Source organism: Myotis yumanensis, unplaced genomic scaffold (genome assembly GCF_028538775.1).
Source record: "Myotis yumanensis isolate MYYU_CA2020_CCGP unplaced genomic scaffold, mMyoYum1.0.hap1 SCAF_9, whole genome shotgun sequence".
Lineage (NCBI taxonomy): Eukaryota > Metazoa > Chordata > Mammalia > Chiroptera > Vespertilionidae > Myotis > Myotis yumanensis.
In genome coordinates, this window is record NW_027223760.1 from 30704418 (window position 1) to 30826762 (window position 122345).

Sequence of the window (122345 nt, forward strand, 5' to 3'; positions counted from 1 at the left end):
ATCATTGATGTTTCTATCTCTCTCTCCCTTTTTCTTTCTCTCTGAAATCAATAAAAATAAAAACTATTTTAAATATAATAATGTTACATGCAATAAACATTAATATTTCAAGAAAAAAATTTTAAATAAATAATATTACCAAAACTGTACTAATATAGTATAACTAGAAGCCCAGCGTGTGAAATTGTATGGCCCCGCCCACCCGAGTGCACCCAGCCCACCCGCACATGCCTCACTGCATTCGCAGCCCCGCCCACCTGCACTGGTCTTTGGTCTTTACGGTGTTAGGGCCACTGGGTTTTTATAATATAGATATCAAAAAAGTTGCAGGAAATATTAAAAATCTGCAAATAACAGGGTTACTTCTATTATATTCTAAAATATTTTTTTCCCTCTGGCTCTATTTTGGTTCATTACTTTATGTTGTTCATTATATTCCACACATGAGTGAGATCATGTGATATTTATCTTTCTCTGACTGACTTATTTCACTCAGCATAATGCTCTCCAGGTCCATCCATGCTGTTGCAAATGGTTCCTTCCTTTTTATAGCAGCATAGTATTCCATTGTGTAGATGTACCACCATTTTTTAATCCACTCATCTGCTGATGGGCACTTAGGCTGTTTCCAAATTTTAGCTATTGTAAATTGTGCTGCTATGAACACAGGGGTGTATATATCCTTTCTGATTGGTGTTTTTGATTTCTTGGGATATATTCCTTGAAGTGGAATTAATGGGTCAAATGGGAGCTCTATTTTTAATTTTTTTGAGGAAACTCCATACTGTTTCCACAGTGGTTGCACTAGTCTGCATTCCCACCAGCAGTACAAGAGGGTTCCTTTTTCTCCTCATCCTCGCCAGCACTTGTCGTTTGTTGATTTGTTGATGATAGCTGTTCTGATAGGTGTGAGATGATATCTCATTGTTGTTTTGATTTGCAGCTCTCGAATGATTAGTGACTTTGAGCATCTTTTCATATGTCTCTTGGCCTTCTGTAGGTCCTCTTTTGAAAAGTGTCTATTGGGTCCTTTGCCCATTTTTTTTATTGGATTGTTTATGTTCCTTTCGTTAAGTTGTATGAGTTCCCTGTAAATTTTGGAGATTAAACCCTTATTGGAGATAATATTGGCAAATATATTCTCCCATGCAGTTGGCTTTCTTGTTGTTTTGTTGATGGCTTCTTTTGCTATACAAAAGCTTTTTATTTTGGTGTAGTCCCATTTGTTTATTTTCTCTTTAGTTTCCATTGCCCTAGGTCCTAGGGCCTAGGAGCTATATCGGTGAAGAAATTGCTTTGGCATATGTCTGAGATTTTGCTGCCTGTGGATTCTTCTAAGATTTGTATGGTTTCCTGTCTTACATTTAAGTCCTTTATCCATTTTGAGTTTATGTTTGTGTATGGTGCAAGTTGGTGGTCTAGTTTCATTTTTTTTGCAGGTATCTGTCCAATTTTCTCAACACCATTTATTGAAGAGACTATCTTGACTCCATTGTATGTTCTTGCCTTCTTTGTCAAATATTAATTGAGCATAATGTCTTGGGTTGACTCCTGGGTTCTCTGTTCTGTTCCATTAATCTATGTCTGTTTTGTGCCAGTACCAGGCAGTTTTGAGGACTGTGGCTTTGTAATATAGCTTGTTATCTGGTATTATGATCCCTCCAACTTTCTTCTTCTTTCTCAGGATTGCTGCAGCTATTTTGGGTCTTTTTTATTCCATATGAATTTTTGGAGAGTTTGTTCTAGGTCTGTGAAATATGCTGTTGGTATCTTAATGGGGATTGCATTGAGCCTATAGATTGCTTTGGGTAGTATGGACATTTCAATGATGTTGATTCTACCAATCCATGAACATGGTATATTCTTCCATTTGTTTATGTCTTCTTCTATCTCTTTTTTCAATGTCCTGCAGTTTTCTAAGTACAGGTCTTTTACTTCTTTAGTTCAATTTATTTCTAGGTATCTTAAAGTTTTTGTTGCAATGGTAAATGGGATTTTTTTTTTTTACTTTATCTTTCTGTGAGTTCGTTATTGGTGTATGTCCCAAGGAGATCCTGAGAAAGGATCTGAGGTGTTTATCTAAGGCAGTGGTTCTCAACCTTGGCTACACATTAGAATCACCTGGGAATCTTTTTAAAATCCTGATTTCTGTTATGGAGTGGGGCCACAACATTAGTAACAAAAAATCAGAATTTCTGGAGGATGAGGCCCAGAAATCAGGATTTTAAAAAGATTCCCAGGTGATTCTAATGTGCAGCCAAGGTTGAGAACCACTGATCTAAGGCGTCCCTTGAGATAAACTTTAACCGTGCAGGTGTGGGACATTCAAGTAGTTGCTAACGAAGAGACTACTCTATGCAAGCAGGACCTCAAGGCAGGCTTAGGACCAACAAAGACCAGAGGCTTTAATTTAAATTTTAAGTGTACGCAAATAAATTCAATTAACTGCCGGAGGAATTACACCACATAAAACAAATGCAGTTGCAAACCACACAGCACTTTATTACTCACACAATTCCTGGTGCTGCGGGTACAGGCTTATTGGAGATCTCAGTGGTGCTGTCCTCTGGGGTCCAGCAGCTTGACTGGTCTGGCCCAGATGCAGGGGGCTGGCGTTCCTCATCTGAGAGCTTGGTCGTGCCTCAATCGGGTGTTATTAGCGTTCTTCTGTCCCTCTGGCAGGAAGAGGAGTGTGGGGCACCATTGCTCGCTGGACCGACAAGAGGACGTGCCTTTGTGGCTGTCTCGACAGGTGAGCACCAGGCTGGTTGGGACCTTCACTTTTAAAGCCTGCACCCCATTTGCAGTAGTCCAGGTGGCTATCAATGAATTACGTCAATGCACACATGTTTATGTCAAACAGGGCAAGGGGCTACATGTGGTTATCTTGGGAGAGTACATCACTCACTCAAGTGGTTATCTTGACAAGTCACTCTGCGTTGTTTACTGAAGTTCAAATCCTTATCTATGAGGGACACATGCTTCAGGGCAGTGAGGAATGTGTTCCTTAATATCATAGTTTAAGTTTCAAGGAAAGTTAGCTCAAACATTTTAAAACATTTCTTAGACATTTTCAAAGCATTTTAAAACATTTCTATATATTACTACAACAGTGTATAAAAAAGCCATAGATTTCTGGGCATTAATTTTGTATCCTGCTACCTTTCCAAATTCATTTATTAAGTATAGTAGTTTTTTGATGGAGTCTTTGGGGTTTTCTATATATAATACCATGTCATCTGTGAATAATGACAGTTTTACTTCTTCTTTTCCAATTTGGATGCTTTTTTTCTTCTTCTTGTCTGATCGCTATGACTAGCACTTCCAGTACTATTGAAAGGGTGAGGACTACGCCCTCCATCTTACCCTGTGTCCTCCATTTGGGGGCAGCCATGTGCTTGGCAAGGAGCTTCTTCCCAGAAGTCTAAGCCTCTGCTAGCCACACCCAGGAACAAGACACTGACTTGCGCCTGGCCAATCGGCAGGGCCCACAGTCCCCTCTCCTACCCTGACTAAACTCCTCTTCACGCCGGGCTAGGTCTCTCTCTGCTTCCTGCCATTGCGTCGGCGAGGTGGGGGAGCCGAGCTAGCTCGAATAAAAGACTCTCTGCTTTTGCATCGGACTCGGCTGGCTCCCTGGTATTGTCTAATGGGGATCTTGAAATCTCGGCATAACACTATGTTGAACAGGAATGGTGAAAGTGGGCATCCCTGTCTTGTTCCTTTTCTTATAGGGGAAATGGCTTTAGGTTTTGCCCATTGAGTATAATGTTGGCTGTAGGTTTGTCATATATGGCCTTTATAATGTTGAGATCTGTTCCCTCCATTCTCACTTTGCTGAGAGTTTTTATCAAAAATGGGTGTTGGATTTTGTCAAATGCTTTTTCTCCATCTATTGATATGATCATGTGATTTTTGTCTTTCAATTTGTTTATGTGATGTTTCACGTTTATTGATTTGCAAATATTGTACCAGTCTTGCATCCCTGGAATAAATCCCATTTGATCATGGTGTATGATCTTTTTAATATATTGCTGGATGCAATTTGTTAATATTTTGTTGAGGATTTTAGCATCTATGTTCATCAGGATATTGGCCTGTAATTCTCTTTCCTTGTAGTGTCTTTTTCTGGTTTTGGAATTAGGATAATGCTGGCCTCATAAAAAGAGTTTGGAAGTGTTCCTTCTTCTTAGATTTTGTGAAATACTTTGAGGAGTATAGGTGTTCTTTTCCATGTGTGCTGCCTAAGCGATCACATATAGGTGTTCTTTTTTGAATGTTTGGTACAACTCCCCTGTGAAGCCATCTGGGCCTGAGCTTTTGTTTTGTGGGAGTTTTTTGACTACTGCTTCTATTTCATCAGTTGTTACTGGCCTATTCAGGTTTTTTTTTTTGTTTGTTTTGTTTTTTATTCTTCCTGATTTAGTTTTGTGAGTTTGTTCTTTTCTAGGTGTGGGGAGCCGATATAGGGTTAAGCCTCGGACTGACCTGTTGGCAAAATCACAAACAGGTCTTCCGAGTCTTAAACAACCCATTCCGAGAGGTGGCTGCTGATTTACACATGCTGTCATTTAAAAAATAAAAATGGGGAAATTTGCCGGAAGCTGGTCCACCCTTGCTGCTTGACACAGTCACTGCAGGGAAGAAACATCTGCACAGCTTATGTTTCAAGGGACCTGGCATACTGTTCTTAATATGTTTGCTCCCCTTCTTAGTGCTTTGTGTTCTAGCCAGGGCCACTTCCCCGAGAAAGGACTTATGAAGAACTTGGACTAAAACTGTTGGCAATAAATTTGGGACTTGTGGGCCCACATCCCCAGGGGTCTGCCCACCAGGGAAAGCACCAAAGCCTATACCCCTGGAGATCCACCAACACAGGGCAGTCCCAGGGAAGGCAAGCAGCGAGGCTGGGAGGACATAACCTTTACTGGGAAGGATAATCTCCTTCAGTCACTTCCTTGTAGCTTATCAGTAGAGCAGCGACCTTGGAATAGCCCTTGTAATGGAACACAGAGATTAACCTAGACAAGATTAAAATCAACAGAACTAGATAGAGACAGGATTTTTGGTAAAGGTCAGATAAGAAACTATGGCAGCCGTGGGCAAACTATGGCCTGCGGGCCAGATCCGGCCTGTTTGAAATGAATAAAACTAAAAAAAAAAAGACCGTACCCTTTTATGTAATGATGTTTACTTTGAATTTATATTAGCTCACACAAACACTCCTTCCATGCTTTTGTTCCGGCCCTCCGGTCCAGTTTAAGAACCCATTGTGGCCCTTGAGTCAAAAAGTTTGCCCACCCCTGAACTATGGAAATGAAACAAGGAACTGTAGAAGGTTACCCAAAACATAGCATGATGTAATTATAGAGGCATGCTTATAGGATCAAATGATATAAATACAGATGTAACAGGACAATAAAAGGAGAAACCTCGCTATGCTGATCAACTGAACGCTGTCTCTGTGTCATTTCTTCTTTGCTGACTCAGTCCACACCTTTGGGAACCCCTGAACCTGCTGGGGCTGGACCACAATATCTAGGAATTTGTCTATTTCATCCACATTGTCCAGATTGTTGGCATATAGTTGTTCATAGTATTTTCTTACAATCTATTATATTTCTGTGGTCTCAGTGGTTACTTCTCCACTTTCATTTCTGATTTTATTTATTTGGGTCCTTTATCTTTGTTTCTTGATGAGTCTGGCTAATAGTTTATCAATTTGTTTATCCTTTCAAAGAACCAGCTCTTGGTTTCATTGATTTTTTTGTACTTTTTTTTAGTCTCTATGTTATTTATTTCTGCTCTAATCTTTACTATTTTCTTTTTTATACTTACTCTGGGCTTTTCTTGTTGTTCTCTTTCTAGATTATTAAGTTGTAGGTTTAAATAGTTTATTGCTGATTTTTCTTGTTTTTTGAGGTATGCTATTAGTGCTGTGAACTTCCTTCTCAGGACTGCTTTTGCTGTGTCCCAGAGATTTGGGGGGGGTTGTTGTGTGTTCATTTTCATTTGTTTCCATGATTTTTTTTTTTTTTTTTAGATGAAGGCTGCTTTTATTAAATGACTGAACCATGGAATTGCCAAGGCCACGATGTACAGGTAAGAGAAGTGAAGCTTTATTTCTTGGTCTCTTCCTCCTTGGACAGAGTCTTGATGATCTCCTCCTTCTTGGCCTGGAGCCGCTCTTCATGGTGCTTGCGGGCTTCCTTGGTCTTAGACCTGCGGGCCTCGGCCTGGTCAGCCAGAAGCTTCTTGCGAGCCTTGTCTGCCTTCAGCTTGTGGATGTGTTCCATGAGGATCCGCTTGTTTTTGAACACGTTACCCTTCACTTTCAGGTACAGGCTGTGGTAGATGTGGCGGTCGATCTTCTTAGATTCACGGTATCTTCTGAGTAGCCGGCGAAGAATCCTCATCCTCCTCATCCAGGTCACTTTCTCAGGCATTCGAGCATTGGCGGTACCCTTTCACTTACCTATGCCCATATGCCTGCCCTTCCTGCGGGCCAAGGTGTTTTTCCGGCATCGAGCCCGGGAATGAACAGTCACAGGCTTCCGGATGATTAGCCCATCTTTGATCAGCTTCCGAATCTGCTGCCGGGAGTTGGCGTTGGCGATTTCATTGGTCTCATTGGGGTCCAACCAGACCTTCTTTTTGCCACAGCGGAGGACGCTGGAGGCCAGCCTCTTCTGAAGCCTGAGCATGCTCATGGCTGCGGCCGCAGCGGCGAAAGGTCCATGATGTTTTTGATTTCTTTCTTGATCTTGTCAGTAACCCACTCATCATTTAATAACATGCTATTTAGCCTCCACGTGTTTGAATGTTTTTGCATATTTTTACTGTAGTTGATTTCTAATTTCATTCCACTATGGTATGAGAAGATGATTGATATAATTTCAATCTTCTTGAACTTGTAGAGACTTGTTTTGTGTCCGGACATGTGGACTATCTTTGTAAATGATCCATTTACACTTGACAAGAATGTATATTCTGCTGCGTTGGGATGAAATGTTCTATAAATGTCAATTAAATCCATCTGATCCAGTGTGTCCTTTAGAATCTGTTTCGTTCTTGAGGTTTTTTTTTATATATATATATTTTATTGATTTTTTACAGAGAGGAAGGGAGAGAGATAGAGAGTTAGAAACATCGATCAGCTGCCTCCTGCACATCTCCTACTGGGGATGTGCCCGCAACCCAGGTACATGCCCTTGACCGGAATCGAACCTGGGACCTTTCAGTCCGCAGGCCGATGCTCTATCCACTGAGCCAAACCGGTTTCGGCCGTTCTTGAGTTTTTGTCTGGAAGATCTATCCAGTGAATCAGAAGGGTGTTAAAGTCCCCTACTGTGACTGTATTGTTGTCAATCTCTCCAATGAAGTCCTCCAGAAGTTTTTTCTATATTTAGATGCAACTTATGTTGGGGGCATATATATTATATCCTCTTGTTGGATTGATCTCTTTAGTATTATGTAGTTACCTGTGTTGTCTCTTGTGATGTCCTTTATTTTAAAGTCTATTTTGTTGGATATGAGTATTGCTACTCCAGCTTTTTTTTTTTTCCATTTGCATGGAAAATTTTTTTCCATCCCTTCACTTCCATCCTATGCGTGTCTTTTGTATTGAGGTGGGTCTCTTGTGAACAGCATATAGTTGGGTCATGTTTTTGTATCTATTCTGCTACACTATGCCTTTTGTTTGGAGCATTTAATCCATTTACATTTAGTGTTATTATTGACTGGAAGCCCAATGCACAAAATTCATGCAAGGGGCCCTCGCAGCCCCGGCTTCATCCGGAAGTTTGTCTGGAATGTCATCTGGAAGGTCGTTTGGCTGTCTGGTCTAATTAGCATATTACCCTTTTATTATTATAAATAGATACTTATTTATTTCTGTTATATTTCTGCATGGCTAGGTTTCTGGCTCTGTTTCTTCTCATTATAGCAATCCCTTTAGCATTTAAAAAATATTTTTTTTAATTGATTTCAGAGAGGAAGGGAGAGGGAGAGATAGATAGAAACATCAATGATGAGAGAGAATCATTGATTGGCTGCCTCCTGCACGTTCCACACTGAGGATTGAGCCTGCAACCCGGGCATTTTTAAATTTTCTTTACTGATTAAGGTATTACATATGTGTCCTTATCACCCCCTTACTCCTACAATGAATATTTTTGCTGCCAGTCAATATAACGGTATGTAAGAAACATTTTAATAAAAATTTCATAACTTAATTTTTACAATATCCTGTTATACATAATAATTAATAACAAACTACAATGTTTGCTAATGACTGATTACTATAATCATGTTGCATTCATTTCCCTTATGCGCCTTATATGCAGGCGCACCATTTCTCTCCACCAATACTAGCAGTGAGTATTTTAGCAGCTGATTGCCACATCATTAGTCTTGGACTGACTTGTTTGTTGTGTGTAACAGGAAATATTTCGTTTTTGTAGAACAAGAAAAATAGGTCTATTTGCATTACCCTGATTAATTGGTGCAGTTATTCAGTGTCTGGTAAGTTAATTTTCAAGAAAAATACTAATTTTTATTAAAATGCTCTATTATTTTATGTTAACGATTACTCATTTATTTTAGCCGTTTGTATTCAGTATGTCTCTATTGAAATAAACTTACGTTTCTATGAAAATTGAAGCTTTTGTTTTTTGCGACCCACATAAATGTAAACCTTGTTTATTTGGCCCATGTTAGCCTTTGTGACATGCTTGCTCTACACCTCTCAATCTCTAGTGCAGGACAGTGTTAAAGCCTGTTTCTGACTAATTAGATCAGGCAAGGACTCAAAGCCTCCAGAGACAGCCGCTACCTACAGACTTATAGGATTCTGAATTGAATTGCCCCCAGACAGTAGTCCCCAGGTGTGGCAAGAGTTTTTTTTTCCCAATAGGGTGGGGCAGTTGCTACTGCCTGAAGGCTAATTGTTATTTTTAAATCTCTTAAGTGGCCTCAGGGCAAGGTGTTTTCCAATAGGGTGTGTCAGCTGTCTTCCCCAAAGGCAAGGTAGATGTGTATGTGTGAATGATGTCCTTGACTGCGTAAGGGAATGACTCAACCCAGGAAACTTAGGGTGTTTGCCTTCTGAACTCTATCCCCCGAGTCCCCAGTCCTAGCTTCTGCTCTCACAGTTCCAGTCCACTTCACCCTCCCTCTGCTGGAGCACAAGGTGGGTGGCTCCACATGGAATTTTGAACATTGGCCCTTTAAGACAGTGCTAAATTTTCAGCCATCTCTCCCAGGCAGACTGCACCCTGCTGCTTTTCACAGCCAGATGTTGGGTATCCTCCTTAGTTCTAGTGCTCTCTGATGGGGTGCCAACCTTGGGGATTAGATCCCAGAGGTCTCAGTGGCAACCTCCCACAGCTGAGATATCTCTCTGGGACTTCAGTTGCTGTCTGTGGGTACCTGGCCTACCCTTTCCTGCCTCTGACACTCCTATCAGTCTCTATGAGGTCCCCACTTTTAGTCCTAGGATGTTAGGGTTCTCTCCTGAAAGTTTTCTGTTGATTATTCAGGAAGTTTTTCTGTATTTCAGTAGTAATACCAATTTGTTCCTGGGAGCGTCCACTTACTCTGCCCAGATCTAGGATTTAAATAAATTCATTTTTTGGATTTTAAAAAACTCAGAGCTATCTCTATTTGAACTAAGTAAAACATGATTTTTTTATTAGACAAGACTACAACGTTTAGGAGTATAGAAGATAATTTTCTGTAACACTGATTATCCATTGTGATTGAGAAACTAAACTAGTGGGTTGTAGCAAATTTCATGGAATTCTGTCTTCCCCAATTCATCTCTCATTCTTTCTTATGTGCCCTGACCAGGAGGAATCGGACCTGCAACCATTTGGTGGAATAAGAAGGACTCATCTTTATGAATTATCATATTAAAATCATTAACTTGTAACAGATTTTTATTTTCTAGTATATAAAGATTTTCCAGGTGCAGATACAAAAAGATAGGGTATAGAATAAGTACTGGGGAAGAAGTGATGAACTTTGAGGTGTTTTAGGAGGACAACAGGTAAGTCTGAATTTTGAAGTAAGGGCATTCCAAAACAGAGGGATATGTACTAGTATGTGCTCAGCTGGAGGCATTAAAACTAAAGCATGGCAATAGTGGGAGCTTCAGCTTGAGAGGTAAATGGCAATGAAATCCTGGGCAGGACACTAAAGAAATTCAGACTAGGCCTGTTTCTCCATAGAGCACCCAGATAAAATCATGAAATGCTGCTTGCTGCTTCAAGTAAATATGGGGATGGGCCCAAAGAACCAGCTTTATTTTTTTTATTTATTTGCTGTTTATTTATTATTAATTATTTTAATCCTTACCCTAGGGTATATTCTTATTGATTTTTAGAGAGAGAGAGGAAGAGAAAGAGGGAGAGAAACATTGATGTGAGAGAAACATCTATTGGTTTCCTCCTATAGGCGCCCTGACCTGTAATGGAACCGGAAACCTAGTTATGTGTCCTGATCAGGAGGAATCGGACCTGCAACTATTTGGTGTGAGGATGCTCTAACAACTGTCCCACCTGGCCAGGGCAAAGAACCAGCTTTTAAACTAGCTGCCAGTGATTCTTAACAAACTACTAGCATACAAAATAAATAGCATTTGAGTTCATTAAAGAACTTGGTTCGCCCTAACCGGTTTGGCTTAGTGGATAGAGCATCAGCCTTCGGACTCAAGGGTCCCAGGTTCGATTCTGGTCAAGGGCACATCCCCAGTAGGGAGTGTGCAGGAGGCAGCTCATTGATGTTTCTCTCTCATCGATGTTTCTAACTCTCTATCCCTCTCCCTCTCTGTAAAAAAATCGATAAAATATATTTTTTTAAAAAAAAGAACTTGGCTCAACCATGGGTGTGGGTGAGGGGGAAATTACGGGGGTGGAAGGGGGGTAAAGAGGGGACATATGTAATACTTTCCACAATAAAGATTTGAAAAAATAAAAAAGAAAGAAAAAAGAAAAGACTTCACTCAAGAGGCTTATGCAAATTGGATTTAATGACCTGTTTGGAAAAGAGGCTGGTAGGAGAGGAATCTTTTGTGAAAGTAAGGTCTTGAGGGTATGCTAGGATGCCTAGAGTTTATCCACCATTTCTTCTTCCAAAATCATTACAATTTTAACAAAACCTTTTCTGACCCCACTCCACTCTCCTCAGAGTTCCAGCACTACTTTATTTGTACTTAAGAATGGCACCGCCATACAAATTTTTAAACACTCTTGTGTACTAGTATATAAGAAAGCTCCCCCCTCCACCTTGGTTCTTAAAGCTCCTTAAAAGTTTGTCTATTTTTTGAGTGAAAATGTGTGTGTAAAAGAAGGGGGAGGGAATGAAAAAGAATATTGAATTTATGAATTATTGGGATATCTCTATTATTGGGATATATCTTTATTTTTATTTCTTGTAATAATGCATATATGCAATAACGACATTTGCAAACAATCTTTATATCTTAATTCCTTGAAAAATGATCAATTTTTACTTAAAAAGCAAATCATTGACTTGAAAAATTAATTTATTTTCAGTGGCGAAATTCTTCAAAAATTTCTTACTTGTAAGAGAAGCTTCCCCTTATTCTTCATGCTCCATCATTCATCATATAGATGAGTGCATTCAGGTGGCAAAACCCATGCTGCCTCCACATCTTTTCCCCACATTTTCCAGTTTTAAAATTCATTCCTTACTCGCCCTTCACTACCTCCACTTTGTCATCCTTTGACCCTCCCACCATGCTCACTCTTCCTACAGGACCCCGTCTCCAGTAATAAACCCAGTTTTGAAAGCAGTCAATTAACTCCTAGACGCGGTTGAAGCCCCGCCCTGTAGGAGGAACCATCACAGGCGGATCGGATTAGGCGGTCGGTGGTGAACAAATAAACCCTTAATCCTTTCAGAGGAGCTGCACGCACACAAAGGCCCAATCAGAGGCCGCGGTTCCAGAGTCCTGAGGGGCGGGGCTAAACGAGCGCCCGCCCACCTCCCAGCCTCCCGCAGCGCGGTCGGAGCCTCGCGGATAAGGCAGGCCCCGCCCCCTGGCCAGGCGCGGCGGCTATTGGACGACGCGCTGCCAGCCGTTGTTTCAGTTGCTGGGAGAGGGGGCGGGGACCGAGGCGGGCTCGGGCCCCAGAGAAAAGCGGGGAGGCTCGGCCGGGCTGGGCGGGCTTGTTGAGCTCCCCGGCCATTGGCGAAGCGGGCGGAGCGCAGCCTCCCTGGAGAGAGGAACCATCCCCGCTGACAGAACCCCCTTTTCAGGCCGCGCCACTCGGGAGGCGGATCCCCGGTTCCCGAGAAGGATTCCTCCGCCCTCCTTCCCTCCCTCCTTCTCCCGCGGGCCACCCGAGCGGCCTGCGAGGAGGAGGAGAAGGAGGAGGTCGTCGGGAGCCGCGGCGGCGGCGGCGGGCGGAGACCGCGCTCCCCCTTCCCCGGCGGCGGCGGGGGGCAGGACAATGGAGGTGGCTGTGGAGAAGGCGGCGACGGCGCCCGCGGCGGCTTCGGCGGCCGCCGGGGGACCCTCGGCAGCGCCGAGCGGAGAGAACGAGGCCGAGAGTCGGCAGGGCCCGGACTCGGAGCGCGGAGGCGAGGCGGCCCGGCTCAACCTGTTGGACACTTGCGCCGTGTGCCACCAGAACATCCAGAGCCGCGCGCCCAAGCTGCTGCCCTGCCTGCACTCCTTCTGCCAGCGCTGCCTGCCCGCGCCGCAGCGCTACCTCATGCTGCCGGCGCCCGTGCTGGGCTCGGCAGACACCCCGCCGCTGCTCCCCGGCCCCGGCTCGCCGGTCGGCGGCTCCTCGCCGTTCGCCACCCAAGGTGAGAGGCGGGCGCGGGGGGAGGGCCGAGGGGAGGCGGGCGCCCCTGCGCGGCGGGACCCACTGTCACGTCGCCGCCCGGGGTGCGCGGCGGGGCGGGGGAAGGGCGAGGAAGCGGGTCTGTGTGGGCGCCGGGGACCCGGCGGGCCCGCGCGCCCCGCGAGCAACTTGCACGGGCGGCGCTGGGGACCTGGCCCGCGCGCCCCTGCCGCTGCTCGGCGCCCGCGGCAGCCTCCTCCGGGCGACCCGCACTTTTGAAAAAATCTCGGCCGGAGTCTGCTGTTGTCTGCGGCGCGGGTTCTCGGCCAAGTGCATCTAGTTCCCCGCTACCCTCTGCCTCCCCGAAGCTTTGTCCAGGTGCCGATGATCCTGATCATCTCGCCTGTACCCACGTGTTTGTGTGTGTGTGTGTGTGTGTTGGGGGAGCGGAGGGGGGGTGCGGGTGAAGTGATAGTGACTTTCTTTGATGGTTGACTACCGGTCAGATGTTGTCTCTCTGTCTTGCATGTTCCGGGTTCTTCAGCTCCATGAGAACCCGGTGTTCTCTCTCCCCGCTGTGGACAAAGGAACGATGAGACGGTGTCTTCTTGTCTTTCTATCTTTCAAAGATTTTATGTTGAGTCGGTAAAAGGGTAAAGAGAAAATAGAACAAAGTGATTTAGGGGTGCAGGATTTTCTTGTAATTTGTAGACAACAGCTGGAAATGTGGAAGCCTCTGTGGTCTTTGTGGTGGTTGTTACTGTATAGGACCTACTATAGGTAGAGAGTTTTGACAGGTGGCTCCCATTGCTAACTTTAACAGGTTTGGAACATTTAAAGTTAGTTTGAGTACAGTAATTATGTGTTTCTGGTGGGATACCTGAGAGATTTTTTTCCATTTTAATCTTGCAAATAGTTGAGCACCTCATTTAAAAAATACAAAGTAACTGAAAAGGGGGAATTCCTTTTTCATTTGAGATGAAATGCTAATTAAATAATTGAGCTAGGTCAAGGAGTATATGAAATTAATGTTTTAAATAGATTATAGTGTTCGACTTCTCATTTAATTATGTGTTAGGAACAGTATTTGGTTGAGGGAGACAAGTTTCTCTGTTTCTGCAGGTCCTGCCCGCAGAGTGACTGCCCTTTGTTTCTGTTTTAAAAGGATGTTTGTATAAGGAACAGCCTTAGAAGATGGTGTCTTCCATCAGAGCAAAGCGCAGGCATGCATATGGTCCAGTATAATAAAGATAAATGCCTCCCTTTGGAGTAAAAGACAGGCATGCTTACTGCTCATCATAAAGATTAGGGTTCCCAGAGAGAAAAAAAGAAAAAAGAGAGGAAAAAAAAAGTTTAGGGTTCCCAAAGCATAGGTTTTTCTCATGTAACACAGCCCATTGCCTGTGTCTACTGGCCCTCTTCATTTTGCTTGGTGGGAACTGGGATTCAGAACCAGTGCAAAATGTTGGTGCTTTGACTTATATAATTATTGTAAGTAAAAAACTGCCCTTTGCCTGTGACCTGAATCTCATGTCTTCTACCAGCATCCACGGTAAGCTGCTTTGTTAGCTTGTAAGTAGAGTAAAATATCAGAGTCTTGACACTGGTTTGCTCAGATGTGGCCCACCTGTTGGAAAGTTAGTACAGGTGAAACTGAAATCTTAGTTCTTAAATTTTTTAAGACACATTTTAAGGTTTCTTTTATTTATTTTGTAAATGGTTAAACAGGCCAGTAGTCAATTAAGACCTGAATTTTGCATAATTCTAGGATTAAGATGTATTGCATGCCTGGCCATGACATTCAGACTTGAATGAATGAGAACATGGGTAATAAAAGTACTGATTCTCAATTCTGAGACAAGTTTGAATTTCATTTCTCAAAATGTTCTATGTAATTCCAGTCTCCAAGTATTGCTTGTATTATGTTCAAGTGTTCAAGGAAGGCATTTAAATTTAAAGGTAAATGTTTTTGCTTTTATACTAAGCAAAGGCTTTAATGATACTTTTGAGGTGTATACCTCTAAAAAAGTTAGGGTTAATTTCAATAAATTAAAAATATTATCCTGAATCTTATTGACTTGAATGCTTTCCTTTTTACCTCCTTGCAAACTTATTTTAATACAAGCTGAAGCAAAAATTTAGATAATACATTTTAGAACTAAATAAATAGGGTTCATTTGATGAACTTTTTAAAAATTTTTTTCTTGATTTCAGAGAGGAAGGGAGAGGGGGAGAGAAACATCAGCAATGAATTAATTATTGATCGGCTGCCTCCTCCACATCCCCTCCTGGGTATCGAGCCCTCAACCTGGACATGTGCACCCACCTGGAATCAAACCGTGACCTCCTGGTTCATGGTTTGATGCTCAACCAGCTGGACCATTTGATGAACTCTTAATGAACCTTCTTAATGAAGATTCCTTTAATTAACTACAATACATGCAGGAGCAAAGCAGGTAATTGAGATAGAGAATTGTGAGCCTGCAAATAGGGAATGGTGGGGGAGTGGGAGGTGGCAAATTCTACTTAGCTCCAGCAGATTGTCATGTGAGAATGCAGGGCCAGTGTTGAAGGATCTTTTTTTTTCTTTAACAAGAAGTCTGAAGTCTGAGTTTTGTTTAAAGTTTCTCTAGTATTATATAGGCAGGTAATTAAGAAAAAAATGACATACCCACACAGGCCCTTTCTGTAGGCCACATAACCACACAAGCCCTTTCTGTAGGTCACGTAACATGTTCCAGTTACACTCTTAACTTTTAGATTTAGATAAGGGTTTTCAAATATTAGCTACTAGAATCACCTGGTACACTTGTTAAAATTTGGATTTCTAGGTCCCTCTCCCCAGGGAGTCCAATTTGGCATAGTTTTAGAATTCCAGAGTATAATATGAAACCCTGGTGTTTCCTTAGATCAAAATACAGTTGATCATAAGGATTCTGTAGAAAATTATGACCAAAATTCAGGTGTAGAGTAGTAATTCTCAATACTATCAGGCCTACTTTCCTTTTCTTTTTTAAAGTTCTTTTGTTTATCCTCACCTGAGGATATTTTTCCATTGATTTTTAGAGAGTGAAAGAGAGAGGGAGAGATAGAGAGAAACATCGATGTTCTAGTAAGTGAAACACATTGATTGGTTGCCTCCTGCAAGCACTCTGACCAGGGCCGGGGCCAGGAAGGAGCCTGCAACCAAGGAACGTGCCCTAGACTGGAATCGAACCCGGGACCTTTTGATCCGCAGGCCAACGCTCTATCCATTGAGCCAAATTGGCTAGGGCTACTTTCATTTTCTATTAACTTTTTGGTGCTCCCTATGTCATCCTAAATGAAATTTATAGAAAATAAGTTCTTCCTAACAAATTTTTTGAAATCAACATAATACTTTACCTTTTATAAAAGAAATAAAGTTAACTCTTATAATTTAAAAAGTTTCATAGCCTGGCCTGTGTTGCCCAGTGGTTGAGCACATGCTCAGGCTGGATCCCCACTACAGTCCATGCAGGAGGCAGCCAATCAGTGATTCTCATTGCTGTTTCTCTCTCTCCCTCTCTGAAATCAATAAAAACATTCTTTAAAGTATTATAATTTACAAATGCTCAAAAGTGTTTGAAAGGGGTCACATTATTTGTCCAGGGAGTGTGAAATATAAGAATCCACCAGTTTCCTTAGACTACTTTACTAACTGGCTGTCTGTAAGATATGCAACTCTCAATTCTGGGAGCTGATTTCTTTTGGTTCTTGGCAAAAAGTATAAATCATTTTTTAGTACAAAATATGAGGAAGGATTAATAATAGTATTTAAGGTCAATTCATATTGTATCAGTTTTATACACAACAGTTCTATATACAGTATATACAGTATTCACCTGTTGATGGAAATTACTATTTTTTTCAGTTTGGGGCTTCTGTGAATACAATTTTTATAAGTTATTTGTGGACAGTTCTTTATGTGGATATGTTTTGTTTCCTTGGGCAAATACATAGAGTTGGAATTTACCCTGGTTGTACCATTTTGCATTCCCTCCAGCAATGTATGAGAATTCCAGTTGGTTCACATCCTCGCCAATTTGGATATTATTCTTTAATTTTTGTCTTCTAGTTTGTGTGACGGAGTATATCATGGTTTTAATTTTTATTTCCCTGACGAATAATGATGAGCATCTTTTTTGTGCTTATTGGCCATTCATATATCTCTTTTGGTAAAATTTAAGTTTAAGTCTTTTGCAGATTTAAAAAAATTAGTTGGTTTGTCTTACTGAAAAGTAAAACTTTACATTGCATCTTGGTCCTGTTAGGTACCTTTATTGCAAGTATTTTTTTCTCCCACTCCTTTTTACTTTTTAAATGGTATCTTTTGAGGAGCTGAGGTTAAATTTTGATTGATTTATCAGGGTTTTTTTCTTTTATGATTAGTGGTTTTCTAAAAATACTGTACCTACTCCAAGCTTACTAAGATTTTTCTCCCATTTTTTTCTTTCATTTTTATTATTTTTAAATATATTTTTATTGATTTCAGAGAAGAAGGGAGAGGGAGAGAGAAATAGAAACATCAATGATGAGAATCACTGATCGGCTGCCTCCTGCACATTCCCTACTGGGGATGGAGCCTGCAACCTGGGCATATGCCCTTCACTGGAATCGTACCCGGGACCTTTCAGTCTGCAGGCTGATGCTTTACCCATTGAGCCATACTAGCTAGAGCTCTTTCATTATTTTTATAGCTAAGCTTTTATACTTATATCTATAATCCATTTTGAGGAACTTTTGTGTGAGGTGTAGTGTTGAGGTTCATGTTTTTATTCATATATTAAAGCACCATTTACTAAAAAGAGTTCTTTCTCATTATATTACTTTGGCATTTTTTATGAAAAGTCATTTGAACAAATATGTATAGTTCTCGATGCTTTTCTATTGATCTGTCCTTTCAGTACTATTTGTACATTACGTTTTAAGTAAAATTTGAAATTGGACAGTTTTGTTCTTTCTCCAAATTGCTTTGGCTCTTCAAAGTCATTTGCATTTCTTTATAAGTTTTAGAATCAGCTTGTCAGTTTCTACACAAAAGCCTGATTTTGATTGGAATTGCATTGAATTTGGGATAACAATTTGGGGAGGATGAGCTCAACAATGTTGACTATTATCCATGAACATGTTTTATCTCCCATTTCTTTAGATCACTAATTTCTCTCAGCACGCTTTAGTTTGTAGTAGTATTATACAATTTTTCAGAAGTTTATTCTAAGGCATTTTATGATAATGTTTAATGTTATTGTAAATGGTGTTTTTAAATTTTCATTTCCAATTGTTGCTAGTATATTGAAATATAATTGACTTGTATATTGATTGTATCCTTTATATTGCTGAATTTAATGATTAAATCTAGTAGTTTTTTGTAGATTATCACTTTTCGTATAGTAATACTTCTTTCTTGCCCTTTATAATTATAATTTTATTCCATTATTGCACTAGCTAGAACCTCCCGTACAATATTGAATAGAAGTTTAATTTCAGTATTAAATGAAAGATGATGTTATTATCTTATTCCAGATCTTAGGAGAATATTCAGGTTGTTCACTATTAATATGTTGGCTCTGTTAGTTTTTAATAGATGCCCATTATCAGAATTAACTTTCCTTCTATTCCTAGTATGCTGAGGGTTTTTATCATGAATGGATAATGAATTTGGTTAAATGCATTTTCTATACAGTATCTGATAAAATGATCCTTTGATTTTTCTTTTTTTTTTTTCTGTTAATGTGGAGAATTACATAGATTTCCAGATATTAAACCAATCATGCATTCTTGGGATACACCACTATTTGGTCATAATGTATTATCCTTTTTGCATATGTCTGATTTATAGATATTTTGAAATTTTTTAATGTTCATGAGGCATATTGGTGATAGAGTTTTCTTATATCTTTGTCTGATTTTGATACCCAGGTAATATTCTTCTCAAAATGTGTGAGGTGTTCCCTTTAGCTCTATTTTCTGAAAGAATTTTTGTAAAATTAGTATTCTTCCTTAAATATTTGATAGGATTCACCAATAAGTCCATCTTGGGTTGGAGTTTTCTTTATGGAAAGATTTAGGAATTCAATGTCTTTAATAGACATACAGCTGTTCAGATTTTCTATTTCTTCTTGAATTCTGTTTTGGTAAATTGTTTTAAGAAATTTGTCAGATTTGTTTAATTGGTACACTTATTGGCATAAATTTGTTCACAATAGTTTCTTATCCTTTTAAGGTTTTCAGGAGCTGAATGATGCCCCCTTTATTGTTTCTATTAATTGTAATTCATGTTTACTCTTTTTGGCTGCTATTACTAAGAGCTTATCAACGGACTTTTGGCTTTTTTGTTCTATTTATTGTTTGTCACTGCTTTAAAGGTATAGTTTTTTCTCTAGCCACCTCAAATTTTGTTGTTGTGTTTTTAACATTCCACTAAAAATATTTAAAAATTTGTCATGATTTTTTTTCCCTATGAGCAATGGATTGCTTAGAAGTGTGTTAATTTATAGGTATACTAGAGGCCCAGTGCATGAAATTTGTGCACTGGGGGCGGTGAGGGGTTTCCCCTCAGCCCAGCCTGTGCCCTCTGGCAGTCTGGGACCCCTTGGGGGATGTCCGATTGCCGACTTAGGCCCGCTTCCCTGCATTGAGCATCTGCTCCCTGATGGTCAGTGCTCATCATAGCGACTGGTTGTTCCGCCATAACGGTCGCTTAGGCTTTTATTATATAGATTTTCTAGATAGCTTGTTCCATTACTATAAAAAATAGTGTAAGATTTAAATGGAGGCTATTTTTCCATTGTTAGATTTTTTTTAGGCTAACTGATATAGTGATTTTTATTTTTTCCTTATTGATTAAGGTATTACATATGTGTCCTTATCCCCTCATTGTCCCCCCATCTACCAACCCCCTGCTCATGCCCTCACCTCTCTGGAGTCTGTGTCCATTGGTTATGCTTATATGCATGCATACAAGTCCTTTGGTTGATCTTTCCCATACATTCCCTCTGAGGTGTGAGCATCTGATCAATGCTTCTCTATCTCTGGATCTGTTTTTGTTCATCAGTTTATGTTGTTCATTATATTCCAAAAATGAGTGAAATCACGTGATATTTATCTTTCTCTGACTGACTTACTTCGCTTAGCATAATATAATGCTCTCCAGGTCCATCCATGCTGTTGCAAATGGTAGGAGTTCCTTCCTTTTTGCAGCAGCATAGTATTCCATTGTGTAGATGTACCACAATTTTTAGATTTTTTAGAGAGAGTGGTCAGGCACCATTGCTTTCATTATTTTGTTAATCAAATTGTTCCCTTTTGGGCAGTATGAACCCTTTCAAGTTGACATCTTGTTCCTTGACATCCCCCTGCTGTTTTTGAGCACTTCTTATTTTTTGGCTAAATGGAGTTTCTAGTTTCATCTTGTATTTGTTCTGCACCAGCTTGATCATTTCTTCAAGAAACCCCAATTCCTTATTTTAATTAGTTTACGAAATTTTCTTTTGTGCTGTGTCTAAGAAATATTTATCCAATACAGATATTTTCCCCTTATAGTTTCCCAGTTTTAATTTTTATATTTAGGCCTATGACCCATTTTGAGTTAACTTTTTTTGTGGTATGAGGTATGGATTCAAGTTTATTTTACATACAGATATTTAATTTTCCCATCATATTGTTAGAAAGCCTACAGCATTGCCTTTGTGAAATGATCAGTTATCCATGTACATCGGGAGGTTTGTTTCTGGGCTCTCTGTTTTGTTCTATTGATCTATTTGTCTGTCTTTATGCCAATACCACTCTGAGTCTGTATATCAATGTCAAAAGGTCTTATAACAGGAAAACAACAGGAAAGATGTTCTGCAGGGAATTCTTATGTTTAACTGTAGAATTGAATATAATGATGGGGATAAGGTATGACAAAGTAGTATGTACTTGTTATATGCTCTGACAATGTAGGTATAATACAAATATTCAGGAACTTAAGGAATATAGTTCAAATGAATCTTTCCTGAGGAAGCTTTGAGAGAATAAGTTTCAGACAACCAAGAAGAAATGGTTTAATAGAATTATTGATTGCCTTATAGAAATTTACCTGGGAATAAAAGGATATTATTACTGTAAGCAGATGCTGGGGGATACAGTACAAGGATGGTATGAGGGGGGGAAAAGCTAATTTCTATATGGCTCATACTAGGAAGTTAAAGATAGTTATCTAATGAAGAGAGGACTAAGGTTATATAAAGGTATTAGTATAAAGATAACCATTAGGACAAAAAACTAAACCTTTCTAGATTCCAAAAGATATATGGAAGGGGGAAAAGGGAACAAAGAAAATATGGTTAAATAATTTATATATATTTTTTATAACAGAATTGAGGGCATATCAATAAATGGGCTTTGGCCTATAAGAGAGAAAAAAATTTTGGGGTGGGAGCAAAATCCAAATTTGTGCTCTGCAGAAGATATCAGTACAAAATTGAAAGACCCAGAAAGGTGAAGAATAAGAGGTTATGCAAAGATTATCCCAGAAAAATCAAATATAAAGAAAATGGGTTACTTCTTTGATGTTGCATAAGGTAGAACTCAGGCCAGAAATGATTAAAGAGGGAGACACAAATAAGGCTACAAGCTGCAGTCTCAGTGAAGATATACTATTGGTATATGGATATTATGACAACTTTGATTTTTAAAAAACATTTTCGGAGAGTCAGTAAGACTTGGAAACATTAATAATACTAGAGGCCCGGTGCATGAAAATTCATTCACTGGGGGGGGGTCCCTCAGTCCGGCCTGCCCCCTCACACAGTCCGGGAGCCCTCAGGGGTAGGAGGCGACACCCCTATCTCACCTCTGCTGCTGCCACTGCTGGTAGCGCAAGCCTCAGCCAACCCTGGTTACCTAGGATGGCAGCCACCATCCTAGGTTTGCCTGCGCCTCGGGCTGGCCCCTGGAGGGCTGAGGGGACTGGGGGACTCTGGAAGCAGGCGCGTGGCAGGGCTGAGGGGACTGGGCGCTGCCATCTTGTGGCTGTGGGTGCCGCCATCTTTTGAGGGTGTGACAGTCAATTAGCATATTCCCTCCTTATTGGCTGTGGGTGCCGCTATCTTTGAGGGCAGGACAGTCAATTAGCATATTCCCTCCTTATTGGCTGTGGGTGCCGCCATCTTTGAGGGCAGGACAGTCAATTAGCATATTCCCTCCTTATTGGCTGTGGGTGCCACCATCTTTATGATGGCATGGGGGTCAATTAGCATATCCCCTCTTTATTAGATAGGATATGACTTAAAATCTCTCTTAGTTAAAGATAGATCAAGTGGACAAAAATTTTATAAGGCTGTTGCCAGACCGGTTTGGCTCAGTGAATAGAGCGTCAGCCTGCGGACTGAAGGGTCCCAGGTTCGATTCCGGTCAAGGGCATGTACCTTGGTTGCGGGCACATCCCCAGTAGGACGTGTGCAGGAGGCGGCTGGTCGATGTTTCTCTCTCATTGATGTTTCTAACTCTCTATCCCTCTCCCTTCCTCTCTGTGAAAAATCAATAAAATATATTTAAAAAAAAAAAAATTTATAAGGCTGTTGAAGCCCTAAATAATACAACCAAAAGGTGGATCTCACCGTTGTGTATTACATATGAAAGAATACACCTTCTTTGCAAATGCACATGTAACACTGAAAAAAAATGATCATTTGTTGACATAAAAAGAAAACTCCCCGAAATTTACCTCCAAAATAGTGTGTTTTTTTTTTTGGTTTGTTTTTATTAAAAATTAGTTTAAAAAATTCATAGCTCTGGCTGGTGTGACTGAGTTGGTTGAGCATTATCCCATGCACTGAAAGGTGACACGTTTAATAATCCCCTGCCTAGGGACATATCCAGGTTGTGGGGTTTTTTTTCCCCAGTTGGGATGTGTGCTGGAGGCAGCCGATCATATATGTTTCTCTTTCTCTCTAGTCAATTAAAAAAAATTTTTTTTTCTGAAAAGGCCCTTCCATCTGGAAACTAACAAAGGCATTGCCAAACAACTCTTGACTTGAGAAAATACAAACAAAATTGCTAGTTCCTTGGCATGAAACATCAGAATCAATCAATAGGTTATAACAGGGGTCAGAAAACTTTTTAAAGAAAAGGATAGATAGTAAATATTTTTTAAAAAAATGTTTTTATTGATTTTAGAGAGAGGAAGGAGAGAGACAGATGTTTCTCTCTCATCAATATTTCTATCGGCTGCCTCCTGCACACCCCCTACTGGGGATCCTGGAGCCTGCAACCCGGACATATGCCCTGACCAGGAATCAAACCAGCGACCTCTCAGTGCAAGAGTTGATGCTCAACCACTGAGCTGCACTGGCCAGGCGATAGTAAATATTTTTACAGTTTGTGGACGCTATGGCCTCTGTTGCAACTTTTGAACTCTTTTCCTGTAGCATGAAAGTAATTATAGACAATCTTATCTATATATATAAAAGACTAAAGCGACCTTTACGACCAGAATGACCGGTTGACCAGTCGCTATGATGCTCACTGACCGCCAGGGGGCAGATGCTCAATGCAGGAGCTTCCCCCTGGTGGTCATTGCGCTCCTACAGCCAACCTCCTGTGGCTGGCCAACACACCCCTCCCTCGGGTCCCTCCCCACAGCCGGCCAACCTCCTACGGTCCCTCCCCCCAGCTAGTTTTTTCCCCGGCCGGCAGGCCCCAATTGGCCTGGCCCTTATTGGCCCAGGGCAAGACAGCCCTGATCCGCCCTGATCACCAGCCAGGCCTAGGGACCCCACCCGTGTACAAATTCGTGCATTGGGCCTCTAGTATATAAATAAGTGGGTATGGCTGTGTTCCAAAAAAACTTGATTTACAAAAACAGGTGGTGTGTTGGATATGGTTCTTGGACTATATATAGTTTGTCAACCTCTGTGTTATAGCCAAAGCAATCATCATAAAATCTGAACATCAAATGCTTATATCAATGAAAATGAATATTAATGAATATGCAAAAAAAGTAGTAGAAAACAATAAAGTAAACCAAAGAATGAAGAAGGAAAGGTAATGAATTTTACATAACAGAAAAATAGTAAAATAAATACATCAAAATTTTGGTCCTTTGAAGTTTTTGTTTATCTCTTTCTTTTTGTTCCACTTATTTATGCATTTATTGGTTGACTCCTGTATGTGCCCTGACTGGGGCTCAAACCCGCAATCTTGGCATATTGGGAGGATGCTCTAACCAACTGGGCTATCCAGCCAGAGCCCTTTGAAGTGTTTTTTTTTAATCAGACAGACAAACTATTAACTACCCTTTAAAAAGGAGAATAAACCTTAAATACACTGGGAAAGAAACCACCAAAACAGAAAATTAAAACATTCACAAGATAACTATGAAAATATATGCAAATAAATTTGAAAATTGATGACAAAAAGGATATTTTATAGGAAATCAGTTTATCACAGTTGACCCAAGTAAGATATTCAGCCATATTGCCAGTGGGATGCAGAGTGGTAGGTCTCCTATGGAACAAAATTGGCAACATCTGGCAAAATTGCAATTGCATTTTCTCATTGATCCAGCAATCTTCACTTTATTCCTAAAGATAGATTTGCAACAGTATAAAATTAGGTATGTGCAAAGTTGTTGCAGCATTGTTTGCAATAATGAAAAATTGGAGTGAAGAGCAATAGACAGTTAGTGGAATAAATCATAGTATAACTTAACTGGGTAGATGTAAAAGAAATGAGGAAGATCTCTGTAAATTGCTATAGAGAGCATTCCAAGATTTACTGTTGAGTAAAAAAAATGGCAAGGTACAGAAGAATATGTATTACATGCCAACTTTTCTGGAAAATGGGGTGAAATTGTGTTTGTGTGTGTTTCTTAGATCTATCCACTACAAGGGCCTAAAAGCAAAAGCAACAATATCTCAGTAACAATAAAGGATAAGGAGGAGAGAAAGAAAAAAATTTTTTTAAAAAGAAAGAATAAAAAAATAAAAATAAAAATGGCTACTAATGGAGGTAAAAAGGGAATAGAAGGAATTAGGACTGTAAACTACACTCAGGTAATGTAACTTGTGTATTATGGTATTGATTTTAGAACAATATAGATATGCTATATAATAAACAAAAAATAAAATATTAGCCCCTACCCTCCTCCACTCCCCAAGAAAAGAACAACCCTGACACGAACATTATATATAGACAACCAGGTGGTTTTCAGCTGATTTTAAGTTACAATATTAACTGTGCATCTCTAGTATGCTATATCCTAAACACAAAAAGAAATTTCATATTTCATTCAGTGGCCTATTTTTAGTGGTAATATTGGTATGATTATTTTGAAATTAGATTTTATATGGCATAAATATGAAAGATAGAATGACAGCTTGCCGGCAGGGTTATTAATGATTGGAGCTGAAGGAAAGATAACATATTTCAGAGTATACATGTGAGGAAACATAGGTAAAATTCATAGATTACTTGATGGTTTTGAACATATTAAAAGCTACTTTTGGAAAGTTTGGTGTTGATTTAGTGATGAATATCTAAAAACTAAGCAAATAAAAAATATAGTAACTGTTAATTACGGAGAATAAGATCATTTGAGAAAGGAAATGTAATATGCTCTGTGGCTCAGTTATGAATATTAAATGTTCTAAAGGTTTGATTTAATGGAAAACTAATAGAAATAAATGTTAGGATGAAGAGGGACAGTTTTGGATGGACCTTATCCATCATCTTCCATTGTATGGTTGGATAGGGGACTCCATTTTAAAAATTATGTATTAGTAAAGTTAAAAAAGAACTGTTAGAGCCCTAGCTGTTGTGGTTAGAGCGGTGGCCCAAGTACTGAATGGTCGTGTGTTAGTCAAGGGCACGTACCTGAGTTGCAGGTTCAATCCCCAGCCCTGGTTGGGGTGGGTGTGGGAGGCAACTCACATCAATGTCTATCTGTCTGTCTCTCTCCCTTCCCCTCTTTCTTTCCTCCTTCTCTCCTTCCTCCCTATCTAAAAATCAATGGAAAAAATATCCTCGGTGAGGATTAACAACAACAACAAAAACTGTTAGAAGTATGTTTATTAATAGGTTAGGGAAAATTATTTTGAGAGTAGAAAACGTTTTTAAAATCATACCTATGGCAGTATTCTGTTAGTTAAGCTCAGCTTATTATAAAGTCATATTTGAACCCTAAGTTTTTTTAACTGAAAAGTAGAATTCTTGGTTAGTAGGGTATGTGAATCTTTAACTTACTTTTACCAACCTTCATATACCCACCAATAGGTAATGTGCATTCATATTGTTTAAGATGAGGACACTCACCAACATTTGGTGTTATCAGTCTCTAGTTTTTGGCAATCTGGTAGATGTTTCTAGTTACCTTCTTTGGATCTGATATGCTTTTTCCCAAGTACCAGTTAGGTTGAGCAATTTTCATATGCATATTGCCACTTGGATTTCAGTTTAAGTACGTGTTCAAATCTGTTTTCCATCTTTCTTTTGGGTTATTAATTTTAATATGAGTTCTTCTATATTCTAGTTATCCTCTCTCATTCTGTTTATCTTAACTTTTTAAAATAGGGTCTTTGAACTAAACTTAGTTTTATGAATCTTCCCCTTGTGGTTACTGCTTTAGCTTAAGAGTTTTTCCATGCCTCAAAGTAATAAAATTATTTTCCTCTATTTTCTTGTAAAAGCTCTAAGTTTTGCCCTTCACATTTAGGTTTTGGTTTCAATTGCAGTTGATTTATTTATGTGGCAATAGGTGGGAGTCTAGTTTAATTTTTTTGTTAATCCTCACCTGAGGATATTTTACCATTGATTTTTCAGAGAGTGTAAGGGAGTGGGAGAGACAGAGAAACACACATCGATTGCTTGGTCTCCCGCACATGCCTCAAAGGAGCCTACAACCTACATATATACCCTTGACCAGAATCGAACCCAGGACCCTTTAGTCCGCAGGCCCATGCTTTATCCAGAGCCAAACTGGTTAGGAAAGTTTCATTTTTTATCAGCTGTCCCAGCAGCATTACTGAAAATGCCATTCTTTTTTCAATGCATTGCCATCCCTATCTGTTATTAGTTATTTATATATGCAGGAGTCTATTTCTCAGCACTTAATCTCTGTTTCTCAGCCAATTTTGATCTTTTGGTCTATTTGTCACTTCTAGAATCAGTGCCACCCTCTCTCAATCACTATGTCTTTACTTTTTTTTTTAATCCTCACCTGAGAATATGTTTTTATTGATTTTTAAAGAGAGGAAGGGCATAGGGAGAGAGAGAAACATCGATTGGTTGTCAGCCCCAACTATGGATCAAACAGGCAACCAAGGTATGTGCCTTGACAGGGAATCAAACTTTCGGTGCACAGGGCAACACCCAACCAACCGAGCCACACTGGCCAGCACATGTTTTATTTATGTGTTTATTAACATTTTTAAAAAATATATAGTTTTATTGATTTCAGAGAAGAAGGGAGAGGAAGAAACAGAGCTAGAAAAATCAATGATGAGAGAGAATCATTAATTAGCTGCTCCTGCATGCCCCCATTGGGGATTGAGCCCGCAACCTGGGCATGTGCCCTAACCAGGAATCGAACTGTGACCTCCTGGTTCATAGGTTGACTCTCAACTGCTGAGCCACACCAGCCGGGTTAGTATTTTTTTTTAATGTTAAACATCCTATATAATAAAAGCCTAATATGCTAAGTGTCCAGTCAACTGGTCAGCCGTTCAACCAATCAAAGTGTAATATGCTAAGGGCGCTCAACCGCTCACTATGACATGCACTGACCACCACGGGGCAGCTGCTCCGACCGGTAAGTTAGCTTGCTGCTGGGGTCCAGCTGATGGGGACTGAGCAAGTGGGTCAGACATGCCCTGGAACTCTCCCATGGTCCCTCTCTGACTGGCTAACTTCCCGTGTCCCTCCCCGGTCCCAGTCGTGCACTGGTTGGGTTTCTTGGCCTGGCCTGTGCCCTCTTGCAATCCAGGACCCCTTGGGGGATGTCGGAGAGCCAGTTTTGGCCTGATCCCGCAGGCCAGGCTGAGGGACCCCCACTGGGTGCACGAATTCGTGCACAGGGCTTCTAGTATACTATATTGTTTTGATAGCCTATCCCCATGGTTGGCAAACTGTGGCTTGCGAGCCACATGCGGCTCTTTGGTCCCTTGAGAGTGGCTCTTCCACAAAATACCACGTGTGGGCGCGCACGTACAGTGCAATTGAAACTTCATGGCCCATGTGCAGAAGTCAGTATTTTGTGGAAGAGCCAAACTCAAGGGGCCAAAGAGCCGCATGTGGCTCACGAGCCGCAGTTTGCCGAGCCGCAGTTTGCCGACCACTGGCCTAGCTATTATTCATCCCATTGGTGAGGGAGAGATTCCTACCTTAGGAATGGCCTAACACAACACCCAACACTGGACAGATGGACAGATGAGATTGACAGCAGTTTATTAGTTACATATACTCACAGCCCTCTTGGGGAGAACACTGAGTACCATGCAAGGCCACACAGAGGTTGTACTTGTGGCAGAGTTAGCAACCAGGTACTGTGGGAGGCAGTCTTTGTATGTACTTTTGTGTAGGATGCCCCCTAGTTCCTACAAGAAGATTGGTTCTTTTGAATAATTCTGTAAGCTGGCAGGAAATAAAACCTGCTATTCAGGGATAAGCAGAAACTGCCTGGTCCTGTTGATAAAGGAGGGATGTTTACTTAAGGGACCTTATCTGTGGGAGTAGAGGGGAGGAGAACCCATGGTTATGCTCTTCTTGGCTCTCCCAATTTTACCAGAATTGAGCAGCACATTATATTAAGTCTTAATTTTTAGACCTTACCACAACCCATTTATTTCTATTAGCCACAAAAGGTTTTTGGTTTTCTAAAATCATGAGTAGAGTAAAATAAAATAAAAAATAAAAAAAATCAACCCTTTTCTGCCTCTAGTGAGAAGATAGTTTTCCTTTAATGTGTTGTGTAGTGAATTCTACGAATGATTTTCTAATAAAATGATTTTGCATTCCTAGGCAGAAGTCTACTTAGTGATGGTATATTCCCCTTTTTATATGCTGCTGAATTTGGTTTGCTCCTTCTGGCAGAAGGAAGTGCCTGCTACCAAGGGCTTCCTCCCCTCTCCAAGCAGAGCCTGGCGCCAGCTGCATGGCTGCGTCTGCTGGTGGTCTGCACTTTCCTCCCTTTTTATCTCCCTGTTTATTCCCATTTGCTCACCTTTAGATGTTTCAATGTGCAGGTCTCTCAAGTGTGCATTTGTGTTAAGCAGGGATTTCTTTGTTGAATGATAGTTGGTTAGCTGTTGAAATTTCAGGGGAGAAGACATGGTGCACCCTCATGCGGCATTTCTCTGACAATCACTTGGTATACCTTTTTAATATAGTTTTTGATTTTTAAACCATGTTAATGTTTCACATATTCAAAAATAAATTTATACCAAAATTAAAACAAAAACTCTAAAAGTACATGAACTAGTGAACTTGAAAAATATCAAATGGTAACCTAACAGCATATTGCGGAATTTTATTATCCAACGTGACAGTTTATCTTTCAGTGAATGCATCTTATTTGATCTTTAATGATATTTCTGCTGGATTTAGAGTTCTGGCTATACCAAGTATTGTCTTTTATCACTTGGAAGATGACTTCTCATTCCCATCATTGCTGATTAGAAGTAGGCTATCAGTCTTTTGTCTTTTTTAATGAGAATCCACCTTTTCTTTTTTTCTGTAAGGTATTTCTTTTTATCTCCCCTCCCCCCTTTGGTTTTTGCAATTTTAGTGTGATATATCTAGAAGTCGTTTCTTTTTATATGACTTGGGATTCATTCATTCTGACAATTTTTTTCCTCCCTTCTCTCTCATCCTGTGTGTGTCTTTTGTTTTGAGGTGGTCTCTTGTAGACTGCATATAGTTGGGTCATGTTTCTGTATCCATTTAGCTATCCTACGCCTTTTGATTGGAGCATTTTATTTGACTGTCTATTTTGAATGATAGCCTTGCTGGATGTAGTAATCTTGGTCTCAGATGCTTGCTTTTCATTATCTTGAGTACTTAATGCCATTCCCTTCTGACCTGTAGAGTTTTCTGTTGAAAATATAATAGTTCTTATAACCCCATCACTTGCTCCAGGCCTTCACCACCCTATTGTCTATGTCCATGGGTTATGCATATATGCATACAAGTTCTTTGATCTCTAACCACCCACCCACCCTCCCCCAACTTTCCTCTGAGGTTCTGCAGTCTGTTCCATGCTTCTATGTCTCTGGATCTATTCATCAGTTTATTTTGTTCATTAGATTCCACTTATGATTGAGATAATGTGATACTTGTCTTTCTCTGACTGACTTATTTGGCTTAGCATAGTACTCTCTAGGTCCCTCCAGGCTGTTTCAAAGAGAAAGAGATCCTTCTTTTTACTGTTGTATAATATTCCATGGTATAAATATAACACAGATTTTTTTTTTTATCCACTCCTCTACTGATGGGCACTTGGGCTGTTTCCATATCTTAGCTGTTGTAAATTGTACTGCTATGAACATAGGGGTGCATACATTCTTTCTGATTGGTGTTTTCGGGTTTCTTGGGATATATTACTAGAAGTGAGATCAGTGGGTCAAATGGCAGTTCGTATTTAATTTTTTGAGGAAACTATATACTGTTTTCCATAGTGGCTGTACCAGTCTGCATTCCAACCAACAGTGACCTAGGGTTCCCTTTTCTCCATATCCTGTCATTTGTTGACTTCTTGAGGATAGCTCTTCTGACAGATATAAGGTGATACCTCATTGTCATTTTAATTTGCATCTCTCTGATGATCAGTGACTTTGAGCATTTAAAAAAGATATCTATATATTTTTATTGATTTTAGAGAAGAAGGGAGAGGGAGAGAGAGAGAAAAACATCAATGATGAGAAACATCAATTGGCTGCCTCCTGCATACCCCCAGTGGGGATGGAGGCCACAACCCATGCATGTGTCCTGACTGGGAATCGAACCATGACCTTCTGGTTCATAGGTCGATGTTCAACCACTGAGCCACTTTGAGGATTTTTTCATATATCTCTTGGCCATCTCTATGTCCGCTCTGGAGAAGTGTTTATTTAGGTCATTTGCCCATTTTTTAATTGGATTGTTTCTCTTCTTTTTAAGTTGTATGAGTTCCTTTTTTTTTTTTTTTTTTTTTTTTTAACTGCCTGGGTCCTTCCACTCCCTTGTAGGTTCCCTTTTCTTGACTCTGAACATGTTATATGCCACTTTATTTGTAATCTTCAGTATTTCCTTTAGGAGAAACGGTCGGAAACAATGGAGATTGAAAAGCTTTTACCAGTACATCTGCTCTCTCAGTTCCTCCTCATATCTATGAGTTCCTTATATATTTTTGATATTAATCCTTTATCAGATGTATCATTGCCAAATATGTTCTCCCATGCAGTGCACTCCCTTTTCGTTTTGTTGGTTTCTTTTGTTGTGAAGAAGCTTTTAATTTTGATGTAGTCCCATTTATTTTTTCCTTAGTTTCCTTTGCACTAGGACAGTGGTTCTCAACCTTCCTAATGCTGCAACCCTTTAATACAGTTCCTCATGTTGTGGTGACTCCCAACCATAAAATTATTTTCGTTGCTACTTCATAACTGTAATTTTGCTGCTGTTATGAATTGTAATGTAAATACCTGATATGCAGGATGTATTTTCATTGTTACAAATTGAACATAGTAATTAAAGCATAGTGATTAATCACAAAAACAATATGTAATTATATATTGTGAAATATTTATTTCTAATTACAAATAAATGAAATTGTGTCTTGAAGCATGGTGTCGCATGGGTAACAGTCTTAATATAACAACAGTATACTACATTGCTACATTTTGCTACAGTATGTGTAAAAAGCCAACGTCAGTGCGAAGGTTGAGATTGCTTCTTTCTCACCAGATCAGAAATTCTCGGGGCAGTCTTTGCAAGAGCACAATGAAGATCATCTTCCACAACAAGTCTACTTCTGTATTTAGACTTGATAACCAACAAGCTGGAAAATCCTGTTTCACAAAGAAATGTTGTTGGAAATGGAAAGAGAAGGCGTAACACAGTCTCAGACAGAACAGGATATGACTGCAAACACTTGATCCAGAATTTTGTAACTGGCATTGTAGAGAAATCAGTTCTTGCTGCATCGTTGTTAATAAGTTCAGTGAACTCCTCTTGTGCTGTCTCAGGAACATCTTCAACTTTGACTGTGAATGGGCTTCTGGCAAGTGCAAATGGGTTGTCAGGTAGATTTGGAAAGTACGATGAAATTTCGTCTGCAAGCATGTGCAAGTGTTCTTTCACAGAAATTGTCATCGTAATCCTTTTGTCTGGTTCAATGTCATGTTCCTCAAAGAAAGCAGATAAGGTAGGCAACATGTAAATTTTATTTTCATCCAATTTTTTTTGCCAAAGCAGAAGTTTCATTTGGAATGATCAGATCTTTTCAGTCAAATCAAGGCATGTTGCATTTGGTCCTTGCAGTAATAAATTTAACTCATTCAAAATGGCAAAGATGTCAACCAAGTAAGCTATTTTCTGCAGTTCACTTTTATTGCCGAAAAGTGCTTCGAACTGCGGTCTTGCTTTCTGATAAAAAAAACATTTTGAGTTCATCACGAAGCTCAAAAACACGTTTTAAAATTTTTCCTCTCGACAACCATCTCGCTTCAGTGTGAAATAGAGCATTGTTCGGTGCATCCAACTTGTTGCACAGTTGTGAAAACAGTTGACTGTTTAAAGTGCTCGCCTTTACAAAATTGACACAACTTATGATGCTTTTCATTACTTCTTGTAACTTGTGGCAGCATCTTCGTTGCTAATATTTGCCGATGAATCATACAGTGAGTTCCAATTACTTTTGTTGACTCATTCAGTACCAAACGTTGAAATCCAGATCGACATCCTAGCATAGCTGGAGCACCATCTGTGCAAACACCACAAACCTTTTCCCAAGAAATCTTATGCTCTTTCAGAAATGAACCAACTGTGTCAAATACATCACGTGCAGTCGTTGTTGTTTCAAGAGGTTTGCAAAAAAGAAACTCATCTTTAAAGTCGCCATCATTAATATACCTCACATAAACCAGTAACTGAACAGTTTGCAACGTCTGTAGATTCATCAAGCTGGATACTAAATATTGGAAGTGGAGCAGATTTAATTTCCTGGATTATCTGATCAAGAATATCAGCAGACATGTCATCTATTCTTCTGCTGACAGTGTCATTAGATAAGGAAATTGCACTCAATTTTGTAACAAATTCGTCTCTGATCATAACTTGAACAATGTCTTTGGCCGCTGGCAACAGTAAATCCTCAGCAATGGTGTGAAGTTTCATAGCTCTGGCGATTCTGAGTGCCACCAAATATGAAGCTTCAATGGCTGCTACGTTTTGTTTGTGTTACTTGCCACCAGTGTCAAGTCTGGCTTTCTTGAGTCCATCAGCTTTGCTTCTAAAATAGTTGGTATTCTTGCCAGCAAAGCTCGGATGCTTGCTATCAAAATGGCGTTTTAGTTTGTTTGGCTTCATAGATTCGGCTGATAGAACTTCACAACAAATAACACATTGCGGTTTCTCAATTCTTGCTGTAATTATTGAGGTAAAACCATACTGTAAAAAATCCTCACTATATTTCCTTTTCTTAACGTTCTTCTCTACATGATCCATTGTCATGGAATGGCTTGCTAGTAAAAATAATATATAACAATAGCTTTAATAATACAAAAGATGACACATGGCATAGTTCAGTCAATACAGTTCATTAAAGTTTCCTATGATTTACCATTCTCTGTGTTGTTGTTTTTTACATACCTGTTACTATCACAAGGGGGCAGTATTCACATCAACCACAGCTGAATATAAAAAGACCGATCAGCATCCAGATTAAGTTCCCATGGTACAGATTTTTTTTTTGCAGTAGTTGATGATTTTACAGTACATAATTTTATTTTATTTTATTTTATTTTTTTTAAATATATTTTATTGATTTTTCACAGAGAGGAAGGGAGAGAGATAGAGAGTTAGAAACATCGATGAGAGAGAAACATCGACCAGCTGCCTCCTGCACACCCCCCACTGGGGATGCGCCCGCAACCCAGGCACATGCCCTTGACCGGAATCGAACCCGGGACCCCTCAGTCCGCAGGCCGACGCTCCATCCACTGAGCCAAACCGGCTTTGGCAACAGTACATAATTTTACATTTACCCAGTAATTATAATTCATGAAGTGTCATTTTACCTCCAATACTGCTGCTCTCAACACAGTAGCTGCTTTTAACAGAGTAGCTGCTTTCTACACAGTAGCTGCTTTCTACACATGTGTGACTGGTCTGTATAAGTACATTATGGCGCCAACCCTGTCACACCTGTATTTGTACGGGGTGTATGTGATGGGGTTGGCGTGATGATGTCATCACACCGGGTACTCATATGTGGGCGTATCTGCATGTGGGCGGACCCACCTGGAGACGGATAGAGGAGCGGTGTCTCGGTTCCTAAGACCATCGAAAATATGTGTTTTCTGATGGTCTTAGGCGACCCCTGTGAAAGGGTCGTTCAACCCCCCAAAGGGGCCGCGACCCACAGGTTGAGAACCGCTTCCCTAGGAGCTATATCTGTAAATATATTTCTACAGAGATGTCTGAGATTTTGCTGCCTATGGTTTTTTCTAAGATTTTTATGGTTTCACTACTTACATTTAAGTCTTTTATCCATTTTGAGTTTATTCTTGTGTATGGTGTAAGTTGTTGGTCTAGTTTCATTTTTTTGCATGTATCTGTCCAATTTCCCCAACATCATTTATTGAATAGATTCTTGGCTCCATTATATGTTCTTACCTTCTTTGTCAAATATTAATTGAGTGTAATGGCTTGGGTAAATAGCTGGGGTCTCTGTTCTGTTCCATTGATCTATATGCCTATTCTTGTGTCATTACCAGGCTCTTTTGATTATGGTGGCATTGTAGTATAACTTGATACCTAGTATTGTGATCCCTCCAACTTTGTTTCTTTCTCAAGATTGCTGAGGTATTAGGGTCTTTTTTAGTGTCATATAAATTTTTTCATTTGTTTCCAGAAAGTTTTTTATTTCTCTCTTGATCTCATTGATAACCCATTCATTGTGTTTAATAACATGCTATTTATCTTCCACGTGTTTGAATGTTTTGGGGTGCTTTTACTGTAGTTGATTTCTAATTTCATCTGGGAAGATGCTTGATATGATTTCAATCTTCCTGAACTTGTAGAGACTTGTTTTGTGTCCTGGCATCTGGTCTATCTTTGTGAATGATCCATGTGATGGCCTTCATTTTAAAGTCTATTTTGTCAGATATGAGTATTGCTACTCCAGCTTTTTTTTTCTTTTCCATTTGCATGGAAATTTTTTTTTCCTCCATTCTCTCTCATCCTGTGTGTGTCTTTTGTTTTGAGGTGGTCTCTTGTAGACAGCATATAGTTGGGTCATGTTTCTGTATCCATTTAGCTATCCTACGCCTTTTGATTGGAGCATTTTATTTGACTGTCTATTTTGAATGATAGTCTTGCTGTATATAGTAATCTTGGTCTCATATCCTTGCTTTTCATTACCTTGAGTATTTAATGCCATTCCCTTCTGACCTGTACAGTTTCTGATGAGAAATCAGGTGTCAGCCTCATGGGAACTCCTTTGTAGGTAATAGTTTTCTTTTTACTTGCTGCCTTTAACCAGTTAACTGCCACACGTCCAAAATGGAAATCATCCCCTCATGCCACGATATTTGGAATTTAATTTTTAAAAAAATCAATTTGCAATGAATGTTATAAAAATAAATATATTACTCACAATTCAGGTGTTCTTGAATATTTTCAGTTGAAAATTCTCACGGAAAATGATTTTTTAAGTGCCATTAGATGCTTATGGCATACACAGGATTAAGATTCTCTGTCTTTAATTTTTGGCATTTTAATTATGATGTGTCTGGGTGTGGGCCTGTTTGGGTTCTTCTTGGTTGGGGTTCTCTGTGCCTCCTGAACTTGTGTGACTTTTTCCTTTACCAGCTTAGGGAAGTTTTCTGTCATTATTTCTTCAAACACGTTCTCTATTCCTTTCTCCCTTTCTGCCTCTTTTGGCACACCTGCTATTCTAATATTGTTACGTTTCACATTGTCCCACAGTTCCCTTAAGCTGTCCTCCTGTTTTTTATTTTTTTGTTTTGATTTTTGTTTTCTGATTGAGTGATATTTTCAACTCTGTCTTCTAATTCACTGATTCGATCCTCAGCTTCCCCTGATCTGCTGTGTATTCCTTCCAATGTGTTATTTGTGTTATGTCATTCTTTATGACATAAAGACCGTTCTTTTTTCATAGTTACTATATCTTTTTTCATGCTGTTGAGCATGTTTACCATCATTACTCTGAACTCTGTTTCAGATAAATTTCTTATCTCTGCTTCATTTATTTCTTCTTCTGGAGAATTCTCTAGTTCTTTCATTTGGAGGTTGTTTCTTTGTCTTCTTATTTTGGCTATCTGTTTGGGTTTGTGACTATGTATTAGGTACAGTAGGTACTCAGGTTACGTTGGAGATCCGTTTCTACGGCATGACGGAACCCACCTACATAAGCACCTACGTTTCTCACATGGAGCACATATGCAGCAATAATGAAGTGAAACAGTAAAAAAATTAAAAAGTTAACAATTCCTGACCTTTACTTGTGGTAAATAAATAATAAAAATCATAAAGCACATATGTACATACATTGAAATAACGGAACTTTTTTTTCTTTTTTGTAATTACTGTAAATGGGAGATGGCGACATAACCACGAAACTACGTACGTCGAGTCCGACATAACCTGAGGACTGCCTGTAGATACGTTACACCTCTCAATCTCTAGTGCAGGACAGCATCAAAAGCTTTCTGACTAATTAGATTAGGCAAAAACTCAAAGCCTCTGGAGACTGCCTCTGCCTACAGACTGATGGGATTCTAACTTAATTGCCCCTTAGGTGTGGGGAGAGGTTTTTTTTCCCCAACAGGGTGGGGCAGTTGCTACTGTCCAGTGGCTAATTGTTATTTTAAATCTCTTAAGTGGCCTTAAGACAGGTGTTTTCCAATAGGGTGTGTCGACTGTTTTCCCCCCAGGCAAGGCAAATGTCTATGTGGGAAAGAGGTCCTCTGCTGTGTGAGGGAATAACTCAGCCCAGGGGACATGGGGTGTCTGCCTTCTGAGCTCTATCCCCCAAGTCCCCAGTCCTGACTTCTGCTCTCACACCTCCAGTCCACTTCACCTTTCCTCTGCTGGAGCACAGGGTGGGTGGCTCCACAGGGACTTTTGTGGGTTGGCCCTTTAAGAGGATGCCTGGATTTTCAGCTTGTCACTCCCTGGCAGAGAGTACCCCACTGTTTTTCACAGCCAGATGTTATGTGGGTACCCTTCTCAATTCTGGTGTTCTCTGCTGGGTTGCTCAGCTTAGGAATTAGACCCCAGAGTTCTCAGTGGCAACCCCCACACAGCTTAGATATCTCTCTGGGACTTCAGTTGCTGTCTTTGTACACCCAGCCAGGCCAGCCCTTTCGCGCCTCTGCCCCTCCTACCAGTCTCTATGTGGTCTCCACTTTCGGTCCTCAGGTATCAGGATTCTCTCCTGTGAGTTTTCTATTGATTATTCAGGAAGTTTTTCTGTATTTTAGTTGTAATTCTAGTTTGTTCGTGGGAGCATGTCTGTATAGCATCCACTTACTCTGCCGCCATTTTTAATCCATAAGTGACCTTTTGAAATGAGCTTTTTCTCCCCACGCAGAATAATACCTTTAAGATCCACCCAATTTGTTGCACATATCAGTAGTAGGTTCCCCTCTATTGTTGACTAATATTTCATGGTATGCATGTACCACAGTTTATTTGACCATTAAGTTATTTAAGGAGATCTGTTTTAAGTTTTGTGCTTGTTAGAGCACAGGTCCTTCTCTGCTAGGGGCTGTACCCCCATGGACACCAGGTATTAGACGGAGAAGACATGAGTAGTCATAGGTGTATAGTAGAGTCTTTATTATAGACCATACGAAGCTTCTTGCCAAATAGTGACATCAATGTTTGGGTTATAGAAAGGTACACCTGCGCATTGTGTACAGTACAATCGCTGTGTCCTTGCTAAGATTGGCCTTGAATATCCAGCGTATTCTGGACAGGGCCCCCACACTCAAATTGGCCTTGGACATCCGGCCTATTTTGATTAGGGTTCCCATAGTGCTCTTATGAATAGCACTGAATTAAGACGTTTGTGTTCAGATTTGTGAACCGAAGTTTATTCTCTGGGATGCCCAAGGAGTGACATTGCTGATTCATATGATAAATGTTAATGTTTAGTTTTTTTCAGAAAATACCAATCTGTTTTTCAGAGTGGCTCTTCCATTTTATATTCCCACTGGAAATGTTTGAAAGATCCAATTTCTCCAAATTTTTACCAGCTTTTGGTATTGTCATTACTTTAAAAAAATGTTTTTATTGATTTTTAGAGAGAGAGAGGAAGGGAGAGGGATAGAGAGATAGAAACATCAACGAGAGAGGAATGTCATCGACCTGCTGTCTCCTGCATGGTCCCTATTGGGGATCGGGCCCATAACCGGCACATTGCCTTGATGGGGAATCGAACCAGCGACTTCTTGGTTCCTGGGTGAATGCTCAGTCACCGAGCCACACTGGCCAGGCTGTTACTACTTTTTGTTTGAGCTCTTTTAGCTATGTACTGGTATCTCATCATGATCTTAATTTGCATTTGCCTGATAGCTAGTGATGTGGAACATCTTATGTGCTTATTTGCCATGAGTATATCATCAGTGAAATGTCTCTTCATGTCTTTTGTTCATTTTCTAATTAGGATTTTTTATTTTTGAGTTTGAGAGTTCTTTATTTCTCGTAGATATGTACCCTTTGTCAGATCTGTATTTTGCAAATATTTTCTCTTAGCGTGGAACTTGTTTTTTCATCCTCTTTATATGTCTTTTTCAGAGCACAAATTTTAAATTTTGATGAAATCAAATTCATGTATATTTTTCTCTTATGGACTATGTTTTTAATATGGCTAGGGACTCTTCAATAAGTTCTAGGTCCTTAAGATGTTGTCCTGTTTTCTTCTAAATGTTTAAAAATTTTTGTTTTATATTTAAATCTGATCTACTCTGAGTTAATTTTTATATAAAATCTGAAGTTTAGGTTAAGGCTTAATTTTTTGTGAGTACCAGCACAATTTGTTGAAAGATTTTTATTCTTCCACTTAATTGTTTTCACACTTTTGTCAGAAGTCAGTTGGGCTTACTTGGTGTGGATGTATTTCTGGTTGCTTTATTCTGTTCCTTTTATCTATGCTGCTGTTATTCTGCCAATATCACCCTGTCTCAATTACTATCTATATACATAAAAGGCTGATAAGCTAAGTGTCCGTCCGACCGGTAGCTATGGCACACACTGACCAGTAGCTATGACATGCACTGACCACCAGGCGGGCAGATGCTCAACGCAGGAGCTGCCGAGCTGCATTGACTTGGCAACAGCGGTTCTCGGGTGACGCACCCTAGAACCAGAGAGGAGGGAGCATGATTCCTCGCAGGGCTGCATGATTCCACCTTCGGCCTTGGGTTATGTTGTTGCTGGGGCACTGTCAGCCCCGAATCTGGTTTACTGCACACTTGCGTTTGCATTCCACACCCTGTATGACAGCAACTTTGCAGAGTGCCCTCTTGCACTCTGGGACCCTTCTGGGGAAGTCAGAGAGCCGGTTTCAGCAGGATCCCCACAGGCCAGGCTGAGGGATCCCACCTGCCCAAGGGCTCCCCCCCTCACTCCACAGACACCAGGGAGGGACCAAGGGAGGTTGGCTCCAGGGTGTGTCTGGCCCATCTCACCCAGTCCGGCCCCACTGGCCACCTTCTAATTAATTTCCTTTCAATGTGCACAAATCCATGCACCGGGTCACTAGTATCTATATGTCTTAAAATTGATTGTGATTCTTCTCACCTTTTCTTTTTCAAAATTGCTTTAGTTCTTCCAGTTCCTTTTGTTTTCCCTACATCTTGAAATAATCTTGTCTATATCTACAATGAAATTTTGTTTAAGCTATAGATCAATTTGGGGAGACTTAACATCTTTACTGCACTGAGTCTTCCAACCCATGAACACAGTATATTATCAGCATTTTTTTGTTGTTGTTAATACTCACCTGAGGATATTTTTCCATTGATTTTTTAGAGAGTGGAAGGGGTGGATAAGAGACAGAGAGAGACATATCGATGTGAGAGAGACATATCGATTGGTTGCCCCTGCATGCATGCCAGCCAGGGCTGGGGATTGAACCTGCAACTGAGGTACATGCCTTGACTGGAATTGAACCTGGAACCCTTCAGTCTGTGGGCCAACACTCTATCCACTGATCCAAACTAGCTAGGGCAAGTATATTATCAGCATTTTGTACTTGTCAGCATGAAGATACTTTTACATCTCTGTCAAAAATTAGGTGGCCCTGCTTGTGTGTGTGTCTATTTCGTTTCATTCATCTATGTGTCTATCCCTCCCCTTCCCTTGGTCAATATCAGACATTCTTGATTATCGTAGCTATATAAGTTTTGAAATTGGATAGAGTGATTTCTCTACTTTGTTCTTCTTTTCAATATTGATTTAGTTATGCATTTGCCTTTCTATATAAGTCTTAAGGTAATGTCTAACTTTACAAAATAATGTTGCTGGGATTATATTAGGAATTGTGTTAAATTTGTAGATTGTATTAAGGAGAATTGACATTTTTGCTACGTTTATTACGCCTATCCATGAACACCGTGTTTCCATTTATTTAGATCTTCTTTGATTTCTTTTATTAGTATTTTGTAATTTTCAGCATATAAATCCTATACATGTTTTGTTAGTTTTGCACTTAAGTTGTTTAGAACCAACTGCCATTTACTTATAGGGGTATTCAAGTTAATTTCTTATTGGGGTAAGTTGTGGTAGTTTGTGCTTCTTGAGGAATTGGTTCATTTCACTTACATTGTTACATTTATGTGAGTCATGTTCTTAGTATTCCCTTACTCTTTTTATGTCCCTTGATCTGTAGTGATACCCTTTTTCATTCCTTCTTGGTCCTTTATATCTTCTCCTTTATCTTGTCAGTCTTGCTGGAAGCTTGTTAAGTTTATTGACTTATTCAGATAACCAGTTTTTTGTTTCATTGACTTTTCAGTTCCATTGATTTCTGCTCTTATATTATTTTCTGCCTCTGTGACACCTGAAACAGCGGGACAGCCTTCTCCATACTATGGACAACATGGAAGTTCAGGCTCCCCGTAGACGTCTATTGATACATCCCTGTCTGGTAGGGTTTATGGGTGCCTATTGACTCCTTTCCATGTGTTTTTCATTGACACTTTTAAGGAGTGGGCACATGGGCAGGGAAAGGAGGTTACTGGTAGGCAGTAATAAAAGTCCTGACTAATAGGCCTCCTCTGATGCCAGCACAACATAGAGGTGGAAGAGTATCTCATTACCATGCTGGAGGTGCAAGTTCAGGCTCCTGTAACCAAACTGAATGAAGGTGTGTGCCTGCCCAATGTGCAGCAGAGCCAAACACTGAACATCGAGGTTTGCAGTGGAGAAATTGGAGCTGTTTATTTGCAGGGTGCCAAGCAAAGGAAATGGGAAGCTGTCACTTTCAATCAAGGGTTTTTAAAGACAAAGATTGAGGGTTAGGGAATCACAGGTGAAGCTGATTGGTTAACTCTTTGTCAGGGCCAGCCTGACAGGTTGAACCGGGCTGAAGTAAGGAGGTAGGAATTGAGAAAAGAAAGAAAGACAGGAGAGCGGAATCGGGAGGACTACAGATCAATCGAGGAACTGCAGTAAGTTTATTAACCACGCAATGCCTTCTATACACAAAACACTGAATAGGAGGTCTGTCAAGAGGAATGTATTCTTTGTTCCTCTTAATCTCTAAGGGAGAGACAGAGCAGAAGGACAAATTCTCAGTACAGCAAATCTCAGTAAATAGTTACAGACTTCTTGATAAGCCATGAAAGGCTATTCTCATTCTACAAAGGTTGCTCTCATTCTACTGATAACCGCCATCCAAACAAGTCTGGGAAAACTGTGGGTAAGGGTCCCAGCCTTGCTAGCCCCTTCAGGTGCAAGGACCGTGTCAGCTTACACCCGGTCTCCAACAACTCTTGTGCAAGCTTCAGTGGTTTTCTCTAGTCTGATTTAGTTTCTGATGTCATCTTGTCTGGAACCTTAGAACTGTATGCAGGTAATCTAAACAGGTTGAGGAACCAAGATTCTGCAAAATATCTCATGATTGTGCATCAGTGATGTAATCTTCAAAGCAGAGGACAGAAACTGAACATTTTGTGAACTTTGTTATTGTTTAAGCTGCCAATTGCTTTATACTTAACTAGCTACATTTATGTTATCTCAAGCAAAGCATACTTTTAAACATGTTTTTCTTGGAACTTGCTTTACTGCAGGCCTCTAGGATCTGACTAACATACTTTTTAAATCTTTGACTATAAACTATGTGACAACCAAAGCAATTGAAACATTTAAATAAAGCTTATCTATACCTACAACTCTAGACTTTATATAGTACCTAAACATATTTACTATTAACTGTTGGATTCACTCATATGGTCTCCAATGAGACTGCAAGGGGCCTCGTTACAACCTAATGGGGATCAAAGCCTCAGCTCTCACCAGAGCTCTCTGACATGCCCAGCAGGGGATAGTTAAGGGCACCTGTTTTTGTTTGGCCAAGGTGGAAGTCTAGACTTCCCACCAGTCTCTGATAGTGGGAAAGGGGAGTGCATCTCCCCTCCCCCCTCCCCCCCATCAGGTGGAGTAGAGCAGTTACTGTTTAAAAGTTTTCTATTTTGTTAGGCTGCCCTTTCCCTGGTCCTTTGGATAGAGGAAGCATGCTTCTGTGAGTTTTTTTGTTGTTTTACACCTGTTAGTATTTTGGGTATGATGGCTTCATCAACACCCACTTTATTATAGAAGGCTAAAAGAAAACCTAGGTTCCTTGGGTTCTGAGGCCTCTAGCTGGTCTGCCACCTTTTCTCTACCTTATACAGTCTTCAGTCTTTTTATGATTGTTTTATATAGAATGTCTAGGGTTTTAGCCATATTTATCTGGAGGAATAGGACAAATGTGTTTATGCCATCTTTCTCTTCTGCAAAATGCATTGTTACATATTTATAGGTTTTAATTATATGTGTTGGGTAGATCTCTCAGTTTGGAGCCTGTGTTTTCATTTTCTTCATAGCAATCTTTTGACTAGTTGTAGTTCTTAATTAACTTCAATGAAAAATTCTGTTGAAATTCCTGTTTGGATTGTTATTAAAACTGAATTGAATCTGTAGGTATGTTTGGGGAGACTTGCCATCTTTAACATCATGGACTTTTTTTTATTACTTAGATATATTTTAAGGTTTTAAAATGTAGCTTGACATTTTTCTCCAATGGCCTTATACATTTTTAAAAATTTATTCCTAAGTACTTAACATACTTTTATTGTTATTGTAAAATGGATTTTAAATTTTAAAAAATGTGTTTATTGCTTATAAATACAAATAAAATTGACCTTTGGATTGTTTTATGAATTTTATTTAGCAAAACTGTATCTGAGAATCTTATTACAGTCTCCTTGGTACAAATTACAGCATCAAGTTTATATTAACCCTTTGAGTGCCAACCAATATCCTAGGAACTATGCTAAAATTGCCAATTCATTTTTGCTGATTTTACAGCAGTTTAGGAAAATAATTATGAATTGCAAGTAAATGAAGTTACATATTCAAAAACTTAAGGAAACCTTTACTGCATTTGTTTTCATCTTTGACATATATTGTTTGCTGATTGTATTATAAAATACTAGTAGAAAAAAAAATTTGAACAACACATATAATGTTAAAATAAAGCGCTCCCGGCACTTTTGGCAAAAGACAGGAGGAGCGCGATTGGGCTCCCGGGCACTCTAGGGGTTAAATATACAAACATTTAACTACAAATTTAGATTTTAACTCATACATAATTATTTATTGACTTACCAAGCACTATAAAAAATTATTCCTTTCCCCCTCCCTAAAGGAACATTATTTGCACTTATTAAAGGGAAATAGAATAGTATTTCCTAATCTCCCAAGGAAATTTTAAACAAAACAAGTATGTCTGTGCTCCACTTTCAAAAATCCTGATTCTATAGGTTCAGAGTGAACCAGAGCTCTCTGTTCTTTTAGTAGTCTCCCATGTACTTCTGCATATTCCTATCTGAAAACCACTGTTAAGAGAAATTGCTAAACAAGAAAAAGAGTAGTCCATAGGGATGTTTATTTGGAGGAGTAGCTCATTGAAAATTATGGGGACTAGGTGTGGGATACGTATAGACACACACATAAAATCCATATATGTACATAAACTGAATTGTTTTGTGTTAAGTAGCAGCAGGTATGAATTTGAAGAGCATCCTATATAATAAAAGAGAAACATGTAAATTAACCATCCCTCTGCTACGCTCACCAGCCAGAGTGGGTATGCAAATTAACCCGACAAAGATGGTGGGTTAATTTGCATACACAGGTGTCAAGGGCCCCAGGAGGCAACGGCAGCGGCCACGGGCTCCCGGGACCATTGCCGGCCCTGGGAGATGAGGCTGGCCGCGCCAAGCCACGCCTGCGGGCTCCCAGGACCATTGCTGGCCCCGGGAGGCGAGGCCGTAGCCGGGACCTTCGCTGGTAGAGAGCAGAGTGGGAGAGCGGATGGAGAGTGGGAGGTTTGGAGGACTTGGCAGAGCAGGAGGCCGCTGGACATAGAGCAGAGCGAGAGAGAGGGCGGCTTGGAGTGCGTGTCTTCCTCTGTCACCCCAGCTTCCTCATCACAGCTGTGGAAACTGACAGCAGGGAGGAGGAAGTCCCACCCCTACGGAATCAGCCGTTGGTCAGACAGCTCTCAGCGGCCTGACAGCTAGGACTCTCATTCATTTGCATCTCAGACCATGACAGTAGAGAGGTGGGACTATGTCTAAAGAACAACTGTTGATACAACGTAGCTCTGAAGAGCAACGTGCATCTGATCTTGAAAGAAGGCGGCGCCTGCGACTGATGTATCTGAAGAGCAGCTACTGGAAAAACGTTGCTCTGATGCCGAAAAACACTGGTGTCATCAACAGAAAATGTCTAAAGACCAACGTGCCTTTGAAGTTGAAAGAAGGCGGTGGCGACGACAGAATATGTCTAGAGAACAGTCATCAACAAGTACCACCAGTACTGGTAGGAACTGCCTTCTCAGCAAAAATGGGAGTATGTGAGGATGTAATCTTTGAACATAGTTGTGGTGGAATCACTGTTACATGTGAATATTGCCTATCACTAAATTTCTCTGATGAAAAACCATCCGATGGAAATTTACTCGATGTTGTAGCAAAGGGAAAGTCTATCCAAATGATATACATTTTCCAGATTACCCGGCATATTTAAAAAGATTAATGACAAACGAAGATTCTGACAGTAAAAATTCCATGGAAAATATTCGTTCCATAAATAGTTCTTTTGCTTTTGCTTCCATGGGTGCAAATATTGCATCGCCATCAGGATATGGGCCATACTGTTTTAGAATACATGGACAAGTTTATCACCGTACTGGAACTTTACATCTTTCGGATGGTGTTTCTTGGAATTTTGCTCAACTCTATATTTTGGATACAGCCGAAACTTCAAGTAAAAGATTAGCAATGCCAGAAAACCAGGGCTGCTCAAAAAGACTCATGATCAACATCAACCTCATGCATGAAATAAGTGAACTAACAAATCATACAAGATGCTACATGAGGTAGAAAAGGAAGCCCAGTCTGAAGCAGCAGCAAAAGGTATTGCTCCCACAGAAGTAACAATGGCAATTAAATACGATCGTAACAGTGACCCAGGTAGATATAATTCTCCCTGTGTAACCGAGGTTGCTGTCATATTCAGAAACGAAGATGGAGAACCTACTTTTGAAAGGGACTTGCTCATTCATTGTAAACCAGATCCCAATAATCCAAATGCCACTAAAATGAAACAAATCAATATCCTGTTTGCTACATTAGATGCAATGACATATCCTATTCTTTTTTCGCATGGTGAAAAAGGCTGGGGAACATATATTACATTAAGACTCAGAGTTAACAGTGTAATCAACAATGATACTAGACAAAATGTAAGGACACGAGTCACACAAATGCAGTATTATGGATTTCATCTCTCTGTGCGGGACACATTCAATCCTATTTTAAATGCAAGAAAATTAACTCAACAGTTTATCGTGGATTCATATTAAAAAATGGAGGCCAATCGGATAAATTTCATCAAAGCAAACCAATCTAAGTTGAGAGTTGAGAAATATAGTGGTTTGGTGGATTATCTTAAATCTAGATTTGAAAATGACAATGTGTTGATTGGTAAAATGATAATACTTCCATCATCTTTTGAGGGTAGTCCCAGAAATATGCAGCAGCGATATCAGGATGCTATGGCAATTGTAACGAAGTATGGCAAGCCCAATTTATTCATAACCATGATGTGCAGCCCCAAATTGGCAGATATTGCAAACAATTTACAACGCTGGCAAAAAGTTGAAAACATACCTGACTTGGTAGCCAGAGTTTTTTGTTTGTTTGTTTTCAGAGACGGGGTCTTGCTATGTTGCCCAGGCTGGAGTGCAGTGGCTATTCACAGGTGCGATCCCACTACTGATCAGCACGGGAGCTTTGACCTGCTCCGTCTCTGACCTGGGCCGGTTCACCCCTCCTTAGGCAACCTGGTGGCCCCCCGCTCCCGGGAGGTCACCATATTGATGCCGAACTTAGTGCGGACACCCGATCAGCATAGCGCACTACGGCCCAAAACTCCTGGGCTCAAGCGATCCTCCAGCCTCAGCCTCCCGAGTAGCTGGGACTACAGGCGTGCACCATTGCGCCCGGCAGAGTTTTTAATATTAAGCTGAATGCTCTTTTATCTGTAAATTCCATTTATTTGGCAAAGTAATAGCTAAAATTCATGTCATTGAATTTCAGAAACACGGACTGCCTCATGCTCACATATTATTGATATTAGATAGTGAGTCCAAATTATGTTCCTCTAATTAATTCCCTTTCAATGTGCATGAATTCCGTGCACCAGGTCACTAGTGAACATTATAAAAGAACCTATTCCCAGTTTGGATGAGATTGGTTGATTTTAGTGCTTGGTAGATTTGTATTAAAACTTAAAAATGTGAGCTCATGGATGTAGAGAACAAATTGGTGTTTGCCTGAGGAAGGATTGGGGTGAATGAAATGGGAGAAGAATCATAGAGTATAGATTTCTAATTATAAAGTGAATGTCATGGGAATATAATGTATAGTATGGTGACTGTAGTTAATAATATAATGTATTGCATATTTGAAAATAGCTAGCAGAGTGGATCTTGAAAGTTCTTAACCACAAGAAAATAATTTTGTCACTGCATCGTGATGGATGTTAACTGAACTTATTGTGGTGATTATTTTACAATACATACAGATATCAAGTCATTATGTTGTACACCTGAAAGTAATACAATGTTATGTCAGTTATACCTCAATTTTTGTCTTTTTCAGTTGGAGTCATTCGATGTCCAGTTTGTAGCCAAGAATGTGCAGAGCGACACATCATAGATAATTTTTTTGTGAAGGATACTACTGAGGTTCCCAGTAGTACAGTAGAAAAATCTAATCAGGTAAGTGTATTAAGTCTTGAATCTTGTGCTGCCTCTTTTTTTATTTTTAAATATATTTTTATTGATTCAGAGAGGGAGAGGGAGAGAGGGATAGAAACATTAGTGATGAAAGAGAATCATTCATTGGCTGTCTCCTGCACAGCCTCTACTGGGGAGCGTGCCTGCAACTTGGGCATGTGCCCTGATGGGGAATTGAACCATGACTTCCTGGTTTATAAGTTGACACTCAATCACTGAGCTACACCAGCCAGGCCTTTTGCCTTCTCTTAATGAGGCAGGCAGAAATGTTGGAGGACTTGAAAATAAAAGGTGTCAAATATTAGAGCATTATATCTATGAAATGATGTAATATTTTAAAGGTATATATGTATATGAAGAATAATGACTAATTCATCTGAAGTAATAAAATAGTGCAATGTAGAAGCTCTGATGACACTTCTATCTTACCTGTCCTGGCAGAGAAAACCATTATTCTATATTTGACATTATTTCATTTCTTTGAAATTTTACGCTGTATTGACAATTAGAATTTTTATTTTAAGCCCTCCCTTTAAAATTTTTTTCTGTTTTAATTATAAGCTCTATATTGATATATACGAAAATTTTCATGTCTTTGATCCAGTACAGTTTCTGCATTATAAGAAAGTCTTCTTTTCTACATGGTATTTCTTTGAAAGCCTCATTTGGTAGCATTGTCCAAGGTATTACATTTAGAGGTCCAATGGTGTTTTTCTTTTTTCCTTACTTCCATAAACCCACATGTAGAAGATTTCTGTTGGCCTCTTATATCTAAATGTCAGGTTCCTAGTGGATGTACTCCAGCGGAGGTGAGCTATAACTCTGCAGTATATGCTAAATTTAAGTGTAGTGTATTAGTCTGTTTTTGGATCATGAATCATTGATAGTTTCTCTAGGCCAGTGGTCGGCAAACTCATTAGTCAACAGAGCCAAATAACAACAGTGCAACGATTGAAATTTCTTTTGAGAGCCAAATTTTTTAAACTTAAACTATATAGGTAGGTACATTGTTATTAACTTAATTAGGGTACTCCTAAGGCTTAGGAAGAGCCACACTCAAAGGGCCAAAGAGCCACATGTGGCTCCCGAGCTGCAGTTTGCTGACCACGGCTCTAGGCAGTTTCTTCAATTTGGAACAGAAGATCTCTGAAGGAACTGAATCTGAGTATAAAAAAATGATTGTTAACCTAAAATGTAAAAATCTAAAAAGTAATATTTTGGACTCTTCAGTAATCACACAGCTAAAGTTTCTGTACTTTCATTTTCAGTGTTTTTTCCAGTGGGAGCTATAGGAACTTAGGGTTCACTTTAAATGAATATGACCACTACTAACTAAAATATCTCTTTTTGTTTAAAAAATATCCACAACTCTTCCTAATGTGAACTTTCATCAAGGTCAAAACAGGGTTGGGTGCAGAGAATAAACTTTTCTAATTGTTGTGAAATCAGCTTTAAGGAATGGAATAATCATTATGTGAGCTACAGTGTAAAATAGCCCCATTGAAAGTTCCCTTCTGAATACTACTGACTTTGTTTCTGTTGTCTAGCGTGCCCTATCATTTTGCTTTACATATGATAATATTTTCAGATGTATTTTGTTAGTCATATCACACATCAATTACAGTTTAGGTGAACTCTAGTAGTACATGTGAATGATCAAACCAGAAGATTAAAAAACAAAGCAGCGTAAATAATCAACAGGGTGGAGAAATGATAAGACATGAAATTATGATAGGTGAGAATGGAAGGAATTCAAATCTAAAGGATAATTTTAAGAGGCTGTTTTATGTCTCTTTATAATCAATTGGTTTTCAGTGTTTATTTACTCTGCTTCTATTACAGAAACATAAAATAAGTTATAATCAATTAAACTAGAGATAGAGTCCAATAGACATCTTCAATGTTAAGTGGAGGTGGGAAGAGTATTAAGTTTGGTTCAAAGAATAAGATGCTTGTAGGGATATTTTGGGAACAGAGACTTAGGTGATAATGTAGGATGAATTGGGGTTAGGAAGCAGTAGGTGAGAGGTAGAGCTGAACTAGCATGGTGGTGATAAGGGAAGGAAGGGGTAAGTTGTAGTCCACTCAGGACTTGATAATACCTGATTGCATGTGGAAGATGAGAGAGGCCCCACTGCCAAGATGGTGGTTCCTTTCCACAGATAAAGAGAGCAGGGAAGTAGACAGAAGTGAAGAGAATTGGTTTTGAATGTGACAAACTTGTCTATAAGATAGAAATGTCTTCTGTGGTCACACTGGAGCTCTGAAGAGTTTATAGCTGGACATAAAGTTTGAAAAACTTTTGTGATGGATAATTTCAACCATTCCCCAAAATTGAGTTTAGCACCATGTACCCATTAACTCAATAGTCCACAACCCTTGTTTTATGTAAAATAACCCTGACACCCCCCCATAAACACTAGATTATGTTGATGTTAATTTCTGGTTTTACATAATCTAATCCATAAATATTTCAGTATTTACTACTATGGAAAAAATAAATTTTTCTTTAAATATAGTCACCATATTAATTTATGTGTAAAATGTATAGTAATTCCTTAATATTATCAAACATTCAGACACTGATCAAATATCTCTATTTGTTGCAGTTTTTAAACAGTGGCTTGTTTATATAAGAATCCAATAAGGCCTACACAATGTGTTTGGTTGATTTATCTCAAAAATATCTTTAATCTCAAATTACCCCTTTGCCTCACTGGCTTTCTTTATCCTCTCTTCTAACATATTTGTTGGATAAACTGGGTATAGTTCAGTAGAGTTAGCCCTATTCTGAATTTTGCTGACCATTTCCATAAAGTCATTTAATGTGCTTTTCTCTCTTTTGTATTTTGTATAAACTAGAAATGAAAATGTAGAGGCTGGGTTAGATTCAGGTCCCATTGGGTGGAGGGGTGGAGGGGAGAGGGGGTGCGTAAATACTTTCATATGTCCATTTGTATTTCAATTGGGAAGCATATGATGTTTGGTTGTCTTTCTCTTTTCTGATGTTTATGTCCATTAGTGATCACTGCCAAATTCATATTTCATTAGGGCTTTGTGAAATGATTACATTTTCATTCTATCATTCCCCTTTATCTTAACACTACAATGAAAAGAGTTTTCTTTCTCTATTCTTTGGTTAAGCAGGGAAGGTAGGTTAAACATTGATTCTTTCCCTTTCGCTGCTAATTTTTATTTATTTATTTATTTATTTATTTATTTTATTTTTTATTTTTTATTTTTTTAATATATTTTATTGATTTTTTCACAGAGAGGAAGGGAGGGAGATAGAGAGTTAGAAACATCGATGAGAGAGAAACATCGATCAGCTGCCTCCTGCACATCCCCTACTGAGGATGTGTCCGCAACCCAGGTACATGCCCTTGACCAGAATCGAACCTGGGACCCTTTGGTCCACAGGCCAACGCTCTATCCACTGAGCCAAACCGGCTTCGGCAAATTTTTAAAAAATATATTTATTTTTTGATTTCACGGAGGAAGGGAGAGGAGAGAGATAGAAACATCCATGATTGAATCATTGATCAGCTGCCTCCTGCACATCCACTACTGGGGATCTAGCCCAAATCGGGGTATGTGCCCTGACCTGGAATGGAACCTTGATTTCCCGGTTCATAGGTCAACACTCAACCGCTGAGCCACACTGGCTGGGCTCATTGCTAATTTTTAGAGTAGTGACTTAGTTTCTTAGCATTTCTCAGAGGTGACTCCTGAGTGGTAGGTAGGTGTTCGTGTTTATCATTATAAAGTCATGGATTATTAACATAAAATGTGTTGTAGTTATTTTTATTGGTGCCCAAATTGTGCCATTAGGCAATAGGAGCCTCACATTGATTCCTGAGTCCTCCTGACACAATCACCATAGTCATTGCTGTTTCTCTTGCTTTCTCTTTTGACAAGATACTGGTCATTTTCTGTTCTAGACCTGGAACCAGCCATTTCTTCTAGGATCCTTGGTTTCTTTTAATCAGGAAAGGTATTTGGAGACCACAATATGGGTGCTAGGATGCTCAACACCATTGGGTTGATTATTTTACTATGTCTTTGAGGAGAATGATTTAATATACTTTTTACTTTAAAAAAGAGAAAGAGCCGAAACCGGTTTGGCTCAGTGGATAGAGCATCGGCCTGCGGACTGAAGGGTCCCGGGTTCGATTCCGGTCAAGGGCATGTACCAGGGTTGCGGGCACATCCCCAGTGGGAGATGTGCAGGAGGCAGCTGATCGATGTTTCTCTCTCATCGATGTTTCTAACTCTCTATCTCCCTTCCTCTCTGTAAAAAAATCAATAAAATATATTAAAAAAAAAAGAGAGAAAATACCTCAGAAGTGTGTATATATAAGTCTAATTTATAATTATAGGGTTTTACCTTTTTTTCTTTTAATCCTCACCCGAGAATATGTTCTCATTGATCTTTACGGAGAGAGGAAGGGAGAGTGGGAAACATCAATTAGTTGACTCCCATATGCACCCCAGCCTCGGATCAAACACACAACTTAGATATGTATCCTGACCAGGAATCGAACCTGAAACCTTTTGGTGTACAGGAAACTGCACCAACCAACTAAGCCACCCAGCCAGGGTGGGTTTTACTTTTTTTATTTTATACTAGAGGCCCAGTGCACAAATTTTGTGCATGGGTGGGATTGCCTATGGCTGGCAATCAGGGCCGATTGGGGCCAGACCAATCGGGGCCTGAAGGCCCCGGCAGGGTCAGGAGAGGAGGCGATGGTCACCGAGCGTAGAAGGAACAGATGCCGGATGCTGATGCCACCATCGTCGGTGCCCTGCCTCCCCCCCCCCCATCTCCTCCCCTCACCACTGCGCCACCACTGTGGTGGGTGGGCAGTGGGCTGATCAGGGCCTGCTGGCGGGGGGCAGGGATGGGGCATGGGAGGTTGGCCACTGGCCCTGAAGAGGGAGCCAGCCTTTTTGGCTCCCCTGGGAAAGGGGCCACGTCTGCTGCCACCCACCCCCAGTTCAGGGCCCAGCCCCGATTGGGCAATTGGGGCCTGTTGGCCGGGGGGAGGGATCGTGGGAGGTTGGCTGGCCGGGGGAGGTTGGCTATGGGAGTGCACTGACCACCAGGGGGCAGCTTCTGCCTTGAGTGTCTGGCCCCTGGTGGCTAGTACGTGTCATAGCGACCAGTCGTTCTGGTTGTTTGGTCGTGTAGATCGCTTAGGTTTTTATATATATAGATTTATCTCACTTCTACAGTACTAGAAATATTGGTCCTTAATTACATTGACATAATTATTTTCCCCAAATATATAAAAATATTTATATAGTGATGTGTTCATATATATTAAAATAAATATCAATGTAATACATAAGGTATCTGTATAAATAAATATTTACATTATGTATTATAGGTTATATGATAGTTTTGGTACAATCAGAAATCATTTTAATTCATTTTTAATGTTAATTATTTTGTTTTTAATTCTTTTTAAATTAAAAAAGTTTTAAATTGTAGTTGTCATATATTAGTTTCAGGTGTGCACCATAGTGACATTTATGTAACTTACAAAGTGATTACTTTATTAAGTCTCTTACCCATCTGACACCATACATAATTATTAAAATATTATTGACTACTAGAGGTCCGTTGCATGAAGAGATTCGTGCAATAGGCCTTCCCTTCCCCTGGCTGCTGGCACCAGTTTTCCTCCAGCACCCGGGACCCAGGCCTTCACTCCGGCCTGGAGGCTTCCATTTTCGCTGCTCCAGCCTGGAGCCTTCCGTCTTCGCTGCGCCGCTTTGTTGGGTTAATTTGCATACTCTCCTGATTGGCTGGTGAGCATAGCAGAGGGATGGTCAATTTACATGTTTGTCTATTACTAGGTAAGATAGTCTCTATGCAGTACTTTACATCCTGATGCCTATTTTTATAAATGGCAATTTGTAATTCTTAATCCTTTCATATTTTTCACCCAGTTGGCAACCATAACTTTGTTTTCTGTATCTATGGGTTTGTTTCTGTCTTATTTGTTGGTTTATTTTCTTTTTGGATATCACATATAAGTGAAATCATATGGTATTTGTCTTTGTCTGGTTTATTTCGCTTAGCTTAGTACCCCCTAGGTCCATCATGTTGTCACAAATGGCAAGATTTCAGTCTTTTTTATGACATCCTCACCAACTTGTTTATTGATTTATTGATAATATCCATTCTGACAGGTGTGAGGTGATACCTCATTGTGATTTTAACTTGCATTTCTCTGATGATTAGTGATGGTGAGCATCTTTTCATATGTCTGTTTGCTATCTGTATGTACTCTTTATTTTTTTTAAATATATTTTATTGATTTTTTTTACAGAGAGGAAGGGAGAGAGATAGAGAGTTAGAAACATCAATGAGAGAGAAACATCGATCAGCTGCCTCCTGCACATCTCCCACCGGGGATGTGCCCGCAACCCAGGTACATGCCCTTGACCGGAATCGAACCAAACCATCCACCGAGCCAAACTGGTTTCGGCTGTATGTCCTCTTTAGAGAAATGTCTATTCAGGCTCTCTGCCCATTTTTTTTTTTTTTTATATATTTATTGGTTTCAGAGAGGAAGGGAGAAGGAGAGAGAGAGTAGAAACATCAATGATGAGAGAGAATCATTGATTGGTTGCCTCCTGCACGCACCCCACTGGAGATTGAGCCTGCAACCCAGGCATGTGCCCTTGGCCAGAATCGAACCTGGGACCCTTCAGTCCGCAGGCTGACGCTCTATCCACTGAGCCAAGCCAGCCAGGGCATCTGCCCATTTTTTAATTGGATTGTTTGTTTTGATGTTGAGTTATATGAGTTCCTTATGTAGTTTGGATATTAATCCCTTATCAGATGTATCATTTGTGACTATCTTCTCTCATTCATTAAATTGTCTTTTTGTTTTGTTGATGGTTTTCTTCAATGTGCAAAAACTTCTTAGTTTGACATAGTCCCATTTGTTTATTTTGTCTTTTAAAAAAATATATATTGTTTTGATTTTTAAAGAGAGGAAGAGGGAGCATTATCCCAGTCCTTTGAGGTACTGCTTCCCAGCAATTGTTGACAGTTTGACTCAAATAAACTAACAAAAATTCTTTTTAATTACGAGTCCATTTTATTTATTTATTTTTAATTTTGTTTTATTGCTTAAAGTATTACAAAGAGTATTACATATGTCCTCTTCCCCACCCCCCTTGACCTTCCCCTGGCCTCCCCTACTCCCCAGTGTCTTGTGTCCATTGATTATGCTTATATGCATGCATACAAGTCCTTCGGTTGATCTCTTACCACGCCCTCCCCCCCCCCAAACCTCCCTGGCCTTCCTTCTTTAGTTTGACAGTCTGTTCGATGCTGTTCTGCCTCTGAATCTATTTTTGTTCATCAGTTTATAATGGTCTTTATTATCCATAAATGAGTGAGATCATGTGGTATTTTTCTTTCATTGACTGGCTTATTTCACTTAGCATAATGCTCTCCAGTTCCATCCATGCTGTTGGAAATGGTAAGAATTCCTTCTTTTTTACAGGAGGATAGTATTCCGTTGTGTAGATGTACCACAGTTTTCTGATCCATTCATCTGCTGATGGGCACTTAGGCTGTTTCCAAATCTTAGCTATGGTGAATTGTGCTGCTATGAACATAGGGATGCATATATCCTTTCTGATTGGTGTTTCTGGTTTCTTGGGATATATTCCTAGAAGTGGGATCACTGGGTCAAATGGGAGTTCCATTTTTAACTTTTTGAGGAAACTCCACACTGTCTTCCATAGTGGCTGCACCAGTCTGTATTCCCACCAGCAGTGCACGAGTGTTCCTTTTTCTCCGCATCCTCTCCAGCAATTGTTGTTTGTTGATTTGTTGATGATGGCCATTCTGACAGGTGTGAGATGTTACCTCATTGTTGTTTTCTTTGCACCTCTCGGATAATTAGTGACTTTGAGCATGTTTTCATATGTCTCTTGGCTTTCTGAATGTCCTCTTTTAAAAAGTGTCTATTAGGTCCTTTGCCCATTTTTTGATTGGATTGTTTATCTTCCTTTTGTTAAGTTGTATGAATTCCCTATAAATGTTGGAGATTAAACCCTTATCAGTGATAACATTGGCTAATATGTTCTCTCATGCAGTGGGCTTTCTTGTTTTGTTAATGATTTCTTTTGCTGTGCATAAGCTTTATATTTTGATGTAGTCCCATTTGTTTATTTTCTCTTTAGTTTCCAATGCCCTAGGAGCTGTATCGGTGAAGAAATTGCTTCGGCATATGTCTGAGATTTTGTTGCCTTTGGATTCCTCTAGTATTTTTATGGTTTCCCGTCTTACATTTAAGTCCTTTATCCATTTTGAGTTTATTTTTGTGTATGGTGTAAGTTGGTGGTCTAGTTTCATTTTTTTGTATCTATCTGTCCAATTTTCCCAGCACCATTTCTTGAAGAGACTGTTTTGACTACATTGTATGTTCTTGCCTCCTTTGTCAAATATCAATTGAGCATATTGGTTCGGGTTGATTTCTGGGTTCTCTATTCTATTCCATTGATCTATATGTCTGTTCTCGTGCCAGTACCAGGCAGTTTTGAGAACAGTGGCTTTGTAATACAGCTTGATATCTGGTATTTGGATCCCACCTACTTTGTTCTTCTTTCTCAGGATCGCTGCAGCTATTCGGGGTCTTTTTTTTATTACAGATGAATTTTTGGAGAGTTCATTCTAGGTCTGTGAAATATGCCGTTGGTATTTTAATGGGGAGTCCGTTGAATTTATATATTGCTTTGGGTAGTATAGACATTTTAATGATGTTGATTCTACCAATCCATGAACATGGTGTGTTCTTCCATCTGTTTATGTCTTCCTCTATCTCTTTTTTCAGTGTCCTGTAGTTTTCTGAGTAGAGGTCTTTTACCTCTTAAGCTTATTCCTAGGTATCTTAATTTTTTTGGTGTGATGGTAAATGGGATTGCTTTTTTAGTCTCTCTTTCTGTAAGTTCACTATTGGTGTATAGAAATGCCATAGATTTCTTGGCATTAATTTTGTATCCTGCTACATTGTCAAATTCATTTATTAAGTCTAATAGTTTTTTGATGGTGTCTTTAGGGATTTTTATGTGCAATATCATGTCATCTGCGAATAAGGACAGTTTTATTTTTTCAATTTGGATGCCTTTTATTTTTTCTTCTTGTCTAATCGCAATGGCTAATACTTCCAGTACCATGTCAAACAGGACTGGTGAGAGTGGGCTTCCCTGTCTTGTTCCTGTTCTTAGGGGAAATGGTGTTAGTTTTTGTCCATTGAGTATGATGTTGGCTGTGGGTTTGTCATATATGGCTTTTATTATGTTGAGGTATGATCCTTCTATTCCCACCTTGCTGAGAGTTTTTATCAAAAATGGGTGTTGGATTTTGTCAAATGCTTTCTCTGCATCAATTGATATGACTATGTGGTTTTTTTCTCTCAATTTGTTTGTGTGATGTATCACGTTTATTGATTTATAGATATTGTACCATCCTTGCATCCCTGGGATAAATCCTACTTGGTCATGGTGTATGATCCTTCTGATGTACTGCTGGATCCGATTTGCTAAGATTTTGTTGAGGATTTTGGCATCTATGTTCATGAGGGATATTGGCCTGTAATTCTCTTTCATGTGTTGTCTTTATCTGGTTTTGGTTTTAGGGCGATGCTGGCTTCATAGAATGAGCTTGGAAGTGTTCCTTCCTCTTGAATTTTTTGGAATAGCCTGAGGAAGATAGGTTTTAGTTCTTCCTTGAATGTTAGGTAAAACTCCCTTGTGAAGCCATCTGGCCCCAGGCTTTTGTTTGCTGGAAGCTTTTTGTTTACTGCTTCAATTTCTTCCAAAGTTATTGGCCTATTGAGATTTTCAGGTTCTTCCTGATTGGGTTTGGAAGGTTGTATTTTTCTAGGAATTTGTCCATTTCCTCCAGGTTGTCTAGTTTGTTGGAATAGCGTTGTTCATAGTATTTTTTAACAATCATTTGTATTTCTGTGGGGTCTGTTGTTATTTCGCCGCTATCATTTCTGATTTTGTTTATTTGGGTCCTCTCTCTCTGCTTCTTGGTAAGCCTGGCTAGAGGTTCATCAATCTTGTTTATCCTTTCAAAGAACCAGCTCTTGGTTTCATTGATTTTTTGTATTGTTTTTTTTTTGGTCTTTATGTCATTTATTTCTGCTCTAAATCTTTATTATCTCCTTCCTTCTGCTCACTCTGGCCTTTTCTTGTTGCTCTCTTTCTAATTCTTTGAGTTGTACAGTTAGGTGATTTACTATCATTTTTTCTTGTTTTTTGAGATAGGCCTGTAGAGCTATAAACTTCCCTCTCAGGACTGCTTTCATTGTGTCCCATAGGTTTTGGATTGTTGTGTTTTTATTGTCATTAGTTTCCAGGATGTTTTTAATTTCTTCTTTGATCTCATTGGTAACCCAATCAATATTTAATAACATGCTATTCAGCTTCCAAGTGTTTGAGTGTTTTGGATTGTTTTTATTGTAGTTTATTTCTACTATTATGCCATTGTGGTCTGAGAAGATGCTTGGTATGATTTCGTCTTCTTGAATATGGGGAGACTTTGCTTGTGACCCTATATGTGGTCTATTTTTGAAAATGTTCCATGTGCACTTGAGAAGAACGTATATTCCCTGGCTTTGGGGTGAAATGTTCTGAAGATGTCAATTAAGTCCATCTGATCTAGTGAGTCATTTAGGATTGCTGTTTCTTTGCTGATTTTTTGTCTAGAGGATTTATCCAGTGATGTCAGTGGTGTATTAAAGTCCCCTACTATGATTGTATTGTTGTCGATCTCTCCTTTGATATCTTCCAGGAGTTTTTTTTATGTATTTGGGTGCTCCTGCATTGGATGCATATATGTTTGTCAGGGTTATATCCTCTTGTTGTATTGATCACTTTAGTATTATGAAGTGGCCTTCCTTATCTCTTGTTATGGCTTTCACTTTGAGGTCTATTTTGTCCGATATAAGTATTGTTACCCCAGCTTTTTTTTTTCATTTCCATTTGCCTGAAAGATATTTTTCCATCCCTTCACTTTCAGTCTATGTGAATCCCTTATTCTGAGGTGGGTCTCTTGTAGACAGCAAATATATCAGTCATGTTTTTTTTTAATTCATTTAGCCACTCGATGTCTTTTGATTGGAGCATTTAGTTCATTTACGTTTAAAGTTATTATTGAAAGGTACCTGTTTGTAGCCATTTTTATTTTGTGTGCCTGTTTTCTTTCTTAGCTTTTTATTCTTTTTACACCATAACAAAAATTCTTATAAATAAATAAAATAAAGAGAGAAAGGGAGAGAGGTAGAGGGTTAGAAACATTGCTGAGAGAGAAACATCCATCAGCTGCCTCCTACATGCCCCCTACTGGGTATCGAGCCCACAACCAAGGTACATGCCCTTGACTGGAATTGAATGAAACCCTTCAGTCCGTGGGCCGACACTCTATCAACTGAGCCAAACCAGTTAGGACTGTTTTTTTCTTTTGTTTCCCTTGCCCAAGAAGACTTACCCAAAATAATATTACTGAGAGCAATGTTAGAGTTTACTGCCTGTGTTTTCATCTAGGAGTTTTATAGTTTCAGTGTTATTTTTAAGTCTTTAATCCATTTTGAGTTTATTCTTTTATATTGTGTGAGAAAGTGGTGTAGTTTCATTCTTTTGCACATATCAGTCCAGTTTACGCAACATTTATTGAAGAGACTATCTTTACCCCATTCTTGCCTCCTTTGTCATATATTAATTGACCATATAGATATGGGTTTATTTTTGGGTTCTCTATCCTGCTTCATTGGTCTGTGTGTCTTTTTATTCCAGTACCTACTGTTTGATTACTATAGCCTTGTTGTAATATAGTTTGAAATCAGATAGTATGATACTTTTAGCTTTGTTCCTTTTCAAAATTGCTTTGAGAACAAAGACAAAGTTTGGAATATTATAAGTTAGAGGATGGGCCTTATGGAATGTCAGTTTAAAACATCCGAAGAGGAGATGCTGTTTGTCTTGTGATGGTCTCTGAACCTTTGGCCTTAGAATCTCAGACCTCAGAGGAACAAAAGTAGGCTGATGATGTTGATATTTCTAATGCTGGTTTTACAAGTATTGGAAAAACTACAAGCTTGCGGTAACTGTTGCTATGGAAGAAGGAACTGCTGCTTTGTGTGGTGTGCACAGAAATTGCCAGCAAATAGGAAGCCCACTAAGAAGATTAAGTCCTTTCTTCCTCTGGCATTGCAGTACCACCTATTCTTGGGATGTAATGTGAAACCAGCTCATAAAACAAAAATATGGCTTGCTGAGTAAGAGTACTGAAGAATAGAATTGGTGCTGAAAGTAGAGATTATGGAGTTGTGTCTGTCAAAACAGAAAGCAAGAAAGATAGTAAGAATATGTGTATGCACTGGAGATTCTTAATCAAATCGTCATCTTTTAAAGTTACTTGAAGTAAATAATTATTCTCTACATGGCTAAGCCACCCACTTGATAAGACAGGTTCATTTGTTTCATTTTTGCTTTTGATGTTTAAGGATTTAAATTTTTTAATTTGTGTAACTGTATATAAAACATTTATATAGTTCTAAAGTAAAATCTGTAGCACAGGGTGTATTCAGATAACTCAGACATCTATCCCCATCTCATCTACCTGACTACCTTGTTTTATTCTCTGCCTTATAGAGAATTTCCTTAATGGTTTATCCTTTTACTAAAGGCCCGGTGAACAAAAATTTGTGCACTCGGGAGTGGGGGGGAGGGGGTCCCTCAGCCCGGCCTGTGCCCTCTCACAGTCTGGGACCCCTCGGGAGATAACGACCTGCTGGCTTAGGCCTGCTCCCGGGTGGCAGAGGGCAGGCCCAATCCCTAGGTGCAGCCCCTGGTTGGGCTCAGAGCAGGGCCGATTGGGGAGTTGGGGCGCTGCCCCCTGTCATGCACAGAGCAGGGCGGATTGGGAGGTTGCGATGCCACCCCTAGTCACGCTCAGGGTAGGGCCGATTGAGGGGTTGGGGCACCGCCCCCTGTCACACTCAAGGCAGGGTCGATGGGGAGGTTGCGGCACCACCCCCTGTCACGCACAGAGCAGGCCCAATCAGGGGATTGGGGCACTGCCCCCTGTCACTCACAGAGCAGGGCCAATCAGGGGGTTGGGGGTGCTGCCCCCTGTCACCCACAGAGCAGGGCCGATCAGGGGGTTGGGGAGCTCCCCCCTGTCACACACAGAGCAGGGCCCATCAGGGGGTTGGGGAGCTCCCCCCTGTCACTCACAGAGTAGGGCCGATAGGGGAGTTGGGGCACCGCCCCCTGTCACACACAGAGGAGGGCAGATCAGGGTGTTGGGGCGCCGCCCCCTGTCACACTCAGGGCAGGGCCAATGGGGAGGTTATGGCTCTACCCCATCACACACAGAGCAGTGCCCGTAGGGGGCGGGGGGTTGGGGCGCCGCACCCTGTCACGAACAGAGCAGGGCCGATCAGGGGGTTGGGCGCCGCCATTGTCACACTCAGGGCAGGGCCGATGGGGAGGTTATGGCTCTACCCCGTCACACACAGAGCAGTGCCCGTGGGGGTTGGGGGGTTGGGGCGCCGCACCCTGTCACGAACAGAGCAGGGCCGATCAGGGGGTTGTGGCCCCGCCCCCTGTCACACACAGAGCCGCAGGGCAATCAGGGGGTTTGGGTGCTGCCCCCTGTCACACTGATCCCGGTGCTGGGAGGCATATTACCCTTTTACTATATAGGATAGAGGCCTGGTGCACGGGTGGGGGCCGGCTGGTTTGCCCTGAAGGGTGTCCTGGATCAGGGTGAGGGTCCCCACTGGGGTGCCTGGCCAGCCTGGATGAGGGGATGATGGCTGTTTGTAGTTGGTCACACACCCTTCAGGGTGGGGGTCCTCACTGGGGTGCCTGGCCAGTCTGGGTGAGGGGCTGAGGGCCGTTTTCAGGCTGGCGGGTGACTGAAGCTCCCAACTGCTCCTTTTTTTCTTTTTTTTTTTTTATTCTGGGCCAGCTTTAGCTCTGAGGCTTGGCTCCAGCTCTTAGGCCTCGGCTGCTGAAAGCAGGTATCTGGTTTGTTTGGGTTCTATTATTGAAACAATGTTGTGGTCTGGCTGGCTGAAGCCTGGCTAGCTGAAAGCAGGTTTCTGGGGTTTTGTTTAGCTTCTATATTTGTTACAATGTTTCAAACTGCAAGCTCAGAGGCCGGCAGCGGCAGGCGGGGAACGTTGGAGTCCTCTGTCACTGAAGTAAGCAAGCCTCATGTTAGCTTCAAGCTGCCTGGCTGCCGGCCACCATCTTGGCTGGCAGTTAATTTGCATATTGCCCTGATTAGCCAATGGGAAGGGCAGTGGAGGTACTGCTAATTACCATGTTTCTCTTTTATTAGATAGGATTTTTAATATTATTTATATATAATTTTGAGTAATCTTATGTTTTAACAATATAAGCAAATAAGTCATCCCATCCAAACCCCATCTTTTCTTAAACAAGCATTGGCATGCTTGCTTTTTCACTTTTCTTTTTAAATTTTACTTTATATAGTACTAGAGATCCCTTCCTAGCCATATACATAGAGATCCTTTATTCGTTTTTGAAGCATTGTGTGGAGACTGTTTTAGGGGGGGCATCCTTATTGAAGTGACAGTTGAAGCTAAGAGAGTGAATGAGACCAATCTCAACATCCAACAAAAATCTACAGAATCAAAGGAAAAAGAGTGGTGGTACGATTCAGGGGCATTCAGACAGATAAGTGGATCCGGAGGTTTCGAGGAATCCAAATGATTTCTAGGAAGTAGGAGTGAGTGGCATCAAATGATGTTAGAAAGGTTGAAGATGATAAGACCTAAAAAAGGGAGGTTTTAGTTAATAGAAATATTGTCCAGGTAACTTGGAATTCAGCTAATGTAAACCACTGACTGAGGAGGAAATTTTTCCATCCCTCAATCACTAATGTTATAATAACAACTTATAGGTTGTGTAACTGGAAACACTATGTACATGGTGTAATCTAAGCTGGAAATATAGGTGTTATGCCCAGATTTCAGGATCCCCAAGAAACCACATCAGGGAGCCAGCCATGTCCGATGCAAAAGCATAAGAGTCTTTATTCGAGCTAGCTCGGCTCCCCCACCTTGCCGACACAGCAGCAGGAAGCAGAGAGAGATAACTCTGTGTGGAGACTGGTTATATAGGGGGAGTTGGAGTAAGGGGAGGAGAAAGGACTGTGCTCTGCTGATTGGCCAGGCACAAGTCGGTGTCTTGTTCCTGGGTGTGGCTAGCAGAGGCTTAGACTTCCGGGAAGAAGCTCCTTGCCAAACACGTGGCCAAGGTAAGATGGAGCACTTACCCTGGGGCAAGATGGAGGGCGTAGCCCTTACCCTGGGGCAAGGTGGAGGGCGTAGTCCTTACCCTGGGGCAAGGTGGAGGGCCTAGCCCTCGCCCTTTCAATAGGAATTATCTTCTTTACCTCCCATATGCTGGACATTCTATAAACCAGTCTGTCTTACTTCCATATTGATATAATATACATATATATATATATATATACACATATATATATATATATATATATATATATACACACACATATATATATATATATATATATATATATATATATATAATTTAAAGAGGAAGGGAGAGGAAAGAGAGCTAGAAACATCAACACTGAGAGAGAGAGAGAGAATCATTCATCAGCTGCCTCCGTCATGCCCCACACTGGGGATTGAGCTCGCAACCAAGGCATATGTCCCGATCAGGAATCAAACCATGACCTCCTGGTTCCTAGGTCGACGCTCAACCACTGAACCACTCCAGCCAGGCTGTTTTACTTTCTAAGTCTCCTTATTTATCTCCACTTCCTCCCATTTTCACCTAAACCACTGAAGAAGCCTCCTATTTTTCTCTATGCTGGAACACTTGCCCCCTTTTTAATCTCATGTCTACAATTGCAGTGGTGGTGATTTTAAAAATGCATATTTGGCCATTTCACTTACTGCTTAAAAGCTTTTAAGAGACTTATTTAGTCAGAGACCAAATTGCCTTGTGATCCTGTTTGACCTGGCTGTTGCCTGCTATGTCACCAGCTTCTCTTGCCAGTCTTCCCCTTAATCTCTCCACTTTAGCCATACTACTTTTCTGTCAGCACTTTGAACCTGCTATGGTCTTTTTGCTGGAGGCTTTTGTACATACTGTTCTCTCTGCCTAAAAGGCTTGTCATCAGTAATTGATGACTCAACTTTCATATTTTGGTGCTAATATGATCTCCTTAGAGAAAGCCTTGTCTGAGTAATCTCACCTCTCACTTTTCCCCTCCCTGCAACCCCACTAAAGTGAAATCAGTTTCCCCAACTGTACGTTGTTAACAGTGTCTCATACCTTTTCTTTTATAGCACTTCTCAGTTTGTAATTATGTATTAGTGTGATTATTCCAGTAATGTTTGTCTCATATTTAATCTTCACAACTACTCAGTAAATTCTGTATTACTACCATCATTTTAAACATGAGCATTCTAGGCCTGGCCTATGTGGCTCTGTTGGGCAGCGTCCTGTGCACCAAAAAGTTGCAGGTTTGATTCTCAGTCAGGGCACATAACCTGGATTTCGGGCTTGATCCCTGGTGCGGGGCATGCAGGAGACAGCCAATCGATGTTTACCTCTCACATCAATGTTTCTCCTCCTCTCCCTATTTCCCTTCCTCTCTCCCTCAAAATCAATTTAAAAATCTTAAATAAATAAGCATAAGCATTCTAAATAACCCGCCCAAGAGTACTCAGCTGGTAAGTGGGGGAACTGGGATTTGAACCCATATTCCATCTGTGAGACTTGGTATCACAAGGGCAGGCACTGTGCTTGCTTTTCCTGATTGTTGTAACCTCAACACTTAGCATAGTGCCTGCAATATTTGCTGTATGGTACTAAGGACAGTGTCCTTATATTTCCATTTCATATGTTTATAGTTTAAAACATAATGTCAGGCCCTAGCCAGTTTTATCAGTGGTAAGAGCATTGGCCCTCAGACTGAAGGGTTCCTGGTTTCGATTCTGATCAAGGGCACATACCTTGGTTGCAAGCTCAGTCCTGGCCTCAGGTCACGGCATGTGTGGGAGGCAACCAATTGATATTTCTCTCTCTCTGTCTCACCCCCTCCCTTCCACTCTGTCTAAAATTCAGTGGAAAAAATATCCTCGAGTAAGGATTAACAAAACAAAATAAATAAGCATAATGTCAGTTTAAATTTACAAACCCAGTTTAGAAGATAACTGATAGAGTCAAGTATGGTTGTATCATTTCCATATGACTAGTGTTGTGACCACCTTTTCATTTTTCTCAAAAATTGATGTGATATGTTTCTTTTAGGTATGTACAAGCTGTGAGGACAATGCAGAAGCTAATGGGTTTTGTGTAGAGTGTGTTGAATGGCTCTGTAAGACATGCATCAGAGCTCATCAAAGGGTGAAGTTCACAAAAGACCATACTGTGAGGCAGAAAGAGGAAGTATCTCCAGGTAATGAATTAGTTCTTTTAATCTCCTTTTCTCTATTCCTCCCACCATTTTTTTTTCTTTTCTACGCTGACATGTTTTGATACACTTATAAGCAATATCATGTGCTTGGAAAAAAATATTAAATGTGTTTACAAGTTGTGAAGAGAATTGGACAGAAAAATAAGAGGTTATAAACAGACTCTTAAAAGAAATGCAAATGGTTGATGAATGTGTCAAGTTTCCATCTCCATTATTAAAGAAATGCACCTAAAGATTGTGAAATATTTCTTTGTTTTTAAATAAAATTGTTGAAGATTAAAAATACTGAGAAAACCTTATTAGTAAGCTAATAGTCTACCCGAGTAGGAGTACAAATTGGTACAGTTTTTTGGAGTACTATTTAATTATGTATATATAAATTACCATTTGGCCCAACAATTCTATTACTAGGAATTTGTCTTACAGAAACATTCAATGACTTTTACATTTCATTTGTTTGTTTTAACACTAACACACAATATTGAAAAATGAGAAACATTTAAATGCCCACTATCAGGTAGTATATCCTTTTGATGGAATACTGTCTATATATACAAAAGCCTAAGCGACCGTCCAACTGGTAGCTATGAAGCGCTCTGACCACCAGGGGGCAGACACTTAACGCAGGAGCTGCCGAGCGACAGCAACTTTGCAGAGTGCCCTCTTGCACTCCAGGTCCCCTCAGGGGATTTCAGACTGCCGGTTTTGGCCGAATCCCCTCAGGCCAGGCTGAGGGACCCCGCCTGCCAGAGGGACCCTGCTCACTCCACAGATGCCCTTGGAGCCCTGCCACTGCCCCAGGTGCAGCCGGCTGGAGAGGGACAGCAGGAGGTTGGCTCCAGGGCGTGTCCAGTCCATCTTGCCCAGTCCTGCCCTGCCAGCCACCTTCTAATTAATTTCCTTTCAGTGTGCACGAATCCGTGCACTGGGCCTCTAGTATAGTTAATAAATACATAGATGTATTTACTAACATAGAAAGATAGCTAACATAGAGGTAAGTGGGGAAAAAAAAACAGTTTACAAGACAATAAGTATAGTGCTATTTTTTAAATTTTATAAAACAAAATACCCACTAATATATATAGTTATGTAGAAAAACAGCCAAAGGAACACATACCAGGTTATTAATATTGATTATCTCTGAAGGTGAGATTATTTCTGAAATGTTTGGATTTTACTTTAAATTATTAGATAACTGTTTAATTAATCATATTTATTTGTATTCTGATTTTTTCCATTTAACATTATAGTAAGTATTGCCCAATTTTATACCTATGCTGGTTAACTATTGTAAAGTTACACGGATGACTGTATAATAGTGAAAACTTTATAATTACTTGTGTTGATGGGTATCCTTTGTTAGTATTTTTGCAAAAGTGGTAAAAATTTTTTTAGCCACATCTTTATTATATTTTCTGAATTGCATTTTAAAAAATGTCCCCCCGTACTTGGAATAAGAAAACATCAAATTGGTTCACACTCACTTATCTGGGACATTAAGATTTTTTAATTTTATAAAGCATATTTTTAACCACATTTTTTTCTGAATTATAATTGGAATTTACACATTGAAAAGTGAAGAGCTCATTTATATTTTCCTTCTGAAATGCCAAGAATACTTAACATTTTAACAGATGTAAAACCTAGAAGTAGTGATGTTGTTGATGAAATTGTTTGTAGTTCTTTTATATCTCAGTAGAATCTAATTATTTACTATTCAATTACATTAATTTTCTTTTTTTTTGGCTCTCATTGTTTCTCCAGAAGCAGTTGGTGTGACGAGTCAGCGACCAGTATTTTGTCCCTTTCATAAGAAGGAGCAGCTAAAGCTTTACTGTGAAACATGCGACAAACTGACATGTCGGGATTGCCAGTTATTAGAACATAAAGAGCATAGGTACCAACATCTTTCATTATATACATAGATTTGTAATACAGCTTTATGAAAGTAGAGGACTGCTGGCACCCAACCAAATGGCAGTCTGCAGATAATGTTTTGTTTGGCCTATTCAGGAACTAGAGGCCTGTTGCATGAAATTCATGCACTGGGATGTGGGGGGCGGGGGGTCCCTCAGCTTAGCCTGCACCCTCTCGCAGTCCGGGAGCACTTGGGGGATGTCTGACTGCTGCAGAGGCGGGAGAGTCTCCTGCCACTACCGCTGCATTCACCAGCTGTGAGCCTGGCTTCTGGCTGAGCGGTGCTCCCCCTGTGGGAGCGCACTGATCACCAGGGGGCAGATCCTGCGTTGAGCATCTACCCTCTGGTGGTTAGTGCACATCATAGCGACTGGTTGACTGGTTGATCATCTGCCCACTGGTGGTCAGTGTACATCATAGCAACTGGTTGACCCGTTGATCGTCTGCCCCCCTGGTGGTCAGTGCATGTCATAGCGAGTGGTTGAGCAACCTTAGCATATCATTAGCATATTACGCTTTGATTGGTTGAACGGATGACCGGACACTTGGCATATTAGGCTTTTATCATATAGGATATTTCAACTTTGGCACTATTGACATTTTGGGCCAGAGATCATTCTTTGTGTGGGGGCTGTTCGATGCTTTATGTGGTATTTGGCTGCATCTTTGACCTCTATTCACTAGATTCCAGTAGCATCCTCCCAGTTGTCACAACTAAAAATGCATGGTCCTGGGAGCAAGATCACCCTGAGCTAAGAACCACTAGCCCCCACATATTGTTTTACTTATTTCATTCTTTAAATTTTTATATATTTTTATTTCAGAGAGGAAGGGAAAGGGAGTGAGAGATAGAAACATCAATAATGAGAGAAAATCATTGATCGGCTGCCTCCTGCACGCCCCCTATTGGGGATTGAGCCCAAAACCCCAGGTATGTGCCCTTGATGGGGAATCGAACCATGACCTGCTGGTTCATAGGTTGATGCTCAACCACTGAGCCATGCTGGGTGGGCTAAAGTACACTTTAGACAGAAGAAAAATGGCAGATGATGCGTGGCAGAATAAGAGCAGTTAAAATAAGCATTTGTAAATCTGAATAAATATTGACTTAGAAAGCAATAAAAATATCTAGTTGGTTTGCATTATTTGTGTTGTATATCACACAGCAGACATGTTAGGACAGTGGTTGGCAAACTCATTAGTCAACAGAGCCAAATATCAACAGTGCAACGATTGAAATTTCTTTTGAGAGCCAAATTTTTTAAACTTAAACTATATAGGTAGGTACATTGTTATTAACTTAATTAGGGTACTCCTAAGGCTTAGGAAGAACCACACTCAAGGGGCCAAAGAGCCACATGTGGCTCCCGAGCCGCAGTTTGCCAACCACGGTGTTAGGAGGATGTGGAGTTCATGGTCTAAGGCTTATGAATAATTTAGGATGGAGGGTAAGAATATAAAAATCATTATTAGGTGATAAGTCAAGATCTGTGTTGTGTAATATCTGGAGTAGTCACTGAAAGAATAGTAAAAGTATTTGTGGGGGGGAGAATATAATAATTAATAATTAATCAGTCTAAACCAGGGGTGGGCAAATTTTTTGACTGGAGGGCCACAATGGGTTCTTAAACTGGACCGGAGGGCCGGAACAAAAGCATGGAGGGAGTGTTTGTGTGAACTAATATAAATTCAAAGTAAACATCATTACATAAAAGGGTACGGTCTTTTTTTTTTTAGTTTTATTCATTTCAAACGGGCGGATCCAGCCCGCAGGCCATAGTTTGCCCACGGCTGGTAAACACAGGTCAAAGAAAGAAAAAGCAACAAAGAGCAGATTAAATTAGAACTTGATAGATCTATAAATGTATTGTAATTATAATAAATTTAAATAGATAAAATGTTCAAAATATTTCAGGCTGGATAAGAAGAAAATAGAAAGTGTGTTGCAGAAACATCTAAAACCTGAGTATATAAAAAGGACAGGTAAAGATGTGCCATACAAACACCAACCAAAGGCAAGTTGGCATAGCAAAATGCATTGAGATAAAGGGGGAAACTTTATAATGAAAAATGGTTTTCTTCATCTAAAAGATACAACAGTTCTAAATTTATGCGCTTTAAAATATAGAGAGAAAAAGAAAATAATAAAAAGAAAAATATGTAAAGAAAAATAACAACTTAGAACAAATAAACAAATCTACAGTTAGAGTGGGAAATTTAACATCTCAATAATTGACAAAACAAGCACACTAAAAAATAAGGATATTTCCATAAAATTCAAATAACAATAAGTAACCTCATGGACATTAAGAAATACTGTACCCAATACACATTCTTTTCAAACATAAATAGGAAGAATTTAATCATGCCAGAGCAGTCTTAAATTTCAAAGGATTAAAATCATATAAAGTCTTGTGTAAACTCTGCAGTTAATCTGGAAAATAATAATAGATGAGAAAAATCTCCAAATATTTGAAAATGAAGGAATACAGTTCACATGAAAACAAAATGTAATGATGTATTATCCTGGATGGTATCCTGGATTAGAGGGAGAAGAAATATAGAGGACATTAGTGAGACAAATGACATAATTGGTATATGGTCTGTAGATTAGATGGAAGTATTATCTCAATGTCAATTTTCCTATAATTATGGGTAAACAATAGAAGATCCTTTTTAGGAAATGGCATACTAATTATTAAGGAATTAAAGGGCTGTTGAGGAGGCAATATTTGAAAAGCTAAGCAGTGTAAGGTATATGTGAGAACTCTGTACTATTGCAAATTGATCTTTAAAATTATTTCAAAATTAGTTAATAAAGTGTAAAAAAAGAAATCCTGATATAGTATACTAGAAAATATTTTTATCTGAATGATAATGAAAATATTTCTGAAATAATACTGCTAAAACCATGATTAGAAAGAAATATACAATTGCATATATTAAATAGGATTAAAAAATGAATGTGTTAAACATTTATCTCAAGTTAGAATGAGTAAATTAAACCTTAAGTAAGTGGGGAAAGGGATATAATAAAGACAAGTGCAGAAATTAATGAAATAGTCAAAGCCAAAAATTGGATCTTTCAGAAAGACTAGTAAAATTACCAAATCTTTTTATGAGTGATTAAGAAGGGAGCAGGCCCAAATAATAGGAATAAGGGGGTATTTTGTAAAGGAATTAAAAAGTATAAAAGGATATCTGTAAAAATGGGAGATATCTGTACTACTATCAATAGTGAAAAATATATTTAAAAAATTAAAAAGGATATCTGTCAATAGAAAATTTTTACATGAAATGGGATAATTCTTAGAAAGTACAGCTTACCAAAACTAGTACAAAAAAAATAGAAAATTAGATTAGTCCTTCAATTTCATGTAAATCCATGATTTATAATTTTCCCATAAAGTAAAATACAAATCCAGGTAAACTTCACTGATTATGAGGAGTAAAAATAGAAAATTACAGAGTAGTCTCACCCATGAGATGAACCTAAAAATTCTAAGCAGTTGTAAAGTATATTATTGTTTACCCACTACACTGTACACCTGAAACTAATACAAAATAATATTGAATGTAAACTGTAATCTATACTAATAAAAGGGTAATATGCTAATTAGACCAGGCCGACGGGCCATCTTCCAGACAAAGCCATGTGGTGGGGACCCAGGCAGAGGCAGCTAGGGGCAATCAGGCCAGCAGGGGAGAGCAGTTAGGGGCGATATCAGGCTGGCAGGGGAGGGCAGTTGGGGGCATTAGGCAGGCAGGTGAGTGGTTAGGAGCCAGTGGTTCTGGATTGCGAGAGGGATGTCTGACTGCCGGTTTAGGCCCGATCCCAAAGGGGATCAGTCCTAAACCGGTAGTCGGACATCCCCCGAGGGGTCCCGGATTGGAAAGGGTGCAGGCCGGGCTGAGGGACACCCCCCATGCACAGATTTCGTGCACTGGGCCTCTAGTTGAATAATAAAATTCTAAGAGATAAATTGGGAAACCAAATTCAGTAGTATTATGATTTTTGGATAATGTAATCATAACCAAGTTGGCCTTATTAGTAATACAAAGTTTATTTAACATCTGAAAATCATCATGTAATTCATATCTTTAAAGAATAAAGGAAAAATTATATAACCATCTCAGTAGAGGCAGAAGAAACATTAAATTAAAAATATAACCCATGATTGCCCTGGCTGGTGTGGCTAGGTAGAGCATCGTCCTGTGCACCAAAAGGTCACCGGTTCAATACCCAGTCATGGCACATGCTCAGGTTGTGGGTTCTGTCCCGTCAGGGTGCATACAGAGGCAATTGATATATGTTTCTCCCTCTAACTTCCTCTTTGTCTAAAATCAATATGAAAACATTTAAACATATATATGTATATATGTGTGTGTGTGTGTGTGTGTGTGTGTGTGTGTGTGTGTGTGTATGTATATATATATATCTTAGCAAACTAGGAATAAAAGGAAATTTCCCAAACCTGCTAAAGATTATGAAAAGAACTAGTAAACATCATAAATGGAATATTCAAAGTTTTTACTTTGAGTTTAGGAAGAAGATAAAGATGACCATTTTGACCATTTCATTCAACATTACACTGTATTAGGATCCCAAACAGCGTAGTAATGAAAAAAAGTTTAAAATAAAAGTCTTGTTACCTAAGAAGGAATTTAAACAGTCATGGTTTTACAAATATGATTAAGTACAAAGGAAATTGAATGAAATTATCTGTTTTCTTTTTTTCTAACTTTGACCACCCTCTTTAATTTAATTATACTTTCAAATTACATTATGTAAAATACTGTATTTATACATTTTATGAAAAACTTCCAATGAAAATCTTCATATGTATCATTTACATCATTGTCTTTCTCTTAAGATACTCTTGAGTCATCTTATTTGTCAGAGGCTATCATCTTCACTTCTAAGTTAAATATTTTAAAAGGGCTTATTATTTTAAAATGATCTTCAAAATGTTTATAAGCATCAAACTTTCATAATTATGAAATTGTAAAATAGTTAAATCTGCCTAAATATTTGTTATTACTTTTTGGCCAATTGAGCTCTGTAATCCTCTAAAACCGTGATAATGCATGTGTGTCTCCCAAATTTTCAAAATAATTTAAAGAGTGTCCTTGAATAATATCTGTAAAGACTCCCCATTCCTTTTCTTTTTCTTTTTTTTTAAATCCTCACTCAAGGATATTTTCCATTGATTTTTAGAGAGTGTGGAAGAGAGAGAGGGAAATACAGGGAAAAATATCGATGTGCGAGAAACACATTGATTGGTTGCCTCCTGCATGTGCCCTGACCATGGCCCAGGCCAGGGAGGAGCCTGCAACCTAGGTATGTACCCTGACCTGAATCAAACCTGGCACCCTTCCGTCCATAGGCCAATGCTCTATCCACTGAGCCAAACCAGCCAGGGCTAGACTCCCTCTTTCTTAAGGGATAATTTCCACAAGAGGGAAAATTTGCCTTACAGGGATACACAGAGTGCCCCCCCTCCCCCCAAATGTATACACACTTTAACAGCTGATAGCTCAATTTTGACAATGAAATGTATTTTAATTAATACTGCCTTTGTAATTATTCAAAGTGTGTGTATACATTTTTTGGGGGCCACCTATATTTTGTATTTTAACTGATTGTTTATATTCTTTATACTCTTATTATCTTAAATAGTTTTCTATTATATCTTTGCTTTGGGGCTTTTCCTCATTTTACACAGATTAATTCATGTGATAATTGAATTATTTATTTATTTCTTCAGATATCAATTTATAGAAGAAGCTTTTCAGAATCAGAAAGTGATCATAGATACACTAATCACCAAATTGATGGAAAAAACAAAGTACATCAAATTCACAGGAAATCAGATCCAGAACAGGTAAATTTACATTTATGGTATTATAATAAATCATCTTTATATAATGTGTTAAGTATACTCACTTTTAGAACATTTTATTTAACTCATGGTGAAATAGACCTAAGTAAGCTGCCAGATGACTCGAATAACAGTTAATAAGACTTCTACAAAATTTTGGATTTCTGGAATGTTTGGGTTTGAAAGCATCTTTTCAGCCATGAAATTTAAAATTATTTTGATGACACACTGCATTTATAGCAGCTCACTTAAGTTATCGATAATTCATCATTATTAGTGTTTTTCAATTTTAAAGAAATACCAGGATTTTAAAGATAAAATCAACTGTTTTTGCTAGTGTAAAATATTTTAACACTTGATTATATACATAAATGCTATTTTAAGAATTGCTAACCTTTGAGATAACCCCTCTGGGCTGTCATCTTAACTGCAATGAATTGGAGACATTTGGACCAGGAGGCTGGGATTGTTACACTGTTTCACACACCTTTTATTCCTTGTCAGGTACAATATTACACAGTTTCTACATATTATCTATTATGTTTTTGTCTTCCGTTTGTCCAAGGCTCCTGTCTCACAATTCAGTGATTGGTGGAGGAAACCACTGGCCTCTGTGGGGAAGCGGGAGTTTGTCTAGCTCCTTTTTTTTTTTTATCCCATTTGGGGCACACACTGACATTTTGTAACCTTTACACCTATGAAATTCCGTATCCCCTTTCTTTTAACGTGTCTGCCTAAACAGATCAAGAAATGATCTTTCTTATTAGAAAGAGCAGGATAAGAGAGGCCTTACAGGGGATTTGAGTGCTGTTCTCAGAAAATTTTGTAAGGCTTTTGTGGTTCATCTTCCATAAGAGCAATCATAAACTGTTATTCTTATAATTTTGGAACATGACTAGGGTTGGGCGTTTGGGAATTTTTTTCAAGAAATTCCTTGATTTAAAAAAAAATTCTTCAATATAAGTTAACTTTTTTTGGTGTCCCATTATTAGTAGTATAGCTAGTCATTATATATTGTGGTAGTAACAGTTTTAGTGTGTCAGTTTTTATTATTCTGATCAGCTCTCATTTTATATTACCTTTCTCTTTCACATAACTATAGTTAACCAAAAACGATTTCCCTTACCATATTTTAATCACAATACTGTACTTTCCCAAGTAGAATAATTGGTGAATTGGTGGGTTAAAAATATTTTGTAACTGAGTAATTGAAAATTTGTAATTAATATTTATAGAACTAGAGGCCCGGTGCACAAAATTTGTGCACTGGGGGGTAAGGGTTTCCCTCAGCCCAGCCTGCACCCTCTCCAATCTGAGACCCCTTGGGGGATGTCCGACTTCCCATTTAGGCCCGATCCCATAACTAAACAGGCAGTCCGACATCCCTCTCAAAATCCGGGACTGCTGGCTCCCAACCACTCGCCTGCCTGCCTGCCTGATTGCCCCTAACCGCTTCTGCCTGCCAGCCTGATCACCCCCAAACCACTCCCCTGCCAGCTTGATCAACACCTAACTGCTCCCCTGCCAGCCCGGTCACCCCTAACTGCCCTCCCCTGCTGGCCTGGTCACCCCTAACTCTCCACCCCTTCTGGCCTGATCACCCACAACTGCCAGCCATCTTGTGGCTGTGGGTGCCACCATCTTTGAGGGTGGGGCAGTCAGTTAGCATATTCCCTCCTCATTGGCTGTGGGTGCCGCTATCTTTGAGGGCGGGGCAGTCAATTAGCATATTCCCTCTTTATTAGATAGGATAAGGAGAGATAATGATAGTCATTTCTACCATCTAGTAGCAAATGGTAGCAATTGTAAGATAACTAATTTTATGTGAAAGATCCACCCTTGGTGAAGTTTACCATTTTGACTTTTTTCTTATTCTTTCACAATATATACAGTATTTCCTTTTTTTAAAATTGACATATGGATGTCCATTTGCTCCAACTCCCATTTGTTGACAAAACTCTTCTGTTGCTACTGAATTGCCTTGGCACCTTTGTAGAATATCAGTTGACCATATATGTGTGAAAATTTCTGGACTTAAGATTAGTGTGAATTATCCAAATTTGGTGGGCTTTTATTTTTTTAGTATTTTGGTTTTTGAATTGGAAAAATTAAAGAATCTTTGGGTTAGGTGTTAATTGCTTATATCTTTATTTGCTTACCTGATTATAGGAGGATTAAATTTACTAGACTGACTTACTTGACCATTCATTTTCACACATGTGCAAACATGGTAGTGGTCGCCCCTTTTTTATCCTCTCCTACAATCACGAGGATTTATATTAGTTTTTTTGATCCTCTAGCCAATATTGATGTTAAATAATTATCTTGAAGATTTTCCAACAGAGAATAAAATCTCTGCCTTTTTAGTCTTGGAAGGTGACTATGGGAGAAACAGAAGAAAAGAAGCTTTTTATTTCTCTTATAATATTCAGTGGGTTCCCCATTATTCTTTTCTGCTTCTATAAGATATTCTGTTGTAATGCTATGTATTTTCTTTCTGTTCTTGATCTCTATGAAAACAGCATTTCCATTTTTTCTAATCAAAGGAAAAAACATATTTGGTGGTTGATTAAACATAAAGTAGTTATTTGGCTGCTTATTTAAAGACAAATGTGTTATTAAAAGTAACAAACTACTATTGTCTGTTATTCTTCTATTCAGGTATAATGGGTACTGTAGTAGTTCACATGACTAAATAAAAGTGACACATTTACCCTTTCCTACTTCTTAGTTGCAGTGAATAAAATAGAACTCTTTCAGATTCATGGTTTTCTTTATCATCTTTTTAAGCTGAGTATTGATTTTCCTGGGTGTTACCATAATCTTTCCAAAGCTTATTTTCTTAAAATGTTTTTTATGCATTTTGATTTTAAGGTTGAATTAAATGACTATGTCTTTCAGAAGAATAGGATTTCTGCTGTATTGTTTTCAAGAAAGTCAATTTAAACTGAAGCATACTAGAAATAGCTGAGCTTTTAAGTGCTGAAAACATTTTGGTCTAATTTAGACCTTAAAAAATCAATTTTAAATATTGTAAAAACAATTTTCCTGCCTTATATTTCCCCTGTTCATTTAATTTTCAGGATAATTGAAGTAAATCAAAATCAAAAGCAAGTGGAACAAGATATTAAAGTTGCTATATTTACATTGATGGTAGAAATAAATAAAAAAGGAAAAGCTCTACTGCATCAGCTTGAGGTAAGTTACTGTTAATGCAGCATACTAGTACGATTTAATAGAATTTCATATGTATTTGCGAATTTGAAATCAAAGCCTTTTTCATATAATTGTTTTATGATTCAGTAGTATTTCTTCTATGTTCCCATGTTTTCCTTTGCCAGGCTCTGCATTGTCAAGCTGATGATTTATGGCTTTATAAAACAGTAGGAATGTCTTTTTTTTTTTTTTAATGTCAATCTTTATAGTACTGTAGCCTGAAAAATTAGAGTGAATCTACATTAAGAAAGTTTAACTGAGGGCAAATATGAATGGGTGCTGTTATTTAATAGCATATATGCGGTTGATGCCCATATATGCTATATGAGATTTCCAGAACTTGGGCTATTTATAGAAAGGAGAGAAAATATGTTTATTTTGGTATATCCAGTAATAATTTTTTAAACCAAATTATATCATGATGTTAGTTTTGTTTTTTGTTAATCCTCACCTGAGGATATTTTTTCCATTGATTTTTAGAGAGAATAGAGGGGAGGGAGGGAGAGAGAGAAAGAGAGAGAAACATTGATGTGAGAGAGTCACATCTGCTAGTTGCTTCCTGCACAAGGCCCAACATGGGCAGGGATCGAACCTGCAACCCAGGTACGTGCCCTTGACCAGGACCCTTTGGTGTGCGGGCCAGTGCTCTAACCACTGCACACACAGGCCAGAGTTATGATTTTTTTATAGATTATAATTCTTTATTATATTTCAGTTGATTTCCAAATAAAATAATTCTGAACAAAAAAATGTAAGCATTTTTGAGCTTCTGACATACCCTGTAAGGTAAATGTAGATAATTGAATTATTAGAAACTTTTCGTGTGAAGTATTTTAAAAACTCAATTTGAAGTATTAAAAAAACTCAATTTGAAGATCTAATTGGCTACATTAAACAATTCATGAATCCGCAGCTTCCCACCTAGCAAGTAGGTTGATACTCCCACTAGGAATTTTATTAATTATTATTATTTACTCCACAGTGTCTAATATAATGCCTTGCTTGCAGGAGAAACTCTGTAAATATTGAAGAGATGAATCATTTTAGAGATTCATTGAAGTGACAGTTTTGCATCACCAAAGGGTTGGAGTGCAATTGAACAAAATTTTGGAAAGATACACTAATTAGCTATGTTTAGTTCTCAACTATATACATTTAACCTTATGAGATATTAGGTAAAAGGAGGTGCCTCCTGCCCTTAACATTTTATAGTGTTAATTGCTAAAGCCAGGGCATTTTGGATAGTTGTTTCCCACTGAAGATAAGAAAGATATTACTAGCTTCATCAGCTGTTTTATGTTCCTGAAGGTCAAGATCCAAATTCACTGCTTGACTTCAAATATATGGAGTCAAATATATGGTATATTAACATATTAATTGCATGGTATTTTAGAATTTTTTTAGTATATTGATACAGAAGGAATTCACAGTAAAGAAGCAATTTAGAATGAGAAAAGAGTAAAAGAATTGTCGTGTTTGAAGATTAGAAAAAAAACTCCTAGAAATAATTTAGTTCAACATCTTTTTGTTGTTGTTAATCCTCACCCAAGGATATTTTTCCATTGCATGTACCCTGATCAGAGCTGGGGGATCAAGCCTGCAACTGAAGTACATGCCCTTGACCCTTCAATCCTCAGGCCAACACTCTATGCACTGAACCAAACCGGCCAGAGCCAACATCTTTATCTTATAGTTAACAAAACTATAAGGTTAGAAAGTTTTGTCCCCTGCAAAGCAAGGCCACTACCATGGTTTAGCAACCATACTGGAAACAAAGACTAAAATAATACTTTATTCTTTTATAATCAAATACTTACTTAGTGAAGAATTATTCTGTCCAGGAAGAATCAGACCTTATTTACAGTAACTATTTTTTCAAGGTTCTCTGTTTCTGTTTTAATAGCTGCATTTAAACAATTTAAAATGTTTTCAAAGCTCTGCTTAAAATAAAAAGTGACTTCAAATTGTTTTCTCAGAGATCAGTAGTGGCTGTGGTTGTTTCCAAACTTCACTGTAAATCAAAATTACTTGCAGATTAAAAAAATAAGAGGAATATAGAAACAAAATACGACCAAATTCCCAATCTCTAGGAATAAACTTAGTCATCAGTATTATTTTTAATCAACATTATTGCCTTACAGTTTTTATAGAACTGTTTAAAAATGTTTTTACTGATCATATATATATATAGAGAGAGAGAGAGAGGGGAACATCGATTGGCTGCCTCCTGCCCCCCCCCCCCTTACTAGGGATCGAGCCCGCAATCTGGGCATGTGCCCTGACCAGGAATCAAACAAGTGACCTATTGCTTCATGGGTTGATGCTCAACCACTGAGCCACCCTGGCCAGGCTACCAAATAGTTGTTTCTGTGGAATACCAAGAAACTAGACCTTCTGATTCTCAATTTGCAACCTAATTAAAAATAAACAGAATATTTGTTCTTTCTAGAATGCCTCCAAAGAAACGGTTTTCACAGAGGTCAGAAATAACCTAATAAGTAAGTTATCTCTGAGCTTTAAATTAGATATGACAAAGCCATTAATAGTCACTGCAGTTCTTCCCTTAATTCAATTTAGCACATGTACATTCTCAACATTTGAAACTGACTATGGCTGGGATCTAGGTTCTTTTTTTATTGAGACTATAAGTCTATATTGGAGCATAGCAATTTTACTTTAAACTTTTTTTTTTAAGCCAGTAGAAAGCCCTATTTTCTTCCTCTTTCCTTGCTAGGTAAAGGAGATTTTTGGATAGAAACCTTTAAAATAACCCAAGTTCAGTGCTCTTCACTTTTTATTAACCTGTGTTCTTCCTTGTGTACTTCCTTAGGGAAAGGTAAAACCCTCAGAGAGAAATTCGGTGTACTGCTTTTCTGTAGCTTTTCTGAGAGTGCATTGGCACATTAGTCACCATGTAACTCTCACTAGACAAAAAAAAAAAAGTTACAGCTTTTTTTATCACATGCGAAGCATACATGTTGTCTATCATATGGTTGCAATGAGGACTAGAATGCCTAAAAGGTGAAATCATGAGATTGAGTAAATTATGTGATCTGGTAATTTACTAGATTGCTGGAAAGGTTATATTTATTTTATTTGTGGGTATTGAATTTAATAGGCATTTACTGTATTGTAGCTAATCTACAGGTTTTGTTCCTATTGGATATTGGAAGATAACATGAACAGAAACCTAAGTCCCAGATATACACTGAGTGGCCAGATTATTATGACCGGCCAGATTATTATGACCGCCCCATCAGTACAATGAAGTGAATTAGTTATGCAAATAATAATAATAATAATAAAACCTTGAGAGTATTTGCTTAGGAAGTTTTCAATATTCAGTATTTTTGGAAGTGTCAATGAAATACTAATGGGATAGTCATAATAATCTGGCCACTCAGTGTATAAAACCATACTGAGGGTGGAGGTTAGGGGCCATGGAGGCCGTGGTAGTGGTAGTAGCAGTGGCTATAAGGAGCATTTGGAGCACAGTGTTTTGCTGCATTAAGACTGATCCTTTGTACTAAGTGGGGAAAAGCAACACTAAGAGGATTTTCAGTTTCTTAAAGGTGATGGTTATTCTAATATGGTAATCTGAAAATGGCCATTAAGATATGTTACAGACAGAACTAATTTTGAAATTATTTTCTTTTTAGAGCCTGGCGAAGGACCATCGCATAAAACTTATGCAACAACAACAGGAAGTGGCTGGACTTTCTAAACAGTTGGAACATGTCATGCATTTTTCTAAATGGGCAGTTTCCAGTGGCAGCAGTACAGCACTACTTTATAGCAAGCGACTGGTAAGACAGACCAAGTGTGGCATTTAATATTCCATCAGAATATAAAGAGAGCCCTGGCTGGTGTGTCTCAGTTGTTTGGGCATTGTCCTGTGCACCAAAAGGTTGCAGGGTTGATTCCCAGTCAGGGCACATGCCTGGGTTGCAGGCTTGTATTAACCTACTTTTGCCCCCACCCCTGTATACAGTAAACCCTCAATTTAACGGACTTCGGATTTAACAGACAAAACTTTTAGTCCATAAGTTATATGTGAAAATTAACACCCTGTTAATTTTAAAATGCTTTTTAACCAAGACTTGCTTATAATTAAATTAACAGGGTTTTGTTTTTTTTAATTCACTGTTATTTTTAACAAATTCTACCGAACAGGCCATATGTTGGGAAAAAAACACTGTATAGTAATTTTGCCGACATAAATATTACATAAAATTATTTACAGCTGTGGTCTACATATTTAAATGAAAAAGTCCACCGCTTGTAAACAGTGTTTGGCGAATGATGAGCATATGATCACACCATATCTCATGTGCATGGTAATTGTTTCTGTTGTTAACGTGGCATGACTTTCTGCAGCAGTTTTAACGTGTGCTAAGCCATGCCCCAGTCCTGTGCATTTGTTTACTCTCGGTGACTGGTGAATGTTTGCATTTACTAGACCTATTCAGTATAAATTTAAAATTACAGTAGTACATATAGAAAACTTTTCTGTGAAATTAAACTTTTCATACATGCTTAATTTTAATTACACAAATGTGTCTACATAAGTAGAAACAGGTAAACTAATTTGTCACTTTATTAACACATGCATTCAGAAAACCTGCTTCATTCTATAATGGACTTTTAGCTTTAATACTAGTAGACATCCCCTTGCCTGAATTAGTCTGTTACAGCGAGGTGTTACTGTATTGGATTTTTTAAAATATTATTTTAGCTCATAGAGAAGCACAAGTCCTTCATGCATTTCTTGATGGGCGTGTGCACTATCATCGTGCTCATGTTCACAGATTAGAAGCTCCAGGTCATCTATTTGGGGTTGGGGTGAGGGTAATGAATGTAAAACCTCCCCCCCCCCCCCGCCACCAAGGTTTTGGTTGATGGAGGAGAGGCACCTCAAGGGCCCTAGTGGGTACAGTGCCAGCCATTGTCTCTCTCCCAAGTGGCTGGACTCAATAAATTCACTCATCTACCACTAGGCTAGGACTATCCAGAAGAAAATCCATCTAGGGAAGATAATATAATTGTCCCCTTCCCCCATGTTCTCTCTTTCTCTTGTTTCTCTTTGACCTTGTGGTCATTTTTCCAGCCTTTCTTCCCAGCCTCCATCTCCTATTTAGAGAGTTATTTGTAGCCCCAGGTTGATAAATCTTTTGATTGCGAGAGTAGGTAGGTAGGTAGGTAGGTAGGTAGATAAAATTGATTTGTAAAACTACCATGTCACTCCTATATTGTTCTTTTCTAAGTTTTCTCTGTCTTAGTAGCAAATGAACTTAATAATAGTAAACATTTTCTGATTACCTATCGTGTGCCAGGGACTAATTTCAAAGCATTTTCCATGTAATATTTCCTTAAACTTTTTATGTTACTTTTATGAGATAGGTATACCTTTCCATCCTCATTGTGTGGGTGATGAAACCTAGGTACAGAACTAAGTTTAACCTGCCTAAGGTCACACATCTGAGCCAGGCTGTGTTCCTCTTCTACATTGTTTATTCTCTCAGCAGTACATGGTGCTGAATATTTCAACCCATTTACTAGGGAAAAGTGGCTTTATGATTTGATGAACTATTTGGACAGTAGTCTTGAATCTTGGTACTGAAAATATGATGATTGCATAGTAACCACCTAAAGATTCTGGTTCAGTGGATTTGGAGTGGAGCCAGGTTTTGTATTTTTAACAAGATCCCATGTGATGCAGATACTGTTTTCTATGGACCAGGACTTTAGTATCACTTGGGTTGCGGGTGAATTTCCCGCCAAAATATAAGATGGCGCGTTAAAATGCCTATATCTTTTGAAGTATGGGTTCGATTGAAATGAAATATTTGGTAACACGCAGTTACAATCGGCCCGAGTTTACACGTTTCCCGCACTCCACCGCAAATCTATATGAACCGAGTTTAAGACGGCTCCCGCGGAGTACGCGCAATTCACGCGAGCCGACTTAACTCGTTTCCCGCAACCCAAGTGGTATTAAGGATGTAGGACACATTTAGTCATTGGAGGTAAAACCATATAAATGTTCTTAAAAATTCCTGCTCCTTTTCATCTTATTAAAGATTCCACATAAATGTATACTTTGTAATCAGATTATGATATTCAAATCAGTTTTCTGTTCAGCTATTCCATTTTTTGGAATCTAGTGGCAGAAATTTCTAATGACCATTTTGAAATAATGAAATGCACTTCTGGATCAGCTTTTATAAACTAAATCCAAATGCTGAGTGATTTATTAGAAAATTGATTTGCAACTATTTCTAATCATGAATTGTATTAAACTCTTATGATTTTTTCCTTTCATAATAATCAATGATGTAGTCTTAATCTTTAGGTCTTTTTTGTAAAACTGCTTCATTGGTCTAATGAAAAAAACTTCTATGTAGTACAGACCTTCTCTGTTACTGATGTTATTTATATGTGTAAGAAAGCATATCATTCATACATAATAATCAGATACTTAGTCTTAGTATAAAATTTTGTTTCTCTAGTTTTATTATATAATTTGTTGGTAATTATAATAGGAGAAAACAGTAAAAATAGAAGATGGACCCTAGCCTGGTTGCTCAGTTGGTTGTAGCATTGTCCTGAGGGTTCGATTCTAAGTCAGGACACATACGTTGTGGGTTTGATCTTAAATCAGGCATGTATAGTAGGCAACTGATCGCTGTTTCTCCCTCACATCAATGTTCGTTTCTCTCCCTCTCTCCTTCCCATTCTCCCTCACTCCCTCTCTCTGCCTCTCTCCCTCCCTACTCTCCTTTCTCTCCAAAAACACACACAATACAAACCAATGAATATATCCTCCGGTGAAGATCTTAATAAAAAAGAAATAGAAGATGGGATTACTTAATCTGTTGGATGATCTTTTGAAATAGGAGAGAGGATGATTGTTCTCTCTGTTACTTATAGGAGAAAGTAGGCACAGAGAACCATAAAGAACTAAAATTACCAGATTTCCTGATCATGTTTTTTTTCCTAATTTTTAAAAGCCTATGTAATTTGAGTTGGCCTTAGTGCCTATTTAGAAAAGGATGTAATTAATAAAATAAATTGCCTGTAATGCATGCAGAGTTAAAGCTTATGATTATTTTTAAACATTTGAAGTATTTTCAGTCTCAGAAAACTAGAAAATCACCATATTATGCCAACTGTATTCTTTTGAGCTCTTATACTTTATAAATATGATATGTTTACCCAGGTTATTCTTTAAATGTATTTTTACATATTTAGAAGCATTTCCAGTCCCAAATTTGAAAATTGCTATCTTATACAACCTGTTTTTAAGAGTTCTTATGCTTTGTAAACATAGCCATGTCTACTCAGGTTATTCTTCAAATGATGGCTTTTACATACATAAAAATATAAAAAATGTCTTGCTGGTGTTAAATTTCAATCTTGGATTGCAATTCTTAGTTCATCTTCTTGCTATAGGAATTTTAGTCAATAAAAGACCAGACCTATTAGAATAGCAGAATCCTTTCAGAAGTCGAGTTTTAAATATATTTTAAAACATTTTCACAGTATTTCCTTAGGATTCTTCTGTTATCCTTACATTTATTTAGAAGGAAGGTAAGAAATATTGACAGCAGAGAGACCAGAAGAATGAAACACAGGCATTCTTTTTACTAATAGTAAATATTTCTATAATACTATAGATAGATTAAGAAACGATTAAGGGTATAAGTAGTAAAAAGGAATTCTACAATCCTATTCCATTTCCCCCACGCCCCCATCTAATTGATCTTCAAAGACCTTTTTTATGTTTCCTGAATGTCTCATTGCCAATTCCTTATTTCTGATCCTCAGACCATACCATGCTCTCTTACCTGGGTTCTGGTACCCTTTCTGAAAATGCCTATTCTTTCTCTTAAATAACTAATGTTCATCTTTTTAGAGACTACAATGTTCATTTTAGGTTTATCTTCCTTTCCTCTTCACAGCCTCCAGTGACCAAAACTGGGTTAGAATGGTTAGAATCCCCTTCTGTTTACAAAGCTCTTATGCATATGTCCATCATCCTATTATTTACTTTTATCTATTATTACAGTTGTGTATTTTTCTATGAATTTCATTAGATCATACTTCTAAAAGTAGGAATTTAAGGAACTCAATGAAAAATTGATAGTGAAAAATAATAATAATAAATAAAGTACCAAATAACATCTCCTGCCAGAAGTTGTAAGTATAAATGAAACTTTGTTAATTTTTTATAGTGTTGGGAACTTAGAAACAATGAAATTTTTTAATGAAATATTTTTTAAGTCTATTTAACTTTAATAGAAGACAGTTACAGTACTGCTATCTCAAAAGCTATTTGGACATCCTTTATATTTAAAAAAATTTTTTTTGCTTTTTGAACAACACCTAAGTTTTTAGTGTGAAACCTGAGTTCATTTAAGTGTAGATATGCCTGAAGAGATGAATAAGTATGTTTAATGACCATTGTTTATCGTCTACATTAGTTAAGCTTTATGATTTCTCAGCATTATCTAAAATCTGCATTTGATGGAAGGAGACTTGACTTGGGATGGTGAACACATAATACAGTCTACAGAATGTGTTGTGGAATTATGTAGCTGAAACCTATATAATTTTTAAAATATATATTTTTATTGATTTCAGAGAGGAGGGAAGAAGGAGAGAGAGCTAGAATCATTCATTTGCTGCCTCTTGCACACCCCTTACTGGAAATCGCGCCCGCAATCTGGGCATTTGCCCTGACTGGAAATCGAACCATGACCTGCTGGTTCATAAGTCAATGCTCAACCACTGAGCCATGCCAGCCAGGCCTATGTAATTATGTTAATCAATGTCAGCCCAACACATTCAACAAAAGTAATTTGACAAGAGAGTTCTCATTTTTACATTGAATGGCAGTAAAATACAACAGAAAACATGTTGCTTAAGATAAGGAGCAGAGTTTGGCCAACTTTGACATTACTTTTAGACCTTGCCACACTAAATTGGCAAATAGATACTAGCTATCTGAATTGTAAGTAAATTCTGTGTCTTGTAGCTTTTCATCAGCAAAAGAAGAAGTTTACAGCTTAGTACCTTAAGGGGAAAAAAGTATCGATGTCCTAGTAATTTACCTCAAAGTTTCCTTTAATTAAAGCTGATTTCCTCTTAAGGAAGTACTCACATTTCTGATTTAATTGTTGTTGTTGTTGTTGTTGTTTTTGGGGGGGGGGGGCAGGTAAAAGAGCTTATACTGCTCAATTTTCACACTGAAAATTATAAGATACTCAAAATGCTAAGTCAGTATATTTGCCTAAAGACAGAAAAAAAATGTTTTTAAAGAAAAATGATCATCTTTCCTTCTCGTCATGGGCTCATCAGCATGGTGACTGAGGACTCAGGGTAGTGAAGATGGTTGGGGGATCACACTGCATGAGGCTAGCAGCCAGAGATAAGAAGTGATGAGTGGGGAACACAGAGAGAGTGAGCAGAAATCTTTCAAATTTTGGTTATATTAAGCAAATAAGTGAGTGGATTGAGGAAATAAGTAAATATATTGAGGGTAATGGCAGCTAATATTTTTGCTAAAGATAGAGTCCTAAGGTGCAATAGATTGAAATTAAGAATATAAGTATGAACTCAAGACTTATACACATATACACAAAGATCTGGAAGTAGTTATATATATATATATATATATATATATATATATATATATATATATATACATACATACATACACACACACAATATGTAAATGAGTGTGTGTGTGTGCGCGCGCGCGTTTGTGTGTTACACCACAAAAGCAGTAAGCCCAATGTTATTCCAGATCTTGGTTTCTAAATTCCAAGCAAAGTGAAGAAAAGTACAAATTGTACCCAGAACATCTTTTGCCAGAGACATGCTGAGGACATGTCAAAAGGACTGGGATCTAGCTTAAAAGGGCTCTCTCTGGGCAAATCAACCAATTTGAAACTCAAACTAAATAACTATAGTAATTAATCAGAACACATTGAATTAAGTAGGAATATGTGAGTCTATGATGATATAAACAAGTAAATGATAAAAGTTTGTCAGAACATAAATAACTGTCATATGATAGCCAGTCAACCTTAGGGACTGATCTGAAGTAAGTTTTGTTTTATCTGTGGAAAAGGTTGAAAAGAGGAAAGGGATTTTGTGTAATTGAGTATGAGAGAGAAAGTGTTGAGGGTATATGCAAGGAAATGTTTATGATGATTGAACCTGGGATTTAAGCTGGATAAGGAGGAATTGAGGGGTAAGAGGGTAGGGATAATGGTAAGGTAAGATTGATAGGACAGAGAAAAACTGTAAGAGCAAAGGCTTATAGAACCTTTAGGGTTTGTGAGAGTATTTGTATCTGTGCAAGAAGAAGCAAGCTATAAGGAAGATCACCTAGGTGGATGTTAAAATCACCAAGAATTAAGATAGGAGTAATGGTGACAATGGTTATAGTGAACCAGGGGCTAAACTCTTCAAAGGCTGAGGGAGAATGACCTAAGGACTCACTGAGGACTGCATGTGGGTGGGGGGGATGATGACAAGAAACTCAAAGCATCGGAACAAGGAGAACCATTCCACTAACTAGCAGGCCTAGTTGTGGGCTGTACTTATACTTTCTTAGCAGAGATTAGTTTGTCTTTTCTGTAACTCATTAGCCACCTAATCTAAATTCTGAATCCTTCTTTAAAAGAAGTAGTAAAATAAATAAAAGAGCAAAATGTGTTAAAAATTTTTTTATTTTACAAATAGTTGGTGCTTCTGTGATGTTTTGTTAATTAAAAAAAAACTGACTTTAACCTATCACTTTAAGATACTCTTTAGTTTTGTATTCAACATCATACCCAACTGAACTATACCTCAAAAAAAAAATTATTAACCTCAAAATTTTTGATGTTTTGAAAAGAAAGCTGTTATAGGTCTACTTTTATATTTTAATTTTTACTTTTTATATATTTTTAAAATATATTTCATTGATTTTTTACAGAGAGGAAGGGACAGGGATAGAGAGTTAGAAACATCGATCTGCCTTCTGCACACTCCCTAATGGGGATGTGCCCACAACCAAGGTACATGTCCTTGACTGGAATCGAACCTGGGACCCTTGAGTTTGCAGGCCAACGCTCTATCCACTAAGCCAAACCAGCTAGGGCTAATTTTTATTTTTTTAAATATATCTTTATTGATTTCAGAGAGGAAGGGAGAGGAAAAGAGAGATAGAAACATCAATGATGAGAGAGAATCATTGATTGACTGCCTCCTGCATGCCCCCTACTGAGGATGAAGCCTGCAACCCAGGCATGTGCCCTTGACCGGAATCAAACCTGGGACCCTTCAGTTTGCAGGCCGATGCTGTTGGGTGTTTCCTTCCCACCCACGTGGGTCAGGGTTCAGGGCCTGGAAGCAGAGCCGCACACAAATGAAAATGAAAAGACAAGAGATAATTTGAAATAATGGGGGACCAGGCGGGCAAGTCCAACTCAAGGGGAAGGACTTCCACCTGTGCTCAGGCCTCACCAAGCTTTTATTGATCTGGAATGCATTCATAGCATAGCCCTTAGGCAGGCGACCCCTGGCAACAGACAGACTAGCCCATCACCAAGGATTTACATAATAATAAATGGGAGAGTAGTTTCAGCTACCACTGTCTGGACAAACAGAGGTGGGTGTAACTCCGACCTTTTCTAGGGCTTCAAAGGCACCCAGCCTTGGGGGGGGGGGGGGGGGTCTCCACTGAGCAAAACCAGCTAGGGCAGGTCTACTTTTAAAAAAAAAAAAAATGTTTTGCTCTGCACACCCCACACTGAAGATCAATCTGGCAACCCAGGCATGTGCCCTAATCAGGAGTCGAACCGTTACCTACTGGTTTATAGGTCAGTGCTCAACCACTGAGCCACACCAGCCAGGTTCGGCTGTCTACTTTTTATAGTGTATATTTTATTGTTTATTTTGTGTTGGTACACATACAAGAGACTTACTTTTTGTGTGTATTTACTGGGAGTGTAATAAACTATTGGCCTGATAACGATATTGATGTTTAATTGTCTCTTTTCTTCTAGATTACATACCGGTTACGGCATCTCCTTCGAGCAAGGTGTGATGCTTCCCCAGTGACCAACAATATCATCCAATTTCACTGTGATCCTGGTTTCTGGGCTCAAAATATTATCAATTTAGGTAGGTCATTATGTATATTTTCCCAAGTACCATTTGTTTCTGGAACTCTTAATGATTATTATGTTATTGAAAATGTATTCCTTATACCCTCAAAATGTTTTTGTTACCTTGGTTTAAAAACATGGAATTTTTGTTAGTATTTTATTAATCTGTGTATATATGTCACACATGCATGAATGTTAACATACATATAAGTAAGTATATGGATGTTTTATGAAACATCCTCTGTTGACTCGGGATTAAGGAGTTCTATTTTTTCATAGACTCTTGCTTGAACTTTTTATCAGAATGGGTTGATAAAACTCTTGACTTGTGACTGGCATTGTTATAGAATTTTTTGATACTTAGAATGTTTTCTGATACAATAGTATTTCCAATACTATTATTGGCTTTCTCTTTAGACTCAGTCATCAAATGCCTAATGTTACTCATTTGCTTTCTCCTGGCTAGGGAAAACATAGCTTTTTCTTTTGCCTTTTTGTAATAATTATACATATAATTTTATATAATAAATATAATTATACATATATTTAAGTTTCTAATTGAAGTGTTATGTGCATACAGAAAAGTGCCCAAATTTTAAATATTGGTGTCCACTGAATTATCACAAAGGAAGACTATCATCTTGGTAACATTAAGAGTTCAAACATCCTTGCAGGCAGTTCAGTAGGAAGTTATTTTAACTTTCTTGTTATATTATTTGCTAGGAGAAAAAGTCCTCACTTTTTGCCTACTCTCTTAATTTCTCACAGGGAAATTATATAAACAGAAATTTAAGAATTCCCTATACATTCTTCATTAACTAATATTCCCTTTGATGACATCATTGGGCTTATTAACTTTGTTTCAAAATCATCAAATATGATTGTGCTCTCATTCTGTAGGCTAGATTCTGCGTAAGAAAGGAAAAAATGGCACGATAGAGAGCCAGTACTCTCAGAATACACCAGGAACGGAAGAAATCGACTTACACAAAGCATTTATACAAGGGAAGAACAAAAAGAATAATGATAGAGTGTCCCCTTAAAGAAAAAATAATAAGATGACCCCTGCAGTTCAGTTTAGAAGTACATAAAGCTACATGTTTATTGATAAATAGCAACAACTGGAACTACACACAAACACACACCTATATGTGTTACTGTATGTATCCTGTATAATAAATGCCTAATATGCTAAGTGTCCGGTCATCCGTTCAACCAATCAAAGCATAATATGCTAATGATATGGTAAGGCCACTCAACTGCTCGCTATGACGTGTACTGACACCAGAGAGCAGACAGTCGACCGGTCAACCAGTCGCTATGACATGCACTGACCACCAGAAGGCAGACACTCCTGACTGGTAGGTTAGCTTGCTGTTGGGATCCAGCCAATCAGGACTGAACCAGACAGGCCAAACACACCCTGGAGCCCTCCCACGGTCCCTCCCCGGTTGGCCACCCTCCTGCGTCCCTCCCTGGCCCCAATCATGCACAGGTGGGGTACCTCGACCTGGCCTGCGCCCTCTCGCAATCCAGGACCCCTCGGGGGATGTTGGAGAGCCCGTTTCAGCTGGATCCTGCTCGATGCTGGAGCTGCCCCCTGGTGGTCAGTGCGCTCCCACAGGAGGAGCGCTGCTCAGCCAGAAGCCAGGCTCATAGCACACTTGTGGTGACGGGAGCCTCTCCTGCCTCTGCGGCAGCACTGAGGATGTCCGACTGATGGTTTAGGCTCGCTCCCCACAGGGCCATCAGTCGGACATCCCCTGAGGGCTCCCAGACTGCGAGAGGGTGCAGGCTGGGCTGAGGGCGCGCCCCCCCCCCCCCCCCCCCCCCCAGTGCATGAATTTTGCACCTGGCCTCTAGTTAATTAATACAAAGCATGTGTCTAAGTAACTATCTCTTAACCCTTATCCCTCTCTACCAACCCACATTCAACTGTACAGAGAACCTATCACAGTTATATATCCACACAAGTAGTCATATCTATAGAGATGTATGTATTTATATATACTGAGTGGCCAGATTATTATGACCGGCCAGATTATTATGACCACCCCATCAGTACTTCATTGACACTTCCAAAAATACTGAATATTGAAAACTTCCTTGCAAATACTCTCAAGGTTTTATTATTATTATTATTATTATTATTTGCATAACTAATTCACTTCATTGTACTGATGGGGTGGTCATAATAATCTGGCCAATCATAATAATCTGTCCACTCAGTGTATATCATTTATAATACAAATATAGGCATAGGTAAAGGTGAGAATATATGTATAATTGCACACACAAAAATGGATATAGTTTTAGGTAAGTCTGCATCAGCAAAAATCAAATAAAGACAGCATCTCCTGTTTGTGAAGAGTTTGTGAAACTCTGATATAATAAAGTTAAATAATATTCTTTACTGTAGAACTTCTCAGAGCTGTCATTTATAGCTCTGTAAATTGTCGTTTACAATGAAATTTACATTTTAATTCTTCCAAAGAGACAAATTTTCCAAATTTGTTATCCATGGCTTCTGAGAAACATCTTTCATAGGGCAAGGGGAAAATATTGATCTAGATAAATATTCAGTTAATGTTTTGAGGATTTGGGTAAGTTCTTCAATGTCTCTGAATCATAGATCCCTTATCTGTAAAGAGGAATTTAACAATATACATAGACATGCTGTCACAGTGCTTAACAACCAGTAAGTAATGAATTATAGCCATATTTTTTTTTAGGATGCATATACTTTGTAAATCTAAAACATTTAATTGAATCTATACTGTTGAAAAAATTAATCTTTGCCTTGTGCATGGATCAGACCTATTAGATGCACCCTTAAACTCTCTTAAGGGTAATTGTAAGCCACTCAAAATATTCTCTATCAGAAAAGAGTGTAAAGGTTTCCTGAGATTGAAAAGTTCCTTGACAGTTTGGAAGTTCAGCAACAATAACCTTACAAAATGTAGTATTTCACTATCAGAAAAACTTTAGAACTTAACCTTTTTTCTTTAATTAGGTTCTTTAGTAATTGAAGATAAAGAGAGTCAACCACAAATGCCTAAGCAGAATCCTGTCATGGAACAGAATTCACAGCCACAAGGTGGTTTATCTTCAAACCAGTTATCCAAGTTTCCAACACAGATCAGCCTAGCTCAGTTACGACTCCAGCATATGCAGCAACAGGTAATGGCTCAGAGGCAACAGGTGCAACGGAGGCCAGCACCTATGGGTTTACCAAACCCTAGAATGCAGGGGCCCATCCAGCAACCTTCCATCTCTCATCAGGTAAATTTGGAAGCAGGCCTGTCCTAACTTAGATAATTATAGTACAATTGTATTTAGCAACTCTGAAAATAACCAGGACACCCATCATCCATGATTTAAATATATGAATTTATAAAAATGTATTGCATTGAGGATTCCTGATTTAGCTCCTAGATTTTAGCCCTTCTCAAAAAAAAGAATTAATGGTTTATTTAACCAGTACATCTATTTTTATTACATTGTCTTAATATTATAGACAGTGTGGGGATGCAAGTGTTTAGAAAACCACATTGCATCTTAGAAACTAGGGCAAAATGAAATAGAAAGGGGCAGGGATGTGGTTCATTAGAAATATACCTTTTTCAAACTTTATTTCTGAGCAAATATTCCATGAACCATTGTTATTTTCACTAATTATGAAATATTGTTTACTTTTAATCCAGTTTCTTAAGATAAAATATTCATATATTTTGTTAAATGTTTTAACTGATCTGCTCAGTTTAGATGTGGGCATACTTAGTTTTAATAAAGGTTTAGTAAAGACTATAAGGTCAAATTCATACAAATTGTCTGTTGTTTTCAGTTATATATATATTTATGAATTTATATTCTTCCTATTTCGGAGAAGGATTTGAAGGACAGTAAATGACATGAATGAAATGGAATGAGGTTTAATAAGAGTCAAAGTGTGTAGAACTAGGCTAAGAATTCTCATACTTGAGAGCAAGCCTTAGCTCAAAACTTATTGTCAACCTAAGAAAAAGAAATAGAATTATCTATATTGTGTGATAAAAAGGAAACATATTAGTTATTTAGAGGAGAAACATTTTACTAGCACTAAGAGGAAGATATTATGTGAGTGAGTCTTTATAAAACAACAATTAAATGGAATAATTGTATTTTTGTGGTAATTTTACTAGTACAGAATATAAAAATGGTCTTCATCTGACTCTTATTTTAACTCTGAAAAAAAGTTGTGGGCATATGTAGATCCTAATATTGTTAAATTGCTTCTTTGAAGGCCTGAGGTGATGTACTTGAGGTTTATGGCTTTCTAGTGATTTGATTAGGAAAGCATATCAAATCCAAGGGAATATTAGTATACCCAATTGATTATTCCTTTCAAACTTTGTTTTAACTCAGGTTTTTATAGGAAGTAAATAACAAGCAATTTAAGTTTTTATGGTGAGTGTTCTATTAGGAAAGAATTGTACACTTTAGATATCAGGAGTGAAACTGGCCAAGTTGAAATTTTGTTAAGAAAATTGAGGAATAATTTTGTTACTACCTCTGTAGACTGCAGTGACATATTGCAGATAGACTGCAAAGAATGCCAAAACTTTTTCTCAAGATAAATGTGAGGAGGAGGAGAAGAGAGAAAAAATAATAACTTGTTGAGTGCCTAGTGCTAAGCATTTGCATAATTAATATTTATCTTAAGTGTCTGAGAGATGGTAAAGTGATTTTCATTAAGTAGTTTATTAACCTGAAAAAGAGTAAATTGGCTTTTCAGTAAGAAGTGAGGAACTGAGGTAGTTAATAAATATTATCTAACTTGGTCACATTCCCATAAGTAGTTATTTATATAAGCAATGACAGACAGAAGTGAACACTGATCCTTTAGCTTGTGTATCTTAGAAATTTGCTTTTGATCTTATTTTTCCTCTCTAGGACTTACTGCTACATAATCTATATAATGTATAATCTCTGTTATACAACCCAGTTTTCTCACTTAGAAATAAAGTAATTTTTGCATCTTTCGGTCATTACCTCATACACTGTTCTTTTTCTCTTGACTCTCAGTAACTCCTGAACCTTCTTTCACACTCCCATGTTTCATTTTTAGCTGCTCTCTGCCAAACATTCACTCATACATTTTCCAATTACCAATTTGCGCACTCTACAGATTTTTACATTGTCATGCTTACCAACATTCTTCCTTTTCTACCAGTTTATTTACATATATGTGTCGGAAAAATGATTGCCTATAAGCAGGTGTGTATATGTGTTCCTGGCTTTGTGGATATGTTCAGATTGTACCGTACATCTGTCCATAGGGTTCAGGTAAATTTAAAAGAGTGCTTCTTAAAGTCACTTACATGATTGCTCTCTATTCTTCTTCCTCTGAAGATTAACCATGTACTCTTCCTGGTTAAAGAATTTGGTGATACAGAGGTTGAATACATAGTTACATGATTGATAAAACTTGATAGACATTGTGCATCTCTGTTTATTTAGCAGTATACAGTATATTCTATTACACTCTGATGTTCAGATCTAAGTTTGTTAGCACTGTCACATGTTATTTTTTTACATATATACTAGAGGCCCAGTGCACAGGATTTGTGCACTGGTCGGGGGCATGGTCTGCGGGGATTGCCTGCTGTGCGAGTGCCACTCATCCCGGTCAGCCAAGTGGCACTTCCACTGTGGGAGAGCACTGACCACCAAGGGGCAGCTCCTGTATTGAGTGTCTGCCCCCTGGTGGTCAGTGCACGTCATAGCGACTGGTTGACCAGTCATTCTGGTAGTTCCACCATTCAGTCAGTGGGCTTTTATTATATAGTATAGGATTTTTACTGATTTCAGAGAGGAATGGAGACCGGGAGAAATACAGAAACATCAATGATGAGAGAGAATCATTGATTGGCTGCCTCCTGCATGCCCCCCACCAGGGACCAAGCTCACAACCTGCACATGTGCCCTGACGGGAACCGAACTGTGACCTCCTGGTTCAGAGATTAACAGGTGCTGAACTACTGAGCCACTCCGACTGGGCACATGCGTTATTTTATACATTATTCACATGAATGTTTCTCGAATCTGAGCCAGATTAACTGTTGTGGAAATATTTTCATTTTATATGTACATGTTAATTTTCCTACACAGTGATGGATTTTAGAAAGACATTTGCTATCCTTCATTTTTTACATAGTTGGAAACTACTGACCTAGAATAAAATCAAAACCTGCCCTAGTCAGTTTGGCTCAGTGGTTGGAGTGAACCAGTTCGATTTCTGGTCAGGGCATATGCCTGGGTTGAGGGCTCAATCCCCAGTCGGGGGGCGCATGCAGGAGGCAGCTTGTCAGTGTTTCTCTCTCATCGATGTTTCTGTCTCTCCCTCTCCTTTCCTCTCTCTAAAAAACTTAAAAAAACACTTATTTTAAAATAAAAAGTATTTATTTAAAAAAAAAATAACAGTGATTTTGCTATTTTTTTATGCTAATAACTAGTCCTAATGTTATTCTTTCAAGTTGCTTCCTCTGTCACAAGGATTTTAGAAATTAATTCAGTCAAATATAACAGTTTAGGAGAGGCAAGAAAAATCACCTCACATCTTACCAAACTGCAGGGTCAGTATTCATTCCTACATTGATTGATTCCTCGGAGTACATTACTGTGGCACCAAGTATCTTGACTGAATCTGGGTGAGGGTGTGATAGCATGGTAGCAGAAGCTTCTACAACTACCTTTATTCTCCCTTAAGGATTATTTTGGGTGCTTTTCCACATTTTAAAAAAACTACAGATAAATGTAGGAGTTTTTCACTATGATTCTCCAACTATTTTCTCTTTGTGTTTCTATGATATAAAACCCTTCAAATCACAAAACTTTAGTAGAAGAATAAAAGTTTTTATTGCTTCAGGCTTTTTACTTTTGTAAAATTTTGACACTTATTTTTCACCCACAAAATTTTCCTTGGTCTTGAAATAATATTTAAATCTATTTTTCATTTTTATAATTACTCTTGAGAAAGTTACTGAGGGTGAACCCAGTGCTAATTAATTTGTAAGAGAGGGGAGAGAGAAGCAATGTTATCCAGGAAAGGAAATTCCAAAAATGGGAGAGGAAAAAGAAGACAGGGCTATCCTCTTTATAGCTCCTCTGCCTTCACAGAGTCAAAGTTTAAGGTGTTGCTAATTCAACTTTATAAATTCCACATTCATTGTCCCCCGTGAATGTGAGAGTTAATAGTTCCCTCTCTGAGAAGTTCTAGTTGTAAAAATAAACTGTTAAGATAGCCTGCAAGTAAGTATTTGCAATAGTTGCCAACCATAAAGAGAATTGGATAGGCAAGAGACACTGGCATATAAGGTTACCTTTTTCTAGAACACTGGTCTCAGTTTCTAGGGCTAGCATTTAAGAGCAAAGTAAGCTTGCCTTCCCAGCCCTTGCCCTATCCTGTAATCAACCAGTTTTGTCCTTGAAGGGTTTCCTTTCAAATCTATTTTCTTTTTGGGAAACACATCCTCTAAGCTGTAATTAATATATTAACCCCTAGCAAAATAATAGAACACGATTTGGTAATAATATGGCAGACTAGATTTGGAGAAAAGCCTTAGTGTTGCTTTTTTACTAGCTGTGTGGCTTTTTTTTTTTTTTTCAAGTTATTTAAGCTTTCTGATGTATAGTGTCCTAATTTGTAAAATGAGGGGAGAGTAAAATGCTGATCACAATGCCTGGCATATAGTTTTATTTCAATAACATCTAAAATTCATTTACTTCAAAATGTTACTTAATATCAGCTATTTTCATTATTAATGATTTATTGGGTGAGAGTACAGACTTTAGAGCCAGAGTACTTGAATTCAAATCCCAGCTCTATCCCTTACTATCTTTAATTTTTGACAAGATACTTAAATTGTCCTTACCTCACAGGATTGTTGTGAAGATTAAATGAGTTAACACATGTAAAGAACTAAAGCAGTACCTGGCCTATAATAACTGATAAATAAATGTTAGCAATTATTATTTTACTACCACCTTATTTACGAGGTTTGAAGAGGACAATTCTTTGCAAAAGTTAATCATAAACAAGGACTGAGAACCAAAGATAAATTTTCCCTACTTCCCCACATGGCATAGGCCCATCCTGGTATAACCTACTTAAAATCGGAAACCCCTCCACCAACGCTCTTAATAAAACTCCTTTTCTTTAAATTGCTTCTATACATTCTGGAAGGCTGCCTTATTCCCCTATTCCCTTGTTGTAGTGTTAATTATTGATTCATCTGTGACAGAGTTGCTGTTTTTCTGTAAAAGTAATAAAATAGAGTGCTTTATAATTTTATCTTTCAGATTTTTGTCACTGAATTGGTTTTATTTCTTTTTTTCAGCAACCCCCTCCGCGTTTGATAAATTTTCAGAATCACAGCCCCAAACCCAGTGGACCAGTTCTCCCTCCTCATTCTCAACAGCTGAGATATCCACCAACCCAGAATATGCCACGGCAAGCAATAAAGCCCAATCCCCTACAGATGGCTTTCTTGGCTCAACAAGCGATAAAACAGGTATACATATTCACTTATTTTCCTTTTGCTACTTTGCAATTACATTGAATTTATGGATAAAGTAACAGTTATGAAAAGTAAGAGCAAGCTTTTTTGTAAAAAAAAAAAAAGTGAATTACAAAATTTATTATAGACTGACTTATAGAGACAAAGCTAAGAGAAAGGTCTTGATGCTTTGTAATTAACAAGAAAAATCAAGCCACTTTATATGAATGAAAGCCCAGAATAATCAGTGTGTCATAGGTATTGATTTTTCTAATAGTGATATATGTCTTAATATTCTTAAGACATTATATTCTTAATGTCTTCAGATAAAAATATATTCTAGGTATTACATATTTTTTTAATACCTTTTAGCTATTAAGAACATCCAGTAGTCTGTGTATGATCTAAGTATATTATATGGAGGGAAAACATGCTAAGTTCTTGTGAGGTATTATCTTATTTTTGTGGGGGGTTTTTTGTTGTTTTAATATTACATATATAGAGAAAACCTGGAGGGTCATACATCAGCTGTAGCTGATTATTCTAGGGAGCAAAGGAGGACATGAGTCCAGAGAAAGGAAGGGTGGGCAGAGATGGGAGAGGTGGGTGGATATGAAGGGTAGGGTAGGTAGTAAAGATAACTTTCACATTCACAGGTTTCCTTACATAGTTTTTTCAGTGGAGCATATAAATTAGAATGTTTCAGACACTATCACTCTATATAATGTAGGCCATATGTTAATGGTATTGTATTTGGGAATGTTTTCCTCTGCACAATCTTGAGATAGCTCTTAGTTGTTTCCTTTTTCCCCCAGTATTTTATTAACCCTTTGCACTCCGAACCATTCTGGACATTGGCTACCAGCTACTCGACGCTACTTTGCGGCAGAAACGTGCATTTACAGACCCTCGTATTATTTAGTATAATTTTGGAACCAAGTAACGTATAATAATGATATTGGACTTATATGAATTGGGTGACATCAAGGAATGTATATTTGCAAAAAAAACAATATTTTATTGTTTATAATTTTGTACAGTATGATAAGTTTTGTAACACTCCCCAATATGCATTGCAGGCTGATTAGTGCATGTTTGACAGTAATAAGTGGTTTGACGCCTGCCACCAGGTGTTTTCCTGTTAGAACACACAATGCAATCCCGTTTTCTTTGTCCCACATCGGGAATATGTAGTTTATTGTTTAATCCGACACAAAACCCGCTGACATTTCTTGTATATATCTTAGTAATTTTACGATATTTTGATTTAATTTCTTGTGCCATTTCAAGATAAAACTTCAGGGAAACATGCATGTCTCAAAAAGTTGCGTTGAAATAACTCAATTCCCCGTAATCACTAATAAACTGCAATGTCCCCTGAGAGGGGACATCCGAGTGATATGCTAGAATTCCGATGTCCCCTGAGAGGGAACAGCGGAGTGCAAAGGGTTAAGAAACTAGAGGCCCGATGCATGAAATTTGTGCATGAGAGGGGGTCCCTCAGCCCAGCCTGCACCCTCTCGCAATCTGGGACTCCTTGAGGGATGTCCGACTGCCGGTTTAGGCCCCACCCCACTGTGGGATGGGGCCTAAACCGGCAGTCGGACATCCCTCTCGCAATCCAGGACTACTGGCTCCTAACCGCTCGCCTGCCTGATTGCCCCTAACCACTCTGCCTGCCTGCCTGATCACCCCTAACCACTCTGCCTGCCTGCCTGATTGCCTCTAACTGCTCGCCTGCCTGATCACCCCTAACCATCTATGCCTCAGCCCCTGCTTAGTCAGGAAGGACGTCTGGAATGATGTCCGGAAGGTCATTTGGTTGTCTGACCTAATTAGCATATTATACTTTTATTATTATAGATCTTTGTAACATAACAATTTGGAAGAGTTGTATAGAGGAAAAATTGTTTTATATGCTTTCTCAGTTATTATGCATATACCTCTTGATCCAGTCAGTCAAGTCTTTTTTTTTTTTTTATAGATTTCAATGTAGATTAAAGACAGCAGCATGGTTCATCTCTGTACACTTAAGCATTCCTAGTGTTAGCTTAGTTAATATATTTATCTTGGCCACTAACATAAATGATGCTTGATTACCTGTTCAGATATAAGAAATGAGTTAAAAAAATCTGAAATCTTGGGTCTTGGTCTAGTGTTTGATGATTGAGGTTTCACTCTAATATTAAGGCTACTAGCAGTGTTTATTGGGAGAATTCCTAAAGTCACCATCTTTAGGTCTTAACTCTTAGGCTGATCCATTCCCCAAAGGATCTTTTTGTCTTCTGCCTAAAATGCAGGGTCTGGCTACTTGTTGAAGCCAGCTGGGAGAAGAAGATAGGGAGTAAGCCATCAGCAGACTGGGTGAGAAGCTCAGCATTCAGTGTGTGTATGGTTTCTGAATCTTCATTTCCATGCAGTACTTCTGCCTGCATCTGAATATGGTGCTCTTCACTCTAAAGCACTGATCTACCTGTTTTGGAAATAAACTTCTAGCCTTTTTCTGTGTAGGTGAAGGAAGTCCTTATTACCTTGGGGTAACTACAGGTAGAGTAGGAAAGAAACACAAGATTTAACACTTCTTAAGCACTCAGATTATTCTGTTTTTAGCCCCAGCTTCACCTCTCATACTTCCCAAGCTTTTAGGGGTTCTGCAGTGTATGTTGATTTGCTTCTCTATTTTCCCCACTGCCACCTTAGATTTCAGCTTTATCAAATTAAGTAATTTTCTATTTGTCCATCTGTTTTCCGTTTCTGTCTTCTCCTGTTTTCTTTGTCTTTATGGCTCAGTGCCTTTTTAAAATTCCTTTTAACCATTATTTTAGTTTCATACATATCAGGTAGGGACAGCAGAAAATGTATGTTTTTTGCCCTCCATCTTTACCTTGAGGTTGCTGCGCATGTGTTTATATTTCTTTTCCAGTACGTACAAGCTTTCCAAGATTGGTACTGTGGTTTTCTGGTATATACTAACTGCTGTCTTCTGGTAAAAATCAGTGCTTTTTATTTTTCAACAGGATTCATGAAAGTTATGTATACCTGTGCCCTCTCTGTCTTCCAATTACAATTGAATTCAAATTGCAGAATCTGTCTTCTGTTTTGTTTTGTGTCTGGATTAGGATTAGGTGGACATTTTATGTTATAGGTCTGCTGATGGACAACTTTTCTTTTTCTTTCTACTGTAGTGGCAGATTAGCAGTGGGCAGGCCCCCCCATCAACTGCCAACAGCACATCTTCTACTCCTTCCAGTCCCACCATTACTAGTGCAGCAGGATATGATGGAAAGGCTTTTGGTTCACCTATGATTGATTTGAGCTCACCAGTGGGAGGTTCCTATAATCTTCCTTCTCTGCCAGATGTAAGTATACACAGAATTTTTAAGAATCTATTTCGAAAATTTTACGTGGACTTGGATTTGGTAAAAGGCATGAGTTTGTTGCATTATAGGTTGTATGTGTTTGTTTTAGAAGTTACTTACATCCTTTAGAGATATAACAACAAGAAAAATAAAAAGATTATAGACACTTGGCCATACTACATAATATCTTTCAAGGTGCTGGAGCTTAAGGTGTTTGTAATGAAGGATTTATAAAATGGTGATGGATTATGGAAATGAATGATTGTGGTGATGGATATGAAATCTAAGCTGGGAAAGCAGGGAAGAAAGGACATGGGAAAGAGTACTGAAGAGGTGAATTGCTGGAATGTGATATGAAAATATCAGATTAGAGAGGGAGGCTAGAATTAAAGACATTAGCAGAGATGGAGGCAAGTTTACTATTAGAAATGAAAACATTTTCTGTTACATCATACCAGTGCAAAACTACCTCTTATTTCTACTTAAGTTAAATATATTAACTCTCTCCCTAGCTGGTTTGGCTCAGTGGATAGAGCATCAGCCTGTGGACTGAAGGGTCCTGGGTTCGATTCCAGATAAAGGCACATGCCCGGGTTGCGGCTCGATCCCCAGTGGGGGGCATGCAGGAGGCATCCAATCAGTGATTCTCTCTTATCATTGATGTGTCTATCTCGGTCCAGCTCCCTTCTTCTCTGAAATCAATAAAAGTTTATTTTAAAAACTATATATATAATCTACACTAATAAAAGATAAAGATGCAAATTAACCATCACTCCACTACACCCACCAGCCAATCAGGAACGAGTATGCAAATTAACACAACTAAGATGGTGGCAACCACGGAGCTGGATTGAGCAGGAGGCTTGGGTTGCCCCCGGTGATGGAGGAAGCCAAGTTTCCCGCCTGCCCTGGCCTGCCCTGGGCTCCGCTCAAGACTACAAAGTTTCAATTATAGAAGATAAATAAATCCCAGATACCTGCTTCCAGCCCGCCCTGGCCTCCACTCAAGGAGGCGCTGAAAAAAAAAAAAGAGAGAGAGAGGCTAGGAGCTTGGGTCACCCGGGGGCATGGCCAGCCTGAAAACGGCCCTCACCCCCTCACCCAGGCTGGCCACACCCCCATGGGGTGAGGGTCCCTGCTGGGGGCTTGGCCAGCCTGCAAACAGCATCAGCCCCTTACCCAGGCTGGCCAGGCAACCCAGTGGGGACCTCCACCCTGATCCGGGACACCCTTCAGGGCAAACCAGCTGGCCCCCACCTGTGCACCAGGCCTCTATCCTATATAAAAAAGGGTAATATGCAAATTGACCCTAACAGAATGACTGGGAATGACTGGTCACTATGACACACACTGACCACCAGGGAGCAGATGCTCAATGCAGGAGCTGTCCCCTGGTGGTCAGTGCACTCCCACAGGGGGAGCTCTGCTAAGTCACAAGCCAGGCTAATGGCTGCCAGCACAGCGGTAGTGGTAGGAGCCTCTCCCGCCTCCTCAGCAGCGCTAAGGATGTCTGACTGCAGCTTAGGCCTGCTCCCCACTGGCAAGTGGACATCCCCCGAGGGCTCCCGGGCTGCCAGAGGGATGTCTGACTGCCAGCTTGGGCCCGATCCCCCAGGGAGCGGGCATAAGCCAGCAGGTGGACATCCCCCGAGGGGTCCCATACTGTGAGAGGGCACAGGCCGGGCTGAGGGACCCCCCCAAGTGCACAAATGCACTGGGCCTTTAGTGTGTGTTTAGCTTTGTTATACTCTCTAGCTTTGTTAGTATGACTTTTTAAAAATCTTTCAAAAGGCAGAACATATTTTGTAGACTGCTCTCCATACATAAGTTGATATTTGTTTTGTATTTTGTTATCCTACAAGATTAGGTAATCATGCACACAAATATTAAAAACTTTTAATATCTTGTAAGATTGTGAAAGAATTTTAAAATTTTTATTATTTAGTTTAAGTTACTGAGATCAACTAACATTTCCCAATAGTGACATCATTAACCTTAACAAAGTTATTTCATTTTTTTAAATAATTGTATATACTTTAAATGGTAGAGTACATGTATTTTTCAAACATAGGTAATATATAGGAAAACTTTTTGTCCCATTCTGATAATTTGATTTTAGCTTTTAGGATTACTCCACAGTTGTAAATAACTTTTCTTAAATTAAGATCTTTCAAACCCAATCATTTCAATGCTCTTTGCACTCTCTAAAAAGTACTGACTAAGGTATTGCCAAAAAAAATATTAAACATAAATGACCTTGGTACTTCCCTGCTCCCCCAACTGAAAGATGACCTACAAATATTAACATTATCCTTCTGCTCTTTTCTCTGCAGTCCTCAGATAGAGGTGACTGTATTCACTAGCCTTTCTCAACTGAGATTCCTCATCTGAACCACAGAACAAGAAACTGCTTTGAGAGTCTGTTTTCTCAGTCCTCCTCAGGATGGTTCATAACTAGTACCATTCTAAATGCAGAGGCAAGAAGTAAATTTGTTTTATACAGTCTGTGCCTTAGGACTACAGGACTTAGTTCTTTCGTAGAATCCTGGTTGAGAAAGGTTGCAACTGTATTAGAAAATTGAACTGGATTTAAATCACAAAGACATCCTTGGAAATAAATGGTATATAGAAGCCTGAAAAATATTTGCATTTAAAGTCTTATTTGATAGAAATTTATCAGTATTTTAGCCTGGTAATCAATTATGAAACGTGTTATTTGTATACCTATTTTATTAAAGCAAGAATCTATCAGGGATCATTTTTTTCCTACCAAACGGTAATAGTGTGCTTAGGTGACGTTAGTGTTCTGGAAATGTTGCTTCAGCTTTCTGGTGCATACCAAAGCCTCGGTTCTCAAAGTATGGGCCAGGGACACAGGTGTCTCTACAACCCTTTCAGAGGTTCCATAAGGTTTCCTTGTGTAAGGCCTGATTTTTCTTCATATTCTTCAATCAAAATCACTCATCAAAAGAGATTTAATACATAAGCAGATATAAGAATCCCGTTAGCTGTTATTAAACAAGATGCTAAAGAAATATGCAAAAATGTGAAATTTTGCTACTTTTCTCACCAGGCTTTTTTTTTAATTGGCTACATTTTGTTATTGTTAAATTAAGTATTAAAAATGTTTTTGCTTTAATTTTTAAGGGTGTGAATGACATACAGTACTTCTTCCTCTTGGCTCATGATTTCTGAAACAGTGTATATTTTTCCTACCAAATGGTAATAGTATGCTTAGCTGACGTTAGTGTTCTGCAAATGTTGTTCAGTGTATTTACTAACATGTAACGTTTAAGCAGAGTGAAAGCCCTGGCCTGTTGCTCTATGGTTAGAGCATCGGCCCTTGGACCAAAAGGTCTCGGGTTCGATTTCTGGTCAAGGGCACGGACTTCAGTTGTAGGTTTCATCCCCGGCCCTGGTGCAAGCTGGAGGCAACCAATCAATGGGCTTCTCTCACATCGATGTTTTTCTCTGTCTCTCCCCTTCCCTTCCACTCTCTCTAAAAATCAATGGGAAAATATCCTCGGTGAGGATTAACAAAAAAGAAGAGTGCCAAGTTTTTGTTGTTGTTTTTTAATGTTTTTATTGATTTTTTTTTTTTTTTTTTTTTTTTTAGAGAGAGAGAGGGAGAAACAAAAGTGATGAGAGAGAATCATTGATCATCTGCCTCCTGCACACCCTTACTGGGATCGCGGCCCCCAACTTGGGCATGTGCCCTGACCAGGAATCGAACCAGCAATAAGAGTGCAAGTTTTTTTAAAGATTGTTAAGGGGAAGATATGCATCAGAACTTCTCAAATACAATTTTTCATGTTTTAGTATTTGGTGATAATTAAACTATTAAAGTTTTCTTATTCATTTAAAGTGGTTTTTAACTTGCAAACCATGGATACCATGAAATAATTTTCTTTTTTTATAAGATTGACTGTTCAAGTACTATTATGCTGGACAATATTGTGAGGAAGGATACTAGTATAGATCATGGCCAGCCAAGACCACCCTCAAACAGGACTGTCCAGTCACCAAATTCATCAGTGCCATCTCCAGGTCTTGCAGGTAAAGTGGGCTCCTTTTGATTTTGTTTTTCCAGTTTTTTCTCAATTTGTAATTTTAAAAAACCCCACAATCCTCCCCCTTTTTGTTGGATGATTTAAAAGGGTTTGGCACAATTTAAAATTAGTATAGTATACAGTACTTTCAAAGTAGAAATCAAAGGTTAAGCCTCTGTACCTTTTCAATTTCAACTCGTGTGCAAGGAGTTTAGCAACTACTTACTGTTTTATATACTTTATGTGTTCCAGTTTCAGTGTAGTACTAAGTGAGCACATTCAATTGGGATTAAGTACATAATTATTCATTTTATGAATGTGTATGATTTCCTTCTCTTCAGGACCTGTTACTATGACTAGTGTACACCCGCCAATACGTTCACCTAGTGCTTCGAGCGTTGGGAGTCGAGGAAGGTAAGCTAACTTAACCTTATTCTCCAGATAGAAAATCTCTAATTATATTTATTTTGCCCCAGTGCTCAACACACTTTGGGTAGTCAATACATTTTGAACAACTTTTTTTATTTTTTACTTTTAAATTAAAATAATTTAATAATTATTATATATTACATTAATTTAATAAACATAATGGATTAAATACATTATAATTTTAACTTTAAAGATACAAATATCTTTGTATGTATGTTGAAAATAAAATGTTATGATTTTATCATAATAGCAAGGAAAAAATAAAAACGTGGAATATAACACACTGTACTATATGAGAATACACACAAATACAAACTTAGGCAAAAGAAAAAATAATTTTATACTAACTTCAGTGTTTTCTGAATTTTCTAATGACCAAATGATTTTGCTTTAAAAATAAGTTTACATTTGTTGAAATTCTATTTTAACTTACTGCTTTGCTCATCACATGGAAAGAGCATTCTCTGAAAAGAGAAAGTTTAGATTCAATTCCATGAAAACATAGTGGCTATCTGTAAAAGCTTTTTTCCCCACTACATTTTTTAAATAGCAGAACATCAATAAATTATGTCCCTCATTATCTTCACACTTCATATTAATAAATCATTAATATGAGCCTAGAGTTCTCTTTTTCACTGATTAGAGAAAGAAATGGAAAAGCCTAAAAAAAGATGTTAGCTTTAAGAACTAAATCTGGCTGCCCAATTTTAGAGCTTCAGAATATTGAAGGCAGTTGTCTTTTAATTGTGGTATTATTTAAATTTATTTAAGTATCTTTTCAGATGTAACATAACTATTTAGATAAGTTAATATGTAGAACTTTTTTTATTCGTAAGTGAAACTTTCGTACATAGCAGGTGCATTTAAGTTATGTATCATTTATTGCTGATATAGTAGCTACCATTGCTGTGAAGATAGGTCATTATTCTCAAAGCGGTTATACTTTATTTGGAGATACTTAAGGTAGCATTCTTAGATGGTTATTTCTTTCTTTCTTACACTTATAGCTCTGGCTCTTCTAGCAAACCAGCAGGAGCTGACTCTACACACAAAGTCCCAGTGGTCATGTTGGAGCCAATCCGAATAAAACAAGAAAATGGTGGACCACCGGAAAATTATGATTTTCCTGTTGTGATAGTGAAACAAGAATCAGATGAAGAAACTAGGCCTCAAAATGTAATTATATCTCCCAACTGGAAGTGACTCAGTCATTGAGTGTCGACCTATGAACCAGGAGGTCACAGTTTGATTCCTGGTCAGGGCACATGCCCAGTTTGCAGACTTGATCCTCAGTGTGGGGCGTGCAAGAGGCAGCTGATTGATGATTGTCTCTCATCATTAATGTTTCTACCCCTCCCTCTCCCTTCCTCTGTGAAGTCAATAAAAACTATATATATTTTGCCCTAACTGGTTTGGCTCAGTGGATAGAGCGTCAGCCTGCGGACTGAAGGGTCCCAGGTTCAATTCCGGTCAAGGGCATGTACCTTGGTTGCGGGCACATTGCCAGTAGGGGGTATGCAGGAGGCAGCTGATTGATGTTTCTCTCATCGATGTTTCTAACTCTCTATCCGTCTCCCTTCCTCTCTGTAAAATATCAATAAAATATATTTTAAAAATATATACATATATATTCTATATTATATGTGTATATATTTTTTAATTATATCAATGACTTCAAATAATATAATGAAACTTAGTGTAACTGAAAGGCACGGACATCTGAACTGAAAGGGCCTAATAAGTACCAGAACATTAGTGAAAAAAATGATCAATCATAGGTAAAAATTAAACTTTTTGTTTGTTTTTGTTAATCTTCACCTGAGGATATTTTTCAATTGATTTTTTTGAGAGAGTGTAAGGGAGGAGGAGAGACAGCAAAAAACATCAGTGTGAGAGAGACACATCGATTGGTTGCCTCCCACACACACCTCGACCAGAGTCAGGGGTTGAGCCTACAACCAAGGTATGTGCTCTTGACTTGAATCCAACATGGGACCCTTCAGTCCATGGGCCAACACTCTATCCACTGAGCCAAACTAGCTAGGGCTAAATAAACATTTTTAGACATGCATGAAGATTGAAAAAAATTTAATTTCCATGTACTCATTCTCAGGAAGCTATTTTACAGTGTGATTCATCAAATATGGAGTAGACCAAGAAAAAGAAAAACAAGAGCCCAGAAATGGGATATAACACAGACCAGGGGCAAAGAAAAGGGCAGTCCCCAGTACAGCAGCTCCTTCACTATACTCTGTACAGGAGGACAGAGGACTCCATAGGAATGTATGTAAGGGTAGGAAAATTTTTTGACAGCATTGAGGAGCATTTTATAACACTGTTGGAGATTGTGAAAATGACTTAGTGATTTGACATTTTCATCATCCTAGGCTCCAACATAAAATTTTTATTTATCTTAAAGTTACTAATAGCTCTATGAATGATTTTTTAAAAATCTATACTAGGTATGTTTTGTGTCTAGGTATAATTTAAATGAACAGGTCCACTAAAAATGTACTTATGTTTCCTATGGTTGACTTCTACACTACCCATCCATTCTCCCATTTCTGAACTCATCAGCAAATTCATATAATTTTTCTTCATTGTCCACACTCCCTAAGTACTAATATTCTATTTTGATGATGTTTTCCAGTAGAGGCCCATGTCTTCTTTACTACTAGAGATTCTAATACATTTAGCAGTAAAGATAATTCTTTTTTCTCATGCATGTTCATAGACTCCTTTGAAGTTACCAGGTGCCCATGAGAGAGCAGTCTTTGGTCTAAAATTACAATAGTGCTAATTAAGAATGCCAGTTTTAAGAATACATATACTCTTACCTCCTTCCATTGCAGACCAACTATCCAAGAAGCATACTGACCTCCCTGCTCTTAAATAGTAGTCAGACCTCTGCTTCTGAGGAGTCTGTGCTCAGGTCAGATGCCCCTGATAGCACAGGAGACCAACCTGGACTTCACCAGGAAAATTCCTCAAATGGAAAGTCTTCGTGGCTGGATGCCTCCCAAAAGTCACCTCTTCATGTTGGAGAGACAAGGAAAGAAGATGACCCCAATGAGGACTGGTGTGCAGTTTGTCAGAATGGAGGGGAACTCCTGTGCTGTGAGAAGTGTCCCAAAGTATTTCATCTTTCTTGTCATGTGCCCACATTGGCAAATTTTCCAAGGTAAGATAGTACTTGCTTTCCTTTTCCACATTCTTTCACTATCCTATATAATAAAAGCCCAGTGACCAAAACAGCGGAACAACCAGAATGACCTCAGCCCCTCGCCCCGGCTGGCCCTGTCCCCCAGCAGGGACCCCCACCCCGATCGGGGGCCCCCATCAGGGCAGGCTGGCAGGCCCCCACCCGTGCACCATAATAAAAGGGTAATATGCAAATTGACCCTAATGGCAGAATGACCGGGAACGACTGCTCGCTATGACGTGCACTGACCACCAGGGGACAGACGCTCAATGCAGGAGCTGCCCCTGGTGGTCAGTGTGCTCCCACTGGGGGAGCTCCGCTCAGCCACAAGCTGGGCTGACAGCTGCGAGCGCAGTGGTGGTGGCAGGAGGCTTTCCCGTCTTCTCAGCAGCATTAAGGATGTGCGATTGCGGCTTAGGCCCGCTCAGAGGAGGCATGCATGGTATAGACATGCAAATAAAAGCTCAGAGGAGTCACTCTTTTGGGGTCCTGTGGCACATCCAGGCAGAGAGAAACTGATCACCAAAAGCCAAGCACCAGACTCTGTGCCTTCCTTATCCTGCGGCCTCAGCTCCAGACAGGCATCCCTGTGGCAGGATATACGGAGAGCCCCATTTCGAATCTTCGCAGAGACGGAATGCTCAGGAGGCCAAGATAATAGAAACCTAAAGACCCAAATGCTGGGGCCCATGCCACCCGGGCCCGCTCAGCACAAGGCCAGTAAGTGCTTGGACCAAGTTCTGGTCCAATTTCTAACCCAGTCGCAACCTGCCATTCTGAGGCCGCAGCATGCGCTGGAGTGTGTAATCACAGGGGCAGGGCGCTCTGGAGGTGGAGGGCTCACCCGAACCCCTGGGCCCCAGGGGCTCTCCACCTGCACGCCCTTCCCCAGGCGCTCAGCCCCAGCTGTGCCAGCAAAACCCCTTTGCTGGGGTGGGATTGCAGGGGGCAGGCAGGGGAGGAGTGACTGGCCCACGGCCTCTGTTTTGGCTGTTTGCACACATGTAATTAGCTCTAATTATCTTGGGCTTTCAGTTCGCCTACTCCGGTCCTGGAAGCTGCACCCGGGGTGAACTCGCTCATAGAGCCACTGCTCTGCCAAATGAGCCCTCTCATTGGGCCAGGGAGCTCTCTATTCCCTGTCTGTAGCACCCAGTGTCATGTGTCTGTGTTTGCCCAACTGTCTACAGAGCCACCGCGTGCTGGATTGGGGATATCTTTGTGTGTCCTTGGTCGTGTGTCTACACTGGCCGCTGGGAAGGTTCGAGAGTACCAGGCACTGAGGAGAGGAGGGGTGGCGGGGGGAGAGAGAGGATGAACTAGTTCTCAGCTGTGAAGGAAGGAAGGTACTAGCGCCCAGCTCTCCTATTTGTGCAAGTCCTACATAAACGTGAGCCCAGGGCAGCGGCCAAGGCCAAAAATCCCTGGGATTTCGGATGTAACTGCCAAACCAAGGTGTCCTAAACCTGTGCTCTTATCTCCTTGCCTCCCAAGCCATTTCAAACCTCAGCCACCAGCGCTCCTCTCCTGCAGGTGGCATAGCCAGGGCTCAGAGAGGTTAGGGAACTCGCCTTAGACGGCACAGCAGGCCAGGGCCGCCACTCTCCAGAGCCGAGCACAGGATTTGGGATTCGGGCTTTGCTCAAAAACATAAGGTGTGCAGGGACCTGGGAGGGAATGCCTCCAGGTCCTCCTCTCTCAGTCTGGTCTCGGATCCCTAGCCCTCGGCAACCCTGGTCCTGCGTACTCAGTCCTTGCTCGCCACATCCTTCCAGCCCTTTCCTGAGGCCCGTTCAGCCATGTCTACACTAAATGGAACCAGAGCACAGAGGAGAGCAAGCTCAGCCCCAGGGGCCTTAGTTGGAGGTGGAGGGATCAGCCTTCCTGAAGCAGGATTTCTCAGCACACTCGTTCTGCTCTTAGGGCTGAGTCCCTCCTTTAGCCTTCCTGGGTTCTCTGTGTCTGTCTGTCTCGCCCTGTGCATCTCTCTTCGCTGTTCCTTGCTCTCTGATCCTGTTTACTCATTCCCCATGTCTTGCTGGGCCTCTTGTCTCTGTCTCTCATCGGATCTCTGCCTGTGAAGAACACCCCTGCCACCCCCGCAAAGGAACACACACCAGCAGAATCCGCCTTTTCAATAAAAAACAAGTGGGAAACAGAGTGAATTAAAAACCATTAACTTAAAAACAATCCCTGTGTCTGCAAATGCATTCCAAATGGCAGCACTTTGGTGGGGGTGGCAGGGGTGAGGCATGTTGGCCACATGTTCTGGAGCCTCAGGCACAAAGTGTAGGGTGCTCAGCGCCTCACTATGGACCCCTCCCACTAGCCATCTGGGATGGCAGGGTCTGGGGAAAGACTTAGTTTGTACTCAGCCTCGCGGACCTCCACCTGATTCCATAGACCCTTTCCCTTGTTCTGGCATCTGCTGGTCCCTCTTACTCCCCCAGTACCTCCAAACTTTCCTATGCTGACCCCAACTCTCCCTCTGCATCATCCCTCCTCCCCCACACACACACAGATTTCACCCTCTTCCTTCCCCACCCCCAGTCTTCTACCCCATACTTCTTCCTGCCCTGCCCCACCTCCATTCTGCCCCAGACCACCCAGTAGTACTGGCTCCAGGAGAAATGGTTAGAACAAAGCTTTCCTTGGCCAGAAGAGACTCTCCAGAGAGCTGCATGCAGAAAGGCACTCCCAGTCCTGTACCTGCAACTGCTCTGTCCTGCCAAATGCCAATCAGAAATTGTGTCTCTAGAGACAGAGGGTAGCAGAAGTAGGCCACTGTCCTTTGAAGCCCCTCATCAGGAGGAAACTCTACACCGCCCCCCCCCCCCCCAAAAAAAAAGTTCACCCTGCTGCCTCCATTATCACTTTTAGCAACCCTCCTTTGCCCCTTTCCCTGGAAGTGGAAGGATTGGAGCACATCTGTCTATATAATAATAAAAGCATAATAGGTTAAATTAGACTGGACATCCTCCTGGAGGAAGCTGGGGCTGTGAGGGAAGCCTGAGTCCCGGGTGCCAGAGGGAGGCTGGTGCCAGCAGCCAAGGGAAGGAAGGCCAACTCTTGCACAAATTTCATGCATAAGGACTCTAATATATATATATATCTGTATATGTATGTAATATGCAAATTGAACAGCAGAATGATCGCTTGACCAGTCGCTATGAGGTGCACTGTCCACCTCTCGGTCCCTCCCCCTGGCCAGCAGGTTCTGATCTTCCAATGTTGAATGGGGAACCGGGGGTGGGTGGCAGCGGGAGGCAGGGCCAGCTGCCGGCAGCTAGGGAAGATGGCCCTCATCACGGGCCAGGCCTAGGGACTGTACCTGTGCACGAATTTTGTGCACCGGGCCTCTAGTCCTGTATAATGAGAGGAATAGGTTAATTAGCCGTTATGCCCTGAGGCGTAATGACCAAGCACATCACGACCAGATCACAGATCAGCAGGAGGGTGGGCCAGTAAGGTACTAGCAGGCTATGGAGAGCTACAGGAGGGGGCAGGACAGCAAGCTATAAGAGGGTGGGGGGAGGGGGCAGGGGAGCTACAGGAGGTCAGCAGCGACCTACTGGCTACAAGTGGGTGGCAGAGAGCTACAAGACGGGGCAGGGCAGCAAGCAAGCAGGAGGCAGAGAGCTACAGGAGAGGGCAGGGCAACAAGCTATGAGGGGGTGCGGGGGGAGCTACAGGAGGGCAGCAGTGACCTACTGGTGCACGGATTCATGCGCAGGGCTACTGGTCAATAATAATGGGCCAGTACTCTATCCACTGAGCCAAACTAGTTAGGGCTAAATAAACATTTTTAGACTTGCGTGCAAGATTGAAAAAAATTTAATTTCCATATACTCATCTCAGAAAGCTATTTTACAATATGATTCATCAAATATGGAGTAATCCAAAAAAGAGGAAAACAAGAACCCAGAAATGGGATATAACACAGACCAGGGGCAAAGAAAAGAGTGACAGTTATTATAACCTAAAACCATTGTAAAACCTTAAAAATAAAAGTCCACTTGAAACAAATGCATACTTCAAAACCTACAACATAGGGTTTCCTTCCCATACCCTGCCTCTAATTCCTTGTGCTTCTCTCAAAAACCTAGTGTTATGAAAAGAAAAAAACTTTAAATTATTACATGGGGTTGCCATAAAGAACAATGGTCCTTATGCACAACTGCCACAATGGCATCTTATTTGGCAGGCACTGACATTTATAAATATCTCAAAGTCTCACAGACCCTTGGAGATGATGATGAAGAAGAGCATTGAGTTAATCTCTCAGTTCCTCAAAGGCTATACTATTTAAAATTTAATTTCAAACAAAGTTGCAAGAATAGTACCAAGAAGGTTTTTTGTCTTGAATTATTTGTGGTAAAAATATGAGTTACGCATCACATCAGCCATAGACTAATGTGTCTGTTTATTTAAGTGTTTATTTTGTATATGTATTTCTTACCTCCTTAGCTAGACTAATATTTATACCACTTAGGCTCTTGCATTGTATTATTACAATTGCTCAGCTCTCAGGATGGAGCTGAGTGCTTAGTAGATATACAGTAATTCTTCAGTGATTGAAATTCATGCCAAATAAGTAATTCTGTATCATAGATGGCATGGAGGAGGTAGAAAAGAGATATGGTGAAGAGCAAAACAATGCATTATAATTCAAATACTTTATCCCCCAACAGTGGAGAGTGGATTTGCACTTTCTGCCGAGACTTATCCAAACCAGAAGTTGAATATGATTGTGATGCTCCCAGTCACAACTCAGAAAAAAAGAAAACTGAAAGTCTTGGTAAATTAACACCAATAGATAGAAGGGTAAGTTTTTGAGCATTTCCAACCTAGACTGTTACACAGTTTTGTTTTGTTTTGTTTTTGGTTAAATGCATTATTGTAATGCAGGTGTGCTTTTCACATTAACTTCTTTTTTCTTTAGTATTTATTTCCACAAAAGTATAGGGATTTTAAGTAATATACTTAGAGGCAGACTAACTTTTCTAGTTGAAAAAAATCATAGTACTACATATACATTTTCTAGAAACTGTACTTGAACAAGGTAGAAGATGTGTCCTTTATGTGGCCTGCACTCTTAAAGTTGGTCTACCTTTAGTAAATTTTTTTTGTTTTATTTCTACTATAGATAGGTTTTCTTCCTCAGAATTGGTTGAGAAATAGAATTTGTTTTTCTATTTCCATTCTTTCACCCAGTGGTACTAGGTTTATACCTTAAAGCCAGCTAAAATATTTAACTGTAATTAACATTTAACCCTACAAAATCAACACTTCTGTATTATTAAAGAAGCTCCTTTGCTCAGTTATTAAGTAGAACAAAGAGTATGAAAGTTGTCATGCAAGAGGGGCGCCAAACACGCACTATAGTGCTTCAGCGTTTGTATAAGCCCACATAAGCAGAGAAGTAGCAGAGTGCATGATAGCACCATCTGCCTTAGGGCTTTAGGATTGTACACACCAGGAAAGGGCTCCACCTTTAGATCTCTTCTTTTATTGTCTACTAATAATTTAATACAAATTGGAGAAATAAGTGGAAATTTATTTTTAAGAACTTCAAATGGGTTTCTAGTGATAATGTGTTTGTTCCTATAATTAATTACAAAGGACTGCTCTCATATATCACATAAACCCCAAGCTGTCAAACAGTACAGTTCAATAAATGGGAAGGAGATAAAAGTCTAAGTATCAGAATAAAAAGTATAAGAACAAGTAAAAGTATAAGAATACTTTTCTTATATTCATCTGGTTTTAATTTTTATTCTGGTACTTTGATATATATGACATTGTTACAAAAAATAAGCTGTGACCTCATTTTATTTTTTGCTTAGAAGTGTGAACGCCTACTTTTATTTCTATATTGTCATGAAATGAGCCTGGCTTTTCAAGATCCAGTTCCTCTAACTGTAAGTATTAATGTCATTTTGCCATTTTTACACCATAGAGTGATTTTTTCTGCAACTTGATTTATGATCATCTAGTTTCTGTACCATTTTTCAGTAGTTAGTTTCTTATATCTAATCGAGTCTTAAAGCTTATTGATACATACTGAAACCTTTGATCTTAAATGCATTTTAATGTTAATATAATTGGCCCAAAACATCTATTCATTTCTCATACATTTTTACACCTCATCTCATGCATTTTACCTACTTTTCTCTGTAATGATTTCCATCAGTTGCCTCTCAGGAGATTTAGGTATATCTCCTTAACTGTTGGGGGAAAAAACTTTCCATTTGAGATAAATATCCCCAAAATTCTCTGTTCATATTTTGATGTATATGTCCATACTTCAAAGATTAAGTAGACTTTAACAATAGAAGAAAGTATGTGTGCGCATTGCATGTGTGTTAACAAATTGACTTCAGAAAGGTTCATATTGAAAGTTCGATGAGACTTTAATGCAGTGGTTCTCAACCTTGGCTCCACATTAGAATCACCTGGGAATCTTTTGAAAATCCTGATTTCTGGTCCTCATTCCAGTTTTTTACAAAAACTGTGAAGTTGGTAGGATTATCCCTATTTGATATATAAGGTTCAGTGAAGTAAGTAACTTAACCCAGGAGCATGCTACTGAGTAGCAGAGCTGGGGTTCAAACCCCATTTGTTATAACACATGCAGCAAAAACATTTCAAGTCATTGCATTTTTGTGTTATTTTTTAATTATAGTGGATTTAGAAATACTGTTTTTTTTAATTTTATTTTTTGTTGTTAATCCTCACCCAAGGATATTTTTCCTTTGATTTTTAGAAAGAGTGGAAGGGAGGGAGGGAAAGAGGGAGGGAGGGAGGGAGGGAGGGAGGGAGGGAGAGAGAGAGAGAGAGAGAGAGAGAGAGAGAGAGAGAGAGAGAAACAGAAACATCAATATAAGAGAGACACATTGATTGGTTGCCTCCCCCACACACCCTGACCAGGGCCAGGGATCGAGCCTACAAGTGAGGTATGGGCCCTTGACTGGAATTGAATCCGGGACCCTTTAGTCCGCAGGCTGATGCTCTAGGGCAAGCGTGTCACACTCACGGCCCGTGGGCTGCATGCAGCCTACAGTGAATATTTTTGCTGCCCAGCCAATATAACAGTATGTAAGAAATGTTTTAATAAAAATTTCATAACTTAATTTTTACAATATCCTGTTATACATAACTATTAATAACGAACTACAATGTTAACTAATGACTGGTTACTATAATTGTGTTGCATTCATTTCTCTTACGTGGCTTACATGCAGGCGTACCATTTCTCTCCACTAATACTAGCAGCAAATATTTTAGCAGCCAATGGCCAGCCACATAATTAGTCTTGGACTGACTTGTTTGGTGTGTGCAACAGGAAATATTTTGCTTTCGGAGAACAAGAAAAATAGGTTTATTTGCATTATGCTTATTAATTTGTGCAGTTATTCAATGTCTGATAAGTTAATGTTCAAGAAAAAATATTAATTTTTATTAAAATGTTCTATTTTATGTTAACGATCACTCATTTATTTCAGCCCTTTGTATTCAGCATTTCTCTATCGAAATAAACCTATGTTTCTATGAAAATTGAAGCTTTTGTGTTTTTTGTGGCCCATATAAATTTAAACCTTGTTTATTTGGCCCGCGTTAGCCTTTGAGTTTGACATGCTTGCTCTAGGGCTAGTAATTGCTTTTTGTTTAATAATGAAGAAGGAGAATAGAGAAGGAGGTTTAGGAGGGAAAGGTGATTTTTTAAATCTATATATATAAAAGCCTAAGTGACCTTTACGACGGTCGACCAAATGACTGGTTAACTAGTCGCTATGATGCACACTGACTACCAGGGGGCAGACGAACAATGCAGAAGCTGCCCCCTGGTGGTCAGTGTGGTCCCTCCCCCCGGCCAGCCAGCCGGCCCCAATGGGCCCCAATCAGGACTTGGCAAGACAGTCCTGATCAGCCCCCATTGCCGGCCAGGTCAAGGAACCCCACTTGTGCACTAATTTGTGCACTGGGCCTCTAGTTAAAAAATAATTGGTGAAGCCCTAGCTGGTTTTCTCAGTGATAAGAGCATGGGCCCATGCACCAAAGCGTCCCAGATTCAATTCCAGTCAAAGGCACATATCTCACTTGCAGGCTCAAACCCTGGCCCTGGTCAGGGCATGGGATGAAACCAATAGATGTGTCCCTCTCACATAGATGTTTTTCTCTCTGTCTCTCCCTTTCCTTTCCACTCTTTTGGGGGGGAGGGGGGAATCAGTGGAAAAAATACCCTGGGGAGAGGATTAATAAAACAAAACCAAACAATAAATAATTTTTGAAATTTTTTGAAAAAGGTGATACAAAACGTTTTCCATTGTGTGGAAGGCTGTAGGCACATGTTGCATAGATTTTCTTAGCAATGACAAAATAGTACAATCTGAATTTTATGCTACTACTTGTAGAGTTTATTTAGGATGAGGTAGAATTTAGTTGTTTACATTATAGTATCTCTTTTATTTTGAAAGGTGCCTGATTATTACAAAATAATTAAAAATCCAATGGACTTGTCAACTATCAAGAAAAGACTACAAGAAGAGTATTACATGTATACAAAGCCTGAGGATTTTGTAGCTGACTTTAGATTAATCTTTCAAAACTGTGCTGAATTCAATGAGGTGAGGTGGAAGGGAGGGGAGACTAATATTAATATTGAAAGCAGTGTTAAACCAAACATCTTATTAGCAAACAAGGATATTAAGATAATCTGTTTATGTTAGCATAAATTTCCAAATGTTCGAGTCAGAGAATGATTTTCTCCATATTTATATTCCAACTAGAGGCCTGGTGCACAAAATTCATGCACGGTCGGGGCCCGCAGCCCGGCGTGCACCCTCTCCAATCCGGGACCCCCTTGGGGGATGCCCGACTGCTCTCGCAATCCAGAACTGCTGGCTCCTAACTGCTCGCCTACCTGCCTGCCTGATCACCCCTAACTCTTCTGCCTGCCTGCCTGATCGACCCTAACTGCTCCCCTACTGGCAGACCGCCCCTAACTGCCTCTGCCTCACCCCACACCCGGGACCCAGGATTCCCTCCTCTGGCTGGTCGCAGGCACCTAGGACCCAGGCTTCCCTCCCTCTCACTGGCTGCAGGCACCCAGGACCCAGCCCGGCGAATATGAGGCGTGTGGATTGTCCCTCTCCCAGGCTGTGGGCGCAGCCGCTGGCGCCTAGGACCTCGGGGTGGGTGGCTTGTCCCTCTCCTGGGCCGCAGCCTGGCTGGTCCCCATTCATCTCTCACGAGCTCATTTGTGCCTGGCTGGTCCCCATTGCTCTCTCACAAGCTCATTTGTGCCTGGCAGGTCCCCATTCCTCTCTCCCCAGTGTTGAGTATCTGAGCCTTTACAGTGACGGCGTGAGGGCGTGATGACCATTTGCGTATTAGCTCTTTATTATATAGGATGTTTATTATATGTTGAGTGGAAATGCAAATTATAGCTGACAACTGAAAACATTTTAAAAATATTTTCATCTAACCTAGAAGCATTTTTTGTCATTCTTATCTTTATTTCTTAGAATATAGCAATTCCATACTTTAGTGGGGGTTTTTTTTATGTTGATCTTGAAATATTAAAGATGTGGTCTAAATAGCTCTAATTTTAATATTTTCTCATCTGTCAGTTTATCCAAATATCTGTTAGACTTAGAGTCTTGTTCTATGTATTGGTTACTCATTCCAAAGTTCCACATTTTATGTTCTGAAAATACCTGCTATATAATACTGTGATTATGGCATCTTTATTTTTGTTTGGGAATCCGGTCTTGCAACTGCTATGCCCTTATAGAATAAGCCAGATATGTCAAAGACTTTTGTTTACCTTTTATGTGACCTTCTCTACACTTTGTTTAGCCCCAGACTATTATTTACTTTATATCAATGACATTGTATAAATATTTTTCCAAAATAATCCACTGGTATTCCTAATCTAAAGTTAAAAGGGAACAGAAATGTGAGAAATTTACTACTTTTGGCTGTCTAAATGTTTGTGTTTGTTTTATAATTTATATTTTTATTTTGACCCAACAGCCTGATTCAGAAGTAGCCAGTGCTGGTATAAAGCTTGAAAGCTATTTTGAAGAACTTCTAAAGAACCTTTATCCAGAAAAACGGTTTCCTAAACTTGAATTCAGGAATGAATCAGAAGATAATAAATTTAGTGATGACTCAGATGATGACTTTGTACAGCCCCGGAAGAAACGCCTCAAAAGTGTAGAGGATCGCCAGTTGCTTAAATAAGCAGCACCATTGGCATGTGCTGGTTTTTCGCTTTCAAAAATTATTTTGTAAATAATTTAACATCATTACAAAGAAGAGTTTGTGACAACGCTGACCTATAATTTTTTGATGTTTACTAGATTTTGATTTTCTTAACCCATTTTTTTAACCTTCTGATTAATAAAGTAAGTAAAAAAGGGAGGGAAGGAGAGAGAAAGAAGAAAGAAGCACCAACAACAAAATAAGACATTGTTCCTACTTTCTGGATTTCAAAACTGTAATCTGGAATGATAACTGCTATAGAAAGGAAATAGAATTTGTATGCATTCTAAGTTGAAATTTTAATGTGGTCTGGATGTGTGCATTAATCCATTTTTAGAAAATACCACTACTGATTAATTGTGGCCCAACCATGAGTTAGGTGTACTGTCCTTAAGAATAGCTGGGCCACAGTGAATTAACATGGATGGTAATAAGAGTTCTATCTTAGGATGCCTACTGGTGCAACAAAAATTAGATTAGACACTATGAAGAAGGCACCTAATAGTCATGTAAGATGGCAATTGTATTAAAGAAAAAATGGGAAAACAAGTGTTTTTTTATTTATTTATTTTTTCTTGTCTGTAGAGATGTTTGGTATAGCAGATTTTCAAGGCCATTTTCGTACATTTCTTAATTGAACTTCTTCCACTGAGGAAGTAAGTAAACACATTTGGTTTTACTGTATGTCTATATGTGGTTTTGTTGCTTGTTTTAACTGTGCAGGTGATCCTTATATAAAGACTCATTGTTTGCAGTATGGTTTTTAGTGGAACACCTGAAATATGAAATACAATTGTGTGCAGTATTTGATGTGAGGATTTTTAAAAAAATACCCTGAAAGGGACTCGTTTTTGTCATTTTCATCTCTCTTTATAATTTGAAATGAAAATGTATTGCGGAATTTGGGAACAGGAAATTGGAGAGAATTATAGTGAAGTTTTAATTATTTTCTGATGCATCCATTTCCTATTTTTAAGAGCCAGACCCCCAAATTGATTCTTTGATCTCACTTAATTCTGAATTTCATTTGTATCCTTCCAATAGAGATACAAAAGATACCTTCTGAGGGCAAGCATATTCCTTAATGGGCCAGACCTAGCTAGTTTAACTGATATTCATTTATTCTTTATTGGTCAGTGTCAAGGAAGGAAACTAGAGTAAGATAGTGCCCCTTGCTAATTTAACATTTGACAAAATATTTACACATGAATTACTTTTAGTTTGCCAAAGTAAACCTTTATTTATAAAACACTAATTGCCAGAGGACATTATTCTCTTTAGGCTGATGGAATAAAAATATGGCTGGCTTGAAAGAATGTTACTTTTTGGAAGGTATCATCTTCCATGAATTAAACCTAGAGGACTTGATTTTATCATTGTAGCATTGCTTCTTAAAATGGACAATTTGAAAATATTCTGTGGCTAATTGATTGGGTTTTCAGACATTGATAAAGATAAAATATGAGAAAATAACTTACTAGCAATAGTGTCTCACTTTCTATGTAGATTTAAGCCTTGTCCATAGCGTAAATTATGAATTAATGGTTTAAAAGTCTTAATCATCTTTTCAAATTTGTGTTCAAGTTAATTATGGTGGTGGTGATAATATTGTTTTGAATATGCATTTGACATTTATTCTCCAAAGACTGAACAAATTTTTATAATCGCACATGTACCATTTAATTGTCTTATTTTGCACCAGCATTTATTGCACACCAGCTGTTGAGCTTTTAGTAGTAAGTTTAATGTTGGTATCTTTGAATACTGTTCTTCTGATAGCTTGTTATTCCATATTTGTCTCCAGAGTTGAAACAGGACAATAGAGATAAATTTTTGAGAAGGATCACAAAGGGAAGTAGCACTAAACAGAAAATATATATAAAATAAATATTTTCTAAAGGCATCCGAGCCAGAATTTCTAACATACTCAAAACTTATATTCAGTGCGATATTAATCTTTTAAAACAGTATTTAAAGTGTTTTTCTCTCCAAATACTCTTAAGTGACTGTCTTAATGATTAAACTCCTGTGACCTTATTAACAGGATCTATATACTCAGGTGGATCCCAGCTAATTAGTCCTTAAATTCTAATAGACAGCTGTAAGATATCCTAACTATATACTCCCCCTGCTCATTTATTGAGCATCCTCCCAAAAGTTTAGTGCAATTCAAGCAACCTTGGCCTAACAGGAAAACACTGCAGTGTTTATCTCTGATCCAAAAACTCCAGAGATATCCTTCTGGATTTGGAAACAAGAGCCCAGTATCATAGCTGAAAGACCTTCAGTACATGATTACACCAGTAATGGGGGCTTATGAACAAGTAAAGCATATGGGAGCTAGGATTTACTCAATTCCAACTCATCAAAAGCTTTTCCAGATGCCAATCATTTGATCTTTCCAGCAATAAGGGAACCCAAGTGCACAGTCAGTGACTTACATGGCCATGGCAAAATGTATAAATGGACTGAGATATACCATATTAAATTCAAAATGTATTTGCCATCAGCATCTGTCAATGCAATCATTTTGTCCTTTGAATTAACAGGACCTGCCTACCTTTTTTGAATGGAGGGGTAGGAAATTGGAAAATGCTAAGAGGAAATGTCCTCTTGCCTGGGTAGTTTTAACTTTCTTTTCTAAACTAAAGAAGAGGCTCCACATTTTACTACAGTATAATAGTGTAGTTGTAACATAACTTAAGAATGCTTTCAGAAAGTTTCACTCCAAAGTCCAAAAGGTGAGTAGTAGCAGACCTTTACTCTATTTATGAAATTGCATTTTAAAGTCCTATGATGCCACAGTGCTTAAACTTTTGAATTTGGGTTTCATGGAGAGACTAGACAATGAAAGAAGGAACTCTTCCTTTTGCTGAGCCCTGATCTACAAATAATGTGAATCCCAAAAATAAGTTGCTTCATGTGATGAACAAAAAGTTTTCAGGTTTAAACTAAAGATATACTCATTTTCTGTTTATCTGTACTTGTTATGAATGAGAGAAATCAAGTGATCTGATTAGCCATTAAAATTATGGACATGACCATGAGTTCAACTAATTTCTTACTGAAATAGAGCACCTCCTTTTAAATAATCATGTACATATTTTTTTAAGTATTTTATAACCTCATGTAAATTAATAGTTGAAGTCTTTTTACAAACATATCACCCGTCATTTTGGGTGTGAATTTACTAAGTCATAATTCACATGCTGGTGGCTCATGTTTCTGAGTGAGAATAATGCTAGCCAATCAGATCACAATTTCTATCTCCATGGAGGTTTTGCTTATTGTGAAGGACATCTGAGAAATAGTCCTTGTTTGTTTGTTTGTTTAAATTTAGAGAGCCAACTGGTGCTTTGATTTTAATAAAAATTAGCATTGATTGATTTTTACTATGAATATTTTACTACAACAAGGAATTTATAATGAAAAACTCACTCTGTGTCATTCAGTAGAATTTAAACTAGTTTGAGTCTGCCTTCTGTACTATCTTTTTGTGTTCCTCTATAAAACTGGTACATAGGGACAAGCTACTGGTCCATAGTAATAAGAAACTTTTACATTCTAACACAGGTATTTCACCACATGAAGGGAGGGAGTAAAAATACCTTCAGATGCTGATTTCCACTTTTCCTCCCCAAAAAGGAACTTGGCTCAGTGATTGAGCATCGACCTATGAACCAGGAGGTCACGAGTTTGATTCCCGGTCAGGGCACATGCCCAAGTTGTGAGCTCGATCCACAGTGTGGGGCTTACAGGAGGCAGCCAGTCAATCGATTCTCATTGATGTTTCTATCTCTCCCTCTCCTTTCCTTTCTGAAATAAATAAAAATATATTAAAGGTGGGGGGGGGATGTTATACAAAGTATGAATGATGTTTTTTACAAGTCACTTTGAAAATTTACCTATGTTAATTTTACCTTAAAGGTTAGAAAGTTTTGATTCACGGAAATAACTTTTTAAAACTCACTATTGGATATTTAATAGATCTTACTTTGATGGGGATGGGAACAACCTATTTGATTCTCAAATGAGTTTTTAAATAGAATAAGTAGGTCCTAATTTGAGTCCTAAAAATATCCTTTCTTAGAAGTTACATTAAACATTGAGCAAAATTTTATCTTTCTGACACTTTCAAATGTGTTATAGAAGAAAGGCTGTTTTAAAGTTGTTGATAGAAGAATGTCCAG

At 39.0% G+C, this 122345-nt stretch overlaps 1 protein-coding gene and 1 pseudogene across 2 annotated transcripts; one reads left to right on the plus strand and one right to left on the minus strand.

Annotated features, from left to right (window-relative positions):
- Positions 1–6014: 6014 nt before the first annotated feature.
- On the minus strand, positions 6015–6719 carry LOC139016883 (large ribosomal subunit protein eL19-like; annotated as a pseudogene).
- Positions 6720–12250: 5531 nt separating this feature from the next.
- Positions 12251–121542, plus strand: TRIM24 (tripartite motif containing 24). Of its 2 annotated transcripts, none has more exons than XM_070423984.1 (19): positions 12251–12837; positions 47474–47592; positions 64969–65116; positions 66899–67031; positions 72820–72936; positions 76017–76131; positions 79809–79955; positions 88209–88326; positions 91324–91592; positions 96689–96862; positions 100033–100206; positions 104127–104262; positions 104597–104669; positions 105692–105860; positions 107537–107865; positions 112578–112710; positions 113733–113807; positions 116364–116513; positions 117925–121542. In XM_070423984.1, exons 1-19 carry the CDS (start codon positions 12477–12479, stop codon positions 118132–118134), a joined length of 3150 nt encoding a protein of 1049 aa, XP_070280085.1. In that variant the 5' UTR covers positions 12251–12476; the 3' UTR covers positions 118135–121542. The 2 variants fall into 2 exon arrangements, with proteins under 2 accessions (XP_070280085.1, XP_070280086.1); XM_070423985.1 differs by having other exon boundaries at positions 91324–91490.
- Positions 121543–122345: the final 803 nt, after the last annotated feature.

Coding starts and splice junctions, on each gene's coding strand:
- TRIM24 (XM_070423984.1), top strand. CDS start 12,477: ATGGAGGTGGCTGTGGAGAAGGCGGCGACGGCGCCCGCGGCGGCTTCG. Junction 47,593..64,968: donor CAGTAGAAAAATCTAATCAG/GTAAGTGTATTA, acceptor TGTTTCTTTTAG/GTATGTACAAGCTGTGAGGA. Junction 65,117..66,898: donor GAAAGAGGAAGTATCTCCAG/GTAATGAATTAG, acceptor TTGTTTCTCCAG/AAGCAGTTGGTGTGACGAGT.